Source organism: Triticum aestivum, chromosome 7D, assembly GCF_018294505.1.
Source record: "Triticum aestivum cultivar Chinese Spring chromosome 7D, IWGSC CS RefSeq v2.1, whole genome shotgun sequence".
Classification (NCBI taxonomy): domain Eukaryota; kingdom Viridiplantae; phylum Streptophyta; class Magnoliopsida; order Poales; family Poaceae; genus Triticum; species Triticum aestivum.
Window position 1 is genome coordinate 577989658 of NC_057814.1, and position 125218 is coordinate 578114875.

General features: G+C 44.9%; 3 protein-coding genes and 1 pseudogene across 5 annotated transcripts; 1 reads left to right on the forward strand and 3 right to left on the reverse strand.

Annotated features, from left to right (window-relative positions):
* The first annotated feature begins 18866 nt into the window (after window positions 1–18866).
* LOC123171324 (UDP-glycosyltransferase 73C1-like) lies at window positions 18867–21684 on the forward strand (annotated as a pseudogene).
* A 12529-nt stretch (window positions 21685–34213) lies between these two features.
* On the reverse strand, window positions 34214–35523 carry LOC123170357 (uncharacterized). The gene is made up of 2 exons (XM_044588207.1): window positions 35118–35523; window positions 34214–34855 (listed from the first exon to the last, which is right to left on the reverse strand). The coding sequence occupies exon 2, from the start codon at window positions 34836–34838 to the stop codon at window positions 34389–34391; it is 450 nt and encodes a 149-aa protein (XP_044444142.1). The 5' UTR covers window positions 34839–34855; window positions 35118–35523; the 3' UTR covers window positions 34214–34388.
* A 4993-nt stretch (window positions 35524–40516) lies between these two features.
* On the reverse strand, window positions 40517–45535 carry LOC123168466 (probable LRR receptor-like serine/threonine-protein kinase At3g47570). Its single transcript, XM_044586351.1, has 3 exons — window positions 45299–45535; window positions 41931–45200; window positions 40517–41760 (listed from the first exon to the last, which is right to left on the reverse strand). Exons 2-3 carry the CDS (start codon window positions 44668–44670, stop codon window positions 41390–41392), a joined length of 3111 nt encoding a protein of 1036 aa, XP_044442286.1. The 5' UTR covers window positions 44671–45200; window positions 45299–45535; the 3' UTR covers window positions 40517–41389.
* Window positions 45536–61958: 16423 nt separating this feature from the next.
* Window positions 61959–71198, reverse strand: LOC123165247 (protein REVEILLE 8). 3 transcript variants are annotated; one of them, XM_044582879.1, is made up of 9 exons: window positions 70703–71181; window positions 70003–70060; window positions 69534–69657; window positions 69272–69433; window positions 69083–69193; window positions 68780–68889; window positions 68133–68192; window positions 66685–66779; window positions 66200–66598 (listed from the first exon to the last, which is right to left on the reverse strand). In XM_044582879.1, exons 1-9 carry the CDS (start codon window positions 70981–70983, stop codon window positions 66583–66585), a joined length of 1017 nt encoding a protein of 338 aa, XP_044438814.1. In that variant the 5' UTR covers window positions 70984–71181; the 3' UTR covers window positions 66200–66582. The 3 variants fall into 3 exon arrangements, with proteins under 3 accessions (XP_044438815.1, XP_044438814.1, XP_044438813.1); XM_044582878.1 differs by having other exon boundaries at window positions 69272–69442; XM_044582880.1 differs by lacking the exons at window positions 66200–66598; window positions 66685–66779 and adding an exon at window positions 61959–62053 and having other exon boundaries at window positions 69272–69442; window positions 70703–71198.
* Window positions 71199–125218: the final 54020 nt, after the last annotated feature.

Below are 125218 nucleotides of genomic sequence, written 5' to 3' on the forward strand. Positions count from 1 at the left end.
TAACTGAAGATCATGAGCATAATATTTCTTTCTCTCAAAATAATTTAAGTGAAGCAAGAGAGAATTTCTTAAAAAAATTACTAACTCTCAAATAAATCTAAGTGAAGCATGAGAGAATTTCTTAAAAAATAACAAAGCACGCCGTGCTCAAAAAGATATAAGTGAAGCACTAGAGCAAATCCATAGCTTATAAAATTTTAAGTGAAGCATAGAGAGCTATTCTAACAAGTCATGGCATAATTTTGGCTCTCTTAAACAAGTGTGTCCAGAAAGGATTCATGACTTAGAACACAAAGCAAAACAAGCAAAGACTCATATCATACAAGACGCTCCAAGCAAAACACATAGTATGTGACAAATAAAAATATAGCTTCGAGTAAAATACCGATGGTCGTTAGAAGAAAGAGGGGTTGCCACTTGGGGCATCCCCAAGCTTAGTTGCATGCTTCTCTTTGGATAATAACTTGGGGTGCCATGGGCATCCCCAAGCTTAGGCTCTTCTTACTCCTTACTCCTTCATCCATCGTAAGATAACCCAAAACTTGAAAACTTCAATCACACAAAACTCAACAAAACCTTCGTGAGATCCGTTAGTATAAGAAAGAAAATCACTACTATAAGTACTGTAGCAAACCAATTCATATTTTATTTTGCATTATATCTACTGTATTCCAACTTTTATATGGCAAAAACTCATTAAAGAAAACCATAGAATCATCAAAAAAGCACACAACAAAGAAAACAGAATCAGTCAAAAACAGAAAAGTCTGTAGCAATCTGAATATTTCGAATACTTATGAAACTCCAAAAATCTTGAGAAACTAGTAAAACCTGAGCAATTTGTATATTAATCTTCTGCAAAAAGAATAAGGGTAAAATCACGTTTCTGTGATTTATGAAAATTATTTTCGTGAGTGCATAAGTTTCTGTTTTTCAGCAAGATAAAACAACTATCACTCAAGAAGATCCTAAAGGCTTTGCTTGGCACAAACACTAATTAAAGCACAAAAAACACAATCATAAAAGTAGCATAATTTTGCAAGCACTCAAGAACAGAAAGCAAAAAGCAAAAATAAATTTTATTCATTGGGTTGCCTCCCAACAAGCGCTATCGTTTTACGCCCTTAGCTAGGCATAAAGCAAGGATCTAAGTTTTGTCATCTTTGTTTCGAGATCCATAAGATGACCTCATGATTGATTCATATGGTGGCCTAATTCTTGTTCTATGGAAGTGTTCCATTCCCTTCCTTAGTGAAAATTGAAATTTAATATTGCCTTCTTTCATATCAATGACGGCACCAATAGTGCGTAAAAACGTTCTACCAAGAATAAATGGGCAAGACGGATTGCAAGCAATATCAAGAACAATAAAATCTATGGGCACATAATTCCTATTTGCAAGAATAAGAACATCATTAATTCTTCCCATAGGCTTTTTAATTGTACAATCCGCCAAGTGCAAATTTAAAGAACATTCTTCAATATCGGTAAGACCAAGCACATCACATAAAGATTTCGGGATTGTAGAAACACTAGCACCCAAGTCACATAAAGCAAAACACTCATAATTTTTAATCTTGACTTTGATAGTAGGTTCCCATTCATCATGTAATTTTCTAGGAATTGAAACTTCTAATTCCAACTTTTCTTCTAAAGCTTTCATCATAGCATCAACAATATGTTTAGTAAAAGCTTTATTTTGTTCATAAGCATGGGGTGAATCTATCATGGATTGCAACAAAGAAATACAATCAATAAAGGAGCAACTATCATAATTAAAGTCTTTGTAATCCAAAAGAGTGGGCACATCACTAGTTAAAGTCTTGACCTCTTCAAACCCACTTTTATCAATTTTCTCAACAAGATTTTCACCCTCCGAATTATCGGGACGCCTTCTAGGTAAAGTTGACTCTTCTCCAGTCCCTTTTTCATCAATCTTAATTTTACTAAACAAGGAATCAATAGAGTAAACACCAATCATTTAAAGATTTTCATCACTTTTATGAAAGCAATCACTAGAAAACGCTTTTTCTAAAAATTCTCTTCTAGCTATAAGCATAGAGGTTCTTTTCTTACTTTCATCCATAGAAACATAAAGAGTAATTGATTCCTCTACTTTAGGCACAAAAAATTTCATCTTGATATTTTCAACATCATGAGAGATTCTATCAACACTTCTAGAGAAATCATCAATCTTGTTCAACTTTTCTTCTATGGTAGTGTTGAAAACTTTTTGCGTGTTGATAAATTCTTTAATATTATTCTCAAGATCAGAGGTGTTCCTATTATTATTATAAGAATGATTTCCATAGGAATTACCATAATTATTAGAGGAATTACTAGGAAAAGGCCTAGGATTAAAATTACCTCTATAAGCATTGTTATTGAAATTGTTTCGTGAGATAAAATTCACATCAATGGCATCACTATTTTGCTCAATAAAAGTAGACAAAGGCATATCGTTGAAATCAATAGGAGAACTTTTACTAGCAACCAATTTCATAAGAGCATCAACTTTTCACTCAAAGAAGAAATTTCTTCAACCGAATTAACTTTTTTACTAGTAGGAGCTCTTTCGGTGTGCCATTGTGAATAATTTGCCATGATATTATCAAGCAATTTGGTGGCTTCACCCAAAGTAATTTCCATAAAAGTCCTCCCCCCTGTGGCGGAATCTAAAAGATTACGAGAAACAAAATTCAACCCCACATAAAATTTTTGTATGATCATCCAAAGATTTAACCCATGAGTTGGGCAATTCCTTGGCATCATTTTCATCCTTTCCCAAGATTGTGCAACATGCTCATGTTCAAGTTGCTTGAAATTCATGATCTGGGTTCTAAAGGAAATAATTTTTGCGGGCCGAAAATACTTAGTGATGAAAGCATCTTTGCACTATTGCGAGGCAAAGAAGAAAACCAAATTTTGCAGAATCACGCAAAGAAAACGGAAATAATTTCATCTTCACAACATCATTGTCCACATCTTTTATCTTTTGCATATCGCATAATTCCACAAATGTGTTAAGATGGGACGCGGCATCCTCATTAGGAGTACCAGAAAATTGGTCTTTCATAACAAGATTCAACAAAGCAGTATTAATATCACAAGACTCCGCACTAGTGGCGGTAGGAGCAAGAGGAGTGCCAATAAAATCATTGTTGTTGGTATTTGAGAAATCACAGAACTTGGTGTTCTCTTAAGTCATGGTGACTATGCAACAAGATTGCACTCAAAAACAGATCCGGCAAGAAAAACGGCGAACAAAAAAGAGGGTGAATAAAACGGCAAATTTTTGTGAAGTGGGGGAGAGGAAAACGAGAGGCAAATGACAAACAATGTAAATTGTGAGGAGATGAGATTTGTGATTAGAACCTAGTATATGTTGAAGATCCTCCCCGGGCAACGGCACCAGAAATTCCTTTTGATGCCTGCTAGAACTCGTCGGTATTTCCCCAAAGAGGAAGGGATGATGCAGCACAGCGACGGTAGGTATTTCCCTTAGTGATGAGACCAAGGTTATCGAACCAGTAGGAGAACCAAGCAACTCTACGTAAACAGCACCTGCACACAAATAACAAATACTTGCAACCCGGCGTGTAAAAGGGGTTGTCAATCCCTTTCGGGTAGCGGCGCCAGAAATTGGCAAACGGACGTGAGGGAGTTGTAAATATTGATAGATCGAACGCCAAATAAAACAAATTGCAGCAAGGTATTTTTGTATTTTTGGTTTAATATATCTGAAAATAAAAGGCAAATAAAATAGATCGCAAAGACAGAGTCAAGGCTAGATACAAGGAGGACCTGCTAAAGTGGATTTCATTCTTACCCCCTTGAGGTTCTTTTTGTTTTACTAGTAGCTTAGTTCCCTTTCTTCTTTCTTTTTTATGTTCTGATTACCACTTGTAATATTTGTACATTGTATTATCTATTTTTAATAAAAGTTAAATGCTGTGGGGGTTTCTCCCTACAGTTTCCAGTCAAAAAAAAAGATCGCAAAGGCAAATAATAAGAGAAAGAGACCCGGGGGCTATGGGTTTCACTAGTGGCTTCTCTCGAGAAAAATAGCAAACAGTGGGTGAATGCTACCTCTTGAGCACTGCGTTAGTTTTCCCTTGAAGAGGAAAGGGTGATGCAGCAAAGTAGCGTAAGTATTTCCCTCAGTTTTTGAGAACCAAGGTATCAATCCAGTAGGAGGCTACGCGCGAGTCCCTCGCACCTGCACAAAACAAATAAATCCTCGCAACCAATGCGATAAGGGGTTGTCAATCCCTACACGGTCACTTACGAGAGTGAGATATGATAGGACAATATTTTTGGTATTTTTATGATAAAGATGCAAAGTAAAATAAAAGCAAAGGAAATAACTAAGTGTTGGAAGATTAATATGATGAAGATAGACCCGGGGGCCATAGGTTTCACTAGTGGCTTCTCTCAAGAGCATAAGTATTTTACGGTGGGTGAACAAATTACTGTTGAGCAATTGACAGAATTGAGCATAGTTATGAGAATATCTAGGTATGATCATGTATATAGGCATCACGTCCGAGACAAGTAGACCAACTCCTGCCTGCATCTACTACTATTACTCCACACATCGACCGCTATCCAGCATGCATCTGGAGTATTAAGTTCATAAGAACAGAGTAACGCCTTAAGACGGATGACATGATGTAGAGGGATAAATTCATGCAATATGATAAAAACCCCATCTTGTTATCCTCGATGGCAACAATACAATACGTGCCTTGCTGCCCCTACTGTCACTGGGAAAGGACACCGCAAGATTGAACCCAAAGCTAAGCATTTCTCCCATTGCAAGAAAGATCAATCTAGTAGGCCAAACCAAACTGATAATTCGAAGAGACTTGCAAAGATAACCAATCATACATAAAAGAATTCAGAAGATTCAAATATTGTTCATAGATAAACTTGATCATAAACCCACAATTCATCGGTCTCAACAAACACACCGCAAAAGAAGATTACATCGAATAGATCTCCACGAGAGAGGGGGAGAACATTGTATTGAGATCCAAAAAGAGAGAAGAAGCCATCTAGCTAATAACTATGGACCCGAAGGTCTGAGGTAAACTACTCACACATCATCGGAGGGGCTATGGTGTTGATGTAGAAGCCCTCCGTGAGCGATGCCCCCTCCGGCGGAGCTCCGGAACAGGCCCCAAGATGGGATCTCGTGGGTACAGAAGGTTGCGGCGGTGGAATTAGGTTTTTGGCTCTGTCTCTGATCGTTTGGGGGTACGTAGGTATATATAGGAGGAAGGAGTACGTCGGTGGAGCAACAGGGGGCCCACGAGGGTGGACGGCGCGCCTGGGGGGGGGGGGTAGGCACGCCCCCCTACCTCGTGGCCTCCTCCCTTATTTCATGACATAGGGTCCAAGTCTCCTGGATCATGTTCGTTCCAAAAATCACGTTCCCGAAGGTTTCATTCCGTTTGGACTCCGTTTGATATTCTTTTTCTGCGAAACTCTGAAATAGGCAAAAAGTAGCAATTCTGGGCTGGGCTCAGGTTAATAGGTTAGTCCCAAAAATAATATAAAAGTGAATAATAAAGCCCAATAATGTCCAAAACAGAAGATAATATAGCATGGAGCAATCAAAAATTATAGATACGTTGGAGACGTATCAAGCATCCCCAAGCTTAATTCCTGCTCGTCCTCGAGTAGGTAAATGATAAAAACAGAATTTTTGATGCGGAGTGCTACTAGGCATAATTTCAATGCAATTCTTCTCATTGTGGCATGAATGTTCAGATTTGATATGATTCAAGATAAAAGTTTAATGTTGACATAAAAACAATAATACTTCAAGCATACTAACTAAGCAATTATGTCTTATCAAAATAACATAGCCAAAGCAAGTTATCCCTACAAAATCATATAGTCTGGCTATGCTCCATCTTCCCCACACAAAGGATTCATATCATGTACGACCCCGGTTTTAGCCAAGCAATTGGTTCATACTTTTAACGCGCTTTAGCCTTTTCAACTCTTACGCAATACATGAGCGCAAGCCATGGATATAGCACTATGGTGGAATAAGGTATAATGGTAGGGGTTATGTGGGAAGACAAGAAAGGAGAAATTCTCACATCAACGAGGCTAATCAACGGGCTCTGGAGATGCCCATCAATTGATGTTAATGCGAGGAGTAGGGATTGCCATGCAACGATGCACTAGAGCTATAAGTGTATGAAAGCTCAAAAAGAAACTAAGTGGGTGTGCATCCAACTTGCTTGCTCACGAAGACCTCGGGTATTTTGAGGAAGCCCATCATTGGAATATACAAGCCAAGTTCTATAATGAAATTTCCCACTAGTATATGAAAGTGAAAAAATGAGAGACTCTCTATTATGAAGATCACGGTGCTACTTTGAAGCACAAGTGTGGTAAAAGGGTAGTAACGTTGTCCCTTCTCTCTTTTTCTCTCATTTTTTTATTTGGGCCTTTTCTCCTTTTTTTACGGCCTCTTTTTTTATTTAGTCCGGAGTCTCATCCCGACTTGTGGGGGAATCATAGTCTCCATCATCCTTTCCTCACCTGGGACAATGCTCTAATAATGAAGATCATCACACTTTTATTTTACTTACAACTCATGAATTACAACTCAATACTTAGAACAAAACATGACTCTATATGAATGCCTCTGGCGGTGTACCGGGATATGCAATGAATCAAGAGCGACATGTATGAAAGAATTATGAACGGTGGCTTTGCCACAAATAAAATGTCAACTACATGATCATCCAAAGCAATATGACAATGATGGAGTATGTCATGATAAATGAAATGGTGGAAAGTTGCATGGCAATATATCTCGGAATGGCTATGGAAATGCCATGATAGGTAGGTATGGTGGCTGTTTTGAGGAAGATATAAGGAGGTTTATGTGTGATAGAGCGTATCATATCACGGGGTTTGGATGCACCGGCGAAGTTTGCACCAACTCTCAAGGTGAGAAAAGGGCAATGCACGGTACCGAAGAGGCTAGAAAATTGCGGAAAGGTAAGTGTGCGTATAATCCATGGACTCACATTAGTCCTAAAGAACTCATATACTTATTGCAAAAATTTATTAGCCCTCGAAGCAAAGTACTACTACGCATGCTCCTAGGGGAAGGGTTGGTAGGAGTTAACCATCGCGCGATCCCGACCGCCACACAAAGGAAGACAATCAACAAATACTTCATGCTCTGACTTCGTTACATAAAGGTTCACCATACGTGCATGCTACAGGAATCACAAACTCCAACACATGTATTTTTCAATTCCACAATTACTCAACTAGCACAACTATGATATTACCACCTTTATATCTCAAAACAATTATCAAGCATCAAATTTCTCATGATATTAATTAAAGCAACTTGCCATGCTATTTTAAGACTCTCAAAATAATATAAGTGAAGCATGAGAGATCGATAGTTTCTATAAAACAAATCCACCACCGTTCTCTAAAAGATATAAGTGAAGCACTAGAGCAAAACTATATAGCTCAAAAGATATAAGTGAAGCACATAGAGTATTCTAATAATTTCTGAATCATGTGTGTCTCTCTCAAAAAGGTGTGTACAGCAAAGATGATTGTGGTAAACTAACAAATAAAGACTCAAATAATACAAGACGCTCCAAGCAAAACACATATCATGTGGTGAATAAAAAATATAGCTCCAAGTAAAGTTACTGATGGAAGTAGACGAAAGAGGGGATGCCTTCCGGGGCATCCCCAAGCTTTGGCTTTTTGGTGTCCTTAGATTATCTTGGGGGTTCCATGGGCATCCCCAATCTTAGGCTCTTGCCACTCCTTGTTCCATAATCCATCAAATCTTTTACCCAAAACTTGAAAACTTCACAACACAAAACTTAGCAGAAAATCTCATGAGCTCCGTTAGCGAAAGAAAACAAAAGACCACTTCAAGGTACTGTAATGAACTCATTCTTTATTTATATTGGTGTTAAAACTACTGTATTCCAACTTCTCTATGGTTTATAAACTCTTTTACTAGCCATAGATTCATCAAAATAAGCAAACAACACACGAAAAACAGAATCTGTCAAAAACAGAACAGTCTGTAGTAATCTGTAACTAACGCAAACTTTTGGAACTCCAAAAAATCAGCCAAAATAGGACGACCTAGACAATTTGTTTATTATCAGCAGGAATTGGAATAAATATTTTATCACGTTCTGGTGATCTTAACAATTATTTTCGTGAACAGAAAGTTTCTGGAAATTACAGCAAGATCAAATAACTATCATGTAAGAAGATCCTATTGGTTAAACTTGGCACAAACACTAATTAAAACATAAAAACACATCTAACCAGAGGCTATATCAAATATTTATTCCTAAACAGAAGCAAAAAGCAAAAAAAACTAAAAATAAAATTGGGTTGCCTCCCAACAAGCGCTATCGTTTAACGCCCCTAGCTAGGCATAAAAACAAGGGTAGATCTAGGTATTGCCATCTTTGGTAGGCAATCCATAAGTGGCTCTCATGATAGATTCATATGGTAATTTTATTTTCTTCCTAGGGAAGTGTTCCATGCCTTTCTTTAATGGAAATTGGAATCTAATATTCCCTTCCTTCATATCAATAATTGCACCAATCGTTCTAAGGAAAGGTCTACCAAGAATAATAGGACATGAAGGATTGCAATCTATATCAAGAACGATAAAATCTACGGGCACATAGTTCCTATTTGCAACAATAAGAACATCATTAATTCTTCCCATAGGTTTCTTAATAATGGAATCCGCAAGGTGCAAGTTTAAAGAGCAATCATCAAAATCACGGAAACCTAGCAAATCACACGAAGTTCTTGGAATCGTGGAAACACTAGCACCGAAATCACACAAATCATAGCATTCATGATCTTTAATCTTAATTTTAATAGTAGGTTCCCACTCATCATAAAGTTTTCTAGGGATAGAAACTTCCAACTCAAGTTTTTCTTCATAAGATTGCATCAAGGCATCAACGATATGTTTGGTAAAAGCTTTATTTTGACTATAAGCATTTTTGGAACGCCTTCTAGGTAGAGGTGGATCATATTCAGTCCCATCATTATCAAGATTCATATTGCAAAACAAAGATTTAATAGGGGACACATCAATAACTTTTAGATCTTCATCTTTATTTTCATAGAAATTTGAAGAACACGCTTTCATAAAGCAATCTTTCTTAGCACGCATCCTAGCGGTTCTTTCTTTGCACTCATCAATGGAAATTCTCATGGCCTTGAGAGACTCATTGATATCATGCTTAGGAGGGATAGATCTAACTTTTAAAGAATCAACATCAAGAGAAATTCTATCAACGTTCCTAGCCAATTCATCAACTTTAAGATTTCTCTTCAAGCAAAGCATTGAAATTCTTTTGCGAATTCATAAACTCTTTAACACTAGTCTCAAATTCAGAAGGCATCTTATTAAAATTTCCAAAAGAATTGTTGTAGGAATTACCATAATTATTAGAGGAATTACTAGGATAAGGCCTAGTATTAAAGTTTCCTCTATACGCGTTGTTACCAAAATTATTCCTACCAACAAAATTCACATCCATAGATTCATTATTATTCTCAATCAAAGTAGACAAAGGCATATCATTAGGATCAGAAGAAACACTCTTACTAGCAAATAATTTCATAAGCTCATCCATATTTCCACTCAAAACATTAATTTCTTCTATCGCATGCACTTTTTTATTAGTAGATCTTTCAGTGTGCCATTGAGAATAATTAACCATAATATTATCTAGGAGTTTAGTAGCTTCTCCTAAAGTGATTTCCATAAAAGTGCCTCCCGCGGCCGAATCTAAAACATTTCTAGAAGCAATTCAATCCGGCATAAATTTTTTTGTATAATCATCCATAAATTCAAACCATGAGTAGGGCAATTACATATCATTAATTTCATCCTCTCCCAAGCTTGTGCAACATGTTCATGATCAAGTTGCATTAAATTCATGATATCGTTTCTAAGAGAGATGATCTTAGCAGGAGGAAAATACTTAGAGATAAAAGCATCTTTGCACTTATTCTAAGAATCAATACTATTTTTAGGCAAAGACGAAAACCAAGTTTTAGCACGATCTCTAAGCGAAAAAGGAAATAGCTTCAATTTAACAATATCATTGTCAACATCTTTCTTCTTTTGCATATCACACAAATCAACGAAGCTATTTAGATGAGTAGCGGCATCTTCACTAGGAAGGCCGGCGAATTGATCTTTCATGACAAGATTCAACAAAGCAGCATTGATTTCACAAGATTCAGTGTCGGTAAGAGGAGCAATCGGAGTGCTAAGGAAATCATTATTGTTGGTATTGGTAAAGTCACACAATTTGGTATTGTTTTGAGCCATCGTGACAAATAAGCAATCCAACACACGAGCAAACAAAAATCAAGCGAAAAAGAGACGAACGAAAAAGAGAGGGCGAATAAAACGGCAAGGGTGAAGTGGGGGAGAGGAAAACGAGAGGCAAATGGCAAATAATGTAATGCGGGAGATAAGGGTTTGTGATGGGTACTTGGTATGTTGACTTTTGCGTAGACCTCCCCGGCAACAGCGCCAGAAATCCTTCTTGCTACCTCTTGAGCACTGCGTTGGTTTTCCCTTGAAGAGGAAAGGGTGATGCAGCAAAGTAGCATAAGTATTTCCCTCATTTTTTGAGAACCAAGGTATCAATCCAGTAGGAGGCTACGCGCGAGTCCCTCGCACCTGCACAAAACAAATAAATCATCGCAACCAACGCGATAAGGGGTTGTCAATCCCTACACGGTCACTCACGAGAGTGAGATCTGATAGATATGATATGATAATATTTTTGGTATTTTTATGATAAAGATGCAAAGTAAAATAAAAGCAAAGGAAATAACTAAGTGTTGGAAGATTAATATGATGAAGATAGACCCGGGGGCCATAGGTTTCACTAGTGGCTTCTCTCAAGAGCATAAGTATTTTACGGTGGGTGAACAAATTACTGTTGAGCAATTGACAGAATTGAGCATAGTTATGAGAATATCTAGGTATGATCATGTATATAGGCATCACGTCCGAGACAAGTAGACCGACTCCTGCCTGCATCTACTACTATTACTCCACACATCGACCGCTATCCAGCATGCATCTAGAGTATTAAGTTCATAAGAACAGAGTAACGCCTTAAGCAAGATGACATGATGTAGAGGGATAAATTCATGCAATATGATAAAAACCCCATCTTGTTATCCTGGATGGCAACAATACAATACGTGCCTTGTTGCCCCTACTGTCACTGGGAAAGGACACCGCAAGATTGAACCCAAAGCGAAGCACTTCTCCCATTGCAAGAAAGATCAATCTAGTAGGCCAAACCAAATTGATAATTCGAAGAGACTTGCAAATTAAGATAACCAATCATACATAAAAGAAGTCAGAAGATTCAAATATTGTTCATAGATAAACTTGATCATAAACCCACAATTCATCGGTCTCAACAAACACACCGCAAAAGAAGATTACATCGAATAGATCTCCACGAGAGAGGGGGAGAACATTGTATTGAGATCCAAAAAGAGAGAAGAAGTCATCTAGCTAATAACTATGGACCCGAAGGTCTGAGGTAAACTACTCACACATCATCGGAGGGGCTATGGTGTTGATGTAGAAGCCCTCCATGATCGATGCCCCCTCCGGCGGAGCTCCGGAACAGGCCCCAAGATGGGATCTCGTGGGTACAGAAGGTTGCGGCGGTGGAATTAGGTTTTTGGCTCCGTCTCTGATTGTTTGGGGGTACGTAGGTATATATAGGAGGAAGGAGTACGTCGGTGGAGCAACAGGGGGCCCACGAGGGTGGAGGGCGCACCTGGGGGGGGGGGTAGGCGCGCCCCCCTACCTCGTGGCCTCCTCCTTTATTTCTTGACGTAGTGTCCAAGTCTCCTGGATCATGTTCGTTCCAAAAATCACGTTCCCGAAGGTTTCATTCCGTTTGGACTCTGTTTGATATTCTTTTTCTGTGAAACTCTGAAATAGGCAAAAAAACAGCAATTCTGGGCTGGGCCTCCGGTTAATAGGTTAGTCCCAAAAATAATATAAAAGTGAATAATAAAGCCCAATAATGTCCAAAACAGAAGATAATATAGCATGGAGCAATCAAAAATTATAGATACGTTGGAGACGTATCAGTGAACAAATTACTGTTGGGCAATTGATAGAACTTCAAATAATCATGACGATATCCAGGCAATGATCATTATATAGGCATCACGTCCAAGATTAGTAGACCGACTCCTGCCTGCATCTACTACTATTACTCCACACATCGACCGCTATCCAGCATGCATCTAGTGTATTAAGTTCATGGAAAAACGGAGTAATGCAATAAGAACGATGACATGATGTAGACAAGATCTATTTATGTAGAAATAGACCCCATCGTTTTATCCTTAGTAGCAACGATACATACGTGTCGGTTCCCCTTCTGTCACTAGGATCAAGCACCGTAAGGTTGAACCCACTACAAAGCACCTCTTCCCATTGCAAGATAAATAGATCAAGTTGGCCAAACAAAACCCAAATACCGGAGAAGAAATACGAGGCTATAAGCAATAATGCATATAAGAGATCAAGAAACTCAAATAACTTTCATGGATAAAAAGATAGATCTGATCATAAACTCAAAGTTCATCGGATCCCAACAAACACACCGCAAAAAGAGTTACATCATATGGATCTCCAAGAGACAATTGTATTGAGAATCAAACGAGAGAGAGTAAGCCATCTAGCTACTAATTACGGACCCGTAGGTCTACAAAGAACTACTCACGCATCATCGGAGAGGCACCAATGGACATCATGCACCCCTCCGTGATGGTGTCTAGATTGGATCAGGTGGTTCTGAATTCTGCGGCGGCTGGAATTGATTTTAGTCGACTCCCTAGGGTTTGTGGAATATTGGGGTATTTATAGAGCAAAGAGTCGGTTCAGGGGGCGCCCGAGGTGGGCACAACCCACCAGGGCACGCTTAGGCCTCTTGGTGCCCCCCTGGTGGGTTGTGCTCCCCTCGATGCACCCTCCAGGCGCTTCTCCGGCCCATTGGATGACTTCTGATCCAAAAAAATCCACAAAAAGTTTCGCTGCGTTTGGACTCCATTTGGTATTGATTTCCTGCGATGTAAAAAACATGCAGAAAACAGCAACTGGCACTTGGCACTATGTCAATAGGTTAGTACCAAAAAATGATATTAAATGACTATAAAATGATTGTAAAACATCCAAGAATGATAATATAACAGCATGGAACAATCAAAAATTATAGATACATTGGAGACGTATCAGGCGCCTCCTCCCACATATATATAGGTGGGAGGGAGGGAGGAGCAGCCAAAAGAGGCGCCCAAGTAGCAGGAATCCTACTTGGGGTCGCTCCCAAGCCGCCCCCCTCCTTTCCTTATTTGGAGTGCGGGGAAAGAGAGGGGAGGGTGGCACCCCCCTTTCCTTTCTCCCATGTGAGGAAAAGGCAGGAGGGGCTAGCCCTCCCCCTTTTCCTTCCCTAGGGCTGGCCAAACAAGGGAGGGGGCGCACCAGCCCCCTTTTGGGCTGGTCTGTCCCCTCCTTTGGCCCATAAGGCCCATATCTTGCCGGGGGGTGCCCGGAACCCCTTCCGGTGACCCGATTCCTTCCCGGTACGTCTTGAAACACTTCCGGTGTCCAAATACCATCGTCCTATACATCAATCTTTACCTCTCAACCATTTAAAGACTCCTCGTCATGTCCGTGATCTCATCCGGGACTCCGAACAACATTCGGTCACCAAATCACATAACTCATATAATACTATATCGTCATCGAACGTTAAGCGCGCGGACCCTACGGGTTCGAGAACTATGTAGGCATGACCGAGACACCTCTCCGGTCAATAACCAATAGCGGAACCTGGATGCCCATATTGGCTCCTACATATTCTACGAAGATCTTTATCGATCGAACCATAATGACAACATACGTAATTCCCTTTGTCCATCAGTATGTTACTTGCCTGAGATTCGATCATCGGTATCTTCATACTTAGTTCAATCCCGTTACCGGCAAGTCTCTTTACTCGTTCCGTAATACATCACCTCGTGACTAACTCCTTAGTCGTTTGCTTGCAAGCTTATGATGTGTATTACCGAGAGGGCCCAGAGATACCTCTCTGATACTCGGAGTGACAAATCCTAATCTCGATCCATGCCAACTCAACAAACACCTTCGAAGATACCTGTAGAGCATCTTTATAATCACCCAGTTATGTTGTGATGTTTGATAGCACACAAGGCATTCCTCCGGTATCTGGGAGTTGCATAATCTCATAGTCGAAGGAATATGTATTTGATGTGAAGAAAGCAATAGCAATAAAACTGAACGATCATTATGCTAAGCTAACGGATGGGTCTTGTCCATCACATCATTCTCCTAATGATGTGATCCCGATATCAAATGACAACTCATGTCAATGGTTAGGAAACCTTAACCATCTTTGATCAACGAGTTAGTCTAGTAGAGGCTCACTAGGGACACGGTGTTTGTTTATGTATTCACACATGTATTAAGGTTTCCAATCAATACAATTCTAGCATGAATAAAAACTTTATCATGAATAAGGAAATATAAAATAACAACTTTATTATTGCCTCTAGGGCATATTTCGTTCATGAACCCTTTGTTATGGAATCTTATGAGGTAGTATTTTTTTCCAGTTCTTTCTTTCTTTACATTTGGATAGGTGGAGGGAGCAGAGAAAAGGGCAAAATCTGGTCCATGAAGTTGAATTATAGTTCAAAGCCTACTACACGTTCAGTTGTTGCTCATAAACGAGTGCAATTGTACCCAACATCATAACTCTGAATTTTGCAATATTTCAGTTGTAGAAGAAGGCAAAAGAGGGATTCGATTAATCTTCCTTCTCATGATCGAAAGATAAGAAATCCTTGTGGTGATGATAGAATGGGTTCACGCTAATAAAAAAAGGCTGCTGGACATTCATGTTTTTTGGACATTTTAATGGATAATTTTGGTCACAAGTTTGTACCTTCTGGGCATTCATGTTTTTGGACGTTTTAAAACTTCAATTCTTTATGAAGCAAATCTTGCTTAGTAACTATATTGCATGGACTCTCAATGTGTTCCAAGTATTATTTGATGAGTGTGGCTAGGTCTCCGTCGACTGAGATTTAACCAAGTCTTAGTCAAGTGACATAACATGCAAGAGAGAGAGAGAAACTAAAAAGAAAATTTTGCACGGATCTCAATGTAAGATCTCACGGATATAGCATCGACTGAGACTTCGCTAAGTCTCAGTCGACTGAGACTTCGCTAAGTCTCAGTCAACTGAGACTTAGCAAGACTGATATTTGATTGTAGTTGACTTAGGGCATCCATAGTGTGTTGTTGCCAAATTTGCCCAATATTCGGAATATGGCATTGGCGTCTAATTTGGCATCGTCTCCACAACGTGTGCGGTTCCCCGTTACTGTACACTGGGTCCCACTATCAAATAGAATGAGATAAAAAAACCAATGTTCAAGAAATCGTTAACTGGCAGCTGCTCGTTCGGTTTAGGAATAGTGATTAATCGGTGCATCATCCTATTAACTGGATTAATCGGTAGATTGAATAGAAACTTGCCAACATATATCTAGATTTTTTATGTATTATACCATATTCTCATGCTCCCCGCTATGTAGTATACCAAAACATGCTGCCATACACATATGAAAAGTACAGAGAGGAGGTAAACTTATTAATCCTAGCTATTAAGGAGCGGGAAGGGCTTACGGTCCTAAAATTTGGGCTTTGTTTGCCCACCCGTTAATGTGCAAGTAGGGATTAATCGGCATGACAGCTGATTAATCGGTCTAACTGGCTAATTAATCGGCCTGACAAGTTAACGCGATGAACATGTGTTATTTGATTCGGACATGCTATGAGTAGCGATTAACTGGTCCGTTAACTGATTAATCGGGTGAATTCTTGAACATTGAAAAAAACTGGCCACCTCATCACATGGTGGAAATATGGCTATTGCTTTTGCGTGTTGGGCACACATATAATATTTTATTGCTTTAGCTCATTTGGCATCGGAGCTCCTACGGGCATCGGTGCCCTACTTTTCCAATTTGGCTGTATCTCCCACAATGGGTCAAACTAGTGCCAAAAGCTACTTTGAGATTTGGCACCACCATTTTGGCATACATTGTGGATGCCCTTATCATCCTATCTTTTGTAACCGATGGATATTTTAAACTTGAAAGATCATATACTTTGGAATGGGGCGTTTGTCACACACCAAGACTCTTGTTCGATCTAACACAAAAAAATGTTGGGAAATTGCTAAGGATATTGAGTAAAAGATATACTAACATATAAATTTTGTTATACATTGTGAAAGAAGACATTAACAGAATTTTTAGAAGCGAGTTTTGTTTTCATTTAAATTTATGTAACATATCTTATGTATAAACCAAGTTCAAATGTCCACTCTTTCATATATTTGTCATCATTTTCAAATAATTTGTTATGCTTGATCTCTAGCGTCGTTATCACTGAAGATCACAACGCAGACATGCTAGTAAGTTATAAATTGATGTTTTTTTAATTGGATAAATTGAGGGGTTGTTAGAGTGTTCAGTTGCAGAACCTGATTTCGTTGTGATTTAGTCGGTTTGTATAATTAGTTTGGGAAATTTTGGAAGTATACAATCGGTCCAAGATATGTACGTTATATTGATAGGAAATTTCGTACCCCAAATTTGCACTCAGTTCATTGTTAGGTACCTAAAAAAATTAATGGATAATTTTGGTCGCAAGTTTGCACCTTCTGGCCATTCATGTTTTGGGACGTTTTAAATCCTCAATTCTTTATGAAGCAAATCTTGCTTAGTAACTATGTTGCACGGACTATCAATGTGTTCCTCAACCTATTTTCTTTAATTATCCAAAACCACTAAGGGGGCACTTGATGCACTTACAATTTCAACTAAAGTTTACAGGGAGTTATGTATTCCGTGTAAACTGTAGGACACATTTTTGCTTCAGATGTATGCTTTTGGCTGGATGAACACTTTGTTATGGAATCTTATGAGGTAGTATTTTTTTTCACTTATTTCTTTCTTTACATTTGGAGAGGCGAAGGGAGGAGAGAAAAGGGCAAATTTTGGTCCATGAAGTTTAATTTCAGTTCATAGCCTACTACACATTTAGTTGTTGCTCATTGAAGGGTGCAACTATAACCAGCATCATAACTCTTGATTTTGCAATATTTCAGTTGTGGAAGAAGGCAGAAGAGGGATTCGACTAATCTTCCTTCTCATGATCGAAAGATAAGAAATCCTTGTGGTGATGATAGAAGGGGTTCCCGTTAATAAAAAGGTAGCTAGACATGGTTAAGCAGTTGTCCTTTCTTGATTCATCTAAAGACAAGGGAGCTGTTGGAAGTTTTATAAGTGTATGGCTGTGAGAAATGCATGTGTGGTTTAATTTTCTAATTAATTTAGGTATTGTCAGAACTTCCGGTCCACTAATGTCAATCTATTCATTTTCCTTTTGTTCACTTTGCTCAACGAACGGAATTGTTAAAGCAACTCTTTATCATATTAGTTGGAAATTTGTAAGTTATTTCTTAATGAGCCTTTTTACTTATCTAAATAGATTGGGACCCTAAAAACAAAGTAGTTTGTAGTTCATTCACATTCGTTTTAGAGTATACAATCAGTCAAAGATATGTACATTATATTGATGGGAAATTTTGTACCCCAAATTTGCACTCAGTTCATTGCTACGCACCTCAAAAAATTAATGGATAATTTTGGTCACAAGTTTGCACCTTCTGGGCATTCATGTTTTTGGACGTTTTAAATCCTCAATTCTTTTATGAAGCAAATCTTGCTTAGTAACTATGTTGCACGGACTCTCAATGTGTTACAAGTATTATTTGATGGGTGTGGCTAGGTCTCAGATTTAACCAAATCTCAGTCAAGTGACATAACATGCAAGAGAGAAAAAGAAAAATCTGAAAAGAAATTTTGCATGGATCTCAATGTAAGATCTCACAGATATAACATCGATTGAGACTTCACTAAGTCTCCGTCGACTCGGACTTAGCAAGACTGTTATTTGTAGTTGACTTATCATCCTATCGTTTGTAATTGATGGATATTTTAAACTTGAAAGATCATATACTTTGGTTATTTCACTTACCATTGATAAATGGATGGGGGGTGTTTGTCACACAGCAAGACTCTTGTTCGATCTAACACAAAAAAAAATGTTGGGAAATTGCTAAGGATATTGAGTAAAAGATATACTCACATATAAATTTTGTTATACATTGTGAAAGGAGACATTAACAGAATTTTCAGAAGCGAGTTATCTTTTCATTTTAATTTATAACATATGTTATATACAAACCAAGTTCAAATGTCCACTCTTTCATATATTTGTCATCATTTTCAAATAATTTGTTATGCTTCATCTCGACCACCGTCGTTATCACTGAAGATCACAACATTTGTTCCGTTGCAACGCATTGGGAACGTGCTAGTAAGTTATAAATTGATGTTTTTTTTAGTTGGATAAATTGAGGGGCTGTTAGAGTGTTCAGCTGCAGAACCTGATTTCGTTGTGATTTAGTCGGCTTGTATAATTAGTTTGGGAATCAAGGCATATCACACTCGAATCAACACTTTGTAATTTGTGGATATAATACGCGCACTTGCTTTTACACTCGACACGTGTCAAACTGACCAGCTCCATGGACAGATAACCTTTGCACCGCGCGCTCGACATTGCTGCTGCTGCCATTCTTGATCGTGGTGCGCGGGAAGAGATGGCGGCATCAGGCCTCCACTTCTTGCTGGTGCCGCTGCTGGCGCAGGGCCACATCATCCCCACGGTGGACCTGGCGCGCCTCCTTGCCGTGCGCGGCCACCGCGTCACCGTGGTCACCACGCCCGTCAACGCCGCGCGGAACAGGGCCGCCATCGAGGCCGCCAGGAGTGTGGGCCTTGCCGTCGAGCTCGCCGAGTTCCCCTTCCCCGGCCCGCAGCTCGGGCTGCCGGAGGACCTGGGGAACCTCGACCAGCTGGTGGACAAGGCCATGTACCTCACCTTCTTCCGGGCCGTCTGGAAGATGGCGGAGCCGCTGCCGCGCCGGCCGGACTGCACGTCGCCGACTCGTGCAATCCGTGGACGGCGGGCGTCTGCACGGGCGCCGGCATCCCGAGGCTGGTGCTCCACTGCCCGTCCGCCTACTTCCAGCTGGCCGTGCACAAGCTGTCCAGGCACGGCGTGTACGACCGCGCCGGCTACACTAAATTGCATAAAACCACCAGGGTTAGGTTTGCGAAAAACACTAGGATACATTTTCCCTGTAGAAGACACCACATCTTGCATAATTGTTTTGCAAAAATCACTGATCGGCGGATTTGGCCCTGTTAAGTGAGATTATGACAGGTGGGTCCCGTTTTTGCATACGTGGCATAACGGCTCCAGCCAAACGACGTTTGACGATGAATTTTTCTAGCTTTGCAAACCAGTCCCTGTAATTTTACAGGGACACCCTTCAATCAAAATAAGAAAAGCAATCAGCTCTTTGTCGGCCCGAGCACGCGAGCAGAGAAGTAGTACGACGTGTCTCGTCGCCGGCGAGGGGGCGCGCCGTCGGGACCTGGGAGGAGTGGTTGCGGCGCAGCAAGCCGTGGATGCTTGGGGCGGTGGCGAGGGAGATGGTCGTCGGCGGGCGGCGTGGCTGCGCGGGCAAGGCGGCGGCGTCCATGGCGCTCGCTCGTGGTGTTGTGGTTCAGCGGCTGCGACTCGGGGCCACGAACCGTCCGACCAGGAGGAGCAGAGGGAGGGGAGAGGAGACGCACGGCCGTCGGGCGCTGGTGACTCTGTTGGGCGGCGTGGGCACGCGAGCATCGTCGAGGAGCCCGCGGTGAAGTGCCCTCTGCTCAAGGAGCCTGCGGGGAAGCGTCAAGGAGCCCGTGGCATCGCTGAAATCCCATGATGCAGCTGGACGACGTGCACGTGCAGGGGCTCACCGCACGTTGCCGAAATCCTCTGCTCGTTGGTGTACCATGGCGGGCGAGCTCGGCTCCGAGGAGTGGAGTTCGTTGCCGGAGCTGAGAAAGAAGAGCGCGGGAGGGCCGAGGTGACGCTCCGGCAACCAGAGAAGGAGGGGGCTCGGCAAGGGTGCAGGCTGCTCGGCCAGAGTAGGAGTTGTGGCTGCAGCACCTCACTTCAGGGAAGAGCTCGTGACGGATTTGACCGGCAGTGGAGTGAGAAAGCGGAGGTCTTTTCATATATTTTTTTGATAGAAAGAAGAATTGGAGAAGATCCAACTGACAGGTGAGCCCCGTGTCCCGCCTAACGTCGTTTGGCTGGAGCCGTTACGCCACGTATGCAAAAACGGAACCCACCTGTCATAATCTCACTTAATAGGGCCAGATCCCCCGATCAGTGGTTTTTGCAAAACAATTACGCAAGATATGGTGACTTCTGCAGAGAAAATGTATCCTAGTGTTTTTCGCAAACCTAACCCTCAAAGTGGTGGTTTTATGCAATTTACTCCGCCGGCGTCGACGAGACGGAGCCGGTCGAGGTGCCGGACTTCCCGGTGCGCGCCGTCGCGAGCAAGGCCACGCTCCGGGGCTTCTTCCAGTACCCCGGCGGGGAGAAGGAGCTGCGCGACATGCTCCACGCAGAGGCCACCGCCGACGGCCTGCTGTTCAACACGTTCCGCGGCGTCGAGGGCGTCTTCGTGGACGCGTACGCGGCGGCGCTCGGCCTGCCTACGTGGGCCGTCGGGCCGACATGGGCCTCGAGCAGAATCATGGACAGCGCCACGGCCAGCCGCGGCAACCGCGCCGACATCGACGCCGGTCGCGTCGTCTCATGGCTCAACGCCCGCGCGCCGGCGTCCGTGCTGTACATCAGCTTCGGCAGCATCGAGCAGCTGTCGGCGAAGCAGTCGTCTGGGCCATCAGGGGGGCCAATGCCGAGGCCGCCGTGAGGGCTCTGCTCGACGACGAAGAGAGGGGGCTCTTGGTGCGAGGGTGGGCGCCGCTGGTGGCCATCATATCCTGTCGCACCCGGCGGTGGGCGGCTTCCTGACGCACTGCGGCTGGAACAAGATGCTGGAGGCCGTCAGCCACGGTGTGCAGACGCTAACATGGCCGTGCTTCGCCGACCAGTTCTGCAGCAAGAAGCTGCTGGTGGACGAGCTCGGCGTCGGCGTCAGGTCCGGCACCAAGGTCCCCGCCATGTACCTCCCTGAGGAGGCCGAGGGGGTGCAGGTGACGCGCGGCGACGTGGAGAGGGTGATCGGTGAGCTGATGGAGGGGGCGGCGGGCCGGAGGTCCAGGGCCAGGAAGGTCGCCGCGGAGGCGCGAGCGGCCATGGAGGAAGGCGGGTCGTCCTACTCTGACCTGACGGACATGGACGAAGAGGAGCCACGACCACCAGGTGGACAGGAGCACGACCACCCATGGTGCTGCACTATCACTACAGTCCTAAGAGCAAGTCTAATAAGGCCTAGTCAGCAGGCTATAAGACTTGCCATGTCACTAAAATCCTACTTGAGGAGTGAGAAGAGAGGAGAGAAAGTGAAGCGGGCTCTTATTCTACAATCCGACTATAACACGTAGATCAAGAAAAAGTAATATGCATGAAACTCTCTTTTAATCATATACCTTGCTCATGCAAATATTAAATGCTTAGAGCCAACCTAATAGCCACTCTAAGAGCCAATCTATTATATGAGTATTTTTTTATGATGACTCTAAGTGAGGTGGCATCTCTTTATAGCCAACAGTCGCCTACATTATTAACCATGCTCTAAGCTGTAGCGCCGTACTACCAGGACACCTATTGACAAGCTCGCTCGCTATCTTTTTTCTGTAAGAGAACTGTGTATCATTTCCTCGATTAGGTATAAAAAATGTTGCAGAATACTCGCACACGATCCGGGGTCCTAGACTACGCCTCTGGCAGCAGTGCAGCGAGCCCGGGGGCCTAGCAGATGCCCAGGATTTTGGTTCATCTCGAATGGTCACGGTCACTTTGATGATAACAGTTATATTTTTTTTTATTTTTTTAGAAAAGGATGATAACAGTCGTACGACGGAAGTACTCATAGCAACTAATGTCTGTATAAATCCAGCTACTAGATTTTTCCGCTCCTGTTCCCCGACCTAGGCGGCGGCGACGGATCTGCACTACCCTACGGCGAGTCCGAGGGCCCCTTCTCCCTCTGTTTGTTGCCCCGACGATGGGAGGGGGCGAGGACCCCAGGGCTTTTGGTCCGGTGGTGCTAGGGTTACAATAAATTTAAGGTTTGTGTTTATTCGACGATGGCGAGGCGATGCTATCGTCTTCGACCTGGAATAAGATCTCCTGACCTCGCCCTCGTTCGAGTGATGTTTCTTCATATTGTCGGGAGGCCTATGAAAGATGGTGTGTCCTGAATCTGGTTCTATGCTCCGCTACGGCCCAAGCCTCTTGACGACGGGCCTCCACTCTGCTCCTCTCGTCAGAAGTTAGCCTTTATAGTTTATACTTGAATTTGAATCACAACATAATAAGCGGATTCTTTCAAGTTTCACCAGTCATTCCCAAATTTAGTGCGGGACAAATCATGACCAGTCAAATGGCCTAGGCCTCCCAACGATTTCACCTTTCTCATTTAATCTCTACTTTTTTTAGTTGCGTATACTCTTCAATTTGGTTCTGCATACCCGATAACCAAATCAATTAGATTAAATACTGAAATGTCTTACAACATTCAATTTGATACTAAAATAAAGTGTTTTTAACCAAAATATTGATTAGAGACGGACTAAATCAATAAAATAATAAAATATAATTGGTGTTTGTTGCCTCGTGACCATTTGCAGTTGGTTCATGTGCATGCACCATCCCTAGTTGCTGCCTCTGGATAAGTGTTGTCCTTACTCCATCAATGTCGCCCTCTTGCGGGGTATGGCAGCAGGTAGGGTACAGAGCTTAGTTAGGGTTAAACTAGGCCGTGGCACGTCCAGGATTGTCGTGTGTTTTTTACCTATGGTCACTTTACAGTTAATATATCATGTTGACTAAAAAATTAAATTTATCCAAATGCCTCTTAAGCGAGTCAATTACACTGCTGGTGTCATAAGTTGGCATGAATGTTCACTTTGGTACTACAAGTTGTGGGCTACATCAAAGTGGTGAAAAAACTTGGCTCGATTGTGCATGTACGGTGCTTTTCTCAGTTTTATACGAACCAGGCGTTGACCAAGTAACCCACCGTGGCATGAGTTTTTACGGAAATCCTTTGGATTTTTATTCTTTTTACAAATAAGCCCTGCCTTGGCTGTACAGGGGTAGCGTTTCATTTTTGCGTTTATGACCTGCCTGTTGGACTCCCTCGCCTCGACCTCTCATCATGTCTCTTCTCTCGACCGTGTGAAGGCGGAGGCGACGGTGATTTGGAGGACGGCGGCGATCGGCGGCGGTGATTGGCGGCGTCGATGGAGCCCCGCCGGCGAGCTCCCGGCGAGGCAGCACCTGTATACGGTGAGACGGCCTCGACTTTTCCCCTCTGGAGCCCCTGCTTCTCGTAGGGTTTTCATCAGATGGTTCTACAGTGAGAAACGTTGAGTTTCGTGATGATTTCGCCAGCGGATGCTTTTTAGATGGTGTGATGTTAAACCCCCCTGCGCATTCATCCGTAGATTTGGCACTTGACTTAATTGAATTTTTCGACACTTGGTAACTGAATTTTTCGACACTTTTTAACTGAATTTTTTTACACTTGTTAACTGAAGATTTGGACAGTTGTTAACTGAAGAATTGAACAGGTTAACTGCAAATGAAATGTGCATTGTTAATTGAAGATTTGAATACGTTAACTACAAATGAAATGAAATGGGACATTTATGTAATTACTTGCTGGTTTCATGAAGTGTGCAATCTCGGTTGTTAACTGAAGGCCATAAATGATCTGGTATTCAATCCAAAAACTACACTGTGCGCGAAGTGATTACAAGAACTATTAGTGATCTTGACCTCTGGTCCTGCCAGTTTAGGGATAGTATTGATAGGGCAGGTCTTGAGCAGGTTCGTTCACACCTTGCTCGTGCGGCTGCTGCTCCGTCGGCTTTCGAGAGTATAATAACAAGCAGTGGTGAGTTGTTCCCCCTGTATGACTCAAAGTGTGCAATCATTTAGTTAGCCAATTTGTTTGAAAATGGGTGAACACAGTATGTAGGATGTGCTCTGTTCAGCTTTAACATGACTGGAAACTAGCTCTTTGCACTGTGTTCTTGAACTGAATATTAATTTTAATGGAGAGCTCATTGTTAACTGAATATATTTGTGCATGTTTATCTTAATTTGGCACTGCATGCATTGCAGGTGATTTTGATGGACTGTTCGCTGTTGAGATTCATCACGAGGGATATTTCTATGGAGCTAGCAGCAACAAGACCTACATGGACTATCAAGTTGATTGGTTTGACAGTTGTGATAGTGACACATGGTCTATATTGTGGATTGAAGATTTTCTTAGGCAGCTGGGGTATGACAGAGATAGTGGACAGCATGATGTGTTTTGGTGTCAGCCTAGTAGGACACTTAATTAGTGAAGGGATGAAAGAAATGAAATGTGATGCTGACAGCCTTGCAATGATAGCAGCAAGTACACAACATAAGAACTTGTTGCTAATCATAGACCATGGAAATACAGTGAACAATTTGGTAAGAGATGATGTTGTAGTTCAAGGGGTTCCTGAATTGCCAAAGGCCATAACTCCAAGGAAAGACCGCATGGGCAAAGAACCTAAAGTTGCAACTGTGAGAACTACAAGGAGTAAGACGAGGGCCAGATTATTTTCTGAAGGATCATCTTGAGGATGTGTTGATGATGATTTTGAGGAACAAGATGCAGAAGCTGCAAATTCAGAGACTGATGAGGATTTTTTTGACAGCGACTTTGATATAGAGGATGGGGATGATGATTTATTTGAAGATCATGTAGACAAAGAGGTGGATGATCACAGAGAAAGAGTTACAACATGTGACTATGAAACGGAGCTAGCAGAAGATACTCTAGATGACCCCCATACCATGTTATCGAAAGAATAGAGGGACAAGTTGAAGTACCATTTCGAAGGTTTCAGTCCTGAGACAGATTTGAATACCCCAAATTCAAGTTAGGAATGGTGCTTGGTAGTGTGTTGGAGCTCAGACATGCCATAACTTCTTATAGCATAAGAAACAGAGTTTCAATCAAAAAAACAATAAACACAAGCACTACACTTGAAGCAATATGCATTGATAATTGCCCATGGTACCTGAAAGTTGTGAAGGACAGCAGGAAAAACAGCTTCATTGTAAAGAAGTACTGTGATGAGCATACTTGCCCTAAATCATGGAACCTTAAAGGTCTAACTGCTCCATTTTTAACCGAAGAATTCAGAGATGAGTTCAGGGACAATGAGAAGATGCCTTTGAAGAAATTTGAGGAGAAGGTTCAGCAAGAATACAATCTCATACCAACCAGGACCAAGCTTGGAAGAGCTAGAAGAGATTCAGTGAAGCAGATCAGAGGTGAGGATGATGACCAATAAAAGCACTTTTGGGATTATGGAGAGGAGTTGAGGACCACAAACCCTGGCAGCAAGTTTTACCTATGCATAAAGGAAATTTTTGATGAAAATAATAAGTAGATAAAGGAACACTTTTCAACACTATACTGGTCATTGGATGCATGCAAGAGAGGTTGGCTATTGGGAGGCAGGTGAAAGATCGTGGATGTCGCCTAGAGGGGGGGTGAATAGGCGCTTTAAAATAATTACGGTTTAGGCTTGAACAAATGCGGAATAAACCTAGCGGTTAATTTGACAAGCACAAAACCTACAACAACTAGGCTCACCTATGTGCACCAACAACTTATGCTAAGCAAGATAAACAACTAAGTGATAGCAAGATATATGACAAGAAACAATATGGCTGTCACAAAGTAAGGTGCATAAGTAAAGGGTTCGGGTAAGAGATAACCGAGACACACGGAGACGACGATGTATCCCGAAGTTCACACCCTTGCGGATGCTAATCTCCGTTTGGAGCGGTGTGGAGGCATAATGCTCCCCAAGAAGCCACTAGGGCCACCGTAATCTCCTCACGCCCTCGCACAATGCAAGATGCCGTGATTCCACTAAGGGACCCTTGAGGGCGGTCACCGAACCCGTACAAATGGCAACCCTTGGGGGCGGTCACCGAACCCGTACACTTTGGCAACCCTTGGGGGCGGTCACCGGAACCCGTCAAATTGCTCGGGGCGATCTCCACAACCTAATTGGAGACCCCGACGCTTGCCCGGAGCTTTACACCACAATGATTGAGCTCCGAACACCACCAACCGTCTAGGGCGCCCAAGCACCCAAGAGGGACAAGCTCAAGGGCACCAAGCACCCAAGAGTAATAAGCTTCTCAACTTGTAACTTCCACGTATCACCGTGGAGAACTCAAACCGATGCACCAAATGCAATGGCAAGGGCACACGGAGTGCCCAAGTCCTTCTCTCTCAAATCCCACCGAAGCAACTAATGATAGGGAGGAAAATGAGAGGAAGAACAAGAAGGAGAACACCAAGAACTCCAAGATCTAGATCCAATGGGTTCCCCTCACATAGAGGAGAAAGTAATTGGTGGAAATGTGGATCTAGATCTCCTCTCTCTTTTCCCTCAAAAGCTAGCAAGAATCCATGGAGGGATTGAGAGTTAGCAAGCTCGAAGAAGGTCAACAATGGGGGAAGAACACGAGCTCAAGAGATGAAGTAGAATGGGGAAGAAGACCCCCTTATATAGTGGGGGGAACAATCCAACCGTTACCCCCACTTCAGCCCCGCAGAGAGCGGTACTACCGCTTGGCCAGCGGTACTACTGCTTGCCCCTATAAGCGGTACTACCGCTCCCCCTCGCGGTACTGCCGCTGGGCCCAGAGCGGTACTACCGTGGTGGCAGGGTGGTACTACCGCAAACGAGCGGTACTACGGCCCCCACCGCCGCGGCTAGTACCGTAGAACCCGACACGAAAAAAGACCCCTCGAATCGAGGCGGTACTAGTACGAGACCGTAGCGGTACTACGGCTGGGGGCCACCAGCGGTACTACCGCTCTGGAGCGGTACTACCGCTTGTAGCACCCAAGCGGTACTACCGCTCCGGCCCGCGGTACTACCGCTAGGAAACCAAAACTGCCATAACTTCTGCATATGAGCTCCGAATTGAGCAAACTCAAGCTTGTTGGATAGAGGAATACGAGTAGCATCAAAACAGCGGCTGGTTATAGTAAGAAGAGGCAGGGAGGTATGCCAACAAATAGAGGAGTGAAACCTCCAACCGAGAAGAACCGGCATAACCTCCAACATCGAAAACATCATAGAAGATGCGAGTGAACTCCGTTTTCGATGAACTCGAGCTTGTCATCAAGATGACCATAAGCTCCAAAACTCACAAAGAGAAGAACCAAACAAGAACCAATAAAGATGATGCAAGGATGCAATGGTTTGAGCTCTCTATGAACGATACGATCAAGCTACTCATCGAGAGCCCCCCTTGATAGTACGGCAATCGATCCTATAACCCGGTCTCCCAACTACCATCATGAGACCGGTAAAATAGAAAACCTATCAAGAGCAAACCTTTGCCTTGCACATGGTCCACTTGAGCTAGATGATGACGATCTTGACTCCCTCAAGTTGGACCACCTTTCTTGGTTGCGTTGGCTCGATGAAGACTAGTTGATTGCTCCCCCATGCTCCACTATGGGTGAGCCACTCTTCCGCACATCTTCACAAGTCCATTGTCACCACAATGGACGGCAAGCTTCAAGCATTTGATCTCTTCATGATGCTTCACTTGAACTTGCACACCGCAACATCTTCACAAGTCCATTGTCACCACAATGGACGGCAAGCTTCAAGCATTTGATCTCTTCATGATGCTTCACTTGAACTTGCACACCGCAACCTAACCCCATAAAGAACTCTCACGAAGACCATGGGTTAGTACACAAAGCGTAATTGACAATGCTTACCATACCATGGGATCGCTTGATCCCTCGGTACATCTTGTGCGCTTTGTGTGTTGATCAACTTGATTCACTCTTGACTTAGTCTTGATCAACCTTGACTCTTTCCACCTCTCTTCATTTGGATGATGTCTTGAAGGTAAACATGAATGATCACACAATCTTCTTCTTCAAGACATGCTTGCAATAAGCTCAACTCTCACATGACCAATCTTTGGATAATTCCTTAATAACACATTGGTCACCACATAAACTCCTTGAAACCACCACATGGACTTCAAGAAATGCCTATGGACAAATCCTTCAAATATAACTCAAGGTAACCATTAGTCCATAGAGATTGTCATCAATTACCAAAACCAAACATGGGGGACCGCATGTTCTTTCAGCAGGCCCATCATATTTGTAGATGGATGTCACATTAAGACCAGGTACAAAGGAAATCTACTGATAGTAGTGGGTATTGACCCTAATGATTGCATCTACTCCCTAGCATTTGGGATTGTGGAAGTTGAGTCTACTAGCAGCTGGGAGTGGTTTTTGGCAAGCCTGAAGGATGATCTAAACATCTGTAACACCTCTCCGTACACAATATTGAGTGATAAGCAGAAGGTATGATCCTGAGTTCATTCATATAATCTTATTACATGTACTTTATTAACTTTCAATTGTGTAAACGATATATTGAGCTGAGAATCACTCTTTTATGTGATTTGTAGGGTCTCATTGCAGCAGTTGCAAAGGTTTTGCCAGATGCTGAACACAGGTTTTGTGTGAGGCATATGTATCAGAATTTTCACAAGTTACACGAGGGGGAACAATTGAAGAACAATCTTTGGGGAATTGCAAGAGCTACAAACAATCCTACATACATGAAAGCCATGGAAAAGATGAAGGCAGACAGTGTGGGTGCATACAAATGGGTTTAGAAATGGCCTCCAAGGACTTGGATTAAAGCCTTTTTTAATCCTTTTCCAAAATGTGACATCCTACTAAATAACATGTCTGAAGTATTTAACAGGTTAGCTTGTAATGTACTATTGTGCTTCAATTGTAATATGCCTATTAGTGCATTAACATGTATGTTTCTTCTTATGTCAGTTGGATATTGCCAGCAAGAGAACTACCAATTTTATCCATGGTGGACAACATAAACAACAAGATAACAGCAAGGATGTATAGCAAGCAGAAGGAAGTGGCCCTAGACAGGAAATGGAGTGGTAGATTGTGCCCCAAAATTAAGAAAAAAGTTGACAAATTTACTGATTGGGCTGCTAACTGCCTGGTTTTTGGAGCTGGTCAGAAGGTTTTCAAAGTGGTATCAATGAACCATTCCTACACTGTGGACTTGAACATGGAAACTTGTGACTGCAAAAGATGGGACTTGTCAGGAATTCCATGTCACCATGCAATAGCTTGTGCTAGAGAGGAGAGAATTGATCCTGCAACTCTAGTGCACGAGTGTTATTCTGTAGATACTTACAAAAAAGCTTATGAATTGAACATAAAGCCAGTGAGAGACAAACAACATTGGAGAAAGATGGATGGAGTTGATGTACATCCACCGGTGTACACAAAGGTCATGGGCAGGCCAAGGAGGAACAGAAAGAAAGATCCAGAGGATAAGCAAATGAAAGATGGAGGGAGGAGACTAACAAAGCATGGTGTGTCCATGCACTGCTCTTTATGTGGAAGAGCAGACCACAACAAGAAAGGGCACAACAAGTGGGAGGAGAACAATAGAGATGCACCTAAGCCTGCAGAAGATGATGAAGAGGATGATGATGTAGAGGATTATGACGATCCTTCAATCATTTCAATAAGATAAAAGCAAATAATATTATTGCAATGTTTTAGAATTTTACTCCCTGCCTAGTAGACTTGACACTTTGTTTGCACTCTTTTTAGAACATAATGCCACACACAGTGCACCCACACATGGATCCTACTCAAACACCAGGGTCTCATGCAACAAATGGTAAGAAATTTGTTTTTGTTCAAAACTGAATATTCTGAATTCACATCAAAATTGTATCTGAAAATTGCTGCATTGTTTCATACATAGGAGAGGAGAGCATATGTGCTAGTTATGGATCTCGGACCTCTTCCAGAGTCTGCTTTTGTTGCAAATGCTAGAGATAGCATACCCCCTCCCAGGGTTACAACTACTATGGCAACAGGCAGGGTTAGAAGAAGAGGAGTGACAGAAGACATTCCTGAAGATGTTCCTGAAGCAAGCTACCAGGCAACTGAAAATGTAAGAGGGAGAAAGAGGAGAGCAACTGGAAGAGGCAGGGGAAATTTCACAGGAGTAGGCAGAGCACCCGGGAGAGGAGTTGGGAGAGGAAACGTGAGAGGCACTGGGACAGGTAGTGGCAGAGGGACTGGGAGAGGTAACGCTGGAGAAAGGACACGACCAGGAGTTGGGCTGTGGAACATCATGTTTCCACAAGATGAACCAAGATCATATGTGCAAGATGAGGAGTTTCCAGTGACACAAAATGCACCTCAAGAGGAGTGGCCTGATGATTTCCAGACCTTGTAAACCAAGCTGCATATTAAATTAGTTCATGAATGAATTGGAAGAAATGCAATCAAGTTCATGTATGAACTTTTGAAATCTGCATTGCTAGAACTAAATTACCCCTTTGCTTACGATGAAACATGTCATGAGTTGAACAAGTGTTTTGCTGGGATGTTTAAATGAACATGTACGAGTTTGTTATATGCTTTTGAAGATGACCAATGTTGGAATCTCTGAATGTGCTCTGTATGATTTCTCTAGAACTGATTTTTTCTGAAATTTTACTTCATTTTGTATTGAAACCTTGTTGCGCAGTTTCTGATAGAAACCTTGCTGTGGAGTTTCTCACAGAAACTGATTCAAGATGCAACAATTTTAACAGTGTGAGAAATAAGTAATGCCACACGGCCCAGCCTGTGTCCTCTTGTTAACTGAATTTTTAGACACTTGTTAACCGAATTTTTTTGACACTTGTTAACTGAATTTTTCGACTGCAATAATAAGAGTGCCATTGCTGGGTTAAGTCGCCACATTTTCAACAATAGAAATGCCCTAGATTCCAGCATCAAAATTTATAACTTATCATACATATATATGGCACTTCCACAGACAGAAATGATTTTGCTCCTGGGTCACTGTACAACCCTAGTGCTACTGGACTAAGTGAAGACTTTACTCCTGGGTCACTGAGCTGATGAAAGCACATAGAGGGGGTGTACAGAAGCGACCCAAACCCAACCCATACATCGCAATCATCCAACACAAGACTTGCACTAGGAAAATCCAGGTAGAAAATACAACTAACAAGGTCATAGGTTCAGGCAGTATCACTAAACTATACGACACTTGTTAACTAAAAATTTCGACACTTGGTAACTGAAGATTTCGGCACTTGTTAACTGAATTTTTTCAACACTTGATAACTGAATTTTTCGACACTTCGTAACTGAAGATTTCGACACTTGTTAACTGAAGGGGATTTCTGTTAAAACTCATGCCACGCTGGCTTACTTGGTCAACGCCTGATTTGTATAAATTTGAGAAAAGCACCGTACATGGACAATCGAGCCAAGTTTTTTCACCACTTTGATGTAGCCTGCAACTTATAGTACCAAAGTGAACATTCATGCAACTTGTGACACCGGCAGTGTAATTGACTCCTCTTAAGCCACGCCTCGCGCACGTGGAAAGGAATTACCTCCACGCATGCACTGGCTGATAGTTTCCATATGATTCACACCTCCGTTTTTATCTTTGCCTAATTAATACATCGAGAGACCAAGAGACAGGAGATTGACGAATAGCAAAAAGTTTTCTCCAGCGGCCTTTGAATAAAGGACATTGCTAAAGTTAACATCTGATCTTTGCATAAAATTTTGCCTAATACCTAAAATTTTGTGCTTTTGTTTAGCTTGGCCCGTTCAACTTTTTGTTTTAAGGCAGCAGGTGGCCCACATTCACTTAGTTAATGTGCAACTGTATGAGGTGTACTGCTGTGCGCCGACATGGAAAACGACAAATGAGAATAAATGTAATTTATATTAAACATTTATACTTTTGTATAGTTATTTACGATGTTACAATCTTAACGAGTATAGTTTACGTAGTTAACATGTTTATTAGTTATAGTGTTACACAATTGTTGCATTGCAGTAATTTTAATAAAGATAACCCCATCTATTATTTTTTATTACTGCATAAACTATAATGTGAATTATGTGTTGTGTGTGTGTGTGAGTGTTTATGTATATTTTTATATATTTTAATGCCATGGTAGAGATATCTAAAACTACGGTCAAACAAAAATCTTAATAGCAAATTCTAGTATGATGATGTATTCATAATTGTAGAATCTACTAGAGTATTAAGTTGAACCACTAGCATTGATTCTTGACCGGTGTTTTCATTGTCAAATGTGGCTTGCAAATTCTGGTCTGTCTATTAATAACCTGACAACATGTGTATGTTTTATACTTTGTATTAAAATAACATCACTAAATTGAGTTATCAATGGACATATAAATAACATCACTTAATATTTTATCGTAAAAGAAATGAAAGAAATCTTAACAGCCCAAAGTGCTAACAGGGAACTACCACATACGATACGGGGGCCTGTTATTCTACGCATTTAGCGAGAGATAGTCGCTAAAACATGCAGGGGCTATCCCAACCAGTGTGCTTCGTGCGGCTCATGGAGAAAATTGGTGATAATCAATCCCGAGTAAAAAAAATATGATGGGAAAAGTAGCAACTACAGGCTCAAAAAGATAACTCATTTATTATAGGACAAAAATTATTGAAAATTTAATTTTATGAATTAACAAGTTGTTTACGATTTATTTTTAGAACATTCATAGATTTTAAATAGTGTTCTGAATTTAAAAAACATTTATGAATTGTAAGAAATGTTCATTATATTTAAAAATAAAAAATACATGAAAAAAAATGTTCATGAAATTTTAAAAATACAAGCCTTTTAGAAATAATATACTTAATAAATAATTCATTTATGAATTTAAAGCACTGTTCATTAATTAGAACAAAAATCATATACCAAAAAGATGTTCACGGAAGAAAACTAGAAAAAAATTGGGCCGTAAAATAAGAAATTTCTAATTACAGTTAGCGAAATTCGGCACTGCCTTGGAGTCCGAAAGCCAACATGTGTGGCTGGAGTATTATCTAATCTAATGAAAAAGATTTCCTGTTAATTCAAAAAGCACAAATGCTCAAAAGATTTGTTGCTCCATGTTGTCCCACAGTTCCATCAAATGTGTGAAGTCTAGTATTGTGTATTGTCACAAACTCACAATGTGCAAGGGAAACTAAGTTGTAAACACTGCAAGGTGCTTGGAGTTTCTGCTCAAGCTCAAATTCTCCCTCGTAAATAGTACAATGTATAAATAGTAGAAGAAATACTGTTTTTCAACAAACATGGACAAATTGTCTACATATGTACAAATTTTCGTTTAGAAAACCTATTCATAAACGCTCTGGGCCAAGAAAAAGACGATGTTAAAGCATTTTGCAACTTTTTTTAAAACATTAAGAATATTTTGTCTTCACAAAATTCTGCAAGTATTTATGTAGACAATTCCTCAATGTTTGTTGCCAAAAAGTTTTGAATTTTTTAAACTTCAAAAAATAAAAATAAAATCCCTCACAGGTGGAATTTGAGCTCACGAACAAAAGAACACTTTCCATAAAGGAAGAATTTCTTCCTTAAAGTCTCACATGGAGCCAAGAGTCGCGCAGTTCCGTGTGCCTTCCATGCAGAATACATTGACCTTTACAACTCAGGCCATGTTCGTGGTATTTTTATGTCTGTTCTCCGTCAAACTCCTGCCTGCTAAACACTACCCCAACCTAGATTTTAGGGTGAGGACCTGCAGAGCGGAGAAGCTCCTCGGAAGTCGGAGCCACCGCCCTAGAAGAACAACCAACGCTTCTTCTTGGCTTTGCCAGTCAGGAGTCATGAGTCAGGAGATCAGTAAAAGCTAGACCCGACGCTGGTTTACAAGTTAGACTAGAACTCGACACCAGCTGAATAAGCAAAACTAGGCAAAAGCGAAAGAGATTGTGCAAAATAATTGATAATATAGAAATGTAAAAGCAAGCTCGTCGTTCACCCATTCTAAACAAAACGTTCATCATTACAACAAATTCATCAGACCGTAGGACAACATCGAAGGAATTAATGCAGCATAACAGCCGGCTGCTAGCTAAATGAAATAACACACTGCCCTAAGTGCTTAAACGACATCAGAAGCACCCGTGGTGGTAGTAGTAGTATTGGTAGTGGAGGTGGCCTCAGGCCTACTGACAACCCCCAAATGGGTGAGCAGCGCCCACAGGAGCGTTACCAGCTCGCCGCCCCGGGCGATCGCCTCCGCGTGCCCGTCGAGGTTATCCGATGGAGCAATGTACATCGGCATCTTGCACCAAAATTCGGCCAGAGCCTCCCACCCTACCTCCTCTCCAAGCATCGACTCCGCCAGTTGCTCGCCAAGCTTTGCACCGTCCTTGAGCACCTCATGCTTTGATCTCGCACCCAGCAACTCGACCAAGTGTCGGTATTGCAGCTCAGGTGTTGGCTTGGTGACGTAGCCGGAGAGGACACGCTCGGCGTCTTTCTTGGCAGCCTTGTACATGTCGTTGCTCCAAGCATCGTCATCAGGAAGTAGCTCGGGGGAATATGCCATCAAATAGGCGCAATAGCCTAGATTCACGATGCATAAGCCTAGAGTCAATGCATAGCATCGTCATCGTGAAAGAAGAGTTTTTTTGTTACCTTGAAAAAAATTATTAGCCTAGATTCAATGGAAAAATTCATATCCTATGCATCAAATAACATCTCTTTCTCTATAGGTATTGAGATGCATGTCATCTCACTTCCTATAATTTTTCTATTTCTATAAAATTTCTATCCTATGAACCAAAGGAGGCCTAAAAGAACAACAGCTATGGCCGGGTTTGTTTACCTGGAGGTGGCGGCCGAATAAGTCAAGATTTGCACCTCCCAGCTGCAACGTTTTTTTTTTCGAGCTTGTTCTGCGTGAGCGCGTAGTGAGGACAAAATACTCTGGAGCTAGGCTTAGTACGTCGCGTGCAGTTGGGGGTACTTAACAACTGGAAGAGACCCTTCTGCTTTGTGCCAACACATGTGTCTCGATTCTGGCCAAAGCTAAGGTGGATTTGTTCCTTGCTTCTACAACCAGCAAATGCTTTATTGATGTTCCTCCAGGCTGCATTGTATTTGTAGACACAGTTTTCCTTTTTTCCTTTATTTATTTTCTTTGTCTCCCCTTTTCTTTTTTTTTCTTTCTCGAAACGTAATTTGGCATCTGCTTTTCCATCATAGATGATGAAAGAGCTAAAGCCTTAGCTTGGTATCCAACATTGTGCAAGAATACACACTAGTCGACACATGTGATGGATAAGTTAACTAATCTCGTCTGGGAAACGGCCCAGTTGGACAAGCGCATGCTAGAGTCCTCTGTTACTAAATAGTTGCCCAAAGTTGCTGATTTTTTTGTGCGCGGGGAACGTCTATATAAGTTATAATAGCATGTTTTAATATAAAATAAAAATGATATGTTATATTTATTATTTAATATTTGTATACTGCTCCCTCCGATCCATATGGATCAGAGAAAGTACAATTTTACCAAAGTCATTAGATATTCTATTGTTATTTGAGCATATTGTGGCTATTTTGATTGCTCTATAAAAACAACATGCAAACCTCAATGGTGAAAGGGAAAGGATTAGTACGAATAATCTCAAATTTACAAATGCATATCCAAACACGACTTATATCCAAGCATCATTAACCATTGATGCCAAGTTTTCTAGCCAATGAAAACAACTGTGAATCATAACGCATATAAAAATGAAAGGTCAAACTTTCAAACTATATTAGCAAAATTTATATAATCTTAAATAAGGTAATCACATGTCTTCGGCCTTTGTGTGTAGGTTAACCATCTACTACATGGTAGACTATATTTCCAAATATGCTTGAGATTGCTACAGAAAACAGAGTTTGAGTGTTATGAGAAATAACTAGCACAAATGCCCGTGCGTTTCAACGGGAAAAAGTGCCCGCATTCTAATGTTTTGAGTCATCCACTCTGCTTCTCAACCTCCATTTATCTCAGCAAGTGAGCTTTAATTAACTCATGAGCTTATATTCATCTAGAGAACATTAAGGTGCACTTGAGTATCCTTAGAAAGGTGAAAAAACATACACAGATTAAACGCAGACCGTGAACTTCTTTACAAAATCTCAAAATTGGCAAATGGGAGAACTTATCCTGATATTAAACATATATCAGCATGAAGATGTCCCCAAGATACAAACTTTAACGAAGGGCCTAAGTATTTTTAGTGTAATTTACCACGAAATGTCGAATTTTCATCAATGTCTGTATCCACCCACAATGGTGTAATAATTGTTTACGATTAATGCTAGACATTTGTAGCCTAACAGAGAGAAGGGCCGGATATTTATTGGCTAAATTGTTGTTATGACTGGCTCATTAACCAAGAATCGAAAATGTGGATAATAATTTTTTTCCTACACCCGAGACATTATTCTCATCGATTTGGATAAATCCTCTCGAACAGCTAGAATAATCTTGTCCTAAACTTTTTTTCTGAACACGGCATTGTTTTACTTATTAATAAAAAGACATCTTAACTTGATAAAAGGTGTTGTTAATTTTTTTCACTTAAATATGCTTAAGTGGGATATTGTTTAAAAAAATTATTCTAACAAATACAATGATAGAAATGGAATTTTGTTAAGATTTTCATTTATAATTTTGACTTTTTACGTTTAATGTTTTGGATTTGCATGTTAGTGATTTAGGTTTTCCCATAGGCTGCCCGTCTCCAATTTAATTAGCACAAAAAAGAGATCTACTACAGTCTACAGTACCGTACCTATTGAATATCAATTAATCAAATACTGAATCAGCTAATTTGTGTAGTAATTTTTCATATAATTACCACGTGTGCTTCACCTGCATCGGCCGTAAGTGGCTGCTTGCTCCCACGAGTTGATGTGCTTTGCCAGTCGTCGGCCGTCATGGGCTAGCCCCGTTCGCTGTTCCCCAGTAAGTGCAAGAAGCATGCTGGCGCATCACGTGGCACCGCTAGCAGAGTTGCGGGGCCGAACTGGGACTGACACAATTAGAACACGAAAAGAGAAGAAGCAATGCTCACTTTACCAACCATTACATGGCCATGGCCGTGTACTATTGATTGACCATTGTCGCTAATAGCAGGCCCAAGGACATTGGCTGGACAGGGGACGACGCAGACGCTATCTAGGCCGAGGGGCTAGCGGAGCCTGATGCAAGCATTGGCTGGACAGGGGACAACGCGGACGGGACGGACTGCTGGTGAGGATGGAGCCGGCGCTGGTGATAAGGAACAAGGAATAGAGGAGAACAACTTCGGCCAATCACGTTCGATCGATCTCTCATGATCTCAAGTGCGTGATGAGCAGAATGTATCGTTAACTATACGTGAGAAGAGAACCACCTGTTTCCTCCTGGATCATGGTTGACTACTTCATGTGAAGGATTCCATCACAAAGTTGGGCTTCAGTGGATGGGTCTCTGCCATGTCCTCCTGCTCCGTTGCCGCCGTCTTTGCAGCTTGTATCGACCATGGTTGTCCGCTGGAGGCTGGCCCAGTGTGTCCTCGAAGTCGCGGTGATGGTAGCGCCCGCTCATCTTGCTGGATGAGGCGGCTGACGAGATAGCTAGCTTTGTCTGCCTCATGACCCGGATAAAGCTCCTCGTGGAATCGGCCTCGTCGTATGCATCCTTGTCCAGCGGCTACCTCTGCCGACCTCGACAGGATCTACCTCCTCCCTCCCTCTCTTTCAGCAGATATTTATGGGAGCCGTCAAGGGAAAGGAAGGCGCCGACGCAGAGTTGGACTCCAACTTTTTTTTTTTGAGGCAAAATTGCACTCCAACTGAGAGTCGGTGTCTTGGACGGGGAGACGCACAAAATAATCTTGCTGGAAACTGTCTCACGTACGTACGATTTGTACGAGAAGAGACAGACCCGTTTTCTGAGGTCTTGGCCCACCACACCAGATGAGTCTTGTCGTACACAGATCCTACATAATTTGATCGTACGTATAGCAGCTTTCAATCTTGCTAGGGAGTCAGGAACGATCGCTGGATTTCACGTGGGCTATATGAGATCGATGGGACGTCGGCTGAAACGTTTGATGGGCTTGGGCCGGTTGACTCTTATGAAGTTCACGTGGCCTACGGCTGGTCATAATGGACAGGAACTTAGGCACTCCAATGCAACTTTGCTTATGTGGCACATATTTAATGAAGAGAGAGCTGCTTGTGGTAACTAGCTAAGTTATCGGAACATCACACACTCCAAGAAACAATGAGTCTATGACCTAATAAATACATAGTTGCATGGCACTACATACATGTTCCTACCCACTATGGAGGTAGTAACATAGTCTAGGGAGGTGTGTAGGTTACTAGCTTATGTTCCTGCCCATTGTGACCAGCCTAAGTTAGATCGACCGTCTAGGACCTCAATCGATCCGAACGACCCCTAACGATTGACCCGTGATCAAGGTAGCTTCCGCAGGTGACCTAACCCACCGGCCGTGACTTCCTTTTTGTCTAAACTAGCACATATGCCCTTGCGTTGCAACGGGAGAAAAAATTAACGTGTAACTAAATTTGGTGAGAAATAGCTTTGGGACGCTGTTCGTTGGAGAAGCTACTACTCATTTGAAAGGGAGAAAAGAGGGAGTATCTAAATCTAAATACATACAATATGTTGGAAGTGCCCTTAGCCAAATCTGTATTTAATATCTCTATGCACTATTTTTCCTTTCATTAAAATCCAGGAGATTTCATCTCGGCATGTCATGAACTCATGAATCCAGATAATTTTGCCCAAAACCGGTGCACACAGGTTTGATGGCTTTCTGCCTCCATGCCTCCTCATCTTGTTAATGATTCTCAAATCAGCTTGCTGGTTACCAAGCAAGTTAAGACGTATATCAACTGACACGATTCGATGTAAGAAAACAAGGTGGGATTATTTAAGTTTTTTTAGACAGCGAATTTATCCTTTTTTTTAGAAGGACAGCGAATTTAGCTAAAACCGAGCTGCCTTCAATCCATCAGCAGGGCTGCTACCGCTAAAAAAAAGGCCTGATTGCCTCCAATCACAATCGGCTGGGCTGCTATCGTTAGCTCAGGAAAAAAAGAATCTGGGCTGCTGCCGCTAGATGGGCCGCCCGATCGTTGCTTGCCTGGTTGGCTTGAGTCGGTTTCCAATGGGCTTAAAACTGGGCGAGTAAAGAGGCAGGATAACGAAGGACAAACGGAATTTGACGTAAATAACGACGGACGAAAATCAAAGCGGCAGATTAAACCAAACTAAGAATATTACCTCCCTTTAATAGTAGGTATAGAATAGAGTAGATCCAAAGAGAGACTGTCAGAATAAGAAAGTGATGTTTCACGGTGAAGGATTCCAATCAGAGGCGTACAGATTTGTTTTCCTTTTTTTCATCAAGCAGGACGTGCGTTAGGTTTTTCTTCCTTTCATCGAGCCGGACGTGTAGACTTTGTTCTGTAGGGTTTGTTTATTTTTTTCCTTACACGTGGTAAATCTTATTTTAAATCTTAGCCATTAATCTTTATGGTTACTTTATATCTAACGGATACAATGAGATGACTTATGAAGAACTATGAAAGTCTCCGTCCTTTATTATTAGATAAAGATGAGACTAAATTAACTCACGCATGCCCTTGACCTTTTCCCTGAAAGGGATTGGGCATTTTGTTCTATGTAGTAGGGGTAATGATAGAACGAGTAACACACACAGGCGCGTGCGCACACAAACACACACATCTATAATGCCACATTTTCAGTAGCAATCCCAAGCAGTACATACAACATATGTTCAATGCAAAGATGAAATAAAAGTAAGCTATCCAGAACGAGCTTACTTTCGATACAGATCGATGGTGGACAAGGTTACCATTTCGTTACAAGGGTACTCCTTTCGTCCTAAATTACGTGGTGTGCACATATTTCAAAATTCAAGTTGGACTATCAATTTAACCAACTAAACAAGGATTATGGGTCACAAAACTATATCATCAAATTCTTGTTGCATATATTTCAAAACTTAAGTTGGACCATCGATCAATTTAACCAACTAAACAAGGATTACGGGTCACAAAACTGTATCATCAAATTCTTGTTCGAAAAGATCCGATGATGAAAAAAATTATAACAGACAACACATATATTAGCTATTGGTCAAACTAATGGCCAAAGTTAAACGAAGAAAAACGAGAAGGCCATGTCAGCTTATCCAACGGGACATACTGAATGTGAGTAGTGAGTGACTACCCCTGCAGAACGACACAAAGAAGAGAGAGCAAAAATGTTTTTCTGTGTCTGTGAACAAAGAAACAGAAAGAACAAGACTGGCTAGGACAGTTGGGTGGTCTGATGCTCTGGCCCTGTCAAGGAAAAAGTGATACACTTGGTAAGAAAGCTGGAGCAGATACAAGGAAAAAGATTGAGATCAGGGGATCCGTTGAGTTGTGATCGATTTTTACTTATTCATTCCGATCTCTTTCCTTGCCGGTTGGCTGTAGCAATCTTCGAGTCTAGTTTATTTTCTCTCTTTGTAGCGACTGTAGCCCTGTGAGCTCGGTCTGTTCTTTGCTGGGGCAGCGTGTGTGCTGTTTCCCCCGCGTACTTGCAACTGGATGGTGGACCTGTGTGGCTTCGTTTGGTAATGCAAATGGAGCCGGGGCTTCGAGCCCTTTTCCTCTAAAAAAAGGCCGGCTAGGACTAGCCCTTGAAATCAGTTTTAATGCTAGAAAGAACAGTTCCGGGCAGTTTGCGAATTTAAACATTTCACAAATCAAATCTCATCCCATCTCAATAAAACACCGGCAACAAGAAAACACCTACACCGCACCTGCTGATACGGCGAGTTCAGGGGCGGAGAGCAAGCTGCAGATTTCATGGTGGCACCAGAACTGAACAAATAAGGCTACAGATTTCAGGACGCACCAAAACTGAACTTCAGGGAATTCCAGGCACCGAACGCCAGCAATACAAAACAGCACACACACCGGTGAACTTTCAGAACTCCCATTCCATTTCCATAGCATCAGGGTGCACACAGAAAAGACGATCATAACGCTTCATTGCTCGCCTATGGATTAGGCGGTTGCTCGAAATTCATGGACAGCCTTATGAGCCGCACATGCTCTCTTTATGATGTTCAATTCCTTGACTACATCATCTATCTTCATTCTGTGCCTTGGGGAATCCTCGCAGCAAGCTAGGGCAAGCTTAAACATAGGACATAAGAATATATCAATGATATGCTGCGTGTCTCCGCTGTAGGTTGCACTAGCATCCAATATTTCCAGTAGCTTATCAGGATAGGACATCCTGACATAGCCGACAAGGCCTGTCACACCATCCATGAAATTGTCAGTTGGCCTCCTTCCAGTAAATATTTCCAATAGCAACACCCCGTAGCTATATACGTCACCTTCCGTGGAGGGTTCGGATCCTGAGCCATACTCTGAGAAACATTTAGACAAAGATGTTACTCACTATGCAATGAGTAGACACAAATTTGGCAGATTTCACTTGTCAATTCAATGTAGCTTGTCAAGTGAAATCTGCCGAGCTGATATTGAATTAAATAATATAAATATAAATATTCCTAAATGAGTTTAAAATGTTGCTCACCTGGTGCGACATATCCAATTGTGCCTTTAATTACAAGTGAGCTGCTTTCGGTTCCACCACCACCATGCTCGCATTCTTCAGTATGCATTATCTTTGCTAGACCAAAGTCGGTAACGTGCGCAACAATGTCATCATCTAGAAGGATGTTGCATGGTTTGATATCACAGTGAACTATGGATGGCTCAATTTGATGGTGAAGATATTCTAATGCCTCTGCAACATCAAGAGCAATGCATAGCCTTTCCATCAACCTTAGCCTTCTAAAGGTCATGCTGTTAGTCGCTGCTTTTGGATGCAGCCACTCATCTAAATTTCCATTGCAGACAAATTCTAAGACAAGTGCCTTGAACTCATCACCATTTCGGTCCAAACTGCTACACACAGTGATCACTTTGACAAGTTTCCGGTGTCGAATCTTCCTTAGGGCTTCACACTCTCTCAAGAAGCTTCTGTTAGCTCCTCGTTTGCCAAGATTGAGAACCTTGATTGCTACAGTATATAAACTCTCATCAAGATTTAGAGTTCCTATGTACACGTTGCCGAAACTTCCAGAACCAATCAAATTTGCCGGTGAGAATGACTCTGTTGCTGCATCTATCTCAGCATAGGATATCCTCTCATGCATCTCATGGCGAAATTCGTTTTCTTGATCAGCACCACTGTTTGGTTTGATTCTTGTCTTCATCAAGTAGCATGCAGTTAGGGAGCACATGAAGAAGATCAAAATTCCAACAATGCAAAAGAGTATGACTCGACACCGATGCTGCGAAGCCTGGTTATATGGGCATGAAGGGAGTTGCAAGGATGGGGGACCCCCGCATAGCATGCCATTACCAGGGAGCAACAATACAGTGGCATTGTGAAAGATCCCTGTATTTGGAACGGGACCAGATAAGTTGTTGAAAGAGAGGTTTAGATACGTTAGGAGCTCCAAACTCAGGAGGAACTCAGGTACAGGTCCTGCTAAGTTATTATTGGAAAGATCCAACTTTTCGAGGCCTCTCAAAGAAGAAAAGCCTCTCGGTATTTGCCCTTGCAAAAGATTTCCTTGCAAATTTAGGAAATTCAGTTGGACACAACTGCTGAGAGCGTCTGGGATTTCACCAGACAGCTTGTTCATTGATAGGTCGATTATGCCAAGGCTGTTCAACTTCCCTATCTGTGTTGGAATGGAGCCACTTAGAGCATTGCTGGAGAGGTTGAGAAGTAAGGTAAGAGAGGGAATACTAAGTATCTCCTGTGGGATTTCCCCCATCAAGGAGTTAGCGGAAAGATCCAGAGATACAAGTTTTGTGAGGGTACCAAGGCTTGCTGGAATGCTGCCATCTAGAAAGTTATTAGATAGAGAGAGGTTGCTCAATTGTGTGATATTGCCTAATGACTGTGGAATCCGCCCATAGAATCTATTATGGGATAGGTCAAGATACTGGAGGCCAGGAATCTGGCCAATATCCAGAGGCAGGGTGCCCGTGAAAAGGCTATTTGCGAGGATGACCTTTCTAAGTTTTTGAAACTTTCCTAAACCTGCAGGTATGGTCCCAGCTATTTTGTTTCTGCCTATTGTAAGCCAGTAGAGCTCTGTAGATAGGTTGGCAATAGTGACTGGCATAACACCTTCGAGGTTGTTTTGTTCAAGGTCTAGTATTGTCAGGTTGCTACAGTTGGTTAAGGATGTGAGGAAATCCCAATCCCTACGCTCTGTGGTTTGAAGAAAATTGTGTCCTAAGGAAAATATCCGGATATGACCATGGATGCCAATGTCCCGTGGAATCAGCCCATGATGCTGATTTCCGCGAAAAAACAAATCTTTAAGTGCGGATGCATTTGACAAGGAGGCTGGTATTGGTCCAACGAATTGGTTCCCATTTGTGGCGAATATATGTAGCTTGGGAAGCTTAAAGCCAATATCAAGCGGCAGAGATCCTGAAAACTGGTTGAAGCTGATGCGGAAGTCTGTGACGGAAGAAAGATTGAACAAGGATGGAGGAAAAGGGCCTTCCAGTCTGTTAGCTGTGATGTCAAATATAACAAGATTAGCCATCTTACCTAGAGCTGGAGAGAGATGGCCATTGAAACTGTTCTGGGATAATCCTAAGTGTGTCAGTGAAGTCAGGTTGCCGAGCCAGCTGGGGATTTGGCCATGGAAGTAGTTGCTATGCATGCTAAGGTTCGTGAGGGCTGTGAGGTTGGAGAATGACATGGGAATATCACCAGTCAGATTGTTATGGGTAACGTTGAGAGATGTGAGGTTTGATAGGAGACCTAGAGAAGCAGGCATGGAACCATAGAGGTAGTTCCTGCTCAGGTCCAAGGCATGAAGTGATGTACAAGCACCGAGGGTGCCTGGGATCTCACCTTGCAGGTTGTTGTCCGAAAGACTGAGGACGCGGAGGCGGGTCAGGTTACCGAGCTGCGGGCAGATGGTGCCGGCTAGGCGCAAGCCATCCAGACGTATGGCGGTGACATGGCCTGGGTGCCGGCGGTTGCTGCAGGACACGCCCGTCCACTCGCAGTAATCAGGCAATGGCACCGTGCTCGTGTCATTCCTGACAGGGTCCCAAGACCAAGAGGACAGTGCCTTTGTAGGGTCACTGGTTATCAACGATTTGAATGATAGGAGCACAGGGAGATCGGCGCTGTAGTTGCTACTTTGGTTGTTGGTGGGTTGAGAGAAGCTGGATGTGAGAAAAAGGAGGGTATGAGTGAGAAGATGGACCATGAAAAGCTGCCATGTCTTCATGGTTGAGCAAGGAGGTGGAGATGAGGTGGTGGATGGAGCTGTAGGTCCTCAACGAATGTGGTAGTAATCTGCACTTCTCTCCTTGTGTGTAAAGTCGTTAAATAGGCGAATGCTTATCACTCTTCAGGGTCGGCCAAAGAAAATATTGGATGCTGGCAACCACTTATTCATGACAAATATCTCAATCACAAGTGAAAAAAGTGTGTGTGAAAAAGACTAGTGCAATGTCCAGTGTCATGTAGTTGAAGGCGTGGCATAATTTCAACGGTTTGAAATATTCCAATGATGTTACAGGAAAGGGCAATAAATTGGATGTAGAGAAAAAACAGGTGAAGTTGGAATTTCATGTTCATGTGGCGCAATCATATTACCAACCAAAGAAGTCACTCCAATCCGATTTCACATTGGATGTAGACCTGTGCAGTGTAGACTTTCCTCTACTTCCATGACATGGGCTGATTTTCCCATTAGATTAAAGCAGCCAATTCAAGCCAATAAGACTAGTATCTGATTCATCAAGCTTGCAAGCTCTGAAATTTAAAGCAGGAATTCATAAAAAATAATCTCGAACACACATGTAGGAATTCATAAAAAGTAATCTCTGGAATTAAAGCTTGCAATGTCGCACCTTCAGGCTGCGCAGCCACCATGACCACCCGATCCGAGGTGAGAGCGCCGCCATCGCCACCGACAGCTCCAGCCTACAGAGGCCACCCACCATGAGCGCCGCCGTGGACCGCATCCCGACCACCGCCGTCTCGGCCTCCCTCCTCTCCCTCTCCCACTTCGTTGGACAGGAGGTGGCACGCGGTGGTGGCGCCGCTCCAGTAGGCAGCCAATGTCGACGCCTGTTGGGGGCGCGGACGGGAGCGGCCGCGTGTATGGCTAACGGGATCGACGGCGGCCGCGTGGGTCGGTGGGTGCAGACGGGGGGCGCCGGCCGATTTGTGGCGGAGACGCCGGAGAACGGGAGGAGCGAGACAGGTTTTTTTTTTGGAAGGAGGAGCGAGACAGGTCTGTGACCTGGGCCAGGCGCGGGCGTGGGCTGGGCCGGGGACGGTAAGAAATCGATCGCCGGCCGTCCATGGGTATGGACGGCTGTGATGCCGGCCAGGTGTGGAGTTAGTCGAGCCCTCGCCTGATCATGCGCTGCTTCGTAGGTGACGGTTTGTGTCCGGCGATCACGGAGGCGATTCTCGCGCCCCTGATTCCCGCTCGGTTCTTGCCCTCGCCTCGCCAGATCTCATCGCCTGCTCTCCCGTCGGAGTGCTACTGCGGCGGGCTCACCGGCGATCCGTTCCCGTCCCCCACCATAAGCCTTTCGCGAGTTGCCTAGGGCTCGTGATCGTAAGACACCGACTAGGGTTAGGGTTTTGTCACTGCCCCGGCGACACCATGGAGAGGATGGCGGGGCTGATGGAGAAGATGAAGCTGTCGGAGGATGAGAGGAAGGGTGTGAAGATCCGGTGGAAGTCGAGAGCGAAGGAGTCAGTGGGAGAGATCCAGGCGGTGGGGAAGGTCCTTTCAGAGAGGTCGGCGCACCCGGATGCGATCTGCATGGCGCTCGATCGCTGCTGCTGCCCCTTGAAGGGCGTAGACTGTAAGGAGCTCGGAGAGAATGTCTTCCTCTTCACTTTCAAGCAGGAAAGCGGAAAGCGTAAGGCGCTGGAGGATGGTCCTTGGATGTTTGACAATGATCTGGTGGTGATTGTGGACTTCGTGCCTAATAAACGGATTGATCAGTATGTTTTTGAGGATATCCCGATCTGGTTCAGGGTTTTTGGACTGCCGTTGGGAAAGATGGAGGAAGACACGGCGGAAGATATTGGAAATCTGGTTGGGAAATTCGTGGAGATGGACACGGGGGCGGATGAGTCGGCGATGGGACGTTTCTTGAGGATTAAGGTCCAGATGCCCATTAACAAACCTATCATGAGGGGCATTTCCCTGGATGAGGAAGTGGAGAGTGACGATGAGATTGTGGAGGAGAAGGATAAGAGCAAAGAGGAGGAGCGTCCGTTTTGCCGCTTTGAGTTCGAATACTTACCGGACTTCTGCTACATTTGTGGCATGCTTGGTCATGTTGATAAGAGCTGCCAAATCAAATTGAGAAAAGGGGAGAAAGCTCAGTATGGGAGGTGGTTGAAGGCAGATATGAGCAGGAGGAGAGGTGGAGACGACGGGTGGATGGGGAGGAAGATGGCGAGTGGTAGTGGGAGTGGCTCGGGTGGAAGTAGAATGCATGTTTATGGCAAGATAGGAGGTAAATCTCGCAGTGACAGCATCTCTAGGAGGAAAACGGAGTCTAGGTCGAGTGGAGGGCGACAGGAGGATGGAGAGGAGGTGGTGAGCCCAAGCAAGACACAAAAAGTGAGTGGTGCAACGGCAAGTCAGAAGAGGTTGACCTTTGTTGAATGGATTGATAACGAGGATGGGACCGGAGTTGTGAAGGAGGCTGGAGAGAGGGTGGCATGGTGGCACAAACCGAAGAGGTGTTGAAGGCGGCTATGGAAGTAGATGAGGGGAAGAGAGGGGTGGTGGAGGTGAGTCCTAAGCTGGTAGATGTGAAGGAGAAGGGGAAGCTAGTAGATGATAATGGCCCAGGTGCTGGAAAGGGGAATAGGACGGAGGGGTACAAGCCGAAGAAATATAAGAAGGTGAACCGGGAGGGAAGGGATGTAGGGATGTGGTGTGGAAGGTTCGATGTTAGGGCAGAAGAGGGGTGTGCAGGAAGAGGAAGAGGAGGCCAGCAAGAAGAGGGGCCATATGGAAAGCACGGGAGAGGTTCGGGAGGAGACGGATGCAACAAACCTTGTGATATCGGCCGGGCTGTATGAGCAGCCCCGCCGGGCCCAATGAGAATTATAAGCTGGAACTGCCGGGGACTCGGGAACGGCCCGGCAGTTCGTGGCCTCTTGGACATCAAGAGGGCGGAGGATCCCAACATTCTCTTCTTATGTGAGATGAAATTGCATGAGAAGGAGATGGAGCAATATAGGTGGAAACTAGGGCTTGTCAATATGTGCGTAAGAAATCCGGATGGTAGGAGCCGGGGCTTGGCGATCCTATGGAGGAGGGGAGTGAACCTGTCCCTAAGGTCTATTGGGAGAAGACACATCGATGCTGATATTACGGACGATAATGGGGTGGTGTGGAGGATGACGGGTATGTACGGTGAATCGCAGGCGAGTAGGAAGAAAGAAACGTGGAGAACCTTGCACCTCCTGAATCAGCAACATCAAGATGGTCGGCCGTGGCTGTGCATGGGGGATTTTAATGAAATCTTAACGAATGAGGAGAAGAGAGGGGGTGTCAATCGCTCCCAGGGTTGTTTGGACCAATTTCGAGATGCTCTTGATGTGTGCAAGCTTAGTGATCTGGGGTATGAGGGTGATATGATCACATGGTGGAAAAATTGTACTGATGCGGATGGCTACATTTGTGGACGTCTAGACCGTGCAGTAGCTAACATCCAATGGTGCTCCACATACCTAGAGTTTCGGGTACGCAATGAACTTCCAAGGCACTCGGATCACCGGCCGATTGTGGTGGATACAGAGGATATGGGGGCAGTAGGGAGCGAAGGGGGGGAGGTTCGTTTCGAAGCAAGATGGCTCAAGGAGGAGGGGTGCGATCTGGTCGTGGAGGAGGCGTGGAGAAGGGCTCGAGCTGGCCGGGTGACTGATGTAGCGACTGGCCTTTAGGAAGTGGCAAGAGACCTCACAAGGTGGAGCAGGGACGTACTTGGGGATATGGAAAAGAAATTGAAAGAGGCAAAGAAGGAGCTGGAGGAGTGCCGTTCACGTGATATCTCACCTGAAAAGGTGACGGAGGAAGTGAGGCTGCGGTGTGTGGTGGATCACCTGGAGGAGGTCATTGAAATTAAATGGAGACAACGGGCACATGTCTGGTGGCTGAAGGAAGGAGATAGAAATACTAAATTCTTCTTTAGATATGCCTCGGCGAGGAGGAAGGCAAATAGGATCCGGAGGCTGAGGGGGGAGGATGGCGTGATGGTGGAGGACGGGAGGGAGCTTACTAACTATGTTATGTCTTATTTTCAGGATCTCTTCACCTCAAACGGCAACACACACTTTGATGAGCTTCTTCATGTTGTCCCATTGAAAGTCACGGGGGCTATGAATGAGTGCCTCACGGCGGAGTTCACTGAAATGGAAATAAAGGCTGCTCTTGACCATATCGGAGATCTCTAGGCTCAGGGGCCAGATGGTATGCCGGCGCTGGTGTTCAAGAAATACTGGCATCTAATGGGACGGAATGTTGTGGATGAGGTAATGAATGTGCTCAAGGGAGGTGCGATCCCGGAAGGTTGGAATGATACCAATGTTGTGTTGATTCCTAAAGTCAAAAATCCCTCGAGGATTAAGGACCTAAGGCCTATTAGTCTTTGCAATGTTCTCTACAAAATCATCTCCAAGGTTTTGGCTAACCGGCTCAAGATGGTGCTTCCGCAAATCATCTCTGACAATCAGAGTGCGTTCGTGCCGGGGAGGTTAATCACGGACAACATCCTGATGGCCTATGAGGTTTCGCATTTCTTGATGAATAAAAGAGCTGGCAAGGATGAATATGCTGCTGTCAAAGTGGACATGAGTAAAGCGTACGATCGGGTCGAGTGGGACTTTTTGGAAGCGTTGATGATTAAGCTCGGGTTCGCGCGTAGGTGGGTGAATCTGGTAATGAGGTGTGTGCGGTCTGTGAGATACCGAATCAAAATCAACGGAGAGCTCTCCCAGCAGTTTGACCCGTCGAGGGGTCTCCGGCAGGGCGACCCAATTTCGCCGTACCTTTTTGTTATCTGTGCGGAAGGGCTGTCGGCGATGCTTAAGGATGCGCAGCAACGAGAGACAATGCATGGCATTCAAATCTGCCCAGGGGCTCCCTCCATCTCTCATCTATTTTTTGCCGACGACTCGGTTTTGTTGATGAGAGCAAGGGAGGACAAGGCCGGCGAGTTGAGGCGAATCCTTGCAGTATACGAACGGTGTTCGGGACAGTGCATCAATCAGGAAAAATCTGCTATCATGTTCAGTAAGAATAGTTCGTTGCAATCCAAGCAGAAAGTTAAGGACACACTCGGCATCACCAGCGAAGCTTACAATGAAAAGTACCTAGGGCTTCCTGTGTATATTGGGCGATCGAAGCGGCGGGCATTTGCATACTTGCGGGACGCCATATGGAATCATATGCAGGGCTGGAATGAGCGGACGTTGTCGCGTCAAGGCAAGGAAATATTAGTCAAGGGAGTAGCACATGCAGTTCCCACATTTGCCATGTCAGTGTTTTACCTAACCAAGACCTTTTGTGATGAGCTGAGTGCGATGTTAGGCCGGTATTGGTGGAGCCAACGGGAAAATGAGAACAAAGTGCATTGGGTGGGCTGGCAGAAGCTCACAAAATCAAAAGGTAGAGGAGGGCTAGGGTTCAGAGATATCCATGACTTCAATGTTGCCATGCTAGCTAGGCAGGTGTGGCGGCTTATACAGCAACCGGATAGCCTCTGTGCACAAGTCATGAAGGCCAAGTACTACCCGGATTGTGATGTTTTGGAAGCGGGTCCGAGCGCCAATATGTCATATGCTTGGAGGAGTATTACACATGGCATTGATCTCATCAGAAAGGGAGTAATTTGGCGGGTTGGCGATGGTCAAAACATCAATATATGGGATATTCCATGGATCCCAAGGGCTTGGTCCAGGAAAGTTGTGACACCCAGAGGGAGTAGCTTGTTAACCAGGGTATCCGAACTCGTCATTCCGATCACTGGGAAATGGGACGAGGAGCTCATCAGGGACACGTTTTGGGAGGAGGATGCCGCCTTAATCCTTCAGCTACCATTGCGGGATGAAACCGAAGATTTCCGAGCTTGGCACTTTGACAGCAAGGGTTTGTTCTCGGTTAAACAAGCCTACAAACTGCAATGGGTGTTCTCTGAGCACTCCGGCGCGGGGCAGGCAGGGGAGCCGCAAGCCGTTGGCGATCTCGAGGGTGGGGGGGACGTGAGATGGAAAAGAATCTGGAAGCTTCCGTGCCCGAGGAAAATCAGACACTTTGTATGGAGGATGGCGCATAACACGATCGCCACAAAGGACATACTAGCAAGAAGAGGAATGAATATCGAAGACCACCGGTGTTTCATGTGCAATGTGCGGCATGAGTCAGGGAAACATCTCTTCGTTGACTGTATTGAGGTTAAATCGGTGTGGCTGAAGCTTGGGCTTGAACATATCAGGCTGCAACTTTCAGACTGCGAGTCCATAAGCGAGACCATGGACGTCCTTTGGCGGGCCCCGGAGAAGGAGAGGCTACAGGTCATGGTTATGTGGTGGCAGTGGTGGAATCAGAGGAATAAGGTGTTGGGGAACGTAGCAGAAATTCAAAATTTTCTACGCATCACCAAGATCAATCTATGGAGTAATCTAGCAACAAGGGGAAGGGGAGTGAATCTACATACCCTTGTAGATCGCTATGCGGAAGCGTTGCAAGAACGCGGATGAAGGAGTCGTACTCGTAGCGATTTAGATCACGGTTGATTCCGATCTAAGCGCCGAACCACGGCGCCTCCGCGTTCAACACACGTGCAGCCCGGTGACGTCTCCCACGCCTTGATCCAGCAAGGAGAGAGGGAGAGGTTGGGGAAGACTCCGTCCAGCAGCAGCACGACGGCGTGGTGGTGATGGAGGAGCGTGGCAATCCTGCAGGGCTTCGCCAAGCACCGCGGAGAGAGGAGGAGGGAGAGGGGTAGGGCTGCGCCAAGAGAGAGATGTTCTCATGTGTATGGCAGCCCCAAAACCCCCACTATATATAGGGGAGGGGGAGGGGCTGCGCCCCCATCTAGGGTTCCCCCCCAAGGGGTGCGGCCAGCCCTAGATGGGACTTGGGGGGCGGCCAAGGGGGGAGAGAGGGGGGCGCACCACTAGGTGGGCCTTAGGCCCATCTGAGCCTAGGGTTTCCCCCTTCCCCCCTTCCTGCGCCCTGGGCCCCTTGTGGGAGGCGCACCAGCCCACCTAGGGGCTGGTCCCTTCCCACACTTGGCCCACGCAGCCCTCTGGGGCCGGTGGCCCCACCTGGTGGACCCCCGGGACCCTCCCGGTGGTCCCGGTACGTTACCGATAGCACCCGAAACTTTTCCGGTGACCAAAACAGGACTTCCCATATATAAATCTTTACCTCCGGACCATTCCGGAACTCCTCGTGACGTCCGGGATCTCATCCGGGACTCCGAACAACATTCGGTAACCACGTATATCTATTCCCTATAACCCTAGCGTCATCGAACCTTAAGTGTGTAGACCCTACGGGTTCGGGAACCATGCAGACATGACCGAGACGTTCTCCGGCCAATAACCAACAGCGGGATCTGGATACCCATGTTGGCTCCCACATGTTCCACGATGATCTCATCGGATGAACCACGATGTCGGGGATTCAATCAATCCCGTATACAATTCCCTTTGTCTATCGGTATGTTACTTGCCCGAGATTCGATCGTCGGTATCCCGATACCTTGTTCAATCTCGTTACCGGCAAGTCTCTTTACTCGTTCCGTAACACATCATCCCGTGATCAACTCCTTGGTCACATTGTGCACATTATGATGATGTCCTACCGAGTGGGCCCAGAGATACCTCTCCGTTTACACGGAGTGACAAATCCCAGTCTCGATTCGTGCCAACCCAACAGACACTTTCGGAGATACCTGTAGTGCACCTTTATAGCCACCCAGTTACGTTGTGACGTTTGGTACACCCAAAGCATTCCTACGGTATCCGGGAGTTGCACAATCTCATGGTCTAAGGAAATGATACTTGACATTAGAAAAGCTCTTAGCAAACGAACTACACGATCTTGTGCTAGGCTTAGGATTGGGTCTTGTCCATCACATCATTCTCCTAATGATGTGATCCCGTTATCAACGACATCCAATGTCCATGGTCAGGAAACCGTAACCATCTATTGATCAACGAGCTAGTCAACTAGAGGCTTACTAGGGACATGGTGTTGTCTATGTATCCACACATGTATCTGAGTTTCCTATCAATACAATTCTAGCATGGATAATAAACGATTATCATGAACAAGGAAATATAATAATAACCAATTTATTATTGCCTCTAGGGCATATTTCCAACAGTCTCCCACTTGCACTAGAGTCAATAATCTAGTTCACATCACCATGTGATTAACACTCACAGGTCACATCACCATGTGACCAACATCCAAAGAGTTTACTAGAGTCAACAATCTAGTTCACATCACTATGTGATTAACACTCAATGAGTTCTGGTTTGATCATGTTATGCTTGTGAGAGAGGTTATTAGTCAACGGGTCTGAACCTTTCAGATCCGTGTGTGCTTTACGAATATCTATGTCATCTTGTGGATGCTACCACGCGCTACTTGGAGCCATTTCAAATAACTGCTCTACTATACGAATCCGGTTTACTACTCAGAGTCATCCGGATTAGTGTCAAAGTTCGCATCGACGTAACCCTTTACGACGAACTCCTTTTCACCTCCATAATCGAGAAAATTCCTTAGTCCACTAGATACTAAGGATAAGTTCGACCGCTGTCATGTGATCCATTCCCGGATCACTATTGTACCCCTTGACCAACTCATGGCAAGGCACACTTCATGTGCGGTACACAGCATAGCATACTGTAGAGCCTACGTCTAAAGCATAGGGGACGACCTTCGTCCTTTCTCTCTCTTCTGCTGTGGTCAGGTCTTGAGTCTTACTCAATACTCACACCTTGTAACACAGCCAAGAACTCCTTCTTTGCTGATCTATTTTGAACTCTTTCAAAATCATGTCAAGGTGTGCGTTCTTTGAAAGTATCATCAGGCGTCTTGATCTATCTCTATAGATCTTGATGCCCAATATGTAAGCAGCTTTATCCAGGTCTTCCTTTGAAAAACTCCTTTCAAACAACCCTTTATGCTTTCCAGAAATTTTACATCATTTCGGATCAACAATATGTCATTCACATATACTTATCAGAAATGTTGTAGCGCTCCCACTCACTTTATTGTAAATACAAGTTTCTAACAAACTTTGTATAAACCCAAAAACTTTGATCACTCCATCAAAGCGTATATTCTGACTCCGAGATGCTTGCTCTAGTCCATGGAAGGATCGCTGGAGCTAGCATACCTTTTAGCATCCTTAGGATCGACAAAACCTTTCTGATTGTATCACATACAACCTTTCCTTACGAAAACTGGTAAGGAAACTTGTTTTGACATCCATCTGCCAGATTTCATAAATGCAGCTAATGCTAACATGATTCCGACGGACTTAAGCATCGCTACGGATGAGAAAATCTCATCGTAGTCAACTCCTTGAACTTGTGAAAATACTCTTTGCCACAAGTCGAGCTTCATAGACGGTAACATTACCGTCCATGTCCGTCTTCTTCTTAAAGATCCATTTATCTCAATGGCTTGCCGATCATCGGGCAAGTTCACCAAAGTCCATGCTTTGTTCTGATACATGGATCCTATCTCGGATTTCATGGCTTCTAACCATTTGTCGGAATATGGGCCCACCATCGCTTCTCCATAGCTCGTAGGTTCATGTTGTCTAACAACATGACTTCCAAGACAGGATTACGTACTACTCTGAAGTAGTACGCATCCTCGTCGTCCTACGAGGTTTGGTAGTGACTTGATCCGAAGTTTCATGATCACTATCATAAGCTTCCACTTCAATTGGTGTAGGTGCCACAGGAACAACTTCCTGTGCCCTGCTACACACTAGTTGAAGTGATGGTTCAATAACCTCATCAAGTCTCCACCATCCTCCCACTCAATTCTTTCGAGAGAAACTTTTCCTCGAGAAAGGACTCGTTTCTAGAAGCAATTACTTTTGCTTCCAGATCTGAAATAGGAGGTATACCCAACTGTTTTGGGTATTCTATGAAGATGCATTTATCCGCTTTGGGTTCGAGCTTATCAGCCTGAAACTTTTTCACATAAGCATCGCAGCCCCAAACTTTTAAGAAACGACAACTTAGGTTTCTCTAAACGGTGTCGTCTCAACGGAATTGCGTGGTGCCCCTTTTAAAGTGAATGCGGTTGTCTCTAATGCCTAACCCATAAACGATAGTGGTAATTCGATAAGAGACATCATGGTATGCACCATATCCAATAGGGTGCAGTTATGATGTTCGGACACACCATCACACTGTGGTGTTCCAGGCGGTATTAATTGTGAAACACTTTCCACAATGTCTTAATTGTGTGCCAAACTCGTAACTCAGATATCTCTATGATCATATCATAGACATTTTATCCTCTTGTCACGACGATCTTCAACTTCACTCTGAAATTACTTGAACCTTTCAATAATTCAGACTTGTGTTTCATCAAGTAAATATTCTCAGCATCTACTCAAATCATCTGTGAAGTAAGAACATATCGATATCCACTGCGTGCCTCAGCACTCATTGGACTGCACACATCAAATGTATTACTTCCAACAAGTTGCTCTCTTGTTCCATCTTACTGAAAACGAGGCCTTTCAGTCATCTTGCCCATGTGGTATGATTTGCATGTTCAATCAAGTGAGTCCAAACGATCCATCTGCATGGAGTTTCTTCATGCATATATACCAATAGACATGGTTCGCATGTCTCAATCTTTTCAAAAACGAGTGAGTCCAAAGATCCATCTACATGGAGCTTCTTCATGCGTTCTATACCAATATGACTCAAATGGCAGTGCCACAAGTATGTGGTACTATCATTACTATTTTATACCTTTTGGCACGAACATGTGTATCACTGCGATCGAGATTCATTTTAGGTGCAAGACCATTGAAGGTATTATTCAAATAAACAAAGTAACCATGATTCTCCTTAAATGAATAACCGTATTGCGATAAACATAATCCAATCATTGCTCAACGCAAACACCAAATCTCGATGGTAGAGGGAGCATGCGATGCTTGATCACATCAACCTTGGAAACACTTCCAACACATATCGTCATCTCACCTTTAGCTAGTCTCCGTTTATTCCGCAGCTTTTATTTCGAGTTACTAACACTTAGCAACCGAACCGGTATCTAATACCCTGGTGCTGCTAGGAGTACTAGTAAAGTACACATTCATATAATGTATATCCAATATACTTCTGTCGACCTTGCCTGCCTTCTCATCTACCAAGTATCTAGGGTAGTTCTGCTTCAGTGACCGTTCCCCTCATTACAGAAGCACTTAGTCTCGGGTTTGGGTTCAACCTTGGGATTCTTCACTAGAGCAGCAAATGATTTGCTGTTTCATGAAGTATCCCTTTTGCCCTTGCCCTTCTAGAAACTAGTGGTTTTACTAACCATCAACAATTGATGCTCCTTCTTGATTTCTACTTTCGCGGTGTCAAACATCGCGAGTTGCTCAAGGATCATCATATCTATCCCTGATATGTTATAGTTCATCACGAAGCTCTAATAGCTTGGTGGCAGTGACTATGGAGAACCATCACTATCTCATCTGGAAGATTAACTCCCACTCGATTCAAGCGATTGTGGTACTCAGACAATCTGAGCACATGCTCAACGATTGAGCTTTTCTCCCTTAGTTTGCAGGCTTAAGAAACTTGTCAGAGGTCTCATACCTCTTGACGTGGGCACTAGTCTGAAATCCCAATTTCAGTCTTCGGAACATCTCATATGTTCTGCGACGTTTCAAAACGTCTTTGGTGCCACAATTCTAAACCGTTAGCATTACGCACTGAACTATCACGTAGTCATCAAAACGTGTATGTCAGATGTTTCGCAACATCTACAGACGACGCTGAGGTTCAGCACACCGAGCGGTGCATTAAGGACATAAGCCTTCTGTGCAGCAATGAGGACAATCCTCAGTTTACGGACCCAGTCCGCATAATTGCTACTATCAACTTTCAACTAAATTTTCTCTAGGAACATATCTTAAACAGTAGAACTAAAGCGTAAGCTATGACATAATTTGCAAAGACCTTTTGACTATGTTCATGATAATTAAGTTCATCTGATTATTTAATGAACTCCCACTCAGATAGACATCCCTCTAGTCATCTAAGTGATACATGATCCGAGTCAAACTAGGCCGTGTCCGATCATCACGTGAGACGGACTAGTCATCATCGGTGAACATCTCCATGTTGATCGCATCTACTATACGACTCATGTTCGACCTTTCGATCTCTTGTGTTCCGAGGCCATGTCTGTACATGCTAGGCTCGTCAAGTCAACCTAAGTGTTTCGCATGTGTTCCGAGGCCATGTCTGTACATGCTAGGCTCGTCAACACCCGTTGTATTCGAACGTTAGAATCTATCACACCCGATCATCACGTGGTGCTTCGAAACAACGAACCTTCGCAACGGTGCACAGTTAGGGGGAACACGTCTCTTGAAATTTTAGTGAGGGATCATCTTATTTATGCTACCGTCGTTCTAAGCAAATAAGATGTAAACATGACAAACATCACATGCAAATCATAAAGTGACGTGATATGGCCAATATCATCTTGCGCCTTTTGATCTCCATCTTCGAGGCGCGGCATGATCACCTTCGTCACCGGCATGACACCATGATCTCCATCATCATGATCTCCATCATCGTGTCTTCATGAAGTTGTCTCGCCAACTATTACTTCTACTACTATGGCTAACGGTTAGCAATAAAGTAAAGTAATTACATGGCGTTTTCATTGACACGCAGGTCATACAATAAATTAAGACAACTCCTATGGCTCCTGCCGGTTGTCATACTCATCGACATGCAAGTCGTGATTCCTATTACAAGAACATGATCAATCTCATACATCACATATATCATTCATCACATCCTTTTGGCCATATCACATCACATAGCATACCCTGCAAAAACAAGTTAGACGTCCTCTAATTGTTGTTGCATGTTTTACGTGGCTGCTATGGGATTCTAGCAAGAACGTTTCTTACCTACGCAAAAGCCACAACGTGATATGCCAATTTCTATTTACCCTTCATAAGGACCCTTTTCATCGAATCCGATCCGACTAAAGTGGGAGAGACAGACACCCGCTAGCCACCTTATGCAACTAGTGCATGTCAGTCGGTGGAACCTGTCTCACGTAAGTGTACGTGTAAGGTCGGTCCGGGCCGCTTCATCCCACGATGCCGCCGAATCAAGATAAGACTAGTAACGGCAAGTAAATTGACAAAATCGACGCCCACAACTACTTTGTGTTCTACTCGTGCATAGAAACTACGCATAGACCTAGCTCATGATGCCACTGTTGGGGAACGTAGCAGAAATTCAAAATTTTCTACGCATCACGAAGATCAATCTATGGAGTAATCTAGCAACGAGGGGAAGGGGAGTGCATCTACATACCCTTGTAGATCGCGATGCGGAAGCGTTGCAAGAACGCGGATGAAGGAGTCGTACTCGTAGCGATTCAGATCGCGGTTGATTCCGATCTAAGCGCCGAACCACGGCGCCTCCGCGTTCAACACACATGCAGCCCGGTGACGTCTCCCACGCCTTGATCCAGCAAGGAGAGAGGGAGAGGTTGGGGAAGACTCCGTCCAGCAGCAGCACGACGGTGTGGTGGTGATGGAGGAGCGTGGCAATCCTGCAGGGCTTCGCCAAGCACTGCGGAGAGAGGAGGAGGGAGAGGGGTAGGGCTGCGCCAAGAGAGAGGAAGTCTCATGTGTCTGGCAGCCCCAAAACCCCCACTATTTATAGGGGGGGAGGGGCTGCGCCCCCATCTAGGGTTCCCCCCCAAAGGGGTGCGGCCATCCCTAGATGGGACTTGGGGGGCGGCCAAGGGGGGAGAGAGGGGGGCGCACCACTAGGTGGGCCTTAGGCCCATCTGAGCCTAGGGTTTCCCCCTTCCCCCCCCTTCCTGCGCCCTGGGCCCCTTGTGGGAGGCGCACCAGCCCACCTAGGGGCTGGTCCCTTCCCACACTTGGCCCACGCAGCCCTCTGGGGCCGGTGGCCCCACCTGGTGGACCCCCGGGACCCTCCCGGTGGTCCCGGTACGTTACCGATAGCACCCGAAACTTTTCCGGTGACCAAAACAGGACTTCCCATATATAAATCTTTACCTCCGGACCATTCCGGAACTCCTCGTGATGTCTGGGATCTCATCTGGGACTCCTAACAACATTCGGTAACCACGTATATCTATTCCCTATAACCCTAGCGTCATCGAACCTTAAGTGTGTAGACCCTACGGGTTCTGGAACCATGCAGACATGACCGAGACGTTCTCCGGCCAATAACCAACAGCGGGATCTGGATACCCATGTTGGCTCCCACATGTTCCACGATGATCTCATCGGATGAACCACGATGTCGGGGATTCAATCAATCCCGTATACAATTCCCTTTGTCTATCGGTATGTTACTTGCCCGAGATTCGATCGTCGGTATCCCGATACCTTGTTCAATCTCGTTACCGGCAAGTCTCTTTACTCGTTCCGTAACACATCATCCCGTGATCAACTCCTTGGTCACATTGTGCACATTATGATGATGTCCTACCGAGTGGGCCCAGAGATACCTCTCCGTTTACACGGAGTGACAAATCCCAGTCTCGATTCGTGCCAACCCAACAGACACTTTCGGAGATACCTGTAGTGCACCTTTATAGCCACCCAGTTACGTTGTGACGTTTGGTACACCCAAAGCATTCCTACGGTATCCGGGAGTTGCACAATCTCATGGTCTAAGGAAATGATACTTGACATTAGAAAAGCTCTTAGCAAACGAACTACACGATCTTGTGCTAGGCTTAGGATTGGGTCTTGTCCATCACATCATTCTCCTAATGATGTGATCCCGTTATCAACGACATCCAATGTCCATGGTCAGGAAACCGTAACCATCTATTGATCAACGAGCTAGTCAACTAGAGGCTTACTAGGGACATGGTGTTGTCTATGTATCCACACATGTATCTGAGTTTCCTATCAATACAATTCTAGCATGGATAATAAACGATTATCATGAACAAGGAAATATAATAATAACCAATTTATTATTGCCTCTAGGGCATATTTCCAACATAAGGTGCGTGAGGGGGAGAAGGCCATGGACCGCGACCAGTTCGTGTGCAGGGCTGCATGCACGGCAGCAGAATACATGGGGTGTTTTTGCAAGATGGCCAAGCCTGGTGGGCCCCCAGGGCTGGTCCCCGCCGCCGCCGGATGAGCTGAAGTTTAATGTTGATGGCGCTTACATTCCGGGAAGCCAGCATGGCGCATGGGGCGTCATCGTCCGTGATTCTATGGGGCATGTGGTAGCGGCACGAGCAGGACGGGTTGCTCACGTGGCCTCAGCTTTCGACACGGAGCTGCATGCAGTCGAGCAAGCGTTGGATGTAGCGGCGGAGCTAGGAGTGCTGCGGCTCACGGTGGAGACGGACGCACTCCTGGTGCAACAAGCTTTAAATCGCCGAGCGCCAGACTTCTCCAGGCAAGCTCATGTGATTGAGGATGTCAAAGTACAAGCGCGCTTATGGTTTGCTTCTTGTGTATTTGCTCATTGTAAGAGGGAGGCCAATACGGTTGCCCACAATCTAGCTAAGTTTGGCTTATCACTCGCTGTGGGTGAGAGTATTGTACTGGATGATGACCTTCCAGCTGATGTAGCTGGTTCTGTTATGGGCGGTTCTGCCCAAGATGTTGCGTAATAAAGCATATTGCTTGACCTCAAAAAAGGATATCGTTCAGGTTTGCCAAGAAATAATATTGTTCAAAAGAGAATTGCTGGTGAGCAAATGATGCAATCGCCTGAAAATGTGATGGGGATGACGTGGTCAGCCGCGGCGTCGCCGGCGGTGAGGCAAAGGATTGACAATGCAGGTGTGACGGTGGTCGCCCGGCAAGCCCGGGCGGTCGCCGGTGGCTCTGGCCATCGGCCTCGGCCTCACGGGTGACTTATTGCCCGGAGTCTCACCTGGTGCATATCCTGGAGTTGCAGAAGCATCTGGCGCCCTCGGCGAGCTTCTGAATACTGCTGCTGCTATTGTAAGCCATGTCTCCACACTGGATGCTACCTACTGGCGTCACTGCTAGTGGTCTGAAGAGAAAGAAAGGGCCTGTGTAATTCTGGCATCGTATTTCTTTCTAATGGATGAGTGATGTTTAGTTTCTGGGAGTTTGATGACAACTTAGCATATTTCTGAATCATGTGGTTCTTGTAGGTTTTTTACTTTTTTCTGCATGCATTGCGTGACCAGCTTTGTGGAGCTGGGTTCAGCCTTCTTATCAACGAAAATGGACACAAGGAGCTCTCCCTGGTGATCTAAAAAAAAGGACGAGACAATCCAGGACTAGCCCTTGCCATTTTAAAGACAGAACAGTTCCCGGCAATTCCTGAATTTGAACATTTCAAAGCAATTATCCCCATCCCATCTCAAACAAACACCAACAACAATCAAGCATCTACACCGCACTTGTTTTGATGCAGCGAGTTCTGAGGCGGAGACCAAATCTACAGATTTCAGGGTGCCACCGGAACTGAACAGACCAAAGAGCTACAGATTTCAGGATGCACCGGAACTCAGCACAAGGAAAATCAAAGCATCGAACACCAGCAATACGAAACAAACAGCACACAGGTGACACAGGTGAACTTTGATATGAGGACGCCATGGATGAAGCTCAAACGCTTTATGATCATTGACAGATGCGCAAGTTTTAAAAGTCACAGTGTCAAGTTTTAAAAGTCACAGTACTGTTAGGGCAGATGCTCATTCAGAACTCACATTGCATAGCATCAGGGTGCACATCATTACATTGTGGTGGAGAATACACCCAGCTGGATTATTATTCAGCTTATTATTTGCCTTGATCGGATACTCGCAGATCTCAAACGTTTACATGATAACACATATGTACATCCACAAGCATATAAAGATTATACATACAAGAACCATCTTGAGCTAGGCCCCACCCCAGGGAAAAGAATTGCTTGAGCACACAAAACTGGCTATCTACACCAACTTGATAAGCAACACTAGCCTAGGGTTAGAGCACCATTTCGGAAGCTGTACAAATGTCACTGCCCCAACCAACATTCATAAATAGCCAGACTAGACGCCGACAGGACCAGTACAAGGAGAACACAAGCGTCTCTCGGAACAACTGAAACTGCTATGGTGAATGACTGATGCTCGCTCACTCACTCGTTACCCTGGAAAACGTAAATGGTCACTGTTGAGATGCAGTACATTATTAGGCCACAAGCATATGAACAATTGAACATGGAAAGAGACTGAATTCTTACATGGATGGGAGATGGCTACTCTAGGACCCGAGATTTTCCATGCCTTCAGGTTTATTTTCGTCTCCACCAGAACCATACGACGAGAGCAACTGCCTCTGCAATCGAAAAAAGGTAAGTCAGTCAGGTTTTCAGACCAATACACTGGAACAAATCAAGCAATTAATTGATTTGCATAGTTTTGTGCAAAATACATGCATTGCCACTTATCAACATGGCTAATATGTACCAGCGGTTATCTTTGAAGACCACAAAATTGCATCTTTGCAGGGTTGTTTAGGGAATAAATGTTTCATATATTATTTCTAAGGTACGCATCATTACAGTTTTCATGAAGATCAACGATCGCTCAGGAGTGTAATGCTTGAAAAAAATGGATACAGTTCAAATTCCATCAAAGTGTGCTAGGGCACTGTACTCACAGCGCCGGCCCTGACCGGATCCCGCCTGAATCCGAGCACGACGCGCGGGAGCGGCCAGGGTCGTCACTACTCACAACACACCGGTGCCCTCGCCGTCTTCGTCCCAGACATGGGTGCTTGCCAGGAGACTCGGGAGAGCGGAAGAAGGGGAAGGCGGAGCTCACCAGGAGCTTGTAGTCGACGCGGGGTGGCATGGGAGCTCGAGTCTGCGATGGCTTGGCGCGCGGCGGCTGCTGCCGGAGCGGGACGATGACGGGAGGTAGTAGGAGGTTGTGGGGCTCCTCGTGAAGATGCCCTGTGGCACGGGGGCTTTCATGCGAAGCAGCTCGGGGAGACGGGGAGGTCTGGCTCTCGACCTCCCGACCAAATCGAGCTCCGCCTCGCAGAGCGGGCAGGGGAGCGGGCGCGCTGGAGCTCGGCCTCACCGGAGCGGGATGCGGCGCGGCGCGCAGGCGCTCGACCTCGTGCGCGCTAAGCAGGTGACCAGCACAAAGCGGAGAATGTCGCAGCGGGGCAAGCAGGTGGCCGAGCCTGTGCGAGCGCCCTGACCGAGTCCATGGGAGCGCCCTGGCCGACCCTTGCTCGCGCGCGCCATGGTAGAGCCCCCTGGCCGAGCCCGTGCTCGCGGTGGTGCGACGTGGAGGAGCGCCCTGGTCGCACCCGCGCTCATGCGTGCCGCCGGCGAGCACCGCATCTCGCTCACCAGCAAGGCTCGGGTGCAGTTGTCATGCGTGCACGCTAGGTGCTCGACATAGGGTGTGTTTGGTTTTAGTCATCAAGTGGAATGGAACAGGTTCGACCCATCCCTGGGCCTCATTCCTGCGTTTGGTGGACAACTAGTACTCGAACCCACTCGTTCCCAGAAAACGAATATTCGGCCCAGATCCGGAACACACCCATACCTCCGATTCGGTGGAATCACGCGGAACCGCTCGCTCTCCCCTCTCAGACGTGAAACACTATCGTCTCTCCCTCTCTCGAACTGCGTCGCCTCTCCCTCGTCTCTCCCTCTGCCGATCTGTCCGGCATGACCACCGGAGGAGATGGGATGGTTGACCGAAGAGGAGGAGGTGCAGAGTGTGAGCGGCTGTGGGGCAGCGGGCTTGCATCGGGGCAACACCAAACCGCATGACATGGAGCGGCGGCGGCTCCCGAAACAAGACGCCACAGCGGTGCACCTCACGCGACGGCGGAAGAAACCGACCTCGCCTCAAGCGGCAGCGGAAGGGGAAGCATGAGGTGTGGCTGGTTCTTGCCGGCGGCGGCCTGACTTGCTGTTCCAAATTGTTTGTGCTGCTATGTTGTGCGATGCGATACTATCCTGGAGACCCAAACTTTAGATCCATACATTCAGTTTATGCATAGTGTTTATGTGCTGAAGCATGAACTAGAGGGGAAGAATATATTTATCATGCTTCACACTGTCAAATTATTTGTGTTGCAAAATTTACCGATTCCATCTCTTCAGTTCGTTCTTGTGGCACTTTCAAAATTTTATCACTGAGTTCATGCTAGTGACACCGTCAAATTTAGAGGGGAAGAATTTATTTGTCATTCAGTTCATGCTAGTGACACTGTCAGAAGTTTATGCATAGTGTCATGGTGTTTATGTGCCGAAGCATTGGCAAATTTACTCAATCCATCTCTTCAACCAAACGCAGGAACAAAACCATTCCGTCTAGTTTTTGACTCCAACCAAACACATGACCGGAATCGACACATTCCACTGGAATGGAATGGAATGGAACCATTCCATTTAGTTCTTCAACCAAACACACCCATAATGCCTGAGAGAGACTAGTGAGAGGGAGAGAAAGACTAGTCAACCTATACACGTGGCTTGCTTTCTTTGCCAAGTCAGCCTGACAAGTGGGTCCCACCCGCCAGTTTTGTTGTTACACACGACTCAACTTCAAATCAGTGCGATTTGTTACTCACTTGCCGCAAAAGTGGTGGTTTTTTGTGATTTTCGGCAAAATCGGTGGTTTTGGAGTACCCTAACTACAAATGTGGTGATTTCGAGCAATTTGCGATTTTACTCCCAATCACACCATAGGTGAAGGATGAATTATAAGTTGAACTTAAGAATTGTATTCCTCCATCGTTTCCCTTTTCTTCTTTGTAGCCTATAAAAAGTTGGTGCATCCTTCCGTACATCTTGTGAAGTCTCTACATCTCACAAAGGTCTTTTATTTTCAAAGGCTTACAATGATTCATAGGGGGCAATTGCCCCCCCCCCCCCCCCCCAACCACCACCACCACACACCACCATTTTAGTATTTGTAGTTTATGTTATTGAAGATAAAAAAGGCTTCGCTCTCGGTGAAGGAATCTTCGATGGATGTTCCCACAAACCTGGACGCTACAAGACATTTTGCATGTTGATCGCCAGTCATTCGGTGTTCAAAAACGTGCTGGCGATGAGCGTGCACATGACATTTTGAGGTTAATGACAACATAAGTATATGACGACCCGCAAGTATAGGGGATTACAACAGTTTTTGAGGGTAGTATTTCACCCAATTTTATTGATTCGACACAAGGGAACCAAAGAATATTTATAAACCTTAGCAGCTGAGTTGTCAATTCAACCACACTTGAGAAGCAAACTCTTGCAGCAATTTCAGCGTCGCCGGCTAGTGGTTCTTCCAGCGCCTTCTGTTTTCAGAGGGTTGGATGAGTTGGGGAGAGCCAAGGCTGAACGGGAGAGGTGAGACTTGGAGGGGCTATCTACAAATGTGTAACGTGAAGCGGGCGTATTTCTGTAAAATTGCACGGATTGCTTTGTGGTGTACTTTGGATGCAGATCCGACGATCCAAAACGAAGGATGACAGGCACACCATCATCACCAATTCAGATTTTTTTTATAGGAAGTAGAGATGGCCGAGTGATGTTTAGTTTCTGCGAGTATGAAAACTTGGCATGTTTCGAGGTTATGTACTTTATGTACATTTTTTACCTTTTCCTGCATGTGTTGTGTGAAGAGCTTTGTGGAGTTAGGTTCAGGCTTCTTAGGACATGGCCAATGCATAGCCTCAAATTGATGCCCCGCAGACCATGTAGGCTTGGGTGACTGAAAAAATTGGTTCGGATGGTACTATGGGATCGTCAGCACAAGACAGGTGTTTGGCGGGAAAAAAATGGTCCTAAAGTAAACGGTAGAAAAAGTAAAGTAGATGCATGTTTACCCTAATCTTTTTCATTTGCTTTGATGAGGCCCACCAGCTGATGCTCCTGTTGTGAAGGAAAAACAAATGAAGCTGTCCGAACCTACTTCTTCTCATAGGATAACTACATGGTGATGTTTCCATAGTTCGCCCTTATCAATGAAATGGGAGCCAAGGAGCGCTCTCCCGGTTGATCTAAATAAAAAGGAACGAGGCCATCCAGGACTAGCCCTTGCCATTTTAAAAAACAGGACAGTTCCTGGCAATTCCTGAACTTGAACATTTCAAAGCAATTATCATCCCATCTCAAACAAACACCAGCAACAAGAAAGCATCTACACTGCACCTGCTTTAGTTCTGAGGCGGAGACCAAATCTACAGATTTCAGGGTGCCACCAGAACTGAACAGACCAAAGCTGCAGATTTCACGATGCACCGGAACTCGGCACAAGGAAAATCAAAGCATCAAACACCAGCAATACGAAACAAACAGCACACAGGTGAACTTTGATATGAGCACGCCATGGATGAAGCTCAAACGCTTTATGATCAATGACAGACGCACAACTTTTAAAAGTCACAGTATTGTTAGGGCAGATGCGCTTTTCAGAACTCCCACTCCATAGCATCAGGGTGCACATCGTTACATTGTAGTGGAGAATACGCCAAGCTGGATTTATTATTCAGCTTATTATTTGCCTTGATAGGATACTCGCAGTATCTCAAACGTTTACACAATAACACATATGTACATCCACAAGCACATACTTATCGGTGTATACATACAAGAACCATCTTGAGCTATGCCCCGCCCTAGGGAAAAGAATTGCTTGAGCACGCAAAACTGGCTATCTACACCAACTTGGTAAGCAACCCTAGCCTAGGGTTAGAGCACCATTTCGGAAGCTGTACAAATGTCACTGCCCCAACCAACATTCATAAATAGCCAGACTAGACACCGACAGGACCAATACAAGGAGAACACAAGCGTCTCTCGGAAACAACTGAAGCTGCCATGGTGAATGGCTGATGTTCGCTCACTCACTCGTTACCCTGAAAAATACAAATAGTCTCTCTGTTGAGATGCACTACATCTTAGGCCACAAGCATATGAACATGGAAAGAGACTGAATTCTTACATGGATGGGAGATGGCTACTCTGGGACCCGAAATTTTCCATGCCTTCAGGTTTATTTTCGTCTCCACCAGAACCATACGACGAGAGCAACTGCCTCTGCAATCAAAAAAAGGTAAATCAGTCGGGTTTTTAGAACAATACACTGGAACAAATCAAGCTATTAATTGATTTGCATAGTTTTGTGCAAAATACATGCAATGCCGCTGATCAACATGGCTAATATGTACCAGCGGTTATCTTTGAAGACCACAAAATTGCATCTTTGCAGGGTTGTTTAGGGAATAAATGTTTCATATTATTATTTCTATGGTCAACGCATCATTACAGTTTCACGAAGATCAACAATCGCTCAGGAGTGTAATGCTTGAAAAAGATGGATACAGTACAAATTCCATCAGATAGTCCGGGGGCAGAGATAATCAAAGCATGCTAGGGCGCTGTAGCTACCTGATGTGCTTCCATAGCACTAACAGACACTTGCTATGAACATATATATCAAAGATGTTTATCAAAATTACATGTTTTCCCCTAAAAAGATGAACACTGGCAGTCCATAAAATTAACTACTAGTTGACCTTTTGAACTTTTTCCCTAGCAAAAAACATGGAAAAATGTTTTTTATGTGGTCGTTATACGGTAACATATTGCTATATAAAGTTGTGGCTCCCCTCCAGACAAGGTCGCAGGCCCTGGTAATATGCTGGCTGAGCAGGTGCGGAAAGCGAAGGCAGGGGCACGGGAGGTTAAAGCAGGAGGACATGCCTTCTCCCATGAACTGGAGAGAGAGAGAGAGAGAGAGAGAGATTGGCAGCAGAATGCGCTTCTCCTGTGTAGGTCTCACAGAGAGATGAGAGGGTGGGGTTGGGCTGAGCTTTGCATCGTCTTCTTTCTTTTATTTTTTTCATTTTGTGCTATAAGGCAAAGATTCTTTGTGCCTTTTTTTCCATGTGTTTGCAAAGGGTCATAGACTTATACTAGGTTATGAGCGTGCAGATATTTAATTTGCTAGTGGCTCTGAGTTACAGTCACACCAAAGTTATGAAGGAGTTGGGTTGCCACAAAATGCATTACCCATTTAAAATCTTCAACAAGATTTCAGCAGACTGTGCACTGTTAAGGACCCATGATTTCGAAATCAGAATACCTAAGAAGGGGGGAAATCCATTTCCATTATTGTTGTGATTAAGCATAAAGTGGAATTTTAGGGTGTACTAGGAATCTGAGGTAACCTGACAATGATACAAATATCTGAAAACACTACTGTCACCACAATCATTGCACTGGGTCGAAGTATGTTGTGGTCAGGTTAAAAATATCTGAAAACACTACTATCACCATAACCATTGCACTGGGTCGAAGTATGGTGTGGTCAAGCACAACCATAGTATGTAAGGACTAAGAAGCATTAGAACATCAATATAAGGCAAAGAAAGAAGAAACAAAACTTACATGGGCCTCAAATTCTGGGTTAATCAAGTTCACCGATAGATTTCGCATGAGCAGTAGTACCTGTAGATTAGTCACTTCAACAGATCAATATTCATTGCAAGTGAAAAGGAGAAGTTTGCGTGTGAAAAATACAGATAAGCATATGATAGTAATAAAATGCATGAACTCCAAGTCATGAATGGATAACGATGAAATGCAGCACAGAAGGAAATTTAACAAAACTAGAAGGAATGAGAGCATCAGGACTAAGGACTGTTTATTAAATGCAAAATGTAGGTGATCCTTCTTCGTAACTCGCACATATCTAACACATTACTGCAAAATTTTACAAACTCTACAAAACATTGTAACTTCTAATTTTTATTCTAATAACAGTGCTGGATAAGAGAATTATGACAAAAAATTCAGAAACTATCTCTCCTATGACCATGTTAATCAAAAGGCATGACTATTTTAGTCTTCTTTGGTAGTCAACAAATATTTGTACGCGAAAACATAGCCAAGACTACAGCCTAAACTAGCAAAAAGGAGTGGCAATTTGGCAGAGACATACAGGAATTAGTTCCATTGAAATGAGAAAGCTAATATAATGGTGAAACAATGAAACTGCTCTAATGAAAAAAAAAGAGGCCTTAGAGCAGACATACCGTTTCCACATCAATAGGATCCATTGCCTTTAACCTCTGCAAATGTCCAGTTGTATCTGGATCGAATACACTTCCCAGGAAGTTGTATACTTGTGAAAAATCTGGCATAGCTGCACGTGTAACCAGGGAGCAGCAGAAGTAAGAATACAGTGAGAAATAGAATCGATCTCACAAAGCTATCTCTAGCTTAAGGTAATGTTTAAATAGGAAAAATATATCATACATTCTATAGTGAAGGACTAAGCCGATGGCCTAGATAACAGTTGCAAGGATGGATTTGCACGGCCTAAAGAGGAAACTTACCCCGCATTTGTGGCAGCACATTTTCTTGTTCAACTGCTTCAGAGGTTGGCCATGTTCCAGATTGGCTCTCTATACTACTAGAGCAGTTATTTGTGGCAATGGCACTTGTAACTGTCCAACATGTGAAACTTCAGTACTTCATAAATCGTTAGTCTTCAATCAGCATTATGACAATAGTGAATAACAGACCTTGTGTAGGTTGAACAAGAGCATTGTCCCAGGAAGGCACCACCGCATTTGCATTTGTGTTTGGTACAACCATAGATGCATCCATAGACACATCAACACCATCTTGCTCCCTCGGAGGAGGGGGAGGAGGAGCAGGTTGTTGTGATAAAACAGCTTGGGGTGCTACAGGGGCTAAACAAATTTTAGTTAGCAAGCGCTGAACTGTTGAAGTAGAAACAGTTCACGCTGGAGACTAGAAAGTAGAAACATGACCGGTAAGTACCAGTTTTAGAGGCCTTCTGCGGATATGGATGTGCTGCCTTACGCTTCGGCCGAGGCGGTGGTAAATGTTCGCCTGTACCGTTCTTTTGAACCTTCAAAAAGTACTTCTGTGCATGGCTCCTTATCTGTTACAGAAAATGTGCAGTGTGCCAAGGAGGTTTAGCACGCCAATTTTTTTCATGATATTGTGATTTAAACCAATACAAGAGCGCATCTTTTGTAATGAGACTCAACTTGTTTCACTAGTATAACTTGAGTGCACCAAAAGTTGAACAATTTGCTTATGTAATGTGTGGTACACTAAAAGGCTTGACCAGCATTATCCAAATTTTGCCCAGTTAGCATTTGCAAGGACTTGTACTCCCTCCGTTCCATATTACTCGTCGTTGATTTAGTACAAAGTTGTACTAAATCAGTGACGAGTAATATGGAACGGAGGGAGTAGATACTAAGATAGCTACCAACTATACCTGTATCACAGTTTTTGAGCCAACAAATGCTTCTATCTTTTTCCAATCACGATCAAACCTATAATAACAGACAAAAAGAAAGAGGTGAATCCCTTTATAGTAATACTGTCAGTTGCATACTCTGCTACCTACAAGTAATATAAATGTATAGCTGAACCCCTTGTCAAAATCACTTCTTTCTCCCCTCTCTTCCAAGCTGCAGGCAGATGTACACCACGTGCTCCAACCAAAGCCCAAAAGTATACAATCCCGGTGATACATCAGTTGGACATGAATCCTAACTTGCAAAAAGTACAATAAAACCTCCCCCAGTGCCTTGAAACAAACATCCAATAAATAAAACGCATCTGTCTTTTTATTAGTATATGCACGCCCTCTGTTATCCCTGAACCGCGCGCCAAATGCTTACTCCACCACATTTTCAGCCAGAGAACGAATCAAAATCCAAGACTCAAAGAACAACCCAAAACGCTACGCGTGTATGGAGAGTGCCTGGGGGCAATTCTAACAGATTCTGAAAAAATCCTCACCACCCAATTCGGTCAACAACCAAAACCAATTAGGAATCGACACGCCCCGCCCAAGATAGAGCATGTAAAGCAGAAATTTTTCACATTTCGCGGAGCGGACGCAGGGACCGAATCTACCGGGACATGAGCCGCGTGCGCAAAGGAAGATGGGATTGGAGGGGGCAACTCACAGCTGCAGGGCCTCGAGGAACTTGTCGTGCTCGGGCTCGGTCCAGCTCTCCCGGGACTTGGTGATGGTGTAGGGCTTCCTGACCTTCATCCTGGCGTCCTCCGCCGCCGCCGCCGCGTCCGCCGGCACGGCCATCGGCGGCCCCGCGGCCACCGGCACCACCTGCTGCTGCTCCTTCCCCTTCCCGCCTCCCCCTCCCCCTCCGTCCCCTCCGCCTCCCCCCACGGCGGCCGCCGCCGCCCCGGCCTCGAGCGGCTTGGGCGTCGTGCTCATCGACACCATCCGCCGGCAGACTCTCGCGGCCGACCGACTGACTGTACGCCTGCGGTAGGTGCGCCGCGGGAGCTAGGGTTTCCGTGCGGGTGCGCGTGCGTGTGCGTGTGGCTTGGCTGCTCGGGGAATGGCTCGGGTCTGGATGCTGGAGTGGGATGGCTCGGGTCGGGCCACTCGCCTTTTCTTTTCTTTCCCTCTGGTGCGATGTGGTGCGCGCGCGCGCGCGTGTCAGGGCCGAAAGAGAGAGGTGGTCCTGCCTGTGCGGCTGCGGGCGGACGTCTCTGGGGGCTTCGCCGGGCGTCCGGCCGCCCGTGGCCACAAGCGTGGCGCGGCGTGGTCGGCCGGTTGGTTGGTTGGGACGGGCATGATGCGGTTCGCGCGCCCGATGCCGATCTGCTGAGCTGACCCGTGCGAGCGCGAACCACGTGGGCCTGCGCGGCCGCCGGGGCAGCGCCGCCCGGAGAGACACCGGAAAGTCGGTTGGATTCGCTCCTATTTTATTCTCCCCCGGCGGTATATGCTCCACGCGCCCACATTTTCTTATCTTATTCCTTTTCTTTTCAACATTTTCTCATCTTATTCAACAGGTCAAAAATGCAAAAAAGGAAATGTCTCTCCAAACTCCTCCCCCTACTTCGGCTTTTTTTTTCATAAATGTTAACGCCCACATGTGCGGCACGTTTACGCTTCGCCCACATGCGTCGATGCACGTTGATTCTATTTTGTACGAACCCTAAAGGAATCGATTCTATTTTGCACGAACCCTAAAGGAATCGATTCTAGTTGCGCGTCACCGCCTAGTCCACGCGCGTGTGGGCGAACTGCTCTTCGCACACGACGCTCGTACGTTGTTAGATGACAACTGCAGTTGCGCGTACGTGGCAACTAGGTAAACACATATGGCAACTATATTTGGTTGCTAGACGGCAACTGCAGTTGTGCGAACGTGGCAACTAGGCAAACACACATGGCAACTGTGATTAATCATACATGGTAACTATGGTTGGACCACACGTGACAACTAGTTAATCACACACTTAGACATGGCAACTACATTTGCCATCTCGGTTGACTAAAGCTGCCATCCCCGGTGTAACTGAAGTGTCATCCCACGGGTGCGCAGGACGTGTGGGCAGATTTCTTTATGCCACACACGGGGTGAGGATGAGTATATAAGAGTTTGTTGGGCTTGTGGCAGAAAGTAGATGTACCCACACGCGTGGGCAATTTTAATGTTCGCCCGCACATGGCCCGTGTGGGCTGCCTCCTGGTTACGCCACACACGATGTGTGAGCGAATGTCTAATATACCACACGTGTGGGCGTTATCAGCGTCCTTTTGTTTTCAATCTTTAGGGAACAAAAATCAAGGCTGAAGCCGAAACAAACAATCTTTAGGAAACAAAAATCCGTCGATAATAGCTGAACCAAACAGGGCCTTAGTGTACCGGTTAAAGCACGTCCCAGTGCATTGGCAGTCAAATCAACTTTGCCATGCCAACACGGCGAATGCATGGATGGTTATGTCGAAACTAAGGCCCGAACAAACAAGGCATGCGAGTTCAGACTAGCCACAATGGGTAGTAACATACACTAGTAACATACACATTTCCCTAGACTATGTTATTACCTCAATAGTGGGTAGTAACATAAGTGTGGTAACATGCAAAGCTTCATTTATTACGTTATAGACTCATATTGCATTGAGACATGTGATGTTACAGTAACTAGCTAAGTTACTAGTACTACATCTCTCCTCATTAACTCATTGCCACATAAGCAAAATTGCTGAGTTGGACTCGATGTTAGTATCGAAGTTACTCCCAATGTGGCTAGTCTCAAGACTCCTCTTCGCCCCTCGGGAGGCGCCACCCACCCATCCACCAGTGCTCCGGTTCTGCCTCTATCCTGTCGCGTCCACTTCATGCGCCGCTTGAGGCTCGGGAGCAATAGGAGTGTTGGGGTTGAGGCGGCCCGGCTCGGCTTAGTGCGGTGGCACAGCCGTGCTCGAGTCTTGAAGGCCAATAGGTGCGGCTGTTGTGAATTCGGTCATGTGGCAACGAGACTCGGCTGCCTAAATGAAAACTTGCCTTTTCATGATCTAGCGAAAAACGAAACGAGTTGTTGTGTGCCGCCTCTTCTCACCAGGGGCGTGCATTGCCCGTCGGAATCTTGCTTGCCACCGCCTTAATCTCGCACCGCCGTCAACCTAAAGTCTCAGTTTTCGCATCTTAGATGTTTTGGATTCCGTTTTGTGAAAAAGCATTGTTTTTTGGCTACTCACGGAAGGCTAGAGCAGACCGACGCACACGCAAGGGATTAAGGTTACTCACAGCTGCAGCGCCTCAAGGAACTTGTCGTGCTCGGGCTCGGTCCAGCTCTCCCTGGACTTGCTCATGGTGTAGGGCTTCCTGACCCCCACCGGCCTGGGGGGTGTCGCACCGATCGACGCCATCTGTGCCGTGCATTTCTCTTCCTCGCCGTGCACGCAACGCGGCGGAGCTTCGCTCCACGGCGGCTGGAAGGGGTCACCCGGACGAACGGCTTATGATATATGCGTGTCTCGCGAGTGTGGAGTTTCTGCCAAAATCCTAGTGTTCAGGCAAAGCTCCATGACGTCCAAGGCCGAACGGGGGGCAACAGCATGCCATCCCGTGGCTACAGTGATATGGGACTATGTTTTCTTTCTGTTTCGGCAAACTAACTTCTTGCTTTTCATATGCTTAAGAGTAACTGTAACTCCAACAGCCAACAATAGAGCTTCTCGGATGTTATTTGACCCTAAAAACTTACAGGCATCTAGCGCACCCAAGCATTGCGTGAGGCTACTGTTTGTGCTTTTAAACTTCAAAACTCAGTTTCAGTACTAACTTGGTACTTTTGTTGTCAGCTGGCAAGCCATTAGTTTTGCTTGATGTTAAGCCATCGGACGATGAGACTGACATGGTCAAGTTAGTGGTAGCTGTCTGAAGCGTCAAGAACTCAAGATGGAGGGCCGTCTACTCTAAAATTGTTGTTTTGATTGTTCCAAAAATTTGTAGGGCCACGCACCTGCAGAAATGTGTGCAAGTGTCGATAACTCGATATGCATCTATTCCCACAGAAATTGGTTTAAAAATCGTTGAAAATTCTTCACTTGCTCAATTCGAGATAATTTTTTTGCGAGAAAACTTTGAATCTATTCATCTTCTATCATGGCAGTATAACGAACACTAGAAAAAATAAAAATTACATCCAGATCCGTAGACCACCTAGCGACGACTACAATCACTGAAGCGAGCCGAAGGCGCGCCGCTGTCATCACCCCTCCCTCGCCGGAGTCGGGCACAACTTGTTGCAGTAGACAGTCGGGAAGTCGTCGTGCTAAGGCCCCGTAGGACCAGCGCACCAGAACAGCAACCGTCGCTGATGAAGAATAACGTAGATCGAAAGGATCCAACCTGAAGACACACGAACATAGACGAACCACAACCAGATCCGAGCAAATCCATCGAGGATAGATTCGCCGGAGACACCCCTCCACACGCCCACCAACGATGCTAGACGCACCACCGGAACGGGGACTAGGTGGGGATACCTTTATTCCATCTTCAGGGAGCCGTCGACGTCTTGTCTTCCTAAATAGGACACAAACCCTAACAAATCTTAAAAGAACGACTAACAACGGAGCCCTCCCGCCGGACCTTGCTAGGATCCACTGCGCCCCCATGACCCCAGGGCCACCGGAGACGAGGCGGACCTGCGGCGGAGCCGGCGAGAGGCACGAACCCTAGCTTTTCTTGGAGGAGGAGGCGGCGGTTGGAAAGAGGCTCCTACCCATAATTCTGTACAAATACTTCCACGGACCGCTGTTATACGTCTCTCTACCTCTGCAAATGCTACATCCCCGTTCTGTGAGAAGCTGAACAACTTTTTCTTTTTGAGAATCGATAAGCTGAACAACTGGGCACTGAACACTGGTAGAAAAAAGCCCTTTAGTCCCGGTTCGCAACAGCCTTTAGTCCCGGCTGTGCAATCGGGACTAAATATGCGCGACTAAAGACCCCCCTTTAGTCGCGCCTCTTATGGACCGCGACTAAAGGCTTTAGTCCCGGTTTTTGTGGCTGACCGGGACTAAAGGCCCGTCCACGTGGACGCCCGTGGTCCGTCGGGGCGGAGGACCTTTAGTCCCGGTTCTCGTGGCCACCCGGGACTAAAGGGTTCCTCCGCAGGTTTAGGGTTTTAGCCCCCCTAAACCTGGTTTCTTTTTAGTTTGGAGTGTTTTATTTCTTTTATATTATATTTTGTGTTTTATTTTAATTTTGATAAAGTTTCAGTACACATATTCTACGCTACTATATACATGCATATGAAATTTCAAACAAGAAGAATTCAAGAGGAATATATAATATATATTCAATCTCGGGTGACCATATACAACTTCGAACAAGTTTCCATACACAATTAGGATGGATGACCATATACAACTTCGTACAAGTCAATCTCGGGTATGCATATAAATTTCTTCGTCCTCGGTATAGTGTTCTCCTTTAGGATTGATGACTTCCCTCATGAAAAATCCTGCTAATTCTTCTTGAATTGGTCGGAAGCGAGCTTCTGGACTAAGCCTCCTCCGCAAGTTATCCGTCGCGTTCCGCACGCTATCCGATGCCTTCCGCTCAGAGGTGTGTCTCCGGATGTTCTCACAAACATAGCACCCACATAGATTGGTCCCCGGTGGCTGCTTATCCACATTAACTAACCTTCTGAAATCTAGCTCATGTTTGAATTCACCGACAATTTCTTCTGAGAACCGTCTCCAAACCCTACAGGGCAAAGAAAATTAAATGAACAAGGGAGTTATTAGTTACTTGATATTAGGAAATGAACGAAAGAGACCGATCGATATAGAGCTCAAATGATTGAAAATAATTACTTTTGCAGCATTTTTCTCATGTCGGCCCAACGCTTTGGATCAGAATCCATAGAGTCCATGATTAGAACTCTGGAGGTGTGAAGTTCAATATTTAGCAGAATCCAGTGGAACCTGCGGACACGTTACATGCACAGTCATGCATAACTCATCGATTAGACATACCATGCATGGAGTAAACAAAAGAGAATGGGCACAAGAGAGAAACACTCACCCAAAATGGTAAGGAAATAGAATATGACTTTTGAGTTGATGCTTTCTAAGAAACTTGTACAAGTCTTTCTCCACGTCTTCGGGGTGATGTTGTAATACATGTCCATTAACGATATGTGGGTCAATGAACCCAACATCATGGATGTTTCTTATTTTGCATTCCCAAATCTTCAATCTGCATAATAGCGTACGCAACAATATAGTTAGGACAATATATATATAGTGCAGGCAATGAAGAACGAGATGAGGTAGAAATAAACCACTTACAGAACGTAGCAACTCAGCATAGATTTGTCGAGGTCGCGCAGATTGAACAGCTGGAACAATTCACTCATATGAACTTCTACAAAGTACCGTTTGGTGTGATGCTCATCTGTAACATCCGCATAAATATATTCTTTGTCGGCCCATGTTATGAATTGCTTGTACCAACGTAGCAGATTTCGCATTTGTGGTGGTAGACTCTTTTCCCGCGCAGGCTCGACGAGAGGCCCATTCCGCACATATTGTAATGCTATCTCACATACTGGCGCATCCTCAAGGCCTAAGAAGGCACGAAGAGTCAAACCCATCTCGGACGCTTGTTTCATGGCACTCGCTACAGTCAATCCAAGTGCTGCCGCAGCTGCTATGATCTCGGGGTCCTCTTCCGGACCGGCTTTCACTATGAGCGGGGGGATCGATTGTTTCTTCTGCATCCCGAGCTGGTCAACTTGTTTCCCGCTTTTTTTACTTTCTTCTTTCTCCTCCTTCAATATTTTTGCTTGCCTACGAAGTTCATGTCCATAGTCGTCAGGCATAATCAGCTCGGCTTGGGACGGTGTCGTCAAAAAATCCTTAGCCCACTTCTTTTGCTTCTCAGTGAATACTTGCTTGGGCTCAGGCTCTTTTTTCGCCTTCATATCCGCCTTCCATTTCTCATAATCAGCAGACGCGGCCAATTTGGTTTCAGCTTCACTAAGTTCCCCAGGCCTTGGGAGGAGAGGCTTCAGTGATGGCTCCGGTACCCTTGTGGTCTTAGGTACATAAGGGTCCGGGTTAATAGTCCAGGAGCGGGTTTCCTTGCTGTCCGCCTGCTTCTGCTTCTTCGCCGGAGGTGGATTGGGGGGCGTCGTACCCGCCGGAGGAGGATTGGGGGGCGTCGTACCCGCCGGAGGTTGTGGATCGGGGGACGGCGTCGAATGGCGTGAAGGAGGTGTAGGTGAACCACCACGACCACCACCACCGCCACCACCGCCACCACCACCACCACCATCGGAGGGGGGTGGACTTGCTAGCCTTGGCGCCTCGCCTGGAAACACTATGTACTTCTTTTTCCATAGAATGAACTGGCGCTTGACATCTCCAAGTCTTCTCTCCCCTTCGGGTGTAGGTTTGTCAATCTCCAGGTCCTCAAACCCTTGGACTATGTCTTCCACCGTGACACGAGCATAGCCATATGCAATGGGGTTGTTGTGGTGGAGTGCTCCAGGTGTACAGGGTAAAGCACTGCCGCTAGCTACCTTCGTGGAAACGTTCCCCACGGGATAATGCAGATCACATTCTTTCATCTCCTTTACATCATCCACGGGGTAGTGAGGCTCTGGTGCACGAATCTCGATCATCGGTGCACTAGCAGCAGGCGGGGCATTCGTGGAAGCCACGCTGCTTCTCCGTTGCTGGCTTCCGCGATCCGCTTCATGATCTTCATGCGGCCCTACAGCCGATTTTTCTTTCACTAGTTCATGCACGGTCTGCTTCAACTCATGGAGTTCCGATGCAAACTTCGTCATAAGATCTGCATCCCGGTCCGTCTTTCTCTTACGGCTTCTGTAATAGTACGGGTCATTGTCCTGGGAAAACCCTACTTTCCACGGAACTTTGCCTTTGCCTCGTACACGTCCTCCGTGTTCATCATTCCCGAGGGCTGTTGTCAGTGCGTCTTTCTCTCTGTTGAACTTGATCAAGCCCTCTTGAGCTTGGGTCATTGCGTCAATAAGGGCTTGGGTGGGAGCAAACTGTCTCTGCCGGTGAACACACACCCCTGTCTCCGGGTCTAGCGATCCCCCATGCCCGTACCACCAGCTTTTGGCCCTTGGGTCCCATCCCTCTGTACCTAGAGGGATTCCTCGCACCCTCAGGTCCTCCTCCATCTTCTGCCACCTAGGCTCTGAAAGGCGGTATCCTCCTGGCCCCATAATATGATGGAACTTTTTCTTACTCGCATTATCCTTATTTTTTTCGATATTTCCTTGAAATGCTCCGATTGCTTTTGCCTCACAAATTCTGGCCAATCATCTTTCAGTTTCTCATGTTGTCCATTGAAATCCGGAGTCTTGCCCTTGTTGACATAGTCACGGGTTAAATTTTTCTTGAAGTTCCGGAATGCTTCGCCCATCTTCTGAAGAGCGAACTCTTTAACTAGCCTCCTCCTCTGACGTCCACCCGGAACCTCGTTACCGAATTCATCGACTTTGTTGTATTCCGGAGGTAGAATGAAATGTTCCATAAGCTTTCTCCAGCAATCCTTTTTCGTTCTCTTGTCGACAAAACTGAAACCAAGACGTGCCTTCTTTGGCTCCTTCCATTCCTGGACGGTGATCGGGACGTTGTCTCTAACAACGACTCCGCATTGGTTGATAAACTTTGAGGTGTGCTGTAGGGGCTTGCCAGTTTCACTGACAAACTCAATGGCATATGTTTCTCCTGTTTTCATCGCCTTGGATTTGCCACGCTTTGTCGTACTCGATCCGGAGGGCTAAAAAAAGAAAGAGAGTCACGTGCGTTAATACATATGTATTCACATTTCAGTAAGTTTGTATCACGAGAGGCTCAATGTATATATATACCTCGCCGGAGGTGGTTGCTACTTGCAATTCGAGATCATCGGTTGTTGACGGTTGACCTCCGTCGACAATGTCCGTTCCTTCACCTTCTTGATCATCGACAATCTCTGTTCCACCGTCAAGGTTTAGAAAAGAAGAGACTATATCCTCTTGTTGCTCATATTCTGAGCCCGACACATAAGGAATCTCGTTGTTGATGATGTCCATTAAATAACGTTCAGCCTCCGGATCCCTAAGCGGCTCGGTTCTATCGTCCACCATATGTCACTCCTGCATGTAGTAAAAATTCTTTAAGTATAAAGGAATTAAAAAATAAGATTAAGGGGACATAGAGGAGGAGGAATTAAAAAATAAGATTCTTTAAGTAAAAATTCTTTTTTTCTTCTTCTTCCTTTCTTCTTCCTCTTTCTTCTTTCTTTCTTCTTCTTCCTTTCTTCTTCCTCTTTCTTCTTCTTCCTTTTTCCTTTCTTCTTCTTTCTTTCTTCTTCTTCCTTTCTTCTTCTTTCTTTCTTCTTCTTCCTTTCTTCTTTCTTTCTTCTTCTTCCTTTTTCTTTTTCTTTCTTTCTTCTTCTTCCTTTCTTCTTCCTTTCTTCTTCTTTTTTCTTCTTCCTTTTTCTTTCTTCTTTCTTTTGGTTTTCATTTGGTTTTCATTTGGTTTTCATTTTTTTCTTCTTCTTTCTTTCTTCTTCTTCCTTTCTTCGTTCTTTCTTCTTCTTCCTTTTTCTTTTTCTTTCTTTCTTCTTCTTCCTTTCTTCTTCTTTTTTTCTTCTTCCTTTTTCTTTCTTCTTTCTTTTGGTTTTCATTTGGTTTTCATTTGGTTTTTATTTTTTCTTCTTCCTTTTTCTTTCTTGTTTTTCTTCTTCCTTTTTCTTTCTTCTTTCTTTTTTCTTCTTCCTTTTTTTCTTCTTCCTTTGTTTTTCTTCTTCCTTTTCTTTCTTGTTTTTTCTTCTTCCTTTTCTTTCTTCTTTCTTTCTTCTTTCTTTTTTTCTTCTTCCTTTTTTCTTCTTCCTTTTTCTTCTTTCTTTCTTCTTTCTTTTTTCTTCTTCCTTTTTTTCTTCTTCCTTTTTTCTTCTTCCTTTGTTTTCTTCTTCCTTTGTTTTTCTTCTTCCTTTTTTTTCTTCCTCCTTTGTTTTCTTCTTTCTTTTTTCTTCTTCCTTTTCTTCTTTCTTTCTTCTTTCTTTTTTCTTCTTCCTTTGTTTTTTCTTCTGTTTGTTTGTCTTGTGATTTGTTTTGTTTTCTATTTTCTTTCTTTTTCCTTTTTCTTGTGTTTTCCTTTTTTTGTTTTTTCTCTGTTTGTTTTTTTGTTTCTTTTGTTTTATTTTGTTTTTCTTTTGTTTTTCTTTTGTTTTGTTCTTCCTTCTTTCTTCTTCTTCCTTTTTCCTTTTTCTTTCTTCTTCTTCTTCCTTTTTCTTCTTCCTTCTTCTTCTTCTGCCGGCGCGCGGAGGACGGCAGGCAGGGCCAGCGGGCGGCGGGCGGCGGGCGGCGGCCGGCGGGCAAGGGCAGGGCACGGGCGGAGGCGGCGCTCACTGGGGACGGAAGCGGCGGCGCGCAGGGCTTCGGCGTCGGCGTCGGCGTCGGGGCAGGGCTTCGGCGTCGGGGCAGGGCTTCGGCGTCGAGAGAGAGGAGAATGGGAAATGGCGAAACTGCTAAGTGCAGTATTTATAGACGCACCTTTAGTCGCGGTTGGGGAGGAGGACCGCGACTAAAGGGTACCCTTTAGTCGCGGTCCGCCTCCCCAACCGGGACTAAAGGGTTTTGGCGCCGCTTTCGTTCCCGCGCAGAAAGACCCTTTAGTCGCGGTTGGGGACAACAACCGCGACTAAAGGGTACCCTTTAGTCGCGGTCCGCCTCCCCAACCGGGACTAAAGGTCTGTACTGGAACTGGCGCGGTGCGGTGGGATGTTTAGTCCCACCTCGCTAGCCGAGAGGCTTCGACAGTGGTTTATAAGCGCGGCTGCGCTCACCACTTCGAGCTCCTCTCAAATACAGGCTTACGGGCCTATTCTGTCACTATGTGCCTGTGGGCCTACTGGGCCTTCTGCGGGCCTGAATCCTGGCCCATTAATGGGTTTCTAGTCGTATTCAGGCCGTGGTGGCCCAGTAGGTGGCATATTTTTTATTTTTTGCCTGTTTTTTGTTTTCTTTTTTGCTTTATTTATTTTGTTTCTAATTACTTATTTATTTTACTTTATGATAATTATTTTTGCTATTAAAGTTTCTAATTACTTATTTATTTATGTTATTAAAATTTATTTTATTCTGTTTGTACTTATATATTTTATTAAAGTTTATATTATTTTGTTTTTCTTCTGTTTATTTTATTCTTGTTTTTCTTCTTCCTTTTTTCTTCTGTTTTTTTTCGTCTGTTTGTTTCTTCCTTTTTCTTGTTTTTCTTCTTTTTGTCTTCCTTTTTTCCTTTTTCCTTTTTTCTTCTGTTTGTTTTTTTCTTCTATTTTTTTCTTATGTTTTTCTTCTGTTTGTTTTTTTCTTCTGTTTTTCGTTTTTTGTTCTGTTTTTTTGTTCTGTTTTTTTCTTCCTTTTTCCTTCTTTCTTCTTCTTCCTTTTTCCTTTTAAAATCAGAAAAATGAAACTAATTCATTTTAAAATCTTAAAAATACAATTATATATCAAAAAAATCAGAAAAATAAAACTAATTCATTTTAAAATCCCTTGAAGGTTTGACAAAAGGTTTGATACATCATTCAGTTCATCGACCAAATACAAAGTTTGGTACAATAAATTATTACACATCAATTCTTCCCTTGTGTCCCTGCTTGCTTACGATTGTGCCGTATCCATGGAGCATCCTCATCATTTAACTTAATGCTTGGGTCAGTGTTCACTTTGAAGGGCGGAATTTCACCAAACATATTATAATCTTCTGACATGTCTGTCTTGTCCTCCACTCCCACGATGTTTCTTTTCCCTGAAAGAACAATGTGGCGCTTTGGATCATCGCATGATGTACTGATCGTTTTCTTATCTTTCCGTTTCCTCGGTTTGCTACTCATGTCCTTCAAATAAAAAACCTGAGCGACATCTTTGGCAAGGACGAATGGTTCGTCAAGGTAACCAAGATTGTTGAAATCCACCATTGTCATTCCGTATTGCTCGTCCACCTTTACCCCACCTCCTGTTAGCTTGAACCATTTGCACCGGAACAAAGGGACCTTAAAGGAGGGTCCATAGTCAAGTTCCCATATCTCCTCTATGTAACCATAATATGTGACCTTTTGCCCATTCTCGGTTGCTGCATCAAAGCGGACACCACTGTTTTGGTTGGTGCTCTTTTTATCTTGGGCGATGGTGTAAAATGTATTCCCATTTATCTCGTACCCTTGGAAAGTCGTTATAGTCGAAGATGGTTTCTTGGCCAACATGTACAGCTGATCTCCAACATCATTGTCATTCATTAAATGTTTTCGCAACCAACTGCCAAAAGTCTCCATGTGGGCCTTTCTAATCCAGGATTCAGGCTTCCCCGGGTTGTCCGAGCGTAAAATATTCCTGTGTTGCTCGAAGTACGGAGCCACCAAGCTGGAATTTTGCAGAATTGTGTGGTGTGCTTCAGTCATAGAATGACCGTCCATACATATCGTGGATTCCCTTCCGATCTTGCCTTTTCCACTTAGTCTCCCCTCGTGCCGCGATTGAGGAATACCAATCGGCTTAAGGTCAGGAACATAGTCAATACAGAACTCAATTACCTCCTCATTTCCATAGCCCTTGGCGATGCTTCCTTCTGGCCTAGCACGGTTACGAACATATTTCTTTAATACTCCCATGAACCTCTCAAAGGGGAACATATTGTGTAGAAATACAGGACCGAGAATGGAAATCTCTTCGACTAGGTGGACCAGGAGGTGCGTCATAATATCGAAGAAGGATGGTGGGAACACCAACTCGAAACTGACAAGGCATTGGACCACATCGTTCTGTAACCGTGGTAGATCTTCTGGATTGATTACCTTCTGAGAGATTGCATTGAGGAATGCACATAGCTTCACAATGGCTACTCGAACATTTTCCGGTAGGAGCCCCCTCAAAGCAATCGGAAGCAATTGCGTCATAATCACGTGGCAGTCGTGAGACTTCAGGTTTTGGAACTTTTCTCTGCCATGTTTATTATTCCCTTTATATTCGACGAGAAGCCAGACGGGACCTTCATACTGCTCAGGCATTCAAAAAAAAATGACCTTCTCTTCTTTGGTAAGAGCGTAGCTGGCACGACCTTGAAACCATTCCGGATGTCGGTCATCTGGGTCTTTCAAAAGTTGCTGGTCCTGCCGTGCTTCCTTTGTATCATTTGTCTTCCCATACACGCCCAAGAAGCTTAGCAGGTTCACGCAAATATTCTTCGTAACATGCATCACGTCGATTGTAGAGCGGACATCTAGGACTTTCCAATATTCTAGCTCCCAAAATATATATTTCTTCTTCCACATGGGTGCGTGCCCGTCAACTCCCCACGGAACTGATTGTCCGCGAGGACCCTTTCCAAAGATGACTTTCAAATCCTTGACCATATCAAATATCTCAGCACCAGTACGTTCCGCAGGCTTCGGCCGGTGATCTGCCTTGCCGTTGAAATGCTTGCCTTTCTTTCTTACGTTATGATTTCGGGGAAGAAATCGACGATGACCCATGTACACGTTCTTCTTACAATTAACCAAACGTACACTTTCAGTCTGATGTAAGCAGTGCGTGCATGCATTGTATCCCTTATTTGTCTGTCCCGAAAGGTTACTGAGAGCAGGCCAATCGTTGATGGTTACAAAAAGCAACGCTCGTAGGTCAAATTCCTCTCCTTTGTGCTCATCCCAGACACGTACACCAGGTCTGGCCCACAACTGTAAAAGTTCTTCAACTAATGGCCTTAGGTACACATCGATGTCGTTGCTGGGTTGCTTAGGGCCTTGGATGAGAATTGGCATCATAATGAACTTCCGCTTCATGCACAACCAAGGAGGAAGGTTGTAGATGCATAGAGTCACGGGCCAGGTGCTATGGCTGGAGCTCTGCTCGCCAAAAGGATTCATGCCATCAATACTTAGACCAAATCTTATGTTCCTTGCGTCAGCTGCAAAATCTTTGAACACTCTGTCGATCTTTCTCCATTGTGTTCCATCAACGGGGTGTCTCAACTCCCCGTCGGACTTACGGTCCTCTTTGTGCCATCGCAACGACTTGGCATGCTTTTTGTTCATGAACAGACGTTTCAACCGTGGTATTATAGGAGCATACCACATCACCTTGGCGGGAACCCTCTTCCTGGGTTTCTCGCCCTCAACATCGTCACCAGGGTCATCGCCTCTGATCTTATAATGCAATGCAGTGCATACAGGGCATTCATTCAAATTCTCGTATTCACCGCGGTAGAGGATGCAGTCGTTAATGCATGCATGTATCTTCAGAACCTCTAAACCTAGAGGGCAGACAACCTTCTTTGCTTCGTACGTACTGGCGGGCAACTCGTTATTCTTCGGAAACATATTCTTCAACATTTTCAGCAAATTTTCAAATGATGAGTCACCTACACCTTCCTGTGCCTTCCATTTTAGCAAATCCAGTGTGCAGCCCAGCTTTTTCAGACTATTATCGCATCCTGGATACAACGACTTTTTGTGATCCTCTAACATGCGATCCAAATTCTCCCTCTCCTTGTCAGTTTCGCAGCGTCTCCGTGCATCAGCAATGGTCCGACCAAGATCATCAGCGGGCTCATCATGTGCCTCTTCTTCACCTTCACCTAACCCTTCCCCACCTTTAGCATCATCCTCCATGAAAGTATCACCGAAATGATCATGATAGTTGTCATCGATATCATCCCCTTCTTCATCTTCTTCCATTCTAACCCCTCTTTCTCCATGCTTGGTCCAACAATTATAGTTTGGCATGAAACCGTGCCGAAGCAGGTGCATGTGAACGTCTCTTGAGGAGGAGTAACCCTTCTGATTCTTACAGACAGCACATGGACAAATAATAAAACCTTGCTGCTTGTTCGCATTTGCCACTACGAGGAAATCTTTCAAACCAGTAGTGAACTCGCCGGAGACTCGGGGACCATACATCCATTGCCGATTCATCTGCATTATTATTATATAAAGTATATAATTAACCATCATGCATTTGTTAAACTAACTAGCTAGAAATAATACAAATTAAACAATGAACTACACACATGCATATTTTATCAATGACACATGAAAGGTTCAAGTTGCTAACCGCGATCGCGGAGGAAAAATAAATGAGAAAGCTCAAGTGTGGCTCGGACACTTCATATCATGTTTGTTTCAGGCTCTCGGGCATTTCATCAAACACCTTGTGTGCATAGGAGGAACCAAAAGCAAACCCACCACCCCCTTCTGAAAATTGTGAAGTGAGCTGAGTGAAGTGAAGTGAGCTGAGTTCTATATATAGGGATGGGCCTTTAGTCCCGGTTGGCCTGGCCAACCGCAACTAAAGGCCTTCGGGGACCTTTAGTCGCGGTTGGCCAGGCCAACCGGGACTAAAGCCCCTCCCGTCCGCCAGCTGGATGGGCCTTTAGTCCCGGTTGGCCTGGCCAACCGCGACTAAAGGCCTTCGGGGACCTTTAGTCCCGGCTGGCCAGGCCAAGCGGGACTAAAGCCCCTCCCGTCCGCCAGCTGTCGACCGAGCGCGCTGGGCCCAGATAGTTGGTCGCGGGTCTCCTCCCGAACCGCGACTAAAGACCCCTTTGGTCGCGGTTCGATTGTTTTGGGGACTAATGGGGGCGTATGGAAGCCTCCTTTTCTACCAGTGGAAGCCTGCGGTATGAATAGTAGTTGGGGACAGGGGCTGTTATTTGGGTGTCACTGAACCCTACATCATGTTCACCGCCTCCCATGTTTTACCTAGGATGTGTTTGATTGCCTATATTAGGCCCAGCCAGACCCACGTGAGATGTTTTAAGGCTGTTTGGTTAGTTGGGTCGCATATAAATGTTGCTTCGCACGGAACTTAACGCACTCCTCAGCCAGTCCCGCTAGGAACAGCCGAATCGGCCGTTTCCAGCGAGCCGGACTGGGTCGAGCCACCTCGAGCGCATGTGGTGGGTCCCCTTGCACGAGTGTATACAGGAGGGATGCGAGCTCTATACGTGGTCTCTTCTCATACCTCCATTAAACTCCTTTCTAATCTCCTTTTCTTTGTCCCTTGTGATCTACACAACACTACTTTGATTCGAGATAAGGTTTATACAAAAAAGATGCACATCAATGTCATGATTCCATTTAGGCTATCAATTCGTAGTTTCGTCAACCATAGAGGCGAGGTGACCTTCCGGGGTGGCCATGGCGTCCTGTGTGGGGAGGAGGAGAGGAAGAAGAAGTAGGGAGACAGAGGAGAACGGGAGGACGCAGACGAGCCGGGGAATGGCGGCGCATCGCAGGCGCTCGCCGGCCGGCGCGGCCCGTGGACGAGTTCGTCCCACTGGATCCCCAGATCGGTCCCCATGCGGCCATGTGTGGGTCGCCGCGGCTGGCAAGGCGCGATTCTGCTGCACACACGGTGGCCATTCTTGCTCGCCCCGTCTGCCCACCAAGCGCCCATCCCTTCCGCGCCAGCATCAACCGTTTGCCAATGAGATAATCGCCGCATACTCCGCGCGCGAGTGCCCACGCCCCTAGTCCATCGCCGACCGTTGCCTCGGCCAGCCATGGCTGCTTCCATGGCGCCACCCCTCTGCCCAAGCTCCTCCGACGGCTTGCTGCCAGGACCTCACCCCGAGCCTCCTCTGTCGCGCGTGCAGGCCACGTCGACGCCGCCCCGCCTTATACGCGAGCTCGCCACGTTTAAGGCCATGGCACCGCCATGGAGGATCTCGCGACCCTGCCGACTCCTATGTCCGAGGCTCCCCTGCCTCGCCGCGCGTCCACCCCTTCCTTCGTTGCCGAGCTCAAGAGCCATGGTTGCGGCTTGTCCCCTGTTGTTGCCTCGTGCACCTCTGTTGCCAGCATTATGTACGTCAGTCCCACGGCGGCGGGAGGCTTGCTCGTTGACCCGAGGAGGCCGACGTTCTGCACGGACGAGCCCGTAGCGGTGGACGGTGGCCTCGGCACCGAGTCCGATGACGTCGCGGCGAACTAGTTGCTTGTGTTTACTGCCCTCGCCAGCGTCGTTCGTCTCGTCACCTCGTCCTCGGCCTACACTGACGTTGTCATCGCGAGCACACTGCCAAGAACTCTATTGTAACTCAGTGTGTCATGTTTTTTTTGAACCGGGCGTACCCCTTTCCATTTGCCTTAAACGGAAATACAATAGTTCCAGACATAACCAAGGAGAAGGGAAAGAGGGTAGTGAGTTCAACGCACTGCCAGGAAACCCACTGTGCCCGCCCGCCAACGAAACGAGCACTATGGGGCGAAAACCTGACAGCACCACTCAGTCTTAACAGAATACAGAACAGACACAAAATAACAAGATAACTAGACATTTTCTGGCACAAGACGCCTGAACTTCTGTAGCCACTGAAAACCAATCTAGACCCGTTTCGGCACCCTGCCGGAGGGGGGAATCATCACCGGTGGCCATCTTCATCATCCCGGCGGCCACCACGATGAGGAGGGAGTAGTCCAGCCTCAGGGCTGAGGGTTTGTACCAGAAGCTATGTGTTTAATCTCTCTCTCTCTCTCTCTCTCTCTCTCTCGTGATCTATATCATGGGCTTTGTTAACATAGATGGATCATATGATGTTTCTCCCCTCTATACTCTTGTTGTGATGAATTGAATCTTTACCCTTTGAAGTTTTGTCTTGTCGGATTGAATATTCAGATATGAGAACACATGATGTATGTCTTGCGGTATGAATACTTGAGGTGACAATGGGGTATCATATTTATTCACTTGATGTATGTTATGGCACTCAACTTGCGGATTCCCGAGGTGACATTGGGGTAACTATGCATAGGGGTTGATGCACGTTTTTATTATCTTTTCTCCGATAGAAACTTTGGGGTCTCTTTGTAGTCCTTTGTGTGGATTGAGTATTATGAATATGAAGTTGCTTTGGTGTTATTTTAGTACAAACTCTTGATTAGATCGATCAGAAAGAATAGCTTGCGTTATTTTAGTACGAACTCTAGGATAGATTGATCGGAAATAATAGATTTGAGGTGGTTTCATACCCTACAAACAATTTATATCTTTTGTTCTCCGCTAATAGGAACTCGGGAGTGATTCTTTATTGCACTTTGAGGGGTAATCATATGATCCAACTATGTTAGCACTATTGAGAGATTGCACTGGCGAAAGTACGAACCCTAGGCCTCATTTTGAAGCATTGCAATACCGTTTTTGTGCCCGTTTACTATTTGGTACCTTGCTGTTTTTATTTATTTGGATTATAAAAATATATTCCTACCATCCATATTACACTTTTATCACCATCTCTTCGCCGAACTAGTGCACCTATACAATTTGCCATTGTATTGGGTGTGTTGGGGACACAAGATATTTCTTGCATTTGGTTGCAGGCTCGTTTGAGAGAGACCATCTTCATCCTACACCTCTCACGGATTGATAAACCTTAGGTCATCCACTTGAGGGAAAATTGCTACTATCCTAGAAAACTCTGCGCTTGGAGGCCCAACACGTGTCTACAAGAATAAAGTTGCGTAGTAGACATCAAGCTCTTTTCTGGCGCCATTGCCGGGGAGGTGAGTGCTTGAAGGTATATCTTTAGATCTTGCAATTGAATCTTTTAGTTTCCTGTTTATCACTAGTTTGGTCTATAAAAGAAAACTACCCAAAAAATGGAATTTAGGTTGCATCATATTATTGATCATCTTTATAATATCTTTCCTGAAAATGATGGTTCAAAAAATTGTGCTCAATTGTTAGAAGAAGTTGATAAAATGCTTGTTACAAAATATTTCAATGATGAGCATGATTGCAATGTTGTTAGTGTGAATTCTTTGAATATCCAAAATGCTAATGATGATTGCACAAGTCATGACAAAAATGTTTCTTATAAGCATGTCACTTTTTGTGGAGTGAATTGGGAGTGCCTTTGCACAAAAAAAAGGGAAGATAGATTTTGTAAGAAGCATAAATATTTAGAAACGAAAAAGTTGCAAGAGAGGCTAGATGATTGTGCTGAAAGATGTAATTTTTTTCGCCATCCTTGTAGTCGTGGAAGTGTCACGACAGATGTCCTCATGGAAGGACTTAGTTGCGGAGCCATTGTGACGAGGTTAGCTTAAAGGGGTTAAACGGGACAAAGGACACGAGGAGTTTATACTGGTTCGGCTCCTTGCGGTGAAGGTAAAAGCCTAATCCAGTTTGAGGTGGAATTGCTAGGGTTTCGATTACCAGGGAGCGGATACGCTTTGCCCGGCTTTCGATCTGTTGTTTCTTGCCCTAAGACGCTGTCGGGTTGTCCCCTTATATACATGGGTTGACACCCTGCAGCCTACAGAGTCCCAGCCGGCTCGTACAACGTGTCCGGCTTGGTGACTTATCTTACATGCCTTATGATAACCCACAAGTATAGGGGATCACAACAGTTTTCGAGGGTAGAGTATTCAACCCGAATTTATTGATTCGACACAAGGGGAGCCAAAGAATATTCTCGAGTATTAGCAGTTGAGTTGTCAATTCAACCACACCTGGATAACTTAGTATCTGCAGCAAAGTATTTAGTACCAAAGTAATATGGAAGTAACGGTACCGGTAACAAAAGTAATATTTTGGGGTTTTGTAGTGATTGTAACAGTAGCAACGGAAAAGTAAATAAGCAAAGAACAATATGTGAAAAGCTCATAGGCATTGGATCGGTGATGGAGAATTATGCCGGATGCGGTTCATCATGTAACAATCATAACATAGGGTGACACAGAACTAGCTCCAATTCATCAATGTAATGTAGGCATGTATTCCGAATATAGTCATACATGCTTATGGAAAAGACCTTGCATGACATCTTTTGTCCTACCCTCCCGTGGCAGCGGGGTCCTAATGGAAAGTAAGGGATATTAAGGCCTCCTTTTAATAGAGTACCGGACCAAAGCATTAACACATAGTGAATACATGAACACCTCAAACTACGGTCATCACCGGGAGTGGTCCCGGTTATTGTCACTTCGGGGTTGCCGGATCATAACACATAGTAGGTGACTATAGACTTGCAAGATAGGATCAAGAACTCACATATATTCATGAAAACATAATAGGTTCAGATCTGAAATCATGGCACTCGGGCCCTAGTGACAATCATTAAGCATAGCAAAGTCATAGCAACATCAATCTCAGAACATAGTGGATACTAGGGATCAAACCTAACAAAACTAACTCGATTACATGATAAATCTCATCCAACCCATCACCGTCCAGCAAGCCTACGATGGAATTACTCACGCACGACGGTGAGCATCATGAAATTGGTGATGGATGATGGTTGATGATGACGATGGCGACGGATTCCCCTCTCCGGAGCCCCGAACGGACGATCAGCCCTCCCAAGAGGTTTTAGGGCTTGGCGGCGGCTCCATATCGTAAAACGCGATGAATCCTTCTCTCTTATTTTTCTCCTCGAACACGAATATATGGAGTTGGAGTTGAGGTCGGTGGAGCGTCAGGGGGCCCACGAGGCAGGGGCGCGCCCCCACCCTCATGGACAGGGTGTGGGCCCCCTGACATGGATTCTTCTTCCAGTATTTTTAATATTTTCCAAAAATATGTTCCGTGGAGTTTCAGGTCATTCCGAGAACTTTTGTTTCTGCACATAAATAACACCATGGAAAGTCTGCTGAAAACATCGTCAGTCCGGGTTAGTTCCATTCAAATCATGCAAGTTAGAGTCCAAAACAAGGGCAAAAGTGTTTGGAAAAGTAGATACGACGGAGACGTATCAACTCCCCCATGCTTAAACCTTTGCTTGTCCTCAAGCAATTCAGTTGATAAACTGAAAGTGATAAAGAAAGACTTTTACAAACTCTGTTTGCTCTTGTTGTTGTAAATATGTAAAGCCAGCATTCAAGTTTTCAGCAAAGATTATAACTAACCATATTCACAATAACACTTAGGTCTCATGTTTACTCATGTCAATGGCATAATCAACTAACGAGCAATAATAATAAATCTCGGATGACAACACTTTCTCAAAAAAATCATGATATGATATAACAGGATGGTATCTCGCTAGCCCTTTATGAGACCGCAAAACATAAATGCAGAGCACCTTTAAAGATCAAGGACTGACTAAACATTGTAATTCATGGTAAAAGAGATCCAGCCATAGTCATACCCAATATAAATTAATAGTAATGGATGCAAATGACAGCAGCGCTCTCCAGCTAGTGCTTTTAATAAGAGGGTGATGACTCAACATAAAAGTAAATAGATAGGCCCTTCCTAGAGGGAAGCAGGGATTTGTAGAGGTGCCAGAGCTCGATTTTGAAATAGAGATAAATAATATTTTGAGCGGCATACTTTCATTGTCAACATAACAACCAAGAGAATGCGATATCTTCCATGCTACACACATTATAGGCGGTTCCCAAACAGAATGGTAAAGTTTATACTCCCCCTCCACCAACAAGCATCAATCCATGGCTTGCTCGAAACAACGAGTGCCTCCAACTAGCAACAGTCCTAGGGGGAGTTTTGTTTGCAATTATTTTGATTTAGTTTGCATAAAGCATGGGATTGGGCATCCCGGTGACCAGCCATTTTCTCGTGAGTGAGGAGCGGAGTCCACTCCTCTTGAGAATAACCCGCCTAGCATGGAAGATACAGACATCCCTAGTTGATACATGAGCTATTCGAGCATACAAAAAAGAATGTTTATTTGAAGGTTTAGAGTTTGGCACATACAAATTTACTTGGAACGGCAGGTAGATACCGCATATAGGAAGATATAGTGGACTCATATGGCATAACTTTGGGGTTTAAGGGATTGGATGCACAAGCAGTATTCCCGCTTAGTACAAGTGAAGACTAGCAAACGACTGGGAAGCGACCAACTAGAGAGCGACAACAGTCATGAACATACATTAAAATTAATAAACATTGAGTACAAGCATGAGTAGGATATAATCCACCATGAACATAAATATCGTGAAGGCTATGTTGATTTGTTTCAACTACATGTGTGAACATGTGCCAAGTCGAGTCACTTAAATCATTCAAAGGAGGATACCACGCCCCACTATACCACATCACAACCATTTTAATAGCATGTTGGCACGCAAGGTAAACCATTATAACTCATAGCTAATCAAGCATGGCATAAGCAACTATGATCTCTAATTGTCATTGCAAACATGTTTATTCATAATAGGCTGAATCAGGAACGATGAACTAACCATATTTACAAAAACAAGAGAGGTCGAGTTCATACCAGCTTCTCTCATCTCAGTCAGTCCATCATATATCGTCATAATTGCCTTTCACTTGCACGACCGAACGATGTGAAAATAATAAGAGTGCACGTGCATTGGACTAAGCTAGAATCTGCGAGCATTCAATAAGCAGGAGAAGACAAGGCAATATGGGCTCTTGGTTGGATCAACAATAATGCATATAAGAGCCACTTCAACAATTTAATTATGGTCTTCTCCTATCGACCCCCAAAGAAAAGAAAAGAAATAAAACTATTTACACGGGAAAGCTCCCAACAAGCAAAAGAAGAACGGGAAATCTTTTTGGGTTTTCTTTTTAATTATTACTACTACAACAAGAAAAGTAAACTAACTAAAAGCCACACTAATTTTTTTGGTTTTTCTTAAGGTTTATTAAACACACAAGAAGAAAGCAAGAAAAAGAAAATAAACTAGCATGGATAATACAATGAAAGAGTATGAGCACCGACATCTAGCAATGAGTGTGTGACCATGAATGTAATGTCGGTGGGAAATACATACTCCCCCAAGCTTAGGCTTTTGGCCTAAGTTGGTTTATTGCCACGGATGGCCTGGCGGATATCCATAGTTGTAGCTGGGGTCGTACTGCGATGCGGCAGTTATTGCCTCCTGGGCTGCAGCGTGGCGGCGAGCTGCCTCTGCCCTCCTCTCGTACTCATCTGCCTCCTCTCTGGTAATAAAATGTCTTCCTTTTGCCTGATAATCAAAGAAGGCTGGAGCAGGGAGAGTAATACGGACAGCACGACGTCTGTCAAAGATTAAGCAATACCGGAGAGGTGATTCATTCCTCTCGACAAACTGGTGGTGAACCATAGCATTAAAGTCTAAATAAGTAGGAGGCAATTCAATATCATCATTACGTATGGTTACACCAAGAAAATCAGCTAAGCGGGTTGCATAAATTCCACCGAAGAAATCTCCATTAAATCTATTATGATGCAACCTACGTGCAACAATGGCTCCCAAATTATAAGATTTGTCTCCTAACACAGCACTCCTAAGAATACTGAGGTCGGGGACACACATATGACATGCTTCATCTTTACCATTTATGCCCCTACCTTTGAAGAGAGCAAAATAATGTATAGCAGGAAAATGAATGCTCCCTATGGTAGCTTGTGCTATATCTCTAGATTCCCCCACAGTTATACTAGCAAGAAAATTTCTAAATTCAGATTTGCGAGGTTCACTAGCACTACCCCATTGTGGAAGTTTGCAAGCAGTGGTAAAATCCTCTAAGTCCATCGTATAAGATTTTTCAAAAAGATCAAACAGGACAGTTGGAGAATTGCGTGAAGATGAAAATTCAAACCTCCTCACAAAGGAACTAGTGAGATACTGGTACTGGCGGCACTTTTCTCCCTCGAAGCTCACAAGATCAGCATTACGCAAATATGCGTTAAATTCTTCCTTGATTCCCGCTCGATCCATAAAGTTTTCTGAAGGCCATTCACAAGGCCGCACTGGAGCGTCCCTTGGTGGCTCATCGTCAGCATCATGCATTGCAAGCCTGGGTCCTTGCTTCCTTGAAGAACCACCTTGGTACATTTTCCTAAGCATATTTCTTCCTCTGAAAAATTTCTGAAATTTTTAGTAACTTCAAATAAAAGTGAACCAAGCTCAACAAAATTGATAGCAACTACTCCTACAAGTGCCTAGAGACTATATCAAGCATTAGAACTACTTGGAACCATATAATTTTGACATGCAAGCTCAAGAACATGGTCACCTAGGCAGCACAAATTTGCAATGAATAGAGCACTAGAACAAAAACTAATTGGACCAGTGGAGGAGTCACATACCAAGGAACAATGCCCCCAAGCAGTTTTGTGAGAGGTGCTTTGAGCAAGGAGATCGAAAATCGCAGCAAAATGAGCTAGAACTCGTGCTTGAGCTGGATGGTGATTTTTTTGGGAGGAAGAAGAAGTGTGTGGGTGCAGGAATAAGTGGAGGGGAGCCACCATGGGCCCACGAGGCAGGGGGCGCGCACTGTAGGGGTGGGCGCGCCCTGGACCCTCGTGGCCAGGTGTTTGCTCCCCCTGCTGTGTTCTCAGTTCCAGATATTCTCAAATATTCCAGAAAAAATCATATTAAATTGGCAGGGAATTTGGAGAACTTTTATTTTCAGGGTATTTTTATATTGCACGGATAAATCAGAAAACAGACAGGAAAATACTGTTTTTACTTTATTTCAACTAAATAACAGAAAGTAGAGAGAGTACAGAAGGTTGTGTTTCCTAGTTTCATCCATCTCATGCTCATCAAAAGGAATCCACTAACAAGGTTGATCAAGTCTTGTTAACAAACTCATTCCGAATAACATGGAACCGGAGAAATTTCGAATAACACTAGGTTACCTCAACGGGGATATGCACATCCCCAATAATAAGAATATCATATTTCTTCTTGACAGTAGGTAAAGGAAACTCAAAACCTCCAAAAATAATCGATGGAATTTTTCCAATAGAGTTGATACTATGAACTTGAGGTTGTTTCCTCGGAAAGTGTACCGTATGCTCATTGCCATTAACATGAAAAGTGACATTGCCTTTGTTGCAATCAATAACAGCCCCTGCAGTATTCAAAAAGGGTCTTCCAAGAATAATAGACATACTATCGTCCTCGGGAATATCAAGAATAACAAAGTTCGTTAAAATAGTAACGTTTGCAACCACAACAGGCACATCCTCACAAGTACCGACAGGTATAGCAGTTGATTTATCGGCCATTTGCAAAGATATTTCAGTAGGTGTCAACTTATTCAAATCAAGTCTACAATATAAAGAGAGAGGCATAACACTAACACCGGCTCCAAGATCACATAAAGTAGTTTTAACATAGTTTCTTTTAATGGAGCATGGTATAGTTGGTACTCCTGGATCTCCAAGTTTCTTTGGTATTCCACCCTTACAAGTATAATTAGCAAGCATGGTGGAAATTTCAGCTTCCGGTATCTTTCTTTTATTAGTAACAATTTCTTTCATATACTTAGCATAAGGATTCATTTTGAGCATATCAGTTAATCGCATACGCAAAAAGATAGGTCTAATCATTTCAGCAAAGAACTCAAAATCCTCATCATCCTTTTTCTTGGATGGTTTGGGAGGAAAAGGCATGGGTTTCTGAACCCATGGTTCTCTTTCTTTACCGTGTTTCCTAGCAACAAAGTCTCTCTTATCATAACGATTGTGGGTTATCAAGATCAACAGCAGGTTCAATTTCTACATCATTGTCATTACTAGGTTGAGCATCCTCATGAACATTATCATTAACATTATAACTAGGTTCATGTTCATTACCAGATTGTGTTTCAGCATCAGAAATAGAAATATCATCAGGATTCTCAGGTGTTTCAGCAATAGGTTCACTAGAAGCATGCAAAGTCCTATCATTTTTCTTTTTCTTCTTTTTAGAAGGACTAGGTGCCTCAATATTATTTCTCTGAGAATCTTGTTCAATTCTCTTAGGGTGGCCTTCAGGATACAAAGGTTCCTGAGTCATTTTACCAGTTCTAGTAGCCACTCTAACAGCATAATCATTATTCTTACTATTCAATTCATTGAGAAAATCGTTCTGAGCTTTAAGTACTTGTTCTACTTGAGTGGTAACCATAGAAGCATGTTTACTAATGAGTTTAAGTTCACCTTTAACTCTAGACATATAATCACCCAAGTGTTCAATCATATAAAGCATTTTGTTTTAACTGTCTACCAAAATAAGCATTGAAATCTTCTTGCTTAACCATAAAATTATCAAACTCATCCAAACATTGGCTAGCAAACTTAGTAGGAGGGATTTCAGCTTTATCATATCTATAGAGAGAATTTACCTTTACTACCTGTGTCGGGTTATCAAGACCACGAGTTTCTTCAATAGGTAATGGATTAAGACCATAATTTTCTTCATTAGGCGGTAAATTAAGACCATGTATTTCTTCAATAGGAGGTAAATTCTTAACATCTTCAGCTTTAATACCCTTTTCTTTCATAGATTTCTTTGCCTCTTGCATATCTTCAGGACTGAGAAATAGAACACCTCTTTTCTTCGGAGTTGGTTTAGGAATAGGCTCGGGAATTGGCTCAGGACCTGGCTTAGGAAGTGTCCAATTATTTTCATTTGTCAACATATTATTCAATAGAATTTCAGCTTCATCCGGTGTTCTTTCCCTGAAAACAAAACCAACACAACTATCCAGGTAATCTCTGGAAGCATCGGTTAGTCCATTATAAAAGATATCAATTATTTCATTTTTCTTGAGAGGATGATCAGGCAAAGAATTAAGTAATTGGAGAAGCCTCCCCCAAGCTTGTGGGAGACTCTCTTCTTCAATTTGCACAAAATTGTATATATCCCTTAAAGCAGCTTGTTTCTTATGAGCAGGGAAATATTTAGAAGAGAAGTAATAAATCATATCCTGGGGACTACGCACACAACCAGGATCAAGAGAATTGAACCATATCTTAGCATCACCCTTTAATGAGAACGAAAATATTTTGAGGATATAAAGGTAGCGAGATTTCTCATCATTAGTGAACAGGGTGGCTATATCATTTAATTTAGTAAGATGTGCCACAACAGTTTCAGATTCATAGCCATAAAAAGGATCTGATTCAACCAAAGTAATTATATCAGGATCAACAGAGAATTCATAATCCTTATCAGTAACACAGATAGGTGAAGTAGCAAAAGCAGGGCCAGGTTTCATTCTAGCATTAAGAGATCGCTGCTTCCATTTAGCTAATAATTTCTTAAGATCACTTCTATCATTGCAAGCTAAAATAGCTCTAGCAGATTCTTCATCCAAAACACAACCCTCAGACACAACAGGCAATTCATATTTATTAGGGGGAGAGTCTTCATCATCACTATCTTCAATATTATTAGTTTCAATAATTTCATTCTCTCTAGCCCTAGAAAGTTGTTCATCAAAAAATTCACCAAGTGGCACAGTAGTATCAAGCATAGTAGTAGTTTCATCATAAGTATCACGCATAGCAGAAGTGGCATCATCAATAACATGCGACATATCAGAATGAATAGCAGAAGCAGGTTTAGGTGTCGCAAGCTTACTCAAAACAGAAGGTGAATCAAGTGCAGAGCTAGATGGCAGTTCCTTACCTCCCCTCGTAGTTGAGGGATAAATTTTTGTTTTCTCGTCTTTCAAGTTCTTCATAGTGACCAGCAGATATAAATCCCAAGTGACTCAAAGAATAGAGCTATGCTCCCCGGCAACGGCGCCAGAAAATAGTCTTGATAACCCACAAGTATAGGGGATCGCAACAGTTTTCGAGGGTAGAGTATTCAACCCGAATTTATTGATTTGCACAAGGGGAGCCAAAGAATATTCTCGAGTATTAGCAGTTGAGTTGTCAATTCAACCACACCTGGATAACTTAGTATCTGCAGCAAAGTATTTAGTAGCAAAGTAATATGGAAGTAACAGTAACGGTAACAAAATTAATATTTTTGGGTTTTGTAGTGATTGTAACAGTAGCAATGGAAAAGTAAATAAGCGAAGCACAATATGTGAAAAGCTCGTAGGCATTGGATCGGTGATGGAGAATTATGCCGGATGCGGTTCATCATGTAACAATCATAACATAGGGTGACACAGAACTAGCTCCAATTCATCAATGTAATGTAGGCATGTATTGCAAATATAGTCATACGTGCTTATGGAAAAGACCTTGCATGACATCTTTTGTCCTACCCTCCCGTGGCAGCGGGATCCTAATGGAAACTAAGGGATATTAAGGCCTCCTTTTAATAGAGTACCGGACCAAAGCATTGACACATAGTGAATACATGAACACCTCAAACTACGGTCACCACCGGGAGTGGTCCCGATTATTGTCACTTCGGGGTTGCCGGATCATAACACATAGTAGGTGACTATAGACTTGCAAGATAGGATCAAGAACTCACATATATTCATGAAAACATAATAGGTTCATATCTGAAATCATGGCACTTGGGCCCTAGTGACAAGCATTAAGCATAGCAAAGTCATAGCAACATCAAAATCTCAGAACATAGTGGATACTAGGGATCAAACCCTAACAAAACTAACTCGATTACATGATAAATCTCATCCAACCCATCACCGTCCAGCAAGCCTATGATGGAATTACTCACGCACGGCGGTGAGCATCATGAAATTGGTGATGGAGGATGGTTGATGATGACGATGGCGACGGATTCCCCTCTCCGGAGCCCCGAACGGACTCCAGATCAGCCCTCCCGAGAGGTTTTAGGGCTTGGCGGCGGCTCCGAACGTAAAACGCGATGAATCCTTCTCTCTTATTTTTTTCTCCCCGAACACGAATATATGGAGTTGGAGTTGAGGTCGGTGGAGCCTCAGGGGGCCCACGAGGCAGGGGGCGCGCCCAGGGGGGCAGGCGCGCCCCCACCCTCGTGGACAGGGTGTGGGCCCCCTGACGTGGATTCTTCTTCCAATATTTTTAATATTTTCCAAAAATATGTTCTGTGGAGTTTCAGGTCATTCCGAGAACTTTTGTTTCTGCACATAAATAACACCATGGAAAGTCTGCTGAAAACAGCGTCAGTCCGGGTTAGTTCCATTCAAATCATGCAAGTTAGAGTTCAAAACAAGGGCAAAAGTGTTTGGAAAAGTAGATACGACGGAGACGTATCACCTTACATTACAAGTCTACGCATACATGGCGGTTTACACTTATGGGCCTTAAGCCGCCTTCGGGTTTAGGCCCTCTAACAAGCCTGTCTATGAACCACCATCTTTAATATACTCTTGGGCTTCATTGAGATGAACCGCCATAGGGATGACCCGGCCCCTCCTGGGCGGGTCATATCATATAGTCATATCCCCAACATTAGGCCCCAGGTTGATTTGAACTTGTTCATTCAATCTTCGACACTTAGAAAAATCCTTATTCATCTTACTGTAAAACATTGTAACACGCCATGACGTCATCTCCGGAAATTGTGGTAACCCGCCGTGACGTCACCTGTGATTAATGCTACACAGAACCCAAATCTTAATAAATCTCTTTCTTTACTGACACTCCGAAAATTGAGGCGCCCGCGCTGTCACGCATCCATTTTCCTGTCTCCTCGATTCTCGCGCCTGCCACTTATCCTTCCACCCTTATAAATAGGGCCACGGGCTCACCTTTCATTTCCCCCCTTTTCCTTCTCGCCTTCTTCTTCCTCCCCGCGACGCTCCAGTGTGCCCGAGCTCCGCCGCCGTCAACCTTCGTCTCCGACCTCGACTCCGGCCGCTACATCACCCTGAACGGACCAGAGCACCGCGGCGCCTCTCCGCTGCCTCATCAGCATCAGTAAGTCCTCCCTTTCCTCGCCATAGATCTGTCATTAGCGTTTCAGTGTTCATCGGTGTCCGTCGCCGCCTTCTTTCTTCTTGCTTAGATTCATGGCTTAGATCCGAAAAACCACATAAATCTTATGCGGTAGCAGTTTTAACACTTGTTGTTTGACATCAGAATATATCCCCATTGCAAATAGATCTCATCCAGACGTTCCCCTTCTTCGGCCACTGCTATTTTCAACTTAGAATTATTTCATTTTTCTGAACAGCTGCAGATCCAATCTTATAGCTTCAACCTGTGAAACTTGTTTTTCCCAATACTTAATATAACTTGCTCCTGATAAATCTTGACTATCCATGCTGGTCATGGCGGCTTACCTCACCGACTTATAATCACTCATATGTCATTATTCCTCACTTAAGCCGCCATGCTGAATATATACTGTAACTGTTTAACTTGTGTTTTCACCAACTGACTTGAACCGGCAAAATTTTCCTTCCATTAGGCTTCCTCTCTTCACCATGCCACCAAAAACAGTCTATACTTGCAACTGGGTCCCCTCCATCGTCACTGAGGGCACATTTAAAGATTTTGTCAAAGTCAGGTATTAGCCTTCAAAGAGTGTCGTGCATTACCGTGCTCCTGACCCGGGCGAAGAAAGACCTCAGCCAAAGGATGGTGAAATCATTGTATTTACTGATCACATGAACCGGGGCTTCTCACCACCGGGCTCTAAGTTTTTCCGAGATGTTCTGCATTTCTTCCAACTCCATCCTCAAGACATCAGACCCAACTCCGTGTCAAATATCTGCAACTTCCAAGTCTTCTGCAAAGTATACCTTCAAGAGGATCCCATCGTCGATCTCTTTAGGGAATATTTTATTTGAACCGCCAGACTGAGTTCACGAACGGGCCCAGCTTGGAACTTGGCAAAATCTCAATTCAACGCAGAATAGACGCTATCTTCCCTTATGCCTGCTTGCCAAGTCACCCCAAGGATTGGAACTAGATGCGGTTTTATTGCAAAGATACTTCTCCGCTGACGAGAATCCACTGTCGGGTTACCGTGTCGAGCGCCTAGACCCAAAACAAAATCTTCCTGAAAAACTTACCACTGCTGAATGGAAGAAAATTGCTCCTACAATTGTAAAGGTTAAAGCTCTGCTAGGAAACGGTTAACTGGCGTTGATTTAGTCAGGTGTTGGGTTTCTTGGCAGATCATACCCTTGAGTCGCCGCACCGACTTAATGTGCACTTATAATGGTGGTGTAAAGGATCCACTGCACCATAGCTCTGCACCATTAACCGACGCAGCAATAGACGAAATTGTTAAGTCCCTTCTGAATGAAGACCCAGAAGATTGCACTAAAGTAGGCCTGGCTCCTTTCTGCAAAATTAACCCGCCACCGGATGTGAGTCTCTAAACTTTCTTACTTTTACCTCATTATTCCAATACCTTATTAACTCAACTTTTGATGACCTTTATAGGCTAAATCTGACTTTTGGAAGACGGAATATGATCATGAAGGTGCCAAAAAGGCCAGGGCTGCCAAAAAAGCCACTAAGAAAATCGCCAAGAAGACCACCAAGAAGAAGAAGAAGAAAACAAGCGCCTCTGATCTGCCTAAACTGGATGATACCTCTAAGTCGGAAGTAGCCCTTGACTCTCTTGGCTCTTTTTTCAATCATCTTATTGACACTGACTATTATCAGGATGACACGGGAGCCAGCCAAGCAGTTGAAGATGAGGTAACTATTATTTCCTCCGGCTCAGAACCTTTGCCAAGACAGAAACTTTAGCAAGTAACCCGGAAAGTAAGGTTTTCACACCCCTTGGCTTATTTAGATCCTCACTTTCTTTTGAAGCAACAGCAACACGAGAATCGACATTAGACCCGGACCAGTGGAGGTGATGAATTGTCCTCCGGCTTACCGAACACTCCTACTCCTCGAAAACATCGAAATGAGGTTCTCTTAAACTCTTTTTTACCTACTGTCTGGTCTTATCTATCCATCTCCTAACTCTGTTGATTCAATTGACCAGGAGCTTGCCCGTTCTTCCTCGGGCGACTCATCGCAAAATGAGTTGCCAGCTTTTAAAACTGCCCTGGGTAATGGCAATTACTTTTACTCTGTAACTCTTTATACTCTTATATTTATACTGATTTGTCATAACCCGTGCAGTGGTCAAGCAAAGCCTAACAAGAAGGCGAAGGTGACCAAGCCAACTGAAGCACCTGAAGTTGCTTAGCCGGAGCAGCAAGTCCCTGTACCTGAAGCCTCTGACAAACAACCAGACGAACTTGCCATTGACGCTCCGCCTAAGATTGCTGACCTCTCCCATGACCACATGGATGCCAATCCTGTGTTCACCAAGTCATCCAATCCACTTAAATCGCCAGAAGAACATGGTGAAGATGTTATCATTACTGGCACTGGCTTCAAAGAACCGGGACATCCAACCGTCTTAGCCAAGCACTCCGCGAAAGATGAGTTCATTGAGAGGCGGAAAATGAAATTTGACATTGCTGATTATTCTCAACTGACCGTCAATGAAGTATTCTCTGGTTATCTTAACCAAGTTCATTCCAGTCGCTACCTTGAGATTGATATGGTGAAACAGATGCACCAGAAATATGAGGTATGACTTCTGGCTTTTAAATAAGTTATGTACCTCCTGCCAGCCCCCAAGTCTACTGGTTATGATAATATTGAATAGGTTGTAGACTTAGAAGAATCCATAAGCTTCTGTCATAGACTCCCTCCAAGTCCAGTTTAAAATCAAACAGGATGTTTAAGCAGTTTAACTTTGCATCCGTAGTCCCCAAGGGCCGGTTTAATCAGCATGAATGAGCCGGTCCTATTTACCAGTGTGTAAGAAAGATCTTAATTTCATAGCCCCCATGAGTCGGCTGGGACTGTTTACAGCACATCTGGCTCATCATTAAGAAGATACAAGCAATATGCATTAGCCCCCAAATGCCAAGTAGCACTACAAAAAAATGCACTTCCGTGATGATACGTGTTTGTCACAGTGGGTCGCATTTTTTGTCATGCATGTACATCCATGACGATTTTATGACAAAATCAAGATAGTCATACCTGTGCTGTCATAGAAGTGTTCCATGACATTACCAAAATTATCATCACGGAAGTGTCCACTTCCATGACGACAAATCGCGCGTCACAGAAGTGCTTTCGTCAAGGGTGACCGACACATGGCATCCACCGTAACGGAATGCCGTTAAGCTATTGGGTCGGGTTTTGGATCCGATAACCCATTAACAGCCCTGACCAATGGGAAATTTCCACGTGTAAAATTCTTATTGGCCGGACGAAACACGTGTCAGCTCGTCAGTGGGTCAGATAGGCGCCTATGATATGTCGACACGTGCCACGGCCCACCACTGGCCCATTTAGCTTACAAAGCCGCCCCGTTTGACTTGGTCAAAAGTTAACGGGCTGGCCCATGAAAAGCCTGTTAACGGTCTCTTCGCAAATAGCCCATTTTACGACCCGTTAACTCACGGCCCATACGTTCTTGGGCTCCTTTTCGGCCCTCGATTACTTCCGGCCCGTTACTGGCCTGTTCCCCTAATGGGCCAAATTCGGCCCATGGCAAGAGTCGGCCCGTTACTGGCCTGTTCCCCTAATGGGCCAAGTTTGGCCCATGGCAAGAGTCGGCCCGTTACTGGCCTGTTACCCTAATGGGCCAAATTCGGCCCATAGCAAGAGTCGGCCCGTTTCTGGCCTGTTAACCCGTTGCGCCGTTTCCAGCCCGTCCTATATTCTGGCCCATTAATGACCCGTTATGCCTGTGATAGAATTAAGCCTTTGCTGTCCTACGGCCTGTTAACGGCCTGTTACCGTGCTGGGCCGATACCAAGTACGCCCGATTACGGCCCATGTAGACCCATTTATCCGACGGCCCGAGGCCCACCGATTACAGGCCCATTTATCGACGGCTCGTAGGAGACCCGTGGATCCTACGGCCCGTATATGGCCCATGGTAGTTGCGGCCACTAGCAAACCAGGGAAAAAGAAGACTAGGAAATAAATAAGGCCGAAACTAACGCTAGGCTATTAAGGTGATTGCACATATTACATCCACTCGGCATCAAAGATCGCCACCAGTGCAAATATAGGGAACACCCTACACTATACAAAAATGGCTTGCTGTTTTCTTCAGCCGGTGGCTGCACGTTAAGCATAAATTTTGTATCGCACCAAAACAAATCACAACTATATAACAAAAGGAAGGTTGGCATAAAACTTAACAGTCTAGCAGATAAATGCACCACCAGAAGTTCAGAAGCTCAGTTCATTTGACCTGACTGTTACGTTTTCATGCTGTATTGTCCGATGGAGCACCATAACCCTCGCCTTCATTTCCCCTAGGCTCCTGAACAACATAGAAAATGTCTGATAGTCTGGTTTCAAAACCATGCATATCTTGACGACATTGAGCAATGTTTCTCCTTGTTTCACAAAGGGTCTCTGTTAGGGAATGGACTTGTGTCTGGAGCGCAGATACAACATTGCTTTGAGCTTGCATATCTTGATCATGAGGCAGTTTGGACGATATTGCCTTAACAACCAACCCAGTATTACGCAGGAACGTGCTTTTGGCACTGTTAGTGGACAGGTACTGACCCACTGCAGCAAGAGCTGACATTGCGGTTATAGTTGCCTCGCCACCTTCAGAAGGTGGCGGTTCCACCATTTTTTCCATAGCTCGCTGAAAAGTTGAGGTTTTACATTAGTAGTACCAGAACAGAAGATATTAAGGAGGCAGCATAACCAAACAAAATAGCTTTAGTCTATATACATAACTTATTCTGGTGAACCCATGTAAAATATTAGTTGTATTTTATTGCAAAGTACATAATAAAACTAGGTTCCAAACATATGACCATGTACCATCACTAATGTATTGTCTATTTCTTCACATTGTATTGAGGGCTAAGGATAAAGAGACGAAGTTTATAATACTGTAAGCATAGTATGACATCATTCATATCACAAAACAACTGAGAACAGACAAACAGGCAATTGTAACGTTGTGTGGGCAAGTCCAGCACAGAACTAGATTACGGGTCAAGATCAAAGGAACATCACTCCTCTCTTTTAAACCTTGTAAGGTGCAATGTTACACTAAGAAAATTGTGTATAAAATTGAAAAGAGTAATAGACATTGGCTGCAAACCATGCAGTTCAAGGCACAAGTCAGAGTAAGTAGTAGTTAAAAGGCATGAGGATTAAGGACTTACAACAGCGGCTTTGACTGGTGTAGTCATGCCCTTCTTCTTGCTGGTGTGACAGTCCTTGAAGATTTCCACAGCATTTGGTTCAGGTACTTTTTGGTCCTTGCGGGCTTTCCTCTGCATTTCGAACAAGTCAATATAGATCTGATAATATGGTACAGCGAAAAGAGTGAAACAACAGCTAATTACAAGAGCCTCGCAGTGTGCAATATAGCTACGAGACCCTGTCGTCTGTTGGAATTTCACTTTCGTACGGTTGGCCTTGTTCTTTGAACAGTTCACCTACAAGAAGATAGATTTGTGTGGCACATGCGTAAATAGGACTTCAACATGTGATCTGATCACATATATATAATGTACCTGATACTTCGGATCAGACCAGTGTTTAACAAGGCCCCTCCAGTCTTCATCCGATATATTTTCCACTGGAGATGTTTGGGAAAGTTCACTGTTAGCCTTGCCTTCAAAGTGAGTTTTCCTCAAGTTATACCGATATTGTCGCAGAGCAGACTTGAAAACATGGGTGCAAGCTTGTCTGGTTGCATCATCTAGGCTATCCAACTTGAACCTCATCTGTTGAAATTTATGGGAGTCTCATTATCAGCAATCTAGAAAGTATGGGACAGAGCAAGACGATATTACTAGTTTCCATACATAACCATACTTACAGATAAATGGTCGAGGAAGGTGTTGAACTGGGTTTCATCTTTGTCATTCCTGTACTGAATCCATGTTGGGAGGATACGTACATGACACCTAACGGCAACCGCTGCCTCTGATACTAACTTGGCTGACTCTGTAGCATCACGTGGCCTTTTTAAACCTGCCTCAAAACGGATCTCCATTCTTCCTCCTCTAGATTTAGTTAACCTATCGAGCATTATCCCTGATGTTTGTTTCCTCTTGCGCCTAGGTGCTAGTCCAACAACGAACATAGGAAGTGTTAGTGTACATCAAACTGTGAGACTACATATAAAGAAGCATGCAACTGTAACTTGACTCCAGCAACTACCTTCTTGCTGTTGAAGCTCACAAGGTTCATCTGATATTGCCAACTCGTCTTGTGTCAAGAGTGCTTGGGAAGTAGTGTCAGGTGGCAAGGGAGCTTGGGAACGTGCTGCTAGCTCAGTTGACGCACGAGTAAGTCGTGCAGCTGGTAGTACTGTGGTAGGTGTTGCAAGAACTAGGGCTGTCTCTGCTTGTTTGGTGGCAGCTATTTGTTTCTGTTTGGCTTTTTTTGCAACTCGTGTAGCATGGGATGCCGTGTTTGTAGAATTTTCCGCTGGACTTTGACCTTCTATTGCACCATCAGTACCAGCAGAATCTGCAGGATTCATCCGCTTCTCATTCCCTGCCATTCTGTGTTTCTTCCTCTTTCTCTGTGCCATGTTAAGTTTTAGTTCTTCAGAACAAATTGATGCGTGATGCAGACGAACTGCTTTGATGTTAGACAACCACATGATAGGAGGATGTAATATGTATGAAAAACAGGACGGAAGAGATAACCAGAACTATGATGTGTAAACTAAGAAGAAGACATTTCACCAAATTAGAAGCAATGCAATGGAAGGTAGACACCATATGAAAGATGCTACAAATATCGCTCTACCAAGTTAATAGTGTCTCATCATAAATGGCGTTTAAACAAATGTGAAGCAGTACAAGAAATAAATCATATGCAAGATGCAAACAACATCACACTACCATGTTAGAGGTCTCTCGTCATTAGTGCCATTGCATATTCACAGCATTGCATATTCACAGCTTATGATGTGTAAACTAAGGAGAAGGCATTTCAACAAATTAGAAGCAATGAAAGCTAGACACCATATGAAAGATGCAACGAATATCACTCTACCAAGTTAAAACTGTCTCGTCATAAGTGCCATTTCAACAAATTAGTAGTACAAGCTAGAAAAGAATGTGAGATGTAACCTATATCACACTCCGAAGTCAAACGTGTCTTATGATAAGTGATTTTTGCAGGTTACACAACAGTAGTAATTTGATGTAAGAACATGGTGTGATAGACATATATTGTATGTTCTAGAAACAGGAACACGTGTCTTATTCAAGTATAATGTGTAAAGTAAGCATATGGAATTCAACAAAATTAGAAGCAATACAAGCTAGACATCACACATAACATGCAACCACATATAACAGTGCCAAGTTAGAGGGAGCACCAGTGATGCTGCACTAGGGGAGACGTGCTCATCATAAACACAACTTTGTTGAGTGTCTATGCATGTGTTGTCTTGGAAATCATCTTGGGGGTGTGGAGGAGTAGAAACTGTAGAGGCCCTCCGTTCGGAAGGAGCACCTTTATCCGCTGCCTTGCTAACTTCCTTCCGCTTTATTGATTTTGAATTGTCAAGTAAAACCGACAAGAAAAAGCAATAAAATTCTCTCTTCAGAACTCATTCATGCATGATACTGACAATCACTACTTTGATGTAAGGCAAACACATGATACCAGGATGGAATATGTACGAAAAACAGGACGGCATGGCATGTTCACAACTGTTTGTGTAAACTAAGCAGAAACCATTCCAGCAAATAAGAAGCAATGCAAGCTAGACACCACATGAATATGCAACCAATATGACTTTGCCAAGTTAAAAGCGTCCCATCATAAATGGAATTTCAACAAATTAGAAGCAGCGCATGCTATAAATCATATGAAAGATGCAACTAATATCGCACTGCATATACTAAAGGTGTCTCGTCATGTTGATTGATGCGGGATACAAAAAAAAATAGTTTTATGTAAGGACATGCTTAATAGATAGATGTACTATGTACTAAATACAGGAAGGCATGTCACATTAACAGGTATAATGTATAAGCTAAGCAGATTAGCACATGCAGTTTAACCAGATTGGAAGAATTACAATCTAGACACCATATGCAACATGCAACCACATATCATGCTGCCAAGTTAGAGCAAGCACATGCGATTCTAGTGTAGGGGAAATGCTGTAATCAACTACATAGCTACGTTCACTATCTTCATCTAGCATTTCTGTTTCTTGAGAATCATGTCGGGAGGCTAACGCTGCATTCTTTAAATGAGGAGTAGTCCCCTTGCCTGCCTGCCTCGTCATAAGTGATTGATGAGGGATACACAAGAACATTAGTTTGATGTAAGAACATGGTTAATACACAGATGTACTAGTATGTACCAAAAAAAGAAAGGCATGTCATATTCAAAGGTATAATGTGTAAGCTAACAGATGCAATTTAACCAAATTGGAAGCAATACAAGCTAGACATCCGGCTGGAGTGGTGAGCATGATCATCTAGGACCTGAGAGCCTGGTGGGAGGCGGGCTGCTTCGCCACCATCGCAGCTTTTTAGTTGGCTTCCTGGTGATGCATATCTTTGCTGGGCTTGTCACTGGCTCGGCCAGAGCCCTGACTAGCTATTTGTCTTCTGGTGCTCACAGGATGGTGGTTCATGTAAAAAAATATCTTTCCTTATCTTACCGACTTCGGCCTTGCAAATACAAGCTAGACACCATATGGAACATGCAACCACATATGACACCGCGAAGTTAAAGCAAGCACCTGGGATGGTGGTTCATTGCGAGTGAGGACATCAACTCCAGAGCTACGTTTACCGTCTCCATCTGCTGACACTGCACCCTTTATAGCGCTGTAACGTGTCTTGCCTACCCGCATATGAAACTGGAGCGACTTCTCTTTTTCTTTTTTGGCTTCTCTCATGGCAGCAGAGTCTGAAATACCCTTGCATAAAAACACAATAGTGAGAGTAAGGGTGAAGTGTGTGCAGAACTAGTGCACTGTAAAAGTAGCAGATAGCAGGTGGCTGAAAAATAAATGACAGGAGACATATGATAGCTCTACAACATTGCATGGCAAACAAAATTAGATTCTACTCCGTTATGATTTTGTAATATATGAGCACAGGAAATGCAGGTACTCCTCCAGCACACCACCACATGTGGTCATATCTAAGATAATAGTCGACTGAAAATAAATAGGTCAGTCATTTTTTTAATGAACCGTCCGATCTATAAGGAACGGGCAGATGGCCTTCGTCTACCTCCCGCCAGTCACTGTTGACGATCTTTCTCGAACCGCCAGCGACCATCGGCCCAGACCCCTGCCTCCGCCGCCCCGCCCTCCCATCGACCTCACACCACCGCCGTGCTTGGCAGCGCCCCCAGGCCATCCCTTTAATCCCGGCCGACCTCCAGATCGGGCGCCAGTAGCTCTAGGCCGCACACGCCCCTAAGATAAACACCAAGGCGCTGCTTCCCCGGTGTAATAGGCGTACTAGCGCCTGTTACGCCGGGGAATGTTTCCGTTAATTGGGAATCAACTGGCCAGAAATTGAAATTCAGGGGGGCGACGGACCTCTAGCTAAGGTGAAATAGTATATGAGGAGAAACCTTGTGCATCGCGAGTTACTAGGAACATCTAGTATCAAGAAGAAGCAGTCAACTAGTGTCTTCTGTGGGATGAATACCGTGCAAGCAGAGACGTAAGATTTGCACGAATAAGGGAAGAGGAGTACCTTTTTCGGTTGCCGGTGTGGTCATCTCCACATGTCGCGCCGATCTTCTTCTTTTTACCGGGGAAATCGATGTTCTGGAGGGTGCAGGCTTGGACGAACCCATGGCCAAATTGTTGACTGTGTTGCCGTGGCCGTATGTCGGCGGAGGGGAAGCAGATCCGGGGTGGCGAAGGACGGCGTAGCAGGAACATCTCCGGTGCGGTGGAGGGTGGCGAAGTTGGAGCGGCAGCGGTGAGGCGCAGGACGGCGTGGTTGAACTGGCTCGGGTACGGACGGCTCGGCCTCGGCTTCAACTACTAGCCGTGGAGGGCGTTGCGGTTGAGGTTGCGGTGGACAACGACGTCGGGGTATCGGCTCCGGCGTGATGGAGGAGAGCGGCGGTTGATGGGTGGGATGGGGTGGCGAACGGAGGACGCCGGGGTTTCGCGGCTGGTGGAGAGGTAGTTTTCGCGCCCACGGAGTACGAATGGGGAATCGGACGGGTGGGGGGAACCATGTTTTGGTCTGGGACGCGCTTGTTTTTGGCTTTTTTGAACAGAAGATGGGACGCGCTTGTTTGAAATTTGGGGAAAGTACAAACTTTTCCCCCCTCTTAAATTTCGGACCTACTGCGGGTCGGAGGTAGGATGGTAATCCCAGGTGTCCCAAATAGTGGGCGGGAGCGATTTCGGCCGCGCGCATGTGTGCTAAGGCGGCCATTGTGTATGAATGTTTTTCGGATGCGGTTGCGTGGCGTCTAGATGAAGCTACAAACCTACCCCGGTTTAGACCTTTGGACGTTGGGCCGGTAGGTTTCACGGGTCGGAGTTATTAGAAAATTAATTTCCTTGTACTACCAAACATTGGTCTCACGCGGTTTCGGGCGAGTAGAGGCTCTTTTGGCGCTTCGTTTGAAATTTTGAAACACAAGCATTCACGTTTAGAGTACTCTTGAACTATGAGGATTGACTTAAATAGACAACGTTATATTTGACCTTGTATGTTTGAAAACCTCATTAAATTATCCGCTTCTTTTTGAAATTTTGACACTTGAAAATCCTATAACTACGATTATTTTGGAATGGAGGAGCTAAATTTGAATCTATTTTGTACACGACTACATATGCTATTATGTACAAAATCAGAGCAAAGATTGGTGCCCCCATAATTTAGGTATGGTTTACAAATGCCATGATATCAAATTCAAATAATTGAATGGACTTCATGTTGAATTCAATTTTTTTAAACCACCTTAAGTTGAATTCAAATGTATGCTAGTTCATAGGTAGCTATTTATAATGTCCATTGTGTAACTTTCGTATGTATAATGTGCTTTACACACACAACATGAACTATACTCACGTTTATATTCGATTGCTAAAGCGATGCATTGTCAGGAGTTCAAAATACTAACTATGTGGATCAATTGTGTCGAATAATAACATAAACATGCTCAAATTCGATAGAATCTAGATGTCTGATGGATCAATGACCGCTCCTTACGCGAATTGCAAATATCATGATCCCATCCTAATATTTGGATACAATTTATATCTTTAATCAATGTGTAGAGCAGTCTTTTACGTGTAGTTTCACTCTCCATCGGTGGTCTCTCACACATGCTCACACACTCTCTTCCGAGGTGTCTTTCTCGCACACATGCTCTAGATATAACCCTCCCTCCCTCTCGTAACCATTTACAACTGTTTTCACTAACCTTTATCACAAGCACTCTTCCTCTCGCAAACATACACACACACACACACAATCCTCATCGACCCTTTCTATATACATGGACCTGCCTACGTGTCTCATGTACGCACATTATCTTTACGCCTGTCTCTCACGCATTGTCTCACACCTCTCTTCCTAATCGACGAGTATGATTCTAGCAGAGCATTCTGTAGGATGCCCCTTAAAGTTAGGTTGGATGAATAGTAATATCAGAGATAAAGGGGTTACCTTAGTCCGAGAACCTAGGGTTACAAATCCTAGCCGGCTTTGTCAGTGGACACAGAGTCCTTCACAGTTCTGCTATCTTTGTCTTGTACGACTAGTCATCCATGGGTCTTCCTAAATGCGTCACGGGCCGACCAATGTGGCGCAGGACGGAACCGAACGAAGGGCCTCACCTCGACCCACCGGACCTCACGCAGTGACACACCCTCTGCCCCCACGTCTCATTATATTCTCACACCCACACATACCAACACAAACACCACACACACAGAAAATTTCTCCTGGTGCCTCTATTCCCTCCCCCCTTGCATATACACACTCAAGGGAATGGAATCTCTTGTCGTGATGTCATATTCGTCTCTCTCTCTAGACCACTCTCATTTCTTGTGCTATCTCTCCCACGCCCCCCGTCGGCCCCTCTATCCATGCCTCTCTTGAATACGTAATACACACACATACCTCTCTAGGCCCCGCCAAATGCATCAACTACACATTCACACATGTTACATCACGTACCCCATTGATCTAAAAAGCCCTCTCTTCACGTTTATTTCGCATACAACATTCCTTTTGAATAAAGTGTGGCCAAAAAATTATTTTAGAGTTTCTACATATATACAACATTACAAAGTTATATGGAGGAGTACGAACGCTAATTTGCATTGCATGGTGCCCACAATGATATTTATTCCGCACTGTGAATTTGTATATTTTTATACTATATACAAAGTTAGTCATAATAAAGAGAAACGAAGAGGATCTCTCTCTCCATCGCATACCCCCCCTGTACGCCCCTTTCACGTATGCACACAAAACTATCTCCAGGTCCTCTAAAAGTAAGCCCCTAGAAAATTCACGCATGTTTCATCTTTCTCTCGCGATATATGCAATGACGATCATTGTATTTGAAGCGAAAGCACGATACGTACATTGGACTTCAGAATCCACTCATTACGGTCACCATTTACATTTAGTGGTTATTATACAGTCACGGGCTCACCGTACAACTTTGCATTTGCTCATGACATGACTAGTTGACCAGGTAAACGCTCCATGTGGCACCTCTAGTGTTGCATCACATTATCTCACTACCACCGTGCCCACTTGTCGACTTGTATATACTCTACATCTACACTCTTATAAAATACATAAAATACACTCTTATAAAAAACAGAGTTGGTGATGATGGTGTGCCTGCCATCCTGCAATATAGGCCGTCCGATTTATATCTGACGGATAGGAAAGAAACTATGGCAATTTTGCAAAAAGGTACCCACACACCTCTCCACATTTGCAAATAAGGCCCTCCCTCGTTCATCCTTTTCTCTCACAAGATAAACAAGTCATACAAATGCATCTTGATGTTACGTGCAACGCACGGGCATCTTGCTAGTAAGAATGAAAACAAACGACAAAAATATATTTGGACGGTGGTTCGAAGTCATGACCGCGGGCACAGCGGACAAGGTGGCCTTGTATTGGTATGCTGAGCCGTCTGTTTTAACACACAGGAGCTGGTGTGGTGATTATACACACACGCACGCATGCACACGAACTGCATCCACGCAACACTCACACAAACACATGCACCCATGCACGCACGCAACACTCACATGTACACACGCAGCCACGCACGCACGCAACACTCACACGCACACACGCATGCACGCATGCACACACCAGTACACCACACGACCAACACACACTCTCACGCTCAAGTGCTCAACCTACACGTGCATGCGCACACATCAGGCCCTGACAGACACATACACAACCAGGTGATTCCCACGCACGAGTTGGAGCCTTGTCGCGCCTGCGTAAATTTGTGTTTATCTGACCTTTTGCCCATGCGAACTGACAGGTGGGACCCACAAGGAACGTGGTCAATTTAACTAGTCAACATGGCGCCACGCAGACTATTTGGCCGGTCAACAGAGTGCAATCCGATGCTGAACTGTGAGCAAGTGACCGTATAATCACCGCAAAACGTATATAGTGACCGTAATCAGCTTATTCTGAAGTTCGGTGACCGTATTACGCTTTTCTCTCTGTAGGCCCTCCAAAACTACATCTCTATACGTTCTCGCATGTTACATCTAACAACTATGCAATACAGCACTACTACTACACTCTAACACAATAAATCATATGTGTTTTTAGTTTTACTAGATATCATATTGTTACTTATAATTATTCAGTTTGCATACATTAAAATTTCCTTTGAAATGTATGGCCAGTATCATCTACCGCGCGGGAAAAATCCCGCCCTTTCCTATTTAATCGGGTTTGTATCGATGGATCGTGCGAAACAGCAAAACTATAGTACTATACAGTACTACAAGTGACAGTTCACTGGGCCGTCGTGTCGTCTACTCCTCCATCATAAGAGTGGAGCGCTCACTTTCATAAATCTTCTAGTCCCTTTCGCCGACATGTGGGACATCAAGCTACCGGGTCCACGTGCCATACCGGAATACAGTGCAGAGCAGCCGGGATGAAGCACCCCAGTCATGGCGTCGGCGTAGTAATGAGCAATGAGGCGTCAAATCACAAAGCTGCACCTTTCCCGCAGTTAAGTTGGAGGGACGAAGCAACCATCATTTCACTCGTTGCTGAATCCGCTTCTCCCTCATCTCCTTCAACTTAACCACGTGTTGCTTCTGCCGTTGTTCTGCCTCATGTGGGACGCGGATCGGCTTGGTAAAGCACTGACACGTGGGACTGCATGTTAGCAAACCGCCAGGACAACGCCCTCCGAAAATAAGAAGCCTAATCCTAGACTTACAAAGGGCTACGTAGCTGCTACGTATACTTTCCATCTAATCTATATATGCCCCCCTGATTTTCAGGTGGGGTGGGCCTAATCCTCTCCTTTAATCCAATCAAATAGTCCCACATCACATCAGTTCGTAACTTTATGTAAACCATTACGTGGATGTAGCATTGCTCAAATAAGAAACCTCCCCGCCATCCACGCGGCAAAATCACCTCCTTTTTACTAATCTTGATTCTATAATTTTTTAGATCAATATAATTGAGATTTGTATAGATAGCACACAGGAGCAAAACCAAGTGGTACGGTTAAGGGCATCCACAATGTGTAGCCAAATGTGAAAATAGCTTTTGGCATCGTGGGAACCATTGTGGACGGTGTTGCCAAAGCCAAAAAGATGGAACCGAAGCTCCCTAATTGATTGATTGAAGGAATAGAAAAATGCAACGTCTCTCCTCTTTCTCCCATGCTTGGACGCATGTAGTACAGTATAGAGCACAGAGTCTACTCCCCTGTCCCTTCTATCACAAATCACAAAGCAGTGAGGCGTCAAATCACAAAAGCACGGACGAAGCAACCATCATTTCACTGTTCGCTGACTCCGCTTCTCCATCGTCTTCTTCGAGAAACCATCTCACCGCACTAGTACTCCTAGTAGTACTAGTAAAGGACTTCCTGGATGCAAATAAGACTTCCTGCCGCATTAGTTATCGACCTTTATTTTTTAACGTACAATCTGAGTGGATAGCTCCTGTGGTCATCACACGTGAGACGATATATAGGTGGGCTAGGTGGGCAGGCGGCAACAATCTAAGTGCTAAAAGAGTTGATCTGGAAAAAAGAGTTGATCCAATGCTTGGTTTTGTTTGGATTTTCCAACTATGACCATTGGATAGAGTGGATCAATGGCTTACGTTCAAAGTTATTCTCATTCTATAGAATGGTATAGGAACGTGGGGAGATTTGGTTGATTTTATATCGTTGAATAATATAAAACATTATGAGTGCGCACGCTCCACCTCGAGGTTTGTAGCTCCTTCTCGGCCGTCAGGAATCTATGTTCTTCCACTCTTTCGTTTAAGACATGAGCTTTGTTCATCCTGTTGCCGACACGCGGGACATCTATATGCCTCCATTTTACAAAATCATACTATATGCCTCCATGACACGCGGGACATCTAGCATCAAGGTGGCGTGTCATGCACGAAAATGGAGATATGCAGTGCGTAAGTGAGTCGTGCACTTCGATGGCACCTAGTACTACGCAATATTTTTTCTCCTCGATGGCACGTGAATAGTGCACGTACTCAATGACAGAGCACGGGATGGTAGCCATGGACATGGTCGGCCCTTTTTGAAGAGAGTACTAATAAATAACTTTGATGTGTCCCGTCAACTAGCAGAACGACGAGAAGCTTGCTTACTACGCCTTCTCCCTCGCCAACGCGTGCACGGTGGCTCACAGCACGAGGAGAAACTTTTGCTTACAAGCGGTGGACGTGCAGCAGTTCATTTGGTGTCAGATTGCCAAAAGTATTACTGTAGTACCATAATTATTGTTCGACTTCCGGAAGAGGAGAAGAGCCAAGCGCAAGGTCACCTACTAACCTAGTACAGTACTACTATAGCCAAAGTTGGTCCACCTTTTTAGAGCATGGTTAATTAATATAGGCGACTCTTGCAGCGGCACATCATTTAGAGCAAGTACTCTCTTCGTAGGAACAAAGGAAGTGAAACAAAAGTTGGAGTGGATGCTAGATTGCCAATTAAAACATGATTACATAGGAAAAAAAATCCTATAGCATTCTATCCTATGAATCAAACGACCAATGTAGGAAAATTATGAGAGGGTCTCTCCAACAGTGTTCCTTGGCTCGCACCGAGCATCACGGTGGTCGAACTTGGAGTCATTCATCTGGTACACGTGGCATCTCAGATCTGGACACAAGGTGACACGAAGGAGGTACACTTGCGCACCGCTGTCGCGGTCGCACCGCACCCTCACACGGTCACTCCTGCACGCCGCGGTCGCACCGCACCCTCACATAGTCGCTCCTGCACGCCGCAAACCCAACCAAGGGAACGCACCCTCACTGACACGTGCTGTCGCATGTGAACAAACCAAACTCAGCCATCCTATCGCTGACACATAATTTTCGTTCATAGAGTATGTTTATCCAACCGCATGTTGGGGAGTATCCGTACGTGTCAGGACCCCGATCCCAAGTCACACCGATCTAGCCTGTAACACCTCATATCACCTTGCGGCCTCATGCACGGTATTCCCACGGGTGTCGCCTTACCATGGCCCGGGACCGTTTGCGCCTTTTGGCTCACATATATGATAGTGTCGCTAGCATCCATATGACAGAAAACCCGGGCCGACATGGCTAGTCGTGAATCCAAAGTGGCACTAACTTACGGGGACAGGCATACATGAATCAACATCGAGCATGTCGGTCAGCAGCGTGCGAATCCGGGCTGTAGCACTGGGCTAACAGGACTCCGGGAACCCGGGCTGTAGCAGGCTAGGCAGGACTCCGAATGTCACCGCGTGACATTTCCCCGAAGGGATAGACACAGGAACGAAGTGAATCACATGCCGGCTAGTCAAGTGTTCCGGAGCAGTAGTGCTGGGCTAGCAGGACTCCGGTGAACCGAGCTGTAGCGGACTACTATGGCTCATGGAAGCACCAGACTACATTTCCCCATAAGAGAGGCTACCAAGGATAAACAACTAGGTTGTCGGATCCCACACATACCAAGCATTTCAATCATACACACAATATGCTCGATATGTGCAAATACAACATGGCATCACAACAAGACTCTACGACTCAGAGTAATTATTCATTAGGCTCCGAAGAGCCAGATATTACAAACATGGGTCTCATGACCCCAACATACAGAGCATACAAGCAACGAGCACATGCGGAAGCTTAACTTGTCTGAGTACAGACAACTACAAATGAAAAAGGCTGAGAAGCCTGACTATCTACCAGATCCTGTCGAGGGCACAAGATCGTAGCTGAGGTATCAAGCTAACTGTCGAAGTCCACACGGAAGTACTAGCGAGACTCACGTCTCTCTGCAAAACATAAAATGGGCAAACGTGAGTACAATTGTACCCAGCAAGACTTACATCAGAACTATCTACATATGCATCGGTATCAACAAAGGGGGTAGTGGAGTTTAACTGCAGCAAGCCAGCTTTGACTCAGTGGCTATCCTGAACTACGACTGCAAGTAACTCTTTTGAGGTGGCGCACACGAGTCCACATATTCACCATATCAATACACCACTATGGATCCGCTCCCGTCTCCCTACGAGAACGCCATCCATAGCACTCACGCTTATCTTGCGCATTTTAGAGTATCCACTTTCACTTGTCTATGAACTATACAGGCAACCCAGAAGTCCTTTACCGCGGACACGGCTATTCGAATAGATGATGCTAACCCTGCAGGGGTGTAATTCGTCACACACGCCCTCGCCACTTACCACCATGTACACGTCGTGTACCTCGGCAACCTTCAAGCGGAAGCCTGGCGAGGGAGTCGGCCACGACCTGACTAACCACACAAGTCTCTAGTCCAGGTTTATCGCCTATTCGGGTTCCATCCGCAAGGAGATCCGGCCGGGGTGTCGCTCACGGCCCCAAACGATGTGAACAGGGTTCCCAAGCCCACCTCGACGGATGGATCTACGCTTGGTACACCGTGCCACGGTGCCTAGTCTGTCCCAAGCCCACCTGTACCGAGTACCACTTGGTAGACTACTAACACAACCTACAAACACCAGAAACTAGTTGCAACTCCTGGACAGAGATCGAGGCGGTTAATAAGCCGAGAGGGGTCGAGTTACCGGAACCCAATGTGTGGTAGTAACTGTTCATGGATCACAAACACAGAACTCAGTTCCTGAGGACGGCTTCAATGAGACAACCCACCATGTACTCCTACATGGCCTCTCACCGCTACCTTTACCAAATCGTGTTCACACACTTAGTTCTCAACAGTAGGACATGTTCACCTCATTCCAATTCATTCCCGATGAATCAGACCTGACACAACTCTAAGCAATAGCAGGCATGACAAACAAGCATGAATGAGTAGGCACATCAGGGCTCAAACAACTCCTACCCATGCTAGTGGGTTTCATCTATTTACTGTGGCAATGACAGGTCATGCAGAGGATAAAGGGGTTCAGCTACCGTAGCAAGTAATAGATGAATCGTTGTTGTCCTAATGCAGAAAAAGAGAGCAGGAGCGAGAGAGTGGGATTGTATCGGAATGAACAAGGGGGTTTTGCTTGCCTGACACTTCCGAAGATAGTATAGCTCTTCATCGGTGTCATCGATCACGTCATCGGAGCATCGGCTACTGAGAGGGGACGGTTACCGGCAAACAGAGAAGGACACAATCAATGCAATGCGACAATATGATGCATGGTCATGACATGTCAAGAATGTTATGATTTACAATAATGCATCTAGCAATAGTTTAAATGAGGTCCATATGAACTAAGGGTTCATATGCAAACCCCATATTTAGCATTTATAATGTCATTATCATGTTTTCACCTATACAGCAGGTATAACTTAGTTTTACATGCATGAAAATGATACAGATGGATAGATTGCATTTTTCTGATCATTTTTCATATATTAATTATTTCATTCTGAGCTACGGTTGATTTTATATGATTTTTAGAAGTTTATACTATTTTCTGGAATTTCCTGATTAAAAATAAATCCAGAAAATGTAATACTGTGTCAGCATTGCGTCATTGTGACGTCAGCAGGTCAACAGGGGCTGGTCCGGGTCAAACCTGACCAGTGGGGTCCACTGGTCAGTGAGACAGACACTAATCCCGCGTTGACTCCGGCTTTGACCCGCTGCGGGGCCCGCTGTCAGTGGCTGTTAGGGTGATTGGCTGGTTGGGTTAGCGCCTAATGACGTCCACGTCATCGATCGCCGGAGTTCAGCCGGCGGCGAGCACAGAACACGGCGGGGCATGCCGGACTTGCGCTAGAGGCGTCAGCTTGGCACGCTGAGGGCACCAGGGGATAGCCCTTGATCTTGCGCATCCAAAGGACCAAGTGAGAGGCCGCGGGGTCACCGGAATTCATGCCGGCGACGAGCTTTGGCGGCGGTGGTGTTCGGTGGTGCACGGGCGCGTCGCTACGGTGTATCAGTGAGCAAATGGAGGGGCTGGGCAGCACCTGCTAGGCACGGGGAGCACTAAGAGCAGCACGGTGAGGCCAGGGGAGCACGGAGGCTATGCGTGCAGCGGAAATGGCGGACGGCGGCTTCGGTGCTCGTGGGGGAATGGTGCTACGGCAACCAAATGGGGGCAGGGTTAGGGGGAAATGACCGGGGGCTCACCGCAGTCACGAAGAGCTTCTCGGCGAGCTCCGGGAGGCGGAGACGGCGGCGAATCGCCGGTGAGGTTGCCGGCGGCCGAAGGTTGGGGATGAGCTCGGGGAAGACGCTACAGGGCTCCCGCGGTCGAATGGGTTGGTGTAGACGACGCAGAAGGCGATGGCGGTTCCTCTGGACCCATCGGGGAGGCACGGGGTGGACAGTGGCCGCGGTAATTTGCGTCGGCGACGACGAGCTCCGCTCGGGTGTGCTCGGGAGAGGGAGCAGAGGGCGAGGGAGAGAGCAGAGAGTGAGGGAGAGGAGCGACGGGGTCGAGGGGAGGTGCGTGGCGTTCACAGCCGCGTCGGGGAAGCGGCGGAAGCAGGAGGTGGCGCGGGCGCGTGCCGGCGTGCAGCGAACACACGCCTCGCGTCCTTCTGGCGGGAGGTAAGTGATGACTGGCAGAGGCCAGTGGGCTGGGCCTCTGCTGGGCCGCCAGGTAAGTGCCCAGTTCTTTCTCTCCCTCTCTTTTATTTTCTGTTTTCTAATTAGTTTGATTTGTTTTGAATTAGTAGAAATACTAACTTATTTTGTAAAATCCTGAAAATAATTGTGGGCACTATTAGATTTATTTCCAACTGCCCCCAATTGCTTTCATAAGTATTGAAGCATTTAAAATATTTATAGGCATTAAATGCTTCAATTCAAATACAATATGGTTTAACTAAAAATCCATAAATGGCCAAGAAATATGCTCATCATTTTTGGCAGAGGTTTTCACCTTTATCAGAAATCATGAACATTTTCAAAGGCATTTTGGGTTCTTTGAAAAAGATTTTATTTTGAACCTAGTTGAATTCATTTGGTGCTAGGGTTTAACAATCCCCAATTCAACTTTGAATGAAATTTAGACATGATGCAGCAACCAAGCTAGTCCAAGTGCATAGCAAGGCTAGGGACGTGACAGTACGGCCCGTGCGGTGGTCTGTTGGGGAAGAAGAAGAGGTGAGGAAGAAGGAAAGAAGGGTTAGGAGACGTAGGATATTCATCCAACCGCCTGAAATGGTAGACTGACCCAAGTCAGGCGACTTGCATAACAAATATATGTTTTTACACAGCAAAAGATCCATAAAAACAACAACATAAAGAAAAACTATCACTGCTCGCGAAAAGAGACGGCCTCGTCATCTTTGGCTGCCGGCACGAACCAGCCGTCGCTGCCGACGTGTGTCTCCGCACCATGGTTGTCCTCGGCCTCCAGCTACTCGTTCAAGCGGAGCGTGCGGGCGCTCTGCACGGATGAGAGCACAGCCCGGTTCAAGTCGAGGACGTCCGGTTTCGCCTGCAGGAGGGCCTCAATGGTAGCGGCATCCGCGTGCTCCGCGTCAAGTCGAGCCTCCACCGCCCGGTTCAAGTCCAGGACGTCCGGTTCCGCCTGCAGGAGGGCGTCGATGAGAGCGGCATCCGCGTGCTCTGCGTCGAGTCGAGCCTCTGCCGCCCGGTTCAAGTCCAGGACATCCGATTCCGCCTGCAGGAGGGCCTCGATGGCAGCGGCATCCGCGCGCTCCGCCTCAAGTTGAGCCTCCGCCGCCCGGTTCACATCCACGACATCCGGTTTCGCCTGTAGGAGAGCCTCGATGGCAGCGGCATGCACGCGCTCCGCGTCGAGTTGAGCCTCTGCCTCCCGGTCCTCCTTTAGTATCGCCATGTTGAACCGCTGGTCCGCCTGCACCATGGGGGACTCGGACGCCGGCACGAAGTCGACGTCCATCGTCTCATACCCATTGGGGGCCTTCTGCGCCGCGACCTCCGCCATGAACATTGGATCGGCTTCCTCCTCCTCGTAGCTTGGCTCCAGAGAACTCGGGGATTGGCCCGCCGCAAAGCGAGCTTGGGAACGGAGGTCTATGGCGCCGACCACCGCCGCGATTTCTGCGCGGCACTCCGGCGTCAGCATCTTGTAGTAAGTGATCTTGCAGCGCACCATGGCTTTCCAGCGAACTAGGGGATGCTTGATGCGGGCTAGGGGATCGAAAGGTGGGGGAATGGGCTGGAGATTTGGTGTGGTTTTAGGGCAGTGGCTGGCGTAGGCCGAGCAGCGAAGGTTCTGGTGTGAATAGTGGTTCCGGTGACGACCGGTCAATCGGTTTTGACTGTACATCGCTCTTGTCGCGTTCGCGTTGCAGCCCGGCATGCTGGACCCTCCACGTCGCTCACCGAATGGAACGCGCTTCGTCTTGCGTTTTCGTTCGCTTGTGGGACCGCGGTTGAGAGCAAACCGACGTCGCCCCCCCTCCCCCGCCCGCGTCATTTATTATACCACCACTCCCTCCGTTTTATGCGGAGTAAATAAAAACAGCGGGAGTATACTACGGATGAGGATCCCCTGACGTGGCCGAACCCATTGAGTAACTGACATGCGGGGCCTAGCAAGCATGGGGTCCGCCAGTAAGTGACCGAAAGGGAGGGTAAGGCAGGGATACCTACGTTAGAGGATCCACTTCCACTATACTACTTTGACCAAATGTTAGAGTAATAATATATGACATGCAACTTACACAAATGTTAGAGTAATAATATATGACATGCAAGTTACACAAAGCATACAGGGTTAATGCGTTTTTCGAGGCTAACTTTGACCAAATGTTAGAGTAATAATATATGACATGCAACTTACACAAAGCATACGGTCAATTTCGTATGTGAATGGAGTTTCCAATGATATAATTTTCACATTATACATCTCATGTACTATTAATTTTGTCAATAGTCAAATTGGAAACCATCTCGAGTACAAATCTAGGAGTACGTACGAATCTAACAATATTGATTGGGCGTTGTTGAATGTTGATACCTTTTTGATCAAAGTAGAGATACTTTGACTACACATAAAACTTATATGTAAACTAGAAAGGATAGGGGGAGTATATTGTACGTTCAAAAACGAAATGAACATTGAATACCCTTTATATATGATTTGCGGATGCTATGATCACCGGTTCAAAATTTTGAATCCGCCTTAGGTATCACGTGCCCCCACTCGTTCCCTCTCGATTTCATCTCGGGGTCCGGAGATCTATTGAAAGAGGACTAGGGTGGGTACATGCGAATGATACTCGGCGGAATGTTCAAATGAGGCATGCGGGAGGATGGACTCGACTGGAGGGCAACATGATCGATGGAGAAGAGGGTTGGAGAGGAATGAGAAATAAGCAAACGCCACATGATTATACTTGAACGGCTCAAATAAACAATAAGTTGTCTCGCTTGGCCTACATAGTGAAAGGCCTAATGCGCAACGGGGAGCACTGCCGCTCGAATATGGCCGGGAAAACAGGGAAACCGACATGTGGGGCACACCTGTCGGGACGATGTAGCGCAGACTAGTCCAATGGAGGAGCTGGCCCATGACCTCCTCGCCACCGACAACCGTTCATGTGGGTCGTTGGGGCCAACAACGGGGCGCAGCTCCAGCACCGCCTCTGGACACGGCGACCGCGGTGAGCGACACACTCATATCGTCGCTAGACACGGTCGGTTTCAGTGTGCCGAGGGTGGCGTTAGTGCTGTGGCACGACCAACGGTATGTTTGGTTTGTGCCCAAGGTTGCCCCATCAAAGCATTGGGTAGCCAAAATTTTGGTTGAGGTATTAGTTGCCCATGATTTGGCCGACATTGGCAAGAAAAATGAACTAGAGTTGGATAGAGTTCATTGGCATGCCAAAGAAATGGCAACCATCCAAACAAAGACCAATCTTTGGGTCATGACCAAAATTTTGGTTGAGGTATTGGTTGCCCATGATTTGGCCGACATTGGCAAGAAAAATGAACTAGAGTTGGCTAGAGTTCATTGGCATGCCAAAAAATGGCAACCATCCAAACAAAGACCAATCTTTGGGTCATGACCAAAATTTTGGTAAGGTGCACTTTGGCCACAATCCAAACACACCCCAACACCCGGCTCGTCGAGGATGCACGGGGCGCCGCGACGCGTCCCCGGAGTGGTGTAGCGTGGCCAACTGCGTCCTCTGGACCTGAGACCATGCCGGGTCGTCTTGCTTTTTCAATGACATGCGGGGATCGCATGTGAGCAAAGGGCATCTCCAACGTTGCCACGACCGCAGCTGACTACCCTGGCACACCAAAACCCTTGTCCCTCGCGCCGTCGCGCGGTGCGTTCCCAGCCGGCGCCAGCTGCCCGCATTCATGCCGTCCATTCGTATGTCGTTGTTAAGAGGCTCGGTGCCCGAGGAACCAACTCCGGCGACTTAATGACGCACCCGGACGCTTGGCCTCACCGGAATGCGCTACTTAAAGCGGCAACGCCTAGCTAACCTCCACACCATAGCGCATTGTCCTCCTACCTGGCACCACATCCGCCATGACTGCAAGTGCGAACGCTCTACGGGAGAGCTTGTCTTCGGGGATGAAGCTCGAGGTCGCCGCCCTCGCTCAAGTCGCCTCTCGCGACGCAATAGCGGTGTAGCCGGACGCGGACGCGACCGCACAAGCGGTGGCCACGCTGGCGGCCGACGACGGGAGCACCGACAGCCACGCGTCCTACTTGCCGTCGTCCAACGTCCGACGCCGCTGAGGTCGGGGACTCCTCCGAGGATGAGTAGGGCATGGGAGGCGGCAGGGCATGGTGTGCCAACTGGCCGGTCCGTATCCCGTGTTCTACTCATCCTCGCCGGAGACCGCACCTTCACTTCACGGGTCTTGAACCCCGCCCCCGTACATAGAGATCACAGATGGAGGACGTCGGTCGCCGCCATAGAATAGGTTTAGGGTCGGGTTTCTTTTATTTTTCTGTCCTATAAAAGTTCGAAATGTAATGAAAATCTGCCGTGTTTGCATTAATCTCGGCCGGTGTATATGAACTTTCACAATAATATACATATTGTAGGAGTACTAGCAAGATGCCCGTGCGTTGCACGGAAGATCGAGATCTTGTGGGAGAAAAGGATGAACGAGGGAAAGCCTTATCTGCAATGTGGAGAGGAGTGCGGGTAAATTGTCATAGTTTCCTTCCTATCCATTAGATATAGATCGGACGGCCTATATTGCAGGATGACAGGCACACCATCATCACCAACTCTGCTTTTTATTGAACCGAGACAAATCTAACATGCGAAGTAAAATAAACACATAGGGTCTATACATACACAAATTATCTTAGGCCTTCCAATAGTACGTCCACTACACATTCACGCATTTCACATCTTTCTACATCTACGGGAATCTACGAAGGGTTAATGTAAATTGCCTCTCTCTCTCTCCTCCCCTGATTTTCATGGTGGTGGGCCCCTCCCTCCCCCAATCTACAATCAACAGCTCACACGTTTCACATTAAGTTAATTACGTAACTGGGATTACGTAGGTGTAGCATTACTCGTCCTAAAAAACCCAACTAAGCCAACCTCCCAGCATATCCCGCGGGAAAAGACCCGGCTGTGCCGTTTTAGTCGGAATTACCGGATTACTAGTAGTAGTATCGATGGATCGCGCGAAGCAACAATTTTTTTTGAGGGGGCGAAGCACCTAGTTTAAAAGGAAAAAAAGGCGGTACACTCACAGCACTCCTGTCGCGGTCGCATTGCACCCCACACACGTTCGGTCCTGCACACGGCTCACACAAACGGAACGCGCTTTGGCTTGCCTCTTCACTAACACGTGGGACTGCACTTGGGGAAACCGACCATGCGCCAAACTCCCCCTGCCCACCGCG

Bases quoted from the DNA above. Each gene is read 5' to 3' on its own strand.
- LOC123170357 (XM_044588207.1), bottom strand. From the start codon at position 34,838: ATGGCATATTCCCCCGAGCTACTTCCTGATGACGATGCTTGGAGCAAC.
- LOC123168466 (XM_044586351.1), bottom strand. From the start codon at position 44,670: ATGAAGACATGGCAGCTTTTCATGGTCCATCTTCTCACTCATACCCTC. The intron at 41,761-41,930 runs GTGAGCAACATT...AATGTTTCTCAG, and splicing joins AATTGGATATGTCGCACCAG to AGTATGGCTCAGGATCCGAA.
- LOC123165247 (XM_044582878.1), bottom strand. From the start codon at position 70,983: ATGGTGTCGATGAGCACGACGCCCAAGCCGCTCGAGGCCGGGGCGGCG. The intron at 69,194-69,271 runs GTCTGTTATTCA...CATGTTGGACAG, and splicing joins TCTTGTTCAACCTACACAAG to TTACAAGTGCCATTGCCACA. The intron at 68,890-69,082 runs GTAAGTTTCCTC...TTACACGTGCAG, and splicing joins TGTGCTGCCACAAATGCGGG to CTATGCCAGATTTTTCACAA.